The sequence below is a fragment of the Sminthopsis crassicaudata genome, chromosome 4 (genome assembly GCF_048593235.1).
Source record: "Sminthopsis crassicaudata isolate SCR6 chromosome 4, ASM4859323v1, whole genome shotgun sequence".
NCBI lineage: Eukaryota > Metazoa > Chordata > Mammalia > Dasyuromorphia > Dasyuridae > Sminthopsis > Sminthopsis crassicaudata.
The window spans coordinates 269,951,220-270,075,689 of NC_133620.1; the positions used below are offsets into that span (position 1 = coordinate 269,951,220).

Consider the following 124,470-nt stretch of genomic DNA (forward strand, 5'->3'; position numbering starts at 1 on the left):
CAATAATAATAATAGCTTTTGTATAGTGCTAATGCGTACCAGACATTGTACTAAGCTATTATGACATTTATCATTCTCTCATTTGATGTCCACAACAATCTTGGGAGGTAGGTGTTATTATTATTCTCATTTTATAGATTAAGAAACTGAGGCAGAAAGCAGTTGAGTGACTTGCCCAGGATTACATGCTATTAAGTGTCTGAAGCCAAACTTGAACTCAGGTCTTCCTGACTCCAGATCCAGCATTCTATTTGAACCTCCTAAATCTGTCTTTGTGAAGCTTACAGTCTATTCTGCAGATTATTCAACTATCATCCAATTCCTATCCCAAAAAAATCAGCATTAGGATCATAAATTCTTTGATGTAGAGTTAAAAGAGGACTCAAAGGTCATCTAGTCCAAACCTTCATTTTACAGAGGAGGAAACTGAAGCCCAAATAGTTTAAGTGAGTTGCTAGGTAACAGTGATATTAAGTGGCTGAATCCAGACTTGAACTCCAGAACACCTCTCTCTTTAAATTTAACACAATTTTCCCCCCTGAGATGATTGGGGTTAAATGACTTGCCCAGGATCACACACAGTTAAATGTCTGAGGCTATATTTGAACTCAGGTCCTCTTGACTTCAGGGCTGGTGCTCTATCTACTGCTCCACCTAGCTGCCCCATAACATAATTTCTATTGTACTGCTCTGTGAATAATAGGTTCAAATGTTAAAGCCCAGAAATCAAGCTCCTACTGTGTGCTTAGCACTATGCTAAACTATACGGTAGATACAAAAAAGCTAGAGTATTATCTCCTCCCCTGAACTCTGCACATATTGTCTCTACCACTAACTTGGACCTTCCCTCATGTCCTTTTGAGATCCTCCCCTCCAACTGTCCCAACTCTGTACATAGCTCAATTGGGCTTGGGGATCCTGGGTTCCATAATCCTTACCTCTTTGAGAAGCATGAGGGCATGTGAAGTCAGGAAATCTCAATGAAAATTCCATCTCTAACACTTGGATTGAAGATTTTGCTATGTTTAGTTTTTTTGTTTGTTTTTCACTGGGTAATAGCATGGCCAGATTGTACATTATGACAATTATTTGGCAGCTTTGTGAAAAATAGCCTGGAGAAGGGAAGAGAAGCGTCAAGGAAACTAGTCAGGAGACTACTCTGTGGTCAATGAAGAGAGAGAATATTATAAACTGAATTCATAGGAGACTTCAGGAGGAAATCAAGACTAAGATATAATTAACTACTATAATTATTAACTAAGACATTCTTGGCAGTTTATAATATACAGTGAAATATTTCAAGTCCACATCCTTAAAGTATTTTTCCCTTTCATAATTCTTGTGGCGACATATAGTACAAGAGATAGGCCCTGGAACTCAGTGGGATAATGAACTCTCCAGGTATCTACATAGATCAGTACTATCCCCGACATGTAGAGTTGCCCAAAGCACTGAGAGATTGTGACCTAGTGTAGCACAGAATGTGTCAGAGACAAGACTTAGACTCATGTCTTTCAGGGTTTTCTATCTACTATATCATGATTCCCTTTATGGAGAAACATAGATTCACAAATATGAGTATCTCTTTTTTCTGAATTCATTACAAAGATCATACAACTTTAAAACCAGATCTTGTATTCTTCAAACACATATCTGATGTGCACTAAACAATTATCTCATAGCTCTTTAGTTCATTTACTGTCTTAACACAAATTATTACTGGAAAAGCCCAAATCAATGAGGTTTTTTTAAATTGCTCCAGGTTAAAAAGCATAAATAACAAACAAAAAGTTATCAGGAGAAAAGTAGGAGAGAAAAAAAAAAAGGATGCTTGTGGTTATCAGATTTATAACTTTAATGGAATATAGTACATTTTAATTTGGTCTTTTCTCATTCTCCAAATGTCTCTTAATGAACTTGGAGATGAACATATGCTAAGTAACTTGAAACAGAGGAAAAATAAAGAAATCAAGATGTTTCTATTGTTTACACCCTTTTCAATCATGTCTGACTCTCTATGACCCCATTTGGGGTTTTCTTGGCAGAGATACTGGAGTGGTTTGCCTTTCTTTTTTCAGCATCTGAGGCCCAACTTGAGCTTTGAGCTTAGTGAGGAAGGAAGGAAGGAAGGAAGGAAGGAAGGAAGGAAGGAAGGAAGGAAGGAAGGAAGGAAGGAAGGAAGGAAGGAAGGAAGGAAGGAAGGAAGGAAGGAAGGAAGGAAGGAAGGAAGGAAGGAAGGAAGGGAGGAAGAGAGGGAGGAAGAGAGCAAGGGAGGGAGGGAGAAGAGGAAGAATAGGAGGAAAGAAGGGAGGGAAAGAGAAAAGGAGGGAGGAAAGAAGGGAGGAAGGGAGAAAAGGAGGGAGGGAGGAAGGGAGGGAAGAAAGAAGGGAGAGAGGGAGGAAGGGAGAGAAGAAAGAAGGAAGGGAGGGAGGAAGGGAGGGAAGAAAGAAGGAAGGGAGGGAGAAAAGGGAAAGAAATAATTTTTACATGACTACTTTGTAAAATGCTTTAAAAATCTAATCTCATTTGATCCACACAACAGCTCTGGGAGGGAAAATTCCCCTTGTGAAAAAAGTAAAGTAATCCATTGAAGCCCAACCCTAGTTATGAATCCAAAAGACTATGTCTCTAAAGGCATGCCAATTTCTAGAGCAACACCCATGTTCTCTATCACCTGTAAATGTGTTCATGGGTTACTGTGGGTTAATATTTCTTGTTACTCAGTCTGAGTTACTTCTTTATCCTCAGTCAAGCGACATAAACAGAAGCATCCCAAAGTTACTCAAGGGAGAAAATGTCAGTGACAGTACATTTGCAGCTGATCTTCCACTTGGAGAAGCTTCATGTCCAAATGAGACAGTGTGGAAGCAGCCTGATGAGGAGAATCCAAAGCAACTAAAGTGTTACTTGGTACTTATACTAGGGAGAGCAATCCCCTGGAAAATTAGAAAATTCTGCATTTCATGGTTAACTGAATAAGAAATCATGTGGGAGCAGAGAAATTGAAAAATAAACTATGTTGGCATCCACTTTGAAGAAAATTTCAGAAGGATTTTCACAGAAGCTGGCTCCCTAAGGATTTATAAGGAATGAGGTGAGAAGATACTTGCATGCACAACTGTTTCTCTAAAAGCACAGCTGAGCAAGGAGCTGAGCAATGTTTGGAACTTGGTTCCTTTGGTAAGGATAAGTTTTTTAAAAATATTATGTGAAGGTCAAGGATTCCTCATTCACTGCCTCAATATGGTACCTAGAGAATATTTTAAACCTTCTTACCTATAGAATTTTGGGGAAAGTTTTGAGGAATTTTCTCATTTGATCTCTAAATCTAGATATTAGATACTTAACTTTAAGGATGATGGAGGTGACCATCAAGAGCATGGGGAGTTGGTGAGGTGCAGTAGAAAGGATATTAGACTTAGAAACAGAGAACTCAGATTCAAATCCCATCTTTGTCACTATATATTTCAGTCAATAAATATTTATGAAGTGTCTACTATTTCCTAGGCACTATGATAAGTGCCTGGGAAACAAAGTAAATTTAAATAAATCATTTGACCACTCTCTAAGTCACCTCCATATCTATAAAATAAAGGGTTGGATTAGAAGGCCTCTAAAGTTATTCTCAGCTCTATCTCTATGATTCTATGAACTATGGTAATCAGAGGAGAAATAGAACTCAATTCAACAAACATTCACTAAAATAAGGCTTTAAGACAGAATAAATATGGAGCTTGATATAATAGCCTTTACTCTAAGTATGCCTTTGAGAGGCTATAGGAATAAGAGACAGTGATATAGATTTTGAAATAAGATGACAGGGAGGATTCTAGGAAGATGGTGGAATAATTTGGCAAACTTCAAGCTCTCCTGATTTCCTCCATAAATAGAACAAATGTATGTCTTTGGGCAAATATAGATTGGTGAAAAATCAAGAAGACTTAGGACAAAACAGGGTTCCTCCAGATATAACCCTAAAAAATCTGAAGACCCCTGCTGGGGATTAACCTTTGTGAAGTGCAAACGCCTCAGAGTTAGCTCCACAGAAATGTCAAATGGGGACCCTTCGGGGTGAAACTGGAGCCTCAGCAGGAACCACAGAGACTTTCACCTCCAGGACTGTTTGTTGAGTAGAGGACTGAGTCTGGAAGGAATGAGTAAATCAGTGAGGCTGATCAGGAATACCAGGTCCAGCTGTGCTTTTGAGATGTGGCCCTGGGCAAGAAGAAACCAGCACCAGGTGAGGGCAGAAGCAATGGGACAAGAACTATTGACTTTGGGCACTTGCTGGAGGCTGGAGCTGTTGGTTTGAGGTTCCCGGTCATAGGGAAGAGCTGAAAGGAAAGTTGGGGCACCATCCTTCCACTCCATGATTAAAGGTGCTTATACTATTACCTATTTTTTAAATGACTAGCAAAGAAGAAAGAGCCACACCAGCTTCTTCCTCAAAAAGTAGTGTGAAATGGCTCCCACTTAAAGAGAATTTAAGAAGAACTCAAAAAAGAATTAAAAAATCAAATGAGAGACATTGAGGAAAAACTAAAGTAAAATAAAAACCATCCAAGAAAAACAAGATTATGAAAAAAGTTAACTAGAAAAGAAGGTATAGAGTCTCAAAGATGAAAATAATTCTTTGAAAATTAGAATCATGCAAAGGAAGCCATTAAATCTATGAGAGACCAAGAAATAACAAAACACATAAAGAATAAGAAAATATAATAGAATGTGAAACATAAGAAAAACAAGAAATCTGGAGAACAGATCAAAAAGTGAAAATATAAGAAAAATTGGACTGCCAGAAAATTGTAACCAAAAAGAGTACCTTGACCCAATAATGCAGGAAATAATCCAAGAAAATTATCCTGGAGTGATAGAGCATGAGGGGAAAGTAGAAATAGAAAAAATCCACTGATCACTACCTCAAAGAGATTCTTTGTGGAAAACACACAAGAATATTGTTGCCAATTTTCAAAGCCCCCAGATCAAAGAAAAAATTTTGTAATTGTACAAGACCATCAGCAGCCATAGTAAAAGACCATGGGTCCTGGAATCATATCTACCAACAATCATAAGAACTACACCTGCACCCAAAAATATCATATTCAGCAAAATCATCTATAATTTTGAAAGAGAAAAAAATGGACATTCAATGAACTTGCAGATTTTCAGCACTTTGTATCACCCAAACCCAAACTTAACAGAAAATTTAACATATAAGAGCCAATATTAAAGATCAGTTTTAAGGAACTCGACAAGGACAAACTGTTTAAACATGGACAAATTATATATGTTTTTTACATAAGAAATGTATATTATATGTTTAAGATTCATAGCAACAATAGGAATAGCTCAAAAGAAGTATTGGCAGAGTTAAGGAAAAAATAGTAATCATGTAACACAAATGAGGTACAGAGACTCAGAGACATTAGAGGTGGGAGGAGGGCTCATAGTTCTGAAAACCTACTCACATCAGGAATGGGTTCAACGGCAACACTACAAATATACCATGAAGGGTATAGTACCCTCCAAAATCTATAAAGAAATAAGGGGGAGATGGGCAGAGGGGTAAGCAAAGAGTTAGGGAAGAAGACAAGGGAGGGATTCTTGAATAGGGGGAGGTTAAGTAATAATAGCAAGGCAAGTTATTGAGCAAAAGGAAAGACATGTGAGTATGTATAGGTGCGTATATATAACATATATACATATGTATACATAAATATATCTTTTTATAACTATAGTTTGTTTCAGGGTGGGAGGAGGGATGAAAGATACACAGCAGAGAACCAAAGAAAAATTCATTAGGAAGTAAAAAAAAATGAACATTCAAGAATACAATTTCTTCTATTAATATATATACTCTCTTGATTTGGTAATCTTTTGTTATATATTTTGAATTCTCCATGATGTCTTGCTGGATACATAATTAAAAAAAAAAAAGGAAAAATAAATAAAAATACTAAAAATACAAATAAAACCAAAAGAAAAAAAGTTAAATAATATAAATACATTTTTTTTAAAAAATCTAAGAAATAAGATGACCTCTGGGCTATAATCCTGTCTCTGAAGCTTACTATCTATGTGATCAGAAAACTCACGATTTCTCTGTATTTCAGGGAAATCCTAAGTAAACTGAATGGAAAATTTGATATTTCTTCAAAAGACAAATTATAAATTAATTAAACTATGGGATTAGTCCCTATTTCTCCCTGCCTTTCCTCATTGGCAAATAGTTCTTAAATATGAAGAGGGGTAGCAAGTCTAGGAGAGTGTACAGGAGACTGACTTAACCCCTATCTCTCATATCTTGAAAGCTCATGTCTAAGAGTCAGTAAAAGAAATGTCTCTTTGTTTAAATTTGAATCTATGGGTTGCTTCCCCATTCGCTGTAGTTTTATGTAAGATTACATTCTCATTCAATGAGGATGGGGGGGAAGGAAAGAATCTATTTATTGTTCTTCTGAGGGCTCTTCTGTCCATGCCCAAAGCCCTCCCTTTCACCTCTCCATATGGTGAGAGTGACTGCCCTTCTCTTGAGAATCAATTTTCTCTTTGTACGTTGAGAAAGCTCTGAGATTTATTGGGTGAGTTGCATAGCACACAAAACCATGGATTATTAGTGATGGGAAACATGAAGGGAATTCTCACACTACTAAAATCAGAGATTTCCTGGGAACTGTTGGTTTCATTTGTGGATAAGGTACTCCCAGGGGAAAAAAAAAAAACCCTTTATCAATGCAGATTGATATATTCTATGCAACTTAGAGTTTTAAAGAGTTTTTCTGAGAGGGATATGAGACATGAATGAATGAATGAATGGACATGTATTGAGATTTTACCATACAAAGAGAAAAGCTAGCTAATCACTATACTCAAGGAGCTTACATATTAATAGGGAAATAACATATACAAGCCAAATCTTTTTAACTTTATGGCCAGATATCTAGCCATAATTTTGCTTGTTCATTTCTTTTAGTTTTATCTGGAATTTTCTTTGCAAAAATCTTTGAATGATTTGTCATGTCCTTTTCCAAATCATTTAACATATGGGAAAACTGAGGCAAATAGGGTTAAGTAATTTGCTCAAGGTCACACAGCTGAAGTGTCTGAAGTCAGAGTTGAACTCAGAAAGGTAAGTCTTTCTCCTGAATTCAGATCTGGTCCTCTATCTACTGTTCCACCTATCTATAATACCATGCTGCTTCTGTTCTGGAAAAGATACAAAATTCAAGATGCTTTCTACCTTCTGAGAGCTCACCTAAGTTAAGTATGGAAGTTTAGTTTAAGAGCCTTTCTCAAATTACTATAATATATCCTAGAACAGAAATTTTAAACCAATTTTCATGATGGACCCCTTTGCCAATCTGGTAGAGCCTGTATGGGGAACCAACGTGGCAGTGTAAGAGGAAGCATTAGAGACTAACCTACCTTCCATTCCTCTTTGACAAAGATCTAGAGAATTGTTGGCAAAGGGAAGAAGAAATCAAAGTGAGTGAAATCACAGTGAGTCACTTTTTCAACCCAGTATGGCTTAAGGAGGTGGACCCAGAGATCTGCAGACACTTGGGAGAGAATCTGGATAGGAGAATATGTGGTGGATCAAGAGGGAGCAGAATTTCAATGGCCAGGGATTGAGAGATGAGTGAGACAGAGAACCATGGCAAGAAACACAAAGCAGAAAGAGATCCTAGTGGTTCCCTGAGAATGCCCTGGTTTCAGGAACTAGTAGCATCTGGCAGTCACCTTTTACCCTCTTCTGAGTCATTAAACAAGGATACAGAGGTCATATGTATTAGTCCTAGCTGTATATTGAACACAAACAAGTTCTAAGGAGCCCACGGGATCTGTGTGGCTCCAAACTCCTGAGTAGAGTATAGCATCCCAGACCAAAAGAGAGCTGGCAATTCAATTGTTCTGAATATGCAGACCCTCCCAATGAACCAACAGTGATGGAATCAAGCAAAAGTCTGCTGTAACTCCCAATCAGAAAAAAAAAAATTCAATAAACCCAAAACTAATCAGGAATTTGCAGAATTCAGACCAAGAAGGAAGTGAATAGACTTCCCTCCATCTATCATACCATCTTGAGAACAATGAAAGTTTATAGATTCCTATCTAGAGTTGTAAAAACAGCAGAAGGATGTAGGAGGAAAAGAAGCTCAAGCCAGACATAACCCCATCTTCCTGAAGTATACAGAATACAGATATAAAGTCCAATGTCAAGACTTAGGCTAAAAGGATCAACAAAAAATGATCATATAGAGCTCTTGTGGTATATGGTTATGATGTAATACCACAGTGCTATAAGAAATGATGAACTCGATGACTTTAGAAAAAACACAAAAAGACTTGCATGAAATAATGAAAAGCAAAATGAGCAGAATCAATAAAACAGTGTATACAGTGACTTTGAACAAATAAGTTTTCATTTTAAAAAATTCTTTTTTATGTAGCATAGGTTTTTGAAGAGCAGGGGAAGAATGATATAGGGGAAATGTAGGGAATGTAAAAACAAAACATAATAAAATGTATTTTAAAAAATAAAAAACATAATTTAATTTTAGTTTATTCCAATAATAATTCATTTATCTAGAAAATCATTTATTTAATAATTCCTGGATTCAGGAAGGAAACCAAAGGAGCCTTCTAAGAAACCAAATTTGTTATATATTTTTAAAAATCATTCAATTAAGTTCATACATTTGACTTATGGGAGAAATATTCAGTACCATCTCCTACAGATAGTGTGGTAACAAATGCCGGTTAATTAAACATTCTGGTTGGTAAGACACTAGTTAATTGAAGTTTTACAGTAATTATGCTTTTCTGATCAATAAAATTTGCAGTAAAAAGCTTAGTAACATCCTTTAAATAATGGACCCTTGTTCACTGAAATCTCCTAGAGTCATTGACCTATAAACATAATCTAATGAAAATGGAATTCTTGGAAATTACTATTACTCATACTCATTAGCACTCTACATGGAAAGGTCAATGTAAAGCTCATCTTCACTCAGAGAGACAATAACCCTGAGGGGATTGTCACCTTAGAATGCTAATGACGTCAGGAACCCTTGGGAAGACTATCACAAGATTTTAAAAGCAAATAAGGTCACTCAAAGCTCAATGATGAATCAGTACTTTTTGAGAATATTTATGAGAAGTGATAAAATACAAAATTTCATATTTTTATCTAAGCTTATATAAAGGCTTGACTATTAGCCTAAGTTTAAAGCTAGACACTCAAGTCCCCTTTTTATTATTCTTTTCTCCAAGTTACTTGGCAAAACATCAAGGAATATATGCCATAGACACATATAGAGATTTTAAGACTATTTTGGAGAGCAATGGACTTGAAATCAAAGACCTTTTGTTTCAGTTCTAATGGCATGTCTATGGGGAAGACTCTTTTAATTTCTCTTAAACCTCAACATCTTATCTGAAAGATGGATATAGTAATAGCCATCTCAAAGAGGTCTTGTGATGAAAACATTTTGTAAATTTTAAACTGCTATATAAATGTAAGCAATGATGATCATGATGATGACAAAGCAAGACCTTCTAGATAAACCTGTACAATCGTGAGAATCTCCTGAAAAGTCAGAGAAAGCAAATGAGTGGTATTGGTCAAAATGGAAACAGCTTCTAAGAAATTGTTCCTTTATTTGGATTAATTTTTTGTGACAAAAAATAAAATGCTTGTGTTTCAATTCATCTACACCCACACCCCCTCCCAGGGAATGGGTAGTAAAGGGGAATAGAAAGTAATAAGCATTTACTAAGTATCTACTGTGTGCCAGTCACTTTTTAAACAGTGTCTTATTTGACTTCCTACTAGGAAGTCAAGTTAAAGTTTTTACAAGGAAGAATATATGGATCAGTAACACAAGCAACCTCAATGACAAATAATACTTAATAGCTAACACAAAAATAGCAGCTTTGTGTGTGTTTAGGTATATTATTTTGTTTTATCCTTATAATAAGCCTTGGATGTAGATATTATCATTATCCTAATTTAACAGATGAGGAAACAGAGAGATTAAGTGATTTGTGCAAAGTCACAAGGTCAATAGTCAATAAACATGTATTAAGCATCTACCATGTAGCCAAGTATCATGCTAAGCTCTGGGGATATGAATTGCCAATTAATTTATTAATTTGTTATTGATTTATTGAAACCCAGAGAAAAGGGGGAGGGGAATATTCAAAAAGGGGACACAAAATACAGCTATCCACTTTTGCTTTCTTACATGAATTACTTGAATGTCTATGAACAGATTATAGTCTCAATCCTGCTGCTTACATGGGAGCAAGAATGCCTGGTTTGTTGGATACTTTTTAAGAAAGACTACAATGGCAGCACATGAGGAGTAATTCCTCGAACATGATTTAGTAAGACACAAAGATTACAGAGGCAAATTGCATCAAAAGTGTAATGCTGGAGAAACTGAGGCAAGATAGAGATTAGAGAGTTTTTAATATTTTATTGAGAGGGAGAGATTGTGGTAGGGACATGGTCACCCAGGGCTGTGCCTCAAAGCATCTTACAAATTGGAAGGATTTAGGAAGTGTCCAACTAGAGTCAGGAAGTCTGAAACTTGGAGATACCAATTAGGTATCTGAGATAGGACATTTGGAGTTTTATCTTTTGGAATGTCAGATTTCCACAGCCTTAATTATCTCAGTTCTAGTGAGCAGAAAAGGGGGTTTGCAACCAGAGGGATTGAGGCAGAACAATTCAAGGAAACTGAGTTAGGACAATAAAAGGGAACTGTGGCACAACAAAAGCATATGAACAAATGATACATGGTAGATACAGAGGCAAAGGGTGTAGGGACAAGAGGTGGTATGGTAGAGGAAGACAAGCATCAGGGAGAAAAGAATGGCAAAGGGGGAGGTACACAAAGTTACTTACATAACCTCAAAGTGGAGATGAGAGCCCTCAGGCATTATGGACCACTAATTTTTTTTTAAGTGCTGTGTAAGGGTCCTTTAAATGGGTGGCCACAGAGCAATAGGAGATTGAGTGGTCAAGAAGTAATCTCTGTGGATATAGGACTGCCCTGTGGGTGGGATCCTGGCCATATTGAGATAGCTTCGTAATGGGTGACGGCTCTCTCACTGGTTGGCTATGTGTGTGACCTCACAGGCCCTTTATAAGCCTACTGCAGATAGCAGTCGCTCTCTTTAACCTGGATCCCTAACCTGGGGTAGCTGAGCCAAGCTGATGGATTGCTGAGAGGTAAGGAGTTTGGTAGTGAACATGTGAGTCTTCAGACCAGGTGTTCACTAGGGAGCTAACAAGTCAGGCATTAAGTCAGGGTATTATGTGAGTAGGTATAATAAAGGCTTTTAAGATTACACATGGCTGTTCTTGAGCGTGCTACCGGTTATTAAACTACTACTCAAGAAATCATGGCCAGAGACCTTTGAAGGCCTTAGAGGAGGCGAGCCGGGTAGAGTTGACACTGCAAAAGTTAGTGGTCAAAGGTACTCTGTTGGGCCTAGGACAGACTAGTAATTGTAACTGCCAGGGGTGCATGTAACAGTGCTGGGCAGAATTGAGGGAAGGGAGAGGAACTGGAGGGCAGAAGTTTTATAAAGGAACAGACAGAGCTTGTTCTCAAAAAGTTTACAATCTAGCAGGGAAAACAATATGTAAAAGAAAGCTAAAAAGTAAGGAGTAAGAATGCTTTAAAAGTACAGAGCATTAGTAAGCCAAAACGAAACAGAGCATCTAGTATTTGAAATAAGATTCAAATTCAGATCTTTATAAATCCAACTCTCACCACTCTATCAACTACACCACTTAGTTACCTTTAGTTAATTTTACAATGCTTGGAGTTGAAAATAAATTTTTGAAGATGAAATGTACAATCAGAATATAATAATACTGATGAGAGTTAGGAAAGGGGGAGCCCCTTTTGGTTTGGCGCAAGGATACCTAGTTAAATGCAGTCTAGTGACAGCACAGAATCCCCTGTAAAGGAACTTACAGAGCCGAAATTGATTAAAAAAAAAAAAAAAAAAGGTTTATTGTAGGGGTTTGGAAGTAAGGTTAAAGGTAAAAAGACACTAGGGCCAGAGCTGGTCGCCAGGCAGAAAGGAACCCTTACATGGTCAGCATAAGGAACCATGTTTTAGGGCTCCTGTAAGGAGTGGACTCCAGGGTTTCCTTTTTATGATCTTGAAGGTGAGTGGAGTCCCAGGCTCCTGGCTGGTTTCAGCCAGGGTTAGCATTGAATAGAATTCAATGGGTTTTTAGATAAGGAAGAAGCTATTTGTGGGGGTTGGGGAAACTTGAGCAGATAGTGGGAGGCTAGGAAAGCCCAAATTAGCTCGGATCTGGTAGGGGGCTGGGAAAGCCCAGATATCATTGGAATTCAAAAGGTGCTTTTTGACTAGGATTTGTGAATCAAAGATCCTAGCTTCTTCAGCCATGGGGGGGTTGGGAATCAGAAAGGAATCTTAAAGGGACCTCAACCCACATCAATACAAAGGGATTTTTACAGTAGTTTTAAGGTTTGTAAGTTACTATACACATAGCATCTTATTTATTCTTCAGGTACTGTAGATATTTTATCCCATTTAACAAATTTCAAAAAGCTTATTATTGTATTATAAGTTGATCATACAAATGCTGAAATAGGAATCAAACTCCCACCTTCCTGATTCCAAGTTGAACATACTCCATTTCCTTATCCAGCTCATTTTACAGATGAGGAAATTGAGGTAAATAGGGTTAAGTGATTTGACCAAGGTCACATAGTTAGTGTCTAAGGCCAAATTTTAATTTAGGAAATCTTCCTGACTGCACTCTGCCACCTAATTGCCCCTTCCTATTTGCTTAAGGGAAAAGGCAAGAAACCAAGTAGAATTTTCTTGAAATAAAAATTTTAATAGCTAAAATTATAGTTTTGCTATAAACTATCCTACTAGAAGGCTCAAGTAGTTGAATATAAGCCATAAGAAATAAATATAAAGACAATATATGTCACCATAAGCAAATTTTTTTTTAAAATGCACACCAAGAAAACTGAGATGGAAGAGGAAAGAATATTTATCACATAGCACATAAGTAGATATTCAATAAATATATGGACATAAGGAAGAAAATAAGGAGGATGTCACCCTGTTACCCACCTTGTGAGGGGACCTAGACAAGAGACACAACTAAATTTTGTTTTAGATATTTCCTAGGAATTTTACTACAGAATACAGGCATAATGATTCAAAGAAAGAAACTGAACCTATTGTCCTCAGATATCTAATATAAAATCTAGTCAATGTGAGTCTAGAGCTTAAGGGAGACCTGAGTCATCTCACAATGAAATAATTCTCAGTCTTTTTATATATCAGAAGGACTAGATATTAATTCAAAGGAGATAGAAGCAACTTCTACTTTTTCCGATATTACTATATTCAAAACATTGGGAATGTCTTTTTAGCCTCTCTAAGCCACATTTACTTCATCTGGAAAATATACATCCAATCTATCTCCCATAGTCATTCTGAGGAATATGCTTCATGAATCCAAGTATGTTTTGAAAATGAGGAAGCTTCAAAATGCAAGAGACACTTAACTATTAAAATAACTATTAGTTGAATATCTTAAGCTAGCAGTTATCCCTATGAGGATATAATTCAGTAGGTACTGAATCATTTTCCAATCCAAAATGCCACCCAAAGCTTTCATAATGTATTCTAATCAACAGTATTCCTTCTCATTGCAATGAACTCTGTTGTAAGATATTCCTAAGCTCTATTTGAAAACTTTATTGTTTGTCCATATCCTTGCTTACACAGAATATTGTTTCTCTTGAATTTAGTCATTGCTGAGACTAAGCCTAATTTCCCTTGAATTGACTTCTACATTTTATGTTTTAAATATTAAATGTGACTGCTTGAAATCAGAGCTCTAGGATTGTCATAAGGAAACTATTTAGCAATGGTTTTCCATACACTTGCTTACCATGCAACAGAAATATTTCTGCACACTGTAGTCATAAAACAGTGAAGCTTGTTCCTTTCACTGAAGTTATACTGGTATTATTTTCAGGGGAGGGAGGAGAAGTTCTCATACTTTCCTCTCTACTACTATGTTCTAAATAAGCATAGACTCTTAGAAGGAATCTTAGGCAACAGCTAGTTCTAGGATTCTTAACCTAGAGATTGTGAATTTGATTTCATATTCATGAATTTAATATTCATGTAATTTGAATGTAATGCATGTATATATGTATGAATGCATAAAACATACTTTACTGCATGTTATATGTGTGTGCATATGCATGCATATATTCACACATATATAATACCCCAGTACATATATACACATAAATACATATTATACATATAAATATAAAATAAATGCTCTCTATATATACTTTATACTTATATTTTTAAATAATAAATTTATTTTAACTTATTATTTTCTATATAATTCATATAAAATGCCTTTATAATATATATCATGAGTTGTTGTTTTAGTTGATTAGTTGTGTCGATTATTCTTTATGACTCAATTAGGCAGGCACTAGAGTAGAGTGCCATTTCTTTCTCTAGTTAATTTTGGTATTATTATTCAGTTATTTCAGTTAATTCCAACTCTTCATGATCCCATTTAGGGTTTTCTTAGAAAAGATACTGAAGTAACTTATCATTTCCTTCTCCAACTCATTTTACAGATGAGGAAACTAAGGCAAATAAGGTTAAGTGACTTGCCAAGTGACTGTTCATGTCAAGTATGTACATCTATATAGAAAGATATATCTCTTATAGATATAAACATATAGATAAATATAGAGAAATGTGTGTAGGTAATATGTATGTATGCATATGAAACATCATCTTACAGATGTAGAAACTGTTCAGAGAAAAGTAACTTTACTCTGCAACAGCATGATAAAGTGTATCACAATAAAGAAGGCACTAAATCTCTACAAAGGTCTTCATTGCCACTTGCTAACTGTATGATCTTGGGAAGTAACTTTACCTTTTGGGGCCTCAGTTTCTTCATATGTAAGATGAGAAATTTGTATGAGATGAACTCTGAGGTGTCTTCAAGCTCTAAATCTATTATCTTATTGATAGTATATTCCTTTCTCTGGATGTTACAGATAAGGAAAGAAAAGCGATTTTATGCTCCTACTTCATTCTTTAAGAATACTATAAGAAAGCAACATACTAAAAATAGCTAATCAATAAATAGACAGGAAATCATTTTGCTTATTTATTTTAACCACTGTAAGTAAGTAATGCCTGTGGAGAGAGATTTGGTGGAAAAAATAAGATAGAAGCTACTTTTAAAAATATATTAACAGCTCACAGGTTCATTCAGGTTCAATACACATAGAGGTTTCATCAGAAACAAGCCATTACAGAAAAAAACATTTTCTGTTATTTTTGCTCTTTCAGTAACTGTCTAGCAAAGAGCAAGAATGTGTGAATGTGATTCTACAGTTGACTGATTTATAAAAGTTGCCTTTTTTCAAGGTCACAGGTAGCAAAAGTAAACTTTTAATTGGGCAGAACTTAAGAAATAGAGTTCCTAGCAAACAACAGCATAAACTAATAGCAAGAACAACTTGAAAGATCTACATTCATTTCAGCAGCATATGCTCAAGTGAGTATAGCTGGAAAATAAATTACTGGTAAACCCATGTAGACCATATCCTCTGCCCATCTTCAAATCCCTCCACACAGATGCACTAAATGAGATAGACTGCCAAAAGAAAGCATCAATTTAGAGGTGAGAGGTGGTTCCCTTCATCTACAAAAAATCTCTTCATTTATTATAAGCATTAGCATTAGCATTTATATAATGCTTTAAGCAGGAGTATGCTAGGACCTGTTCAGACTAGTTTGCAGCTTGCTAGAACCAATTGTTAAATTTTCAGATTGAGCATTAATAACTCAGAAATAAGTAAATGCTATAAATCAGGGCTTTATTGTTTTGTTGATTGCCTCAACTTGAGAAAATGTTAAAAATGCAGGTAAACATTTAAGGTGTGGGGATTTGGGGAAAGGGACAATTCTAATAGATTTGCAATGGAGGAATCCATCTGCATCCAGAAAGAGGACTATGGGGACTGAATGTAGATCAAAACATAGTATTTTCAGCTTTTTCTGTCATTTGCTTGCTTGCTTTTGTTTTCTTTCTCATTTTTGATCTGATTTTTCTTGTATAGCATGATAATTGTGGAAATATGTATAGAAGAATTGCAAACCTATAATATATATTAGATTACTTGTTGTCTAGAGGAAGAGATTGGGGAAAGGAACGGAGAAAAATTTGGAACACAAGGTTTTGCAAGGGTGAATGCTGAAAATTATCTTTGCGTATATTTTTAAAATAAAAAGCTACACCCCTGATTTTAAGGTTTGCAAATAATTTTATAAATATCTCATTTGGTCCTCCTGAGATAATCCAGGGAGATAAGTACATTAATCATCCATTATTATACAGATGATGCAGTTATGGAAGAAATTGTGACTTCCTTATGGTCAAATACTTTATAGAGGTCTGAAACTAGATTTGAACTCAAGTTTTCCAGACTACAAGTCAAGTGCTGATGGTATAATCTTCCTGAGTTCAAATCTGGCCTTAGACCCTAACAAGCTGTGTTATCTTGGACAAGTCATATAATCCTATTTGCCTTAATTTCCTTTCTTGTTATCAGTTGCCATCAATTTCCTCTGTCAACTAGGATTTATTAAGTATATACTATGTGCTAATTGCTGGTAGTATAAAGGTAAAAATATACCCCCCTTCTCAAGGGACTCACAGTCTAATGGGGGTGACATGCAATCAACTATGTAAAAACATGATGTATTCAGAATAAATTGGAAGATGTCTTATAATACTGGCATATGTGCCTTACTGAAGATGGAACTTAAGCTGACACCTGAAGAAAGGCCAGGAATTTAGGAGATAGATATGAAATGGGAGAGCATCTCATAGAGACATAACCAATATATCCTTAGAGTTGAGAGATGGTATAAAAAATAGCAAGGAGATCAGTGTCGGTGGATTACAGTGTAGGGAGAGAGGAGTAAAGTGTAATAAGACTGGAAAGGTAACAAGGAGCAAAGTTATGGAAATTTTGCCTTATTTCTAAAATGGAAATAATACCACCTACCTCACAGGGGTAGTTGTGAAGATCAAATAAAATAATATGTATATAGGATATGTGTGTGTTGCCCTTATAGGCTATGAGAATGCCCAGGTGTTTTGTCTAAATGTAACTCTTGGAGAGGCTTTGACAGATAGTTTTGAATTCTTACTCATCATTCTCCAAGGAAAACCAACTCTTAACTACTATGGAATTGTAGAAGGGACCATGATACCAACTATGCTACTTTCCTCTGAGAAAGAAGGGTACCAGACTAAAATTATGTTTAGTCTGCTCCTCCACTTAATATCATTATTCTAGTGAGATGATTTTTGGTTAGATTTAAAATTCTTTCATGGTCACTATTCCTTAAAGTTAGGTATATCTTAAGCTTATATTATAAAGTTTGACTCTTTCCCACAAAAAAATGCTAGTTATATTTAAAAAAATCATGGCATTTAGTAAATCCCTTTATCTAAGCAGATAGAAAATTGACATCAGAAAAAGTTATGTAGGCAACAGCTATGTCCAGATTAACATGAATAATGAATCCATGGAAATAGTCATGGATTCAAATCACTCTATCTGAAGTCATAATTATGTATATATCATATAATATACAGAGCAAATGAGCTCTTCCACTATAAGTGAGATATTTTAGGTCAGCTAAGAAAGAGGCCCAATCTTACCAAGAGATATCAAAGTCTCCAGAAAGAAAAATCATGGAGATTTGGGGGGAACAACTTTCTTCTCAATGCTGCCTTCCAAAGTGAGTTCTCTTTCTCCATGGTTCTCTCAACAAAGAAAGATTGATATCAGTGAAGAAACAAGAAAGAAAAATCTTCCAGAAAGAAGGCATTCATGTACTAAAACTATATAGTTGTGTTACTCAAGACTTGGCAGTTTCTTAAAAAAAAAAAAAAAAAAAAAAGTTAAAAGGAGAAACAATATTCCCAAAGGCAAAAGGTAGAGGCTTACAACCAAGAATACTTTATCCAGTAAAACTAAGTATAATCTTAAAGGCAGGAAAGTGGAGAGAAAAATGATTTATAAAAGAGTAGAAAACTTTCAATCACTCCTGATGAAAACACCAGAAATGTGTAAGAACTTTGAAGTATAAGCACAGAATTGCAGAGAAACCTTGAAATTTAATCTCATTTGAGTAATTGGAAGGAGTTTCATGAAAATTAATGGTGATAAAAGAAATCATATCCTTAGAACTTTCATGTCTTCAAAGTTATTAAGGGGATTAAGAAAAAAAAAAAAGAGGGACCATAGCAGCAGAAGGATTGATTATGTTCTGAAGGTTCAAAGAAAGGAGAGAGAAGGCAGGACAAAAAGAGGAATATATGCCAGTTAAAATGGTGAAAGGAGGAAGAAGGAGGTGGTGCTTACTACTATTCATACTTGAGGTACATGAGGAGAATATAGGAACAGAGAAACAAGGTATAAGATTGATATAGATTTGAACTCAGGAAAGATGAGTCTTCCTGATTCCAAGCCTGGCCCTTTATCCACTGTACTATCTAGCTGCCCTCAAAAAAGAAAATAAATAAATAAATAAAAATTTTTTTTTTTAAATCTTGACAAATTGAAGAAATCAACAAACTGAAGAAATTAAGACTAAGTGACTTACCCAAGATCACACTGTCAGTAAGCTTATGGGGCAGAATTTGAACTGAGGTCTTCTTGACTATGTGTAGCACTATATCTGCTGTGCTATATAATTGCTTCATTTAAAGAAAATGCCAACACTTGGCCAGACATCTTTCTGATATGGTGAATGTGAAGGCAGAAGAAACAATAGTCTATTTCAATTATTAATTACCTATTTTTTGAATCTTTTATTGCAAGTAAATTTATTTTTCTTACTTTTTACACTTCATGAATATTTAATGTTATTTCAACCATTAGAGCTAGGCTTGGCTTATATAGAACAAAAAATGATTTCTGAAAGGAATTACTAATATCATTAATAATAACCCAATTACTAATAATAACCCCTCTTCTGATACCTCCTCATGTTACAAATGTGAATATAGGTTCTCAGTGATAATACTATTTATTTTTATTGGTAGTATTTTTTCCCAATTACATATCAAGACAATTTTTAACATTCATTTTGACCAAATTTTGATTTTCAAATTTTTCCCTCTATCCCTCTCCTAAAATGGTAGACAATTTGATATAGATTATAATGTGCTATCATGTAAAACATATTTCCACATCAGTCACAGAAATAAAAAAAGAAACATCAAAATGAAAAAATAAATAAATAAAAAGAATAAAGAGAAAAAGTATGCTTAAGTCTGTATTTAGAGTCCAGCAGTCCATCAGCTGTCTGTGGACAGCATTTTCCTTCATAAGTCCATTGTACTTGTCTTGGATAATTTGTTGCTGAAAAGAGCTGATCATCATACAATATTGCTGATACTGCTTGTCTTGGATAATTTGTTGCTGAGAAGAGCTGATCATCACACAATGTTGCTGATATTGCATACAAAGTTTTCCTAGTTTCACTTCTGCTCATTTCACCAGTTCATACAGATCTTTTCAGGTTTTTCTAACATCTTATTCCTTTCAAATTGCACAATACTATCCCATTGCATTCATATGCTACAGATTTTACAGTCATTCCTCAATTGATGGGCATCCCCCTCAATTTCTAATATTTTGCCATTGTGAAAAAGGCTGCTATTAATATCTTTGCATGTAGGTCTTTTTTTTTCCTTTTTTTAAAAATTATTTATTTGTTATACAGACCTAGTAGTGGTATTACTGGATCAGAGTATGTACATATTGGTTGCCCTTTAGGCATAGTTCTAAATTGCTGTCCAGAATGATTGGATCAGTTCACAAATCAACAATTCATTAGTGTCTCAATTTCCCCACATTTCCCCAACATTTATCATTTTCTTTTTTTTTTTTTTTTTATCATATTAACCAATCAGGTAGGTGTGAGGAGGTGGTATCTCACAGTTGTTTTAATTTAATCAAAGGTGTTTTAGGGCACTATTTCATGTGACAATATATAACTGTGGTTTTTTCATCTTAAAACTGTTCATAGCTTTTGATCATTTAGCAATTATGGTATGGCCTATACTCTTATAAATTTGATTCTGTTCTCTATATATTTGAGAAATAAAGACTTTATCAGAAACACTTGGTATAAAGTTTGTTTCCCAGATTTCTGCTTTCTATCTAATTTTGGTTGCATTGGTTTTGTTTGTGCAAAAGCATTTTAATTTAATATAATCAAAATTATCTATTTTACATTTTGTAATGTTCTCTGTCTTGTGTGGTCATGAATTCTTCCCTTCTACATAGACCTGACAGGCATCTAGTCCTTGCTCTTCTAATTTGTTTATGGTGTCGCTCTTTTATATCTAAATCATGTCTAAATCAGGTCATGTACCCATTTTGACCTTATCTTGGTATATGGTATGAGTTATTGTCTAATTTTTTGTTTTTTGTTTTCCAGTTTTCACAGCAGTTTTTTGTCTTTTCTGTTTCCATTCAGTTTTCTCCCAAGGTGTGTTATATCTAATTTTTAAAATATTCTATACACCTCCTTAGCATCTTTCTTGTTTATTTTTTGGTTGGAGTAATCAAGTTCTGAGAAGGGACAGTTAAGATACGCCACATATTTTGTATATTTTTGTTCTTTGTTTCTTCCTATAATTCACTTAACTTCTTTAAATATTTGGATGCTATACCACTTGGTGCATGTGCTTAGTATTGATATTATTTTATTGTCTATAGTATCTTTTAGCAAGATGCTATTTCCTTTCTTATTTCTTTTAATTAGAGTTATTTTTGCTTTTGCTTTGTCTAAAATCAGGATAGGTAGTACTGCTTTTTTTTTTTTTAACTTCAGATGAAATATAATAGTCTCCTCCAGCCCTTATCTTTATGCTATGTGTCTCTCTCTGCTTTAAGTCTGTTTCTTGTAAACAACATATTGTAAGTTTTCATTTTTTTATCTACTCTGCTATCCACTTCCATTTTATGGAAGAGTTCATAGCATTCATATTCACAATTATGATCATTAAGTATATTTCATTTTTCTTCCTATTTATCATCTTTCCTTTCAGTCTTTCCCTTCTCTCTCTCTCTTGTTTTTTTTTTTTTTTTTTTTTTTTTTTTTCCCTGAGGCAATTGGGGTTAAGTGGCTTGCCCAGGGTCATAAAGTTAGGAAGTGTTAAATACCTAAGACCAGATTTCAACCCAGGTCCTCCTGATTTCAGGGCTGGTGCTCTATCCACTGTGCCACCTAGCTGCCACCAGCCTTTCCCTTTCCAACAGTGGTTTGTTTCTGTCTACTGCTTCCTCTAAACTGATCTCTCTTTGGTCAGTCCATACCTTTGGAAAGAGATGGAGGTATACCTTTGCCTTTTATTTAACCTCCTCCCCATATTCTTTTTTTTTTTTTTTAATAATTCTCATTTCTTTTTCCCAATTTTTCTTCTACCTCTCCTATGATTTTTAAGTTTGAACTTTTCCATGAGTTCCTTCTGGGATTAAACCCAATTCTTGTTTTTCTTTGGGGCTTTGTGCATAAGTATTTTGACATTGTTGTCTTCTTCTGAGTTTGTGTATTGATCTCTCCCATCACTGTAATAACTTTCTATGGTCAGATCTTTTTTATCATCATCATCGTCATCATAATCATTATTACTATTGAGTTTTGCTCATCTTTGGGAGCCTTTTTCCTTTCTTTTAAATTTGAGTTTTGCTCCCTAGGTGGAGGGGGGCACTCTTTCAGGCTTCTTGTGGCAGGGGCTATAGGCCCTGGCTATTTACCTGACACTGTATTGATATTGTCCTGAGTTTCATAGGGGACCCTTATGTCTGGTGCTGCACTGAAGGGTGTGGTAGGGTGTAGTTGGTACTACTGGAGGCCATAAAGGTCTGGCAACTTACCTGGTGCTGAAGCAGGATCCTAGTCCTGTTGTCTGGCATGTATTGAAGCTAATGAGATATTTTCTCCCAAGTTCCTTGGTGGTCTGGTCACTGAAGGCTGCCTATTTCTTCAGGGATATGCTGAAGTACATAATCATTCTCAGAACTGGAGTCTGCCATTTACGTGATTGTGCTGAAGCACATGTGGGGTCCTGGTATTGGCAGTTAATCTGTTCCACCACACTTAGTGCTGAGATGGGGTTCACTGGTAGCTTCCTGGGTTCCTTTCAGTCTTGGACTACACTCCCTTTTTTTCCAAGTGAGACTGACCTTTCCTGCCAATCTTCCAAGGTTCTTTGACTAAAATATTATTTATCTCCATCTCTTTCCTGGCTTTGCTGTTTCATGATTTGTTTTATGGCTCCATTTTATGGTTGTTTGGAGGTGAATATGGGAGAGTTATGGCGACTTATATCTTACTCTGTCATCTCAGCTCCTGGAAAAATATAATCAATTTTATTATTTCTTAAAACAAATTTTAGTCATCCCATTAAAACGGGGAAGACTGTATGGGAATGTGTGTGTATGTCTGTGTGTGTGTGTGTGTGTGTGTGCATGTATGTATGTAATAAAAGACTGTCTATTATCCATGGACCAGCCTAAGTCTGGATAGATTCAAAACCTGACTGTGATGAGATGAATTTCTCATCATCAACAATCCATGAAGATACTAAAATGATTACAAACTCCATCAAAAGATCAGCACCAGTGAAATTATACATTTTTAAATTATTGAAAGTATGCTTATCATTGGCAAACCTTTTATTTGCTATTACAATGTCTTCACATATTGTACTATAATAGAATAATGCCTTCATGGATTTACACATGCCCCCAAACTACATAATTCAAAAAAAAAAAATACTGATGTCTATTTTCATAGTTTTTCTATTTCCTTAAATTTTTTCCTTTGTACTAACAGTGCAATTCTGGCAATTCAATCCTCTCATTCTACCTCTTCTAAGTTGTTCCCTCTTTATTATTTAGGATGAGTAACTGAATGACTTTTGTTTTTAGTTTGTCATAACCATGTCTAAAGAAGGAACCAAAAACATCCTAATAAAAGACTGAAGAATTCTCCTATGAATATATGAACTTTTGTTTATGGATTTTTTTTTGCCTATTTTAGCTACTCTTTTTTTTTCCTTTTATCACTACACTAAATTGCACTGATTTTCTACAATGTATTTTACACTTAATTGTAGTGACACTCCTTCCATGCTTTCCCTATCATGCTATAGGAAATCCCCCCTCTCACACACATGATATCTACTTTTCAATTTCCCTTAATGTCTTTTCCACTATAATGTAATGCATTTAAATGCAGGAAGTGTCTTTATTTCTAATTATATTTGTATTACTAGCATCTAGCATAGTGCCTGGCATATTGTAAGCATTAAATGTTCATTGATTACTCAGATAGTTGAGGTTGGATTAGAGATATATATCCTCCAAGAGGAAACATCCTCTATATGGTAAAATAAAGAATATAAATATTGTAATTGTAGGTTCCAATAGATAATAGTTTCTTATATAATCTACAAAAAGAAGAATTAGCTAGTAAGAATTTGTCTTTATGTCTCCTTGTACTTCCCAGAACAGTGGGTGCTCAGACAAGCACACATGCATAATAGTCTGTAGTATAGATCTAGTCCTATGATGAGTACAGAAGAGTGACACACCAGCACAGAGCTTTATGGTATCCTTAAAGTGATCTACTTCCTTTATTTTGAAATTTCAAATTTACAAAACAGTCTTCTGAAATGCTGATTACATTATCTATATGACCCAGCTAAAGGTTATGAATGTATTATTACAGATATATTTCATAGTATAAATAATATATCAGAGAGAGGCAGTATGATATGGTAACTAGAGAGGGGAAATTGGGGAAATGTGGGTTCTCAACTCACTCTTGACACATACTGTAATTCTGTGCAAATTACCACGTGGCTCTCAGTGATTTCAGATAATTCACTAAAACTATAAGTGAGAAGAGGTGACTAATAGCAGTGATACAAGAAGTTTCTTTAGTTGGAGTTCCATATGCCCATGGAATCACAGGCTACTTTATAAATAAATTAAATATTATTTCAATATTCTGGTTTATTAGCCAACTTTTGTGAGGAAGTAATATATTTTATGGTAGGAAGAATTTTTTGATTTTTGACTCTGTAATGGAATTTTTAAATGTTTTTTTTTTTTTTTTCGTTTCTTCTTTCTGCAACTTTTGGTTAATTAAAAACCTGTCTTCTGTTAATATTAATCTCACCTGACCAAAACTTATCCCATGGGATGTGAAAATTTAATTTAAACACTTTCCTTAGATAAGGAGCCAGAGAAAGTATTTCAACTATCCCCGACTCCTTAGAAACATATAAAATTTCCTTCCCAGCGAACTTATTTGTGAACTCTCTAAATGTAGTTCAATTTGTATTAGTTTGCCTGTAGAGTTTGTTTGACAAGATGTGTTTCCTTAGGGAATGAATGAGACCATAACTTCAACTAATTTTGTACAACTTTGTGACATTGAAGGAAATTTTCTATTAAGAATCTGTCTTTTCTTTAACTTTTATAGTCTAAGAGGAATATACAAGATTGCAATGTTTAAACTGATATACTGTTTGCATTCTCAGTGAGTAGGATCAGGAAAACATTTGGAATTCAAGAAAAAATATTAAAAATAAGTACTTTTTAAAAGAACTATTTTTTCTGCTATTGACATAATTTTGCCAATGAGAGGGCTTGTTATAATCCTAGTGGTTCTTCTGGATTATTGTTTTCTCTGATGTTTGGTTATAATAATAAAACCTAGGTTTTTACCTCTTTAACTTCTGCATTGTACTAAATATATTTTGTCAGTAGTTGCCTACCATATGAACTCAGAGAAGGGATATTTTTCCCATAACAATACCACTGGTACCAGGTACCATTCTGCTTTGACAGGTGATCCAGGAGGGCAGTTAATGTTATTATTACCATTCTCACTTTACAAAATATGAAATTAAGTCCTAGAAAGGTTACCCAGGATCACATAGTATCTGAGGCAGAATTTGAATCCGGGTCTCCGGGTTCTTAGTTCCACTCCAATTAGTGCTACATTTATTGTTTTTTGCCTCAAGCTCCATGATGCAATTCCTAGTCCTTCTCCAAATATCAAGTATAAAATAAATAAACAAACAAACAAACAAACAAACAAATAAATAACAACTATAACAATTAACTTCTATCTTTATCTTTGGTTGTACCAGTTTAATTCCTTCCTGTGGGCAATGTATCTTCTACTGAACTGGAGGATGGAAGGACCCAGTTCTGGGAAGAGAAACAAGAGGAAAGAAGACATAAACCCTGACACCTTAGGGCTATTTAATTTGTCTCCTCTGAGTCACCCTGGTTCACACAGGTAGAAATTCAAAGTTTTAAATTAGAAGAAATCCTGCTGGGCATGATTTATTGCTCCTAAAATGGACTATTGCAAAGTAAGGTGTGAGAATCCTGTAAAATGATTCACCCCCAATTACAATTACTATTTTTCAATCACCTGCCAGGTGGCTGATATTTTTTTTATCAACTCTGTGCACCCTCTGTTATAGGTTTGCTTGACTTCTGGTAATCTTCCTTAGTTACTGAAAACTATTGATCTTCTTTTCCACACATCTCAGTTTGTTAATAAGTATCTCGTTATAAGTGTCCCCACAGACATCAGAGACCAGCTTGACCTGTTAAATGAGCAAAGTTGGTTCTTATTAGCATGTTCTTTACTCTAAGTTGAACCCAAGAAACTATAAACTGAGCCAAGTCTGAATTTCAACATCTCCAGAACAAAGTTTTTCCAATGGCCCAGCTTTATAAATATGGTTGCTCATCTATAGCTGGGAGTCATCTGTATAGTGTGGAAACAGGATAAGACCATGGAATAGCTTAGGAGGAAAAAAATCAGTGATCAATCAACAAAGATTCATTTGTTTTATACCTGCTGTGTTCCAGATACTCTACTTGGCACTGGATATACAAAGACAAAAATGAAATTGTGATTGCCCTCAAAGAGGACATTTTATTTTTACATCCTATTGGGAGATACAACATGTAGCCATATAAGTAAATCCAAAATTTAAGATACAAAGAATTTTAGGGAAGAGGAGAAAATGGTTACTTAGATAATGCTTACAGTTTCCTGTGAAAGTGGAAGAATAAAATGTAAAAAATCAGCCATCAAGCAATCAATCCATAAACTAGCATTTATTAAGTACCTCCCATATAGTAGTTAGATGTCTCAATAAATAGAACCATGGATCTGGATTCAGGAAAACCTGAGTTGAAATTCAGTCTCACATACTCACTAGCTGTGTGACCCTGGGCAAATGACTTATCCTCTGTTTGCCTAGGAAGAAGCTAGGTGTTTAGTGGATAGATAGATCCCTGAGCTTTGATTCAGAAAAACCCAAGTTCAAATCTGGCCTCATATTCTTAATAGCTATGATGCTAGGCAACCTCTGGTTACCTTAATCTACTGGGAAAAGAAACGGCAAAGTACTCCAGAAAATTCCATGGATAATGTGGTCCACAGATCATGAAGAGTCCAACCCAACAGAATGACTAATAACAAATGTTGCAAACATTATACTAAACAAGGGGAGAAAGGATTATCATTATCTAAGGGCTGACATGAAACAATAGAGCTTTGGAGTAAAATAATAATGATGACATTTTGATAGCCTGTTAACATTTTGCAAAGTATGAAATAATAAGTTTCACAATAACTCTGTGAGGTAGATATTGACATTCTTTTTTTTTTTTTTAATAGATGTGGAAATTGAGGTTCAAAAAGTTTGAATGATTTGCCTAGGATCATATAGCTGGTAAGCACCACAGATGGAATTGGAAGCCAGGTCTTCCTAAAACTAAATTCAGCAATCTAGCCCTTATGTAATGTTTCCTTGTATGCTAAAGTGAACTTAGAAAGCAAACTAGTTATTAGAAAAAATTTACAATTACATAGAAACATTTATACACTTTGGTACAACCTAAAGATGACACTGAATAGCATTTTTTAAAAAATATTCCAAATAAACTCTAAAAACCAAGGCACATCATCTCTTTTCACATGACAAAATTTAGTGCTTAATTCATCTTGTTTGATATTAAAAAACAAAATGGTGAAGTACACAGTGTTTCATGTGTAGTATGGAAGACCTAAATTCAAATCCAGCCTCTAATACTTAAACTAGCTTTGTTAAGTGGTTTATCAAATTAGCCAGAGGCTCATTTTTCTCATAAACTATTGAGATTTAAATGTGATTGTATCCCATCCCTCAAAGGTAATGCCTATGGTTTATTCTTCTCTCCAGTCTCTCAGAGTCCACAATGTAATATTCGCCACAATAGGTGTTGGTAAATACAGATCTCTTATAGTTCAGGGTTGATATTCAGGGATGATATTGCTGATGCTGCTAATGCTACTTGAGATATTCGTGTAACTTTTGTCTCCTTTCTTTTGCCTCCCAAATTGTTTCAAATTATAGAATTGAAATAAACCCTAGCATGTAACTAGTTCAAGCCATTCATATAAGAATGAGAATAATGATGGGAAATAAAGAAAAAATGGATTAAGAAAATAGCAAAGGTAAATGAAGTATTAGATCAGAGTATAAACGGAGTGATGATTGAAGTTTGTATAATCCACAGCAATAAAGAAGATAAGGGGCTTTTTTGGTAAATAGAGATAATAAAAGAATGGACAGAAATTTAATGAAAGAGTACATCTGTACTGAGTGTGAATAAAGGGTTTGAAAATAAGGGTTTGCAATTATAGAAAGAATGGTTTGAGAAGGCTTTTTTATCTTTTTGAGAAAAGAAGATGAAAAATTCTGGACCTGTAAATTTGTGAATACCATTTGGAGAAATGCCTGTTGGAACCAGTTTTGAGATTTCTCATGATTCCTGAGCTTTATTTCACTCATGTGGATATTTTTTTAATATAGAAAAAAGTTAGAATTGTGCAGTACAATTTAATATTGATATTTGATAGTGTTCTATCAAGTTACACTTACCCTATGGGAAATATAGAAATAAATTTGCAGCATGGAATTATTTGAATATGGTATAGTAAAATGCTGTCTTCTGAAAAATATTAGAAGGATGCATTCTAATATTTATGTGGAGAATATATATTCATTATAACATTATTAGGTAGCAGAGGTTATATTTATAATCTCCATGTTTCAGGAGAGATTTTGAATGATACTTTTTGTAATTATAAATCTAGATTGGGTTTGTCCTAAACTAAATAATAATGTGCTTTCACTTAAAGTAAGATATGTTCTATCAGGAGGACACTAGTGATGTTTAACTCTCTGTAGGTTTAATGCAAAATACACTTACTATTTGCAATTAATGTACTATGCTTAGAAATTGTAAGAACAAGAACTAAAAGTGTAATTGCACCAAAATTACTCTCCTGAATACAAAAATCAATAAAAAGATAAAGTGAAAGCTTTGTGAAAGCTAATTCCAAATTGCATTCAAGTGAATTAATCTTATTTGACTAGCAATGTTTTGTTTTATATTTTAATATTCAAATATTTGCTATGATTGGAATTTTAGTTCTTATATTATGATTTTTGAGAAATCATGGTTTAAGAAATACTTTCAATATGAAAGATGGTATTTAGAATGTGATATAATTGTATCCTTAGAAAATTAACTTTTCTCTTGATCTGACTGTTGATGAATTTTTTAATTAAGCTGTTAGAGTATATAGTCATAGTGTTTGTTGTTGTTATTGTTTTTCAGTCATTTCAGTCATGTCCAACTCTTCATGACTCCATTTGGAGTTTTCTTGACAAAAATATTGGAGTGGTTTTTCATTTTCTTCTCTGGCTCATTTTACAGATGACAAAACTGAAACAAGCAGGATTAAATGACTTGTCCAGGCCATGCAACTAGGAAGTGTCTGACACGGGATTTTAACTCTGGTCTTTTAGATTCCAGGACAGGAAGTCTATGTGCTGGGCCATCTTACTCCCCCATCATAATGTTTAAAAAATGCCAAATATTTAATTGAGTATATTTTGCTTTAAAATAAACAACTATAATAGCTTACTCTTTCAGAAAAGTACAAAAGACTATAAATTCTCCTCATTTGTGCTGTTCTTTGGGTATTTGCTAAGTTTCTATTTGGGCAAGATCAGGAAATCTTAACAGCCCTGGGGAAGAGAAGTTGCTATAAAAATGTAAAATTTTAAGGAAATGGAAGTAATTTGATAAAAAATTATGACTCCTAACAAACAAAGTAGAGAGGGTAGAAGTGACTTATAATTTGTCTTTTTTTCATAAATGATTTTTAATCTAATGCATTTTCATAATTAAGCCACTGATTATGCAAATTATAAAATTACACGTAGAATAGAATGCATTAAAGTTATACTTTCAAGCCAACAGTTTCAACCAACCCAGGAATCAAACATTTTATTTTTACCTTAGTGGTTAAGGTGTAATAGTTTAAAACATGGATATTTATTAGAATGAAAGGTTACAGTGGCCAATGTTTTTAGAGGTTTTGAGTACACTATTATGTATTCCCTATAGGTATGTAATTACAGAATGTAGTTATTTTCTTAACTTCTAATGACTGATTTTATTTTGCTACAGGATGGATTTAAACACCTGAAAGTAAAATTAGACCTCTTGTCTGTACTTGTTAACTAATTGTTATTTTAACAAAATGAGAGAAAAGTTAAAATGGGGAAAAGTGTTATGAATTTTTTATTTCCTTTTATTAAATTTTACCACTTGAAGCTCAGGGTTAGTTCTTGATATTTGGCTTACTCCTATCTCCTAATAATATTAATGTTATCCTGATGAAATCTGATTCATGAAATGATAATATTCTTTAATCTTAATGACTTTGGAGGATGCATGAGATCATGATTCTCTTTGACTAGACATCACAAAGATTTCTCTATGTTAAAAATTATTTCTCTGTTTCTCTGATATAATTTTTCTCTATAAAAAGCTTTGTCTAAACCTCAATTTTAGTTCAGAATTGTTGTTCTATATTCTAAATGTATGCTTAACATAATAAAGTTTAGCTTTCAACTTCTGGAATTTCTGCCTTATGCTAGTTATTTGGCATTATAATTATATTAAAATATTATAATATATTATATTATATTATATTATATTATATTATATTATAATTATATTATAATAGTTATTATTCATCCTATCACATGAGCTCAATGGGAAATATTATTATTTTCCCGATAATACAGTGATAGGAGATTTAATCCATTTATTTGTGGGAGTTCTCTCTGTCAAGAGCAAAGCAGTTGATAAATTCTTGGTTTGTCTTTACTTTATCTTTCAAAAGGAGAGGAGAAGGGCAAAGAAAACTATTCTTTGGAATTTGATTCTGATCAATAAATATGGAGAGTGTAGAAAAACCTATTCACTGTGAGTATGGAGACAACATCTCCCCAGAAAAAGTTACTTTAGAGGCCAAAAAACAGAACTATTGTATTATATAAATTGAGTCCCTAGGGTTGGCAAGAACAAGATAAATCAGACTCATTCTTTTCTGAAGGACACCTCTACCATCTTAGAGATTTCCTGCTCAAATAGAATATTCTGATAAAATTAACTATAGAGAAATTTAGCATGTTCTGGGGTCCCATTGTGAACTATTCTTCCCAAAAATTTTTGACATCCTGCCTTTATTATTCATCTTCCCAAATAAGGTAAATGTCTGAACAGCCTCCCCTAATTGAGCTTTTTTTTTTTTTTTTTTTTTTTTTTGCCATATAAAGTCACTCTAATACTGGGTCAAAACCCCATTTATGTAAGCACCTCTCTTTTTGTTCAGTAAAGTTGTTATTTTACTTGTCAACTATTCAATTGTCAACTTATCAACTATTGTAAACGAAGAAATGTATCTCCTAGTATTGCTCCTGGATTTATTGATCTCCAGTCAGACAGACCCAAAACAATTAGATGACATTTGAAATTCTTCCAATTCTGAGATTCTTTGATATTGACTTCAACTTATGGTCAAGATAGTCAAGAACTTGACTTGAGTCTGATGATTCAGAAATGACTGCTCTGTCTTTGATTTCTCCTTCCCTGTAAAAAAAAAAAAAAATAGAGTATCATTTGAAAAAATATCATTCAGATCTTGCCAACTGTCTTCTCAAAGAAAGCATTCATGATGTACTAATATGAAGTAGCTGAGCAATCTCTAGGTCTTTGGCCTCTTTTATTTCCTAGCTGCAAACTATATTCTCCAGCATAGTTTCTGTTGTCTTGCTTCCAATTTCAATTTTGATTTAAATGAATTTCAAGACATATGTTTAACTTATTTGTATTGTAAAATTTTCAACAGAATTTATATACCTCTTCATCCTCTACAATGGATACTACTACCTAATTATTATTTTTTTCCTGATATTGTTTGCTTAAGTACTGCAGAACAAAGTGGCCCAGCATTCATCTAAAATGAATAATGAACAACAACCTTTGTAAGTAAAGTTGACCCATAAACTAGAATTGGTCAGTTGGAAGACTTCTTCCTTCCTTCCTTTCTCCCTCCCTTTCTTCTTCCCATTCTTTTTTTCTTCCTCCCTCCCTTCTTCTCTCCTGCCTTCTTTCCTTCCTTCCTTCCTTCCTTCCTTGAGTCCAATTCACTTGCCTGTCATGGCATCACCTCCCTGATGTCATGGTCCTCTTTGAGAATGAAGGACAAACAACAGCATGTTTCTACTACTTTAGGATACAGGATAAAACCAATTTTACCAACAAAGACAGAGCATGATATGGTGGCAAAAATTTTGAACTTGGAGTCAGATAACCTCATTCAGTTCCTTGATCTACCACTTACAAAAGGCATGCAGTTTCTTCTCTGGTATTCTGTTTCCACATTTATAAAAAGAGTTAAATAAGCCCTCTAAAGTAATTTCCAGCTCTGAATCTCTAATCTTTGATTTGTCTCTCTAAGGAGAGTCTAAGGATAATCCTTTAATATTTGTCTGAAACATCTTTATATCTTTTTTTTTTCAGTTACAGAGAATATCAGTATGGAAATGGTCCAGTTCCTGTAATGAGTATGTCACCCCTTTGGTAATTGGACAAAGGTCACACATTAAGAGTGCCCACAGTTAAATTAGTATTTGTAGGCAGGCTAAAAAATGTGTAATACTCTGACCCCTTTCTCATAACTCTATCACTATCACTGTGGAAGCATTAGGAAACCACAAAGAACTAATGGCAAAACAACTTTTTTAACCATTTCTTTGTTCATCTCTCATGGGCTGCAAGCCCACTTGAAATCTCTCTTCAGAATTTTTTTCAAATTTCCTTCATAATACTGTTGACTATTAGTCTTATACCAGAGTTTATTCTGCTTCCTCTGCCATAGCCTGAACTTCCTACCTATTCTCTATTTTAAACAACAAAAGCAAGGACATTGCCTATATTTTTTAAATGCTGATATTAAATGATGAAATTTACATTCTCAAACATCTCAGCAGCTCAGAAGAAAAATGGTTCATCAGGCTGTCTGCCTCACATTATCAATCAGTGCACAATTATGATAGAAATGTGTCTATTAGTGGCCAGATCCACTCAGGAGGTATTATTACCCTGTTGACTCTACCCTACAAATCCAGTTTCTTTCTTTATCCCAGGGATTATCATGGTCAAAAAAAATCACCTAGTGGTTAACATTTTGATGACCAGTCTTTCTGTACTTGGTTAGGCTGATTTTTCAAACAACCAAATTATATTCATAGATGTTCCAGCTAAGCTTGCTCAAGTTTGTGCTCTGTTCACAAGGAGTTCTTTCCAGCTGTCAACATTATGTCTTGACAATCACTTAAATCAAATAGGATATTAGGCACAAAATCAGAATAATAGAAATTATGGTGGAAAATATTGTTATATAATCAAAAAATAAAAGTGGTCAAAGGTTTATAGGCTACTCAGCTGCCTCACGAAAATACATTAGCATAAATGCTTTCTTTAAGAAGATAACTGAAAGGAACTGGACATGTCAAAGTCTAGATATCATCAAGAAGATGACACTATGTCTTAACATAGAGGAGAGTGCTGATTGAAGAAATAGCATTACCCAGGGTCCCCATAGTTAATAACTGACAAATCAAGGATGTGAACTCCTTCAGCTCCAATGTTAGTAATTCAAGTGACAGCTATGTGGCATAGTGGATAGAACTATGGGACTAGAGTTAAGAAGAATTTAATTCATATATAGCCTTAGGCATTTAACTAGCTGTGTGACTACAGGCAAGTCACTTAATTTCTTTTTGCCTCAGCTTCTTCAACTGTAAAATGAGGCTGATAAATAGCAACTACTTCCCAGGATTGCCTGTGAGGATCAAATGAAATCATATTTTTTTTAAGTATTTAGCTCAATTCCTGGCACATAGTAGTTGTTTTCATTTTTCCTTTCTCTTTCCATTGTATCACACCAGCTCCCTCAATAGTCACTATCACATTGTACTGTTATTCTAAATTCAAAGTTTGGATTTCTGTCAGATGAGTCAAATACATTCAACACAGATTTCATTCTCCAGCTGACTATTTGCACCCAAGTCCATTAGCATGTTCGGTTAGAAAGAAGTAAATCTAAACTTGAAGTTGTCTTTCCATCTCTTGGGACAAACAGCAAGATACAATCTTCAGTCTCACAGAAAGAATGATTTAATTAGATATCTGTGCAGTTAGGACCTACTTTTTTTTTTCCCATGGCATCAGCCAAATGTTTATGAAACCACTAGCATCATTTAATCAGCTATCTTCCTACTGAAATACTGATGATGTTAGTCAGCTACTGCCCAGCTCCTGCTAGCATGATGAGAAACTGAATCTTCCAAAGCATGCCAAAGTTGTTTTCTAACTACAAGGAGCAATTCCAAGAGTTTGAAGGCATCTCACAAATTTAATTTCATCTCAACCTTGGAATACATAGATAATTGCCTTTTTATTAACTAATTGAAGTTTGGCTCTAATTGAGTTTGGATCTGGATTTAGACGCTTACTAGCCCCAGATAAGTCATAAAATTTTAGAGGATCAATTCCTCATCTGTAAAATGGGAATAACAATAGCACCTATTGTTATCATTGTAAGGATCAAATGAGATATTTGTAAAATGTTTTGTAAACCTTAAAATATACATACACACATATGTGGGCATCAAATGTGGCCATGACAAACTACAGAACCATCCATTGCAAGACTCATTGATGGCTTATTTCAGTAGACTTTGGAATGGCAATGAGTCTTCTCCTTCTGGCCCCTCCTAGAAATACACTATCATGCTTTCCTTTATCAGATTAATTTATTTTCTCCACCTTTCACTCCCATCAAGCCAGTCTTAAACTGCCAGCAGTAAACTCCCAAACCAATTCTCACCTTTCTGCCTATCTTTTCTCCATTGTCTAGGAAGTTCATCCCTTTCTCTGCTCAAATTCTACCTATTCTTCAAGGGCTACCTTCTTGTACCACCTCCATGAAGCATTTCCTAACTAATCATAGAAACATGCTACTTGAGAGTTGGAAAGGACTTCAGTAACCATCTAACCTAACTCTACTCTCAAAGATCTCCTTTTCCTCTTAGCAGTTAAAATCTGTTCCACATCAGTCAGCATTAATAATATGCTGCCCTATATTTTTGCTGTTGTTTCCTGGGAATTTAATATCTTTCCCAATTAAATAGCTAATTTGTACTTTTTTCCCATTCCCCAAAATGCTGGATACATGTTATATCTCTGCTGATTAAGTGATTGACTGATATATGTTGTTATCCTGGATGCTTAAGAAACATCAAAGATGAATTTAATTTCAATGGGGGGAAACTGAAAGGAAAATGACAAAATAAGGCCCCCAGATTCACTTGCGGATCATGGAATTTTGCCTTCCACCTCTCTCTCTTTTAAGCAAATCCTCAATTTCCCCTGCTGTATGCCCTTTATACACTTAATCAAAAATACTACTAACAACCTTCAAGAGGGTCTTGCTTTGGTGAAGTGGAAAGGGCTATATATATGGACTCTGGAAAGGACCTTAGAAGCCAGAAAGTTCAAATCTCTCATTTTGCAAATGAGGAAACTGAGGATCAGGAAGATTTGATGATTTACTCAAGGCCATCAAAAGTGGGATTTAAACCCAGGTTCCTTACTTTCAGATTCAGTGCTCTTCCATCTATGTCACACCTAGAGAACTTTTTGTGGGGTTCTAAGTGCAGAAAAAACTGAAAGACCATTTCTCTCTTCCTTCATTCATATGACACCTTTAAAACTCCATACCTTCCTAGAAAGTATGATCAAAAAGTTGTTCTATTTGGAGGACTTTCCTAGGAAGAATGTACTTTATAACTGAAACCACCTGATTTACCAAGTTCAATATTTTCATGTTTTCATCATCTGCTTCACCAAACCCTTTCAGGATTTGATTGCTAGTGTAGAAGAGAAATTCTAAGGAAAGTACATCTGTTCCTGGGAATGCAACTTAATCAACAGTATTAGCAGTTTTCAAAGCATGAAAAAATGCAATCACTAGGTGGCAGTAAAGAGTTTCACTTAATATTATCAAGCAAAAAAAAAAAAAAAAAAAAAAAAAAAAAAAATTCTCCATACATTCAGTTGAATAGAAATTTCATTCTAAGAAATTGATGAATTGGGTAGGACTAAATAGCATTAGCTATATAACAAGGACTTTGGGGAAAATTAAAAAAATTCAAATTCATTTTCTCCTTTGCCTCCCATTCACAGTTTCTGTCACTTAGTACCTTTTTAAAATTAACAAACATATAACTACTGTGCTCAAGGAGCTCTATTAGGCAATGGAGATACAGAGACAAAAATGAAGGAAAAAATATCCCTTGCCCTCAAAAAATTTACATTTTACAACTGTCTTTTGGCTGCCAATGCCCTTATGCCAAATCTACCTCCTCAAAGGTCCCTGTGCTCAAAAAATGACTCTCTCCCTTCTGACCCCAAGTCAAAATGATTTCTTTCACAGTTTTGAGAAAGATGATTAGCTCAAGTATAGTTAATAAGCTAATTCTTATTTTCTAAAAATACTTGCTAGACTAAGGAATAATTCTATTATTATCTTTCCCAAGGAGATCTATATTTTTAAAAGATTGTCCAATGAAATAAAGTGAGGTATATGAACATGATGAAATATTGCTGAAATTATAAATTTGATGAATACAGAAAAGCATGTAAGGACATATATGAATGAATGCAGAGTAAAGCAGAACCAGAAAAACAATATATTCAATAATTTCAACAGTGTAACAGAAAGAACAACCACCACAAAAGAATCAAAACTGAATGTTGTGAAAGTTTGACCCCAAAGAAAGGATTGAGAAGATATCTATACACTTATGACATTCCTCTTTTGTTAGCCAATAAATATTCATTAAGTACCCACTATTACCAAAAACTATGATAATTTGGAATATAACAAAAGGCAAAAGATAATTTTTACTCATTTACAATATAATAATCCTCTTTTTTAGAGATCCAGATTCACAGTTGTGGAACATTGCATAAAAAATCAGAATTTTTCTATGTATTGATTAATTTTAGTAAATTCTTTTCTTTTTTTCTTTTAAAAAATTTCAGTTATAAAGAATAGCTCTCTCTCCCAGAGTAAGGAAGAGGAGGGATACATGAGTAAAACGAGGAAATTTTTAAAAATAATAATATCCAAAGGAGTCAATGATTTAGTCAAAGGAGTTAATAGCTAATAATGGATTTTCCAGAATCAGGGAAAACCACTGGAGGAAATACTCTTGCAAAGTAAGGATTCTTAATCTTTTTTGTGTCATGAACTTTTTCTACTTCAGTCTGGTGAAACTTAAGAATACAGTTTTAAAATATATAAAGGAAAATGCATCAGATGACAAAGGAATCAATTATGTTGAAATAGTATTGTCAAATTTTTTTTTTTAAGCAAGGTCATGAATCCCAAGTTAAGAACTCTTATCTTGTTCAACCCTTTATTTTATAGAAAAGGCAAAGAGGTCTGGAGTCGTGAAATGATCCTCGAGTTATACAAAAAAGGGATTGATTATTCCTATGGATGTCCTCTACATGTAGCATATCTTAAAGAAAGGTAAAGTACAATATACTTAATTAGAAGGAAAGTACAAAACAAAAATATGTTGATAAACTTCCTCATTCGGACACATTCTCTCCTTCTCTCTCCTCACCTCCAAGATCTATTTTTCTTTTCATTATTTAACTTCTTTGGTTGAAAGAAAATAGTTAATTTCAGAGTCTGCATGGAAATGTAGAACCATTATCAATGTTTGCACACATGTGTATCAAAGTTATTACTGGTCTTTTTTGGGGGAGAGGGAGTTGTGTTTGTTTCTACATCCTCTTCTTCCCAATTAGCTCAGTTCAACAAACATTTATTAAGCACCTAAGTGTAGGCCATTGCGCTAAGAGCTTACAGTTTCCCAAAGAGAATATTTTTTCCATGAATACATCTGATACAAAGTAGAGTTTGAAGGAACAGATGAAAGATAAGACAAAATGTTCTATAAAAATTGGAAGAGGAAAGGAGAATCAGGATGTTTTCATGGAGATGTCAAGTCTTGAACTGAGCTCTTTAAGGATAAGGAGTTCTACAAGGAAAGAAGGAAGGTAGGGAAAGTCTTAATCTTATTATAAACTCAGAGTGTTAATTGAAGGGAATGGGAAATACATGGTACCACCAGAAAAACCAAAGCCAATGTAATACAGAGGTAAGAGTATTGGCTATACTCTCAAAGAGCTCAAAGGAAAAAGAAAAGGACCTTTGTGTACAAAGCTATTGACAAGGGCCCTTTTTGTGGTAGCAGATAACTAGAAAACAGTAGAGTACTCACCAACTGAGGAATGGCTAAACACATGATGATATGGGAACAAAATGGATTATTATTGTGTATTAAGAAATGATAAAATGGACTATTTCAAAGAAACCTGAAATTTTCATGAATTGATATGTAGTGAAATGAGCAGTATCAGAAGAACAATATATTCAGTAAGATCATAAAAGTACATATCATTTCAACACACAAATCCACAATTGTGAATTGAGCCAACCACAAATCTAAAGGACTGGATGAAGCATACTACCATCTCTTAACAGAGAAATGATAGACTCAACATGCAGAATGAGAAATACAATTTTTGGACATGGCTAATGTGATAATTGTATTTTTCTGATTATGTACGTTTACTTCAAATTTGGAGGGGCCGTGGGGAAGCAGGAAAATGAGGTAAAGAAAAAAATAGATTTTAGCTGACAAATAAAATAAGATTAAAAAAAGAAAACCAATGAATTTAGAGTTAAAAAACCTATGTGCAAATCCTACCTCTATGACTTTGGACAAATTGCTTAATCTTTCTTGACCCTTTTTTCATCTGTATGTAGTAGAGGTTTGGACTAAATGATGAATAAGTTCCTTCTAGCTCTAAATCAATGTTTCATAAGGAAGAAAATTATACCAAATGAAACTGATAACTCATCAACACTTTTAGTAGTTTGCTTCCTAACACCATACTAACACTGCTAGCTTCACATCTGATTTATTCTATTTGAATGCTCTAGTGATAATTAGGAAATATGCATATTATAAGAATTATATACACAAGTCATTTGTGATAGGTTAGAGGATTTGAAGTTCATTTTTTCTTTCCATATAGTATTTTATTTATGGGATAATCTGTCTGTTTCTTTTTGGAGTCCTGAGTGAAAAGCATTTAACCTCCAATAAAAGATTCTCTACCCTTGGTGCCAAAATCTTCACACATACAACAGAGTAAATGATTAAAAACAGTGATGTTTAGAAGCTCAAATGAGATTAACAGACAGAAGCATTGTGCAAATTTTAAATCATTTTATTGCTTTTTTATTATCATTATTATTAGCTTGAAGTCACCAGATCTCTAGATGGGTGGTGACTTCAAACCCTAAGTCTTTTATTAAATTTCTCCAGAGCTCAAGCAATGTTTACAATGCAATACAGGAGTGTACTAATGAATGTTTAAAACAATTCTGTAGAGGAAAATGTACATCTGAGTTTAATCTGCATGATTGACATTTTATTAAATCTAGACAACTAACAAAAGAATAAAACAAGTCCTGATTTGTAGTAATTGCAATTTCAAACATGTAAATGCTCACAGTGAAATTTTTTGCTATGAATTTTCACATCCCCATTAAAGACAGTTCCAACATATCTCTGTTTCATAATCAATCTTTTCTTTGGACTTCCTGGTTCATGAAGCTTGGTTCTTTCTAGAGATCTCACCTTATTTGATGATGAACAATCCAATTACTATCTAATTTTAATCTATGAAGAATAAATTATTTTTGGTCATAATCTATGAAAGGGTTTATTCACCCAATAATTACCATAGGCTCTGTAGTTGAGTACTGCTGTTTTTTTGTTTGTTTGTTTGTTTGTTTGTTTTGTTTTGTTTTGTTTGTTTGTTTTTTCTATTACAAATTCCTGATGTTTTTACAAGAAGATGAGTAGGAGGGGGGGGGGAAGGCACTGAGATAATACCAAGCTCAGCCTACCTGCCTAACCACATTTCCAGCTTTTGATATGCATATATAACATTGAGCTTGCCAGTAATGTTATCTTTTCTCTCAAGACCACTTCCTCTAATCTACCCTCATAAGATATAGTCTTCAGTCTTCTCATCATCTTCATTTACTTCTATGAGATGTGCTCCATTTTGATAATGTCATTCATAAAATGGTACCAAGAAAGGAAGAGAATAAATATACCAGATGCAATCTCACGAGGGCCAAGTATCATTTACCTTGTTCTGAGCACCATGCATATATTAATTCTAGCTTAAATTCACATTAGCTTTTTTAAAATAACACATCACACAAATTTATAATGAACTTTCAGTTTACTTATAGCTTTTATTTTTTTTAAATATATGAACCATTGTATAACCAAATGTTCACCATCTTGTATTTGTATAACTGGGTATATTTTTAAGCCAAAGAAAAGATATTGCATTTATCTAAATTAAATTTTATCCTGTTGAAAGCCACCCACCTATCTAGTCAAAATATTTTTAGATGCTGCCTCTGGTATCCCATATTTTAGACAGAGATCTTATATTTGTGCTATTTTCAGTCTTGATAAATAAATCTTTTCCATCAGATACAATGGTAAAAATATTGAACTTCATAAGCCTAGGACAGATCTCTGAGTCATTCTACAATAGATCCTTCTCCAAGATCATATCAATCACTATTCTTTATGTATAGTCATTCAATCAATTCAAATTCACTAAATTGCTCTGTGATTTCCACCTCAACTTTCTATTTTATCTGCTAGGATAGCAGATAAATGCTTTGCTAAAATACATGTTTTTATTTATTTACAATATCCTATTAATTTAGCAGTCTAGTAATTTGTCAGAAAAGGAAATTAATTTTGTCTTATTTAACATGTTCTTAAAGAAGCCATGCCAATTTCTTATGATTATGACTTCCTTTTCTAAATGTTTATGAACCATGTCTCTATAATTTTGACTGGAATGGGAATTAAACTCATGGATTTGCACTTTGAAGTCCCCATGTTCCTTCTTTTTTGAAAACTGACTACATTCTTTTTCCCCATATCTTGATGCTTTAGTAAATTAATAAAACTCTATATTATATTTTCCATAAATTCCCTTGCCCCTTTATATTGTTGCTAATCTTGTGTGCCAATGGGATCTAACATAAATTTATGTTAAATAATCTCAATTGAAATATCCCTACCACAAGACAATCCTTTCAAGCATCTCTAATCCATTCACCATCCCATTCACCAAAGCAGCTTTTCCAAACTTTTTTGTCTTAATAGTCAAAGGATATAAACAGACAATTTTCATTTGAAGAAATTAAAGCCATTTCTATTCAAATGAAAAAAATGCTCTAAATCACTAATGATTAGAGAAATGCAAATTAAGACAACTCTGAGGTACCACTACATACCACTCAGACTGACTAAGATGATAGGAAAAGATAATAGTAAATGTTGGTGGGGATACATTGTTTATGAAGTTGTGAACTGATCCGACCATTTCGGAGAACAATTTGGAACCATGCCCAAAGAGCTATCAAACTTTGCATACCTTTTGATCCAGCAGTGTTTCTATTGAGCTCATATCCCAAAGAGATCATAAAAAAGGGAAAAGGACCCATATTGCAAAAATGTTTGTAACAGCTCTTTTTGTAATGGCAAGGAACTAGAAACTGAGTGAATATCCATCAGTTGGGGAATGGCTGAATAAATTATTATATGAATGTAATGAAATATTATTGTTCCATAAGAAATGATCAGCAGGCTCATTTCAGAAAGGCCTGAAGACGCTTACATGAAATGATGCTAAGTGAAGTGAGTAGAGTCAAGAGAACATTATACACAACAACAACAAGATTATGTCATGATCAATTGTGATGGACTTGGCTCTTTTCAACAATGAGGTGATACAGATCAATTCCAATAGATTTGTGATGGAGAAAGCTATCTGCATCCAGAGAGAGGATTATGAAGACTGTGTATGAATCACAACATAGTATTTTCACTTTTTTGTTGTTGTTGTTGTTTGCTTAGTTGCTTTTTTTTCTTTTTGATCTGACTTTTCTTGTGCAGCATGATAAATGTGGAAATATGTTTAGAAGAATGGCACATGTATAATGTAGTGGATTACTTGCTGTTTAGAAAAGGGGGGTGGGGGAGAGGAAAGGAGAAAAATTTGGAATGCAAGGGTGAATGTTAAACAATTTCTGCATGTATTTTGAAAATAAAACCTATTATTAAAAAAAAATTTAAAGACAAACTTTATCCTTTCTAAAACCTGCAATGGTCCCCTGTTCCAGCAGATTGCCCCTTCTACCAACTTCACTCTCAATAACTTTCAGTTTCTCCTACTGTGACTTCCCTATTGAATACAAGTATGTTGATCCCAACCTTCAAAAACTTTATTTAAAAAAACCTTTATTTGATTCATTCATCTTTACTAGCTATAACCCTATAATCTCTCCTCCCTTCTGTTATTAATTCCTTGATAATCATGATAATCAAGGGCAACTCTTGGTGTAGTGGATAAAGTGCTGGGCTTAGAAGACTTATCTTTCTGAGTTCAAATCTGTTCTCATTTACTAGCTCTAAGATCGTAGGCATATCACTTAATCTTATTGCCTCAGTTCCATCATGTAAAATGGGCTGGAAAAGGAAATGTCAAGCTTCTTTAATATCTTTGCCAAGAAAATTCCAAAATAGCTCACAAAGATCATGACTGCAACAACTCACCAACAAAAAACCTCAATCATATACAATGATATCTTCATTTCCTTTCCTCTCACTATCTTCTTAACTCTGTAGTTTGGCTTTCGACTTTATCATTCACTTGAAACTATTCTCTCCAAAGTTACTAGTGATCTCTTCCTTACCTAATCTAATGATCTTTTCACAAATTTTCATTTTTCTTGACCTTTCTGCAGTCTTTGAAACTGTCAATAACTGTTTTCTCTTTAATAATCTCTTCTTTTTTGGTTTTCATCATGTTCTCTCATTTTTTCTTCTTATCTATGCAACTGCTTTTCTCTGGTTCTTTTAATTAGTTTTTATCCAGGTCATATCTTTTAACCATAGATGTCCCTCAAGAGCCTGTCCTGGGTCGTCTTCTCTTTTCCTTCCAAACTATTTCATTTGATGGTCTTAATCATCTATAAAATAATAATTAGTTGCCACAAACTCTATCATGATCTCTGTTATTGGATCTCTAACTGCCTATGGTTACATTGAACTTGACATTCTTTAGACATCTTAACTTCAGAATATACAAAATTGAAGTCACTATGTTTCCTTAGAAAGCCTCCCATCTTCTTAACTCCTCCATTGGTTTACAGGTCACTACCATCTTCTCAGTCATCATTTTGTTAGTCACTCAATAAAACAGTCCATAAATATTTATTAAGCTCTTATTATATGCCAATTACTGTGTTAAACTCTAGGGATATAAAGAGACAAAAGACAATTTCTATCCTCTAGGAGTTCACAGTCTAATGGGGAAGATGACAAGCAAATCAATAAGTACAAATAAGTTAGTAGATGATAAATGGGAAGAAAAGGAAGGCACTAGAATTAAATGGAATTGGAAAAAAATCTTCCTTAAAAAGATAAATTTTAGTTGCGACTTAAAAGTAGCTAGAGATATCAATGAGAAGAGATAAAAATGGAGATCATTCTTTACTCTTCACTCTCCCTTATCTTCTACATATAATTTTTTACCAAGTTCTAGTGATTCCACCTTTGTATTCTTTCCCTTTCTCTCATTTGATACTACCACCAACATGATTCAGATCCTTATTACTTCGTTCCTGGTCTACCATAATAATCTTTTGGGTAGTGTCCTTTCCTCAAGTCTTTTCCCCATATTTTATTTGCACATAGATCTTTATATCATGAGTTTTGTTAGTACAGGGACTGTCTTTGAATCTCCAACTCTTATTATAATTTGGGATATATATTGCTGCTTAATAAATGCCTCTTAACTTGTCTCTCTATTCTAGTTGTAACTTTTCCATTCTCCCTAAGTTTTCAGAAATTACCTGATAATAGCTCCACAATCACATCTACCAGGTTTGTTAGTAACATGATATTTACTTTGTCTATGCCTGATTACTTGATCTCATCAGGACTAAATTAGATACTTTCTTACAATCTCAACACATATTTCAGTTTCAGTTCCCTGTTAACCATTTTTTATTTTGTTTTTGGTTATTTTGTCTTTTTCCAATAGCTTCATCTTTTCTCCATTATCATCACCTTAACTCGAGTTCTATGCCTTACTGAAATTTCTCACACCAAACATATGAAAAAGTATTCATTGTTATCATCCTTAGTATTCATCATTTAGGTTTAGGTGATTTGAGGGCTTTGGTCCATCTGACAGTACTTTTTCATTCTTTCATATACGTCATCCATCATCTGCCCTTACTTCTACATTCTATACATGTAGTAAATGTGTAAGGCTCAAGTCTTCCTGACTCTAAGCCTGGTGCTCTATCCACTGTGCCACCCACCTGACCCCATACTACAAATTTCTTGAGATCTTAAGATCAATATACTATGCCCATAATCACATCATTTTTATTTTTAAAAAATTTATTATTTTTATTACAGGTTTTTATTTTCAAAACATATGCATGGATAATTTTTCAACAATGATCCTTGCAAAACCTTATGTTCTAAATTTTCCCTCCCTCCCCCCCATTTTTCCCCTAGATGGCAAGTAATTCAATATATGTTAAACATGTTTAAAAACATGTATGTTAAATTCAATATATGTATACATATTTATACAATTAGGCTGCACAAGAAAAATAAGATCAAAAAGGGGGGAATGAGAAAGAAAACAAAATGCAAGCAAACAACAAAAAAAGTGAAAATACTATGTTGAATCACATCCTTTTTCAATTCCTAGGATGATTATTTGAGTATAATAGATGATGTATAAATGCTAAAATAGACTCTGAAGGATTGAATAAGATGGAAAGAAAAAAGATTCAAAGATTGAGGTGTCACCTAGTCTCATAGGACACACAGAATCATAAAGCTAGAATTAGGAAGAGCACTGAGCAGCTTTAAGAAGAGGGAATACTGAATAAAGGAAAAGGACATTAAAAGAAGAGCCTAATTATGGACTTTGGTATTAAGAAATTATCTATTTTAGTCTAGACAGCATTACATAAGTAGAAAAATGAGTATATTTCTTCCTAACAAAAATGGAAATTTGAAGTTCATTCTTCCAGAAAATGGAGACTTTCCTATAGAAATACCTCAATTCTAAAACAAAAGATGTGGCTTTAGTTAATCTATTTAGAATGCAAACTCACATCATAAATCTATACCATACAGAGAGCCTAAAGATCACATCTCCACTCATTTTACAAATGAAAAAACTGAAGCTTAGACAGGATAAATTCAAGATCACCCAGGTAATAAGTAGCATGGTCATGAATAAAAAGCAAGTCCATTTAGCATATATCATGATGCTAATTTCATCCATGTTAACTATTAATTTTAAAAGAAATCTTCCTATGTAATTTTGGACAAGTCACTTAACGTTATTATGCTTTATACTTCCCTCAAATATAAAATGAAAATACTAAAATACTAAAATACCACTGAAGTACCTTTTAACTTTTAATCCATATTAGTTTCAATATATTTATCATTATTTCAAGAAATACAATCAGGGATAGTTGATGTGTAGGATAGTGTTAACTGAGATTTTGTTGTTGTTTGCAAAAGGGAAAAAAAGGGGGAAAAAATCTTTAAATGTGTGTAAAATTCTAGGTACACTGACTGGCTATTTCATAAGATGTTTCTGTAGTGCTATCAGTGTGCCTAGAAATGCAGAATCAAAACAACCCATTGCTAACAAGGAATCACTGAGCCATGATGAATAGAATGAAACTCTTTGGAACTGATGAGTCAAGGTGCATACGACTTAAACAGTCTGTTCAGATCTATTTCTGCCTCTTGCTCTCATGCACACATTAACCAAATGCCATTGTGCAAAGCATTCATAGAATCACAAAGCTGATTGTATTGCAAAGTAGAAAATTTAAATTAATGAGATCACAGATCTAGTGTTGGAAGGTATCATTTAATCCAAACCTTTTATTTTATGGATAAGTAAATTTGGAGTAGGGAAATCAAATGGCTTCCTTTTCTAGTTATTGGCAAAGCCAGTCTCCTAATTCCTGTTCCAGAGTTCTTTTCCTCATACTATCGAGATAATGACAATCAACAAGCATGTATTATATACCTACTATGTGCCAGGAACTTGACTGGGCACTGGGTCTACAAATGCAATAAAACAGTCTTTTCTCACAAGTTTTTCCATTCTGAGAAAAATGTGGGCAAAACAACTCCACTGGGGTCTGCAACTTCATTAAAACCTTGAAGTCACTGAAGAAAAGTGGAAATGGCAGCAGTCATGGAAAGATACCTCCACATACAATACAACATGAAAAATTTTTAGTTTTTTTAGATCAGAGAAATGCAAATTAAGACAACTCTGAGATACCACTACACACCTGTCAGATTGGCTAAGATGACAGGAACAAATAATGATGAATGTTGGAGGGGATGTGGGAAAACTGGGACACTGATGCATTGTTGGTGGAGTTGTGAAAGAATCCAACCAACCATTCTGGAGAGCAATTTGAAACTATGCCCAAAAAGTTATCAAAATGTGCATACCCTTTGATCCAGCATTGCTGCTCTTGGGCTTGTATCCCAAAGAAATACTAAAGAGGGGAAAGGGACCTGTATCTGCCAAAATTTTTGTGGAAGCTCTTTTTGTAGTGGCTAGAAACTGGAAGATGAATTTCTATTCTCAAGGTTTTGCTCAATCTGCTTCTGGAGTTTAGATATTATACTCTCCTCTACATATATATCAAAGCTCAGTTAAAGACTTTTTCTGCCCTCTTATAAAAGCTTTATTGACAAATTCTAATTTCCTGATATGTACTCCCTTATACTTTTTAAAAATAAATGTAACCAAGGGTTCTTCATCTGTAAAATGAACTGGAGAAGAAAGTCACAAAGATTTGGACATTATTGAAATGACCAAGTAATAACAACAGCAGCAAAAAGCTGAGGGTTTCAGGTATGTGTTGGGACTCCTCATTGATGGAAAATACAATTATTCTGTTCAGTGTCTGTATAAGGGATGGAGTTGGCAGGAGTCTTTTACAAAAGCTCCTGATTTTGAGAAAAGACATATATAGTTCCAAATTCTCTTCAGTTAGAGGTCCCTGAAAAGAAAAAAAAAGACTAGAAAGGGATTTTGGGGACTTTCCCCTTGGATGAGAATTTGGATGAAACTGTGTCTCTTAATTTAATTGAGTTGAGATAGTTTGAGTGCAATGAAAGTTCTCATTTACTCTATATGTTGTCTGATATATTCTAACCTTTGTAGTTTTCTTTGATATGTGTTTGCCTAATACCTTGGGTTATTTGCTGATCACTATTTGAAAGAGTCTTTGTTTAATTAGCATTTGATAGAAATGAAGTTGAGCCTTTGGATATAGTTTGGATTTTCTTGGTTTCTTTCTTGGTTAAGGAATAGCAACCTGGAAAATAGCTTGAACCTGTAAATAATTTTCTTCAGACTGGCAATATAGGGGAACAGATAGATACAATTCTATTCCAGTATCCCTTCAATGAAAAGAGCAGAATAGCCCAGACTCCCTGACCTCAATCTCCTGTTCCCCTCTGAGCATTACTCAAAGTCTGTCTTGGAGAGGAATGAGCAAGTAGGAACTCCTTGTAAGAAAGGACTGTGAGAAATTGGGCAAGTGGGCAAGATTACAGATATCTATTCATGCTTTCCTCATAACCGTATTTAAACAAATCCATGTGAATTTACACTTAACCTACGTGGATAACATACATATACATCTTACATTTAAATATCCCAGATTTGGTATTTCATTGCTATGGTCCTTCTCTTCCATTGAGTTATTTCAAAATCCACACACCTCAGATGTTAGTTGTCAAAATTATTTAGAAAATAATTTAGAAATAATGGGATCTATGAATTAGAAAGCATGCCAAAATTAGAATTACATGACCCAGATTCAAATCTAAATGCTGGTTAGTGCCTTGTTACTTTGGCAAACCTCAGTTTACTCATATGTAAAATGAGCAGTTTGGACTTCTCTTCTATTGCTAAATGAAAACTAAAATCATCTTATGATCTTGCCTCAGTTCCTGTCAAAAGTTTTGTTTCTGTTAACTAGGTTGTCAGGGAACATCCAGAAAAGAGAATAGTCATTTGAAAGTCTGTGTGTCTCCATTAAGAACAAGTCATAACAGGCTTTTTAAAATAGCTACTAAACTGGTAGATCAAGGAGTACAGAAGATGCCCAGGGGTGCTGTAAGGTTCAAATGAGATCACTATAAAGCACTTTGCAAATCTTAAAGTATCATGTAAACATCTATTATTATTATATTATTATCATAATTATCATTATTAGTCTATAGTCTCTAAGCCTCCAAGGTTGTGATGGCTTAATTCCCTAAGTCTTTTCCTACAATTATACTAAGTTGTAGCATTTTTAGAGCAATATTGAAGTGTTTAATAGCCAGATTCTCAAAAAAAAAAAAAAAAAAAAAGAGTATGCACATAATTTAATGAGGTGTAAATACACACACCAAAAAATGGTTCTCAAACCTATCTAGAACTAGTTCCAACATACACCTAACAATACAGCATTTGAGTGGGCTGCAGTGGCACATGCCTATGAATGTCGGCTCTCTTAGAGTCTGAGGCAATTGGATCACTTGAGATCAGGATTTCTGAGTTGTAACAGAACTTAAGTTGATTGGGTGTGCACAAAGTTCTGAGCCAATATGGTAAACCTCTTCGATTGGAGAACCACTGGGCTACTACCTAAAGAGAGGTACACTGACCTACCTTAGAAATGGAGCAGTTCTGCACAGTTCAAAAGTGCATCAAGCTTAAGATGAACCATTATACTGAGAGGGATAAGAAAGCCCCATCTCAAAAAGAGAAATGAGGAAAGCATTTGAAAACCTTTCACACTATTGTGGAAAAGAAGGATAGACGTAGACATTGATGATAGCACAAATCAATAGATATAGACCTTGTTGGATATCTGTCCCTAAAGTATATTCATTTTTTGTCAGTTTGTCTAGAATTTTTTTAAATAGAATTTATCTTTCTGTCTTCTCCTGGTGGATTTTATTGGTAATATACAGAAATGCTGATGATTTGTGGGGGTTTATTTTGTATCTATGGCTAAAGTTATTGTTTCAGTTAATTTTTTAGTTGATTCTGGAGTTCTTTAATATACCATCTTCATACATATAAAGACTTTATACATATACATGTGTATAAAAATATATATAAAAATTTTATACATAAAAAGTAATAATTTTTTCTCATTATTATGCTTATTCTTTCCATTTCCTTTTCTTCTCTCATTGCTATAGTTACAATATTGAATAATAATGCTGATAATGGGCATCTTGCTTTACCCCTGATCTTATTAGAAAGGCTTTCAATTTATCTTCATTACATATAATGCTTGCTCTTAGTTATAGATAGATGCTTTTTATCATTTTAAGGAAAGCTTTACTTATCTATAAAATCTTTAGTATTTTTTAATATCAATGAATTTTTATTTTCTTATAAGTTTTTTTTCTGAATTTATTGATACAATCACATGATTTTTGTTGTTTTTGTTATTTTTTGTGAGGCAATTAGCATTGTGACTTGCCCAGGGTTATAAGGTAGTAAGTGGCAAATGTCCAAGGCTATATTTGAACTCAGGTCCTCCTGACTCCAAGGACAAAGTTCTATCAATTGTATCATCATTCAACATTTCAACAACAATAAAATGTTATGATGATGGTAATAGTAATAATGATAATGATGATGTTGAAATTTCCATTAAAATCTATTTTTCCCAAAAATATCAAGCAACTTTCACAGGAATCATCTCATTGATCCTAATATGATTCCTGTGTGAAAAGGAAGGATTAATATTGGATCACTTATTTTACATGATTTGGATGCAGTATAGTAGAGTAACTTTCTCTGGATCACACAGTGGGGGAGATGGGACAAAGATCTTACTCTTGGGATTTCTATTCCAATGCTGGAATTCCAATTTCTAAGAAGAAATGGAAATGCTGGCAAAGAAAAGTTTTTCCTAAAGAGCACTCTGTCTTAAATGCCATTCCTCTCTATCAGAAGAGTCAGAGACTCTACTATCATCATTTGGTTTGATTTTAGCAGCTATATGGATCAAGCAACTAAACTTGGAATCAAGAAAACCTGAATTCATCTCTTCTGATGGAAAGTAGTCTCCTTGAAGGTAGAGACAATTTCATTTTTTCCCCTTTGTATTGTCATTGTGTTTTGCCAAGCCCTGTGTCTAAAAAAAAATGATGGACACGTAATAAATGCTTGTTCATTGACCAATATGATAGATAATTTCCTCTGTATTGATTAGTTTTCCAAAAACTTCCTTTTACCTTAGCAACTGGCTCCCTCCTCCCTGGGCAGATGGATACATCTCAAGAAGCTGTCAGACTGGGAAGACAAGTATGGCCACAAAGCCACTCCTTCATTGGAGTAACTCAAGATTTCCACCACACCTCTAAAAGGAATGAATGGGGAAAACAATGACTGGCTATTACTTCACTGCCATCTACAGGGAAGGTATGAGTCTCTTACAAGGTACACTTTTTGACCTTTAGAAGCCTGTAATGAGAGCACATGGACCCTAAGACAAGTATGGTGTTAGGATTCTTACAAGGTGCTAAGTCACTGAAATTGATAGAGACAATAATAATCTAATTTATCATGGTTCAGTATGATTGTTCTGATCCTACAAGGAGATGTTATGGGCCAGAATTTGAAACAAGGCACTAAGTGGAATTGAGGTGATAATGATTCTCTAATTTACATGTACTTAGTACTTACTATAATTCCGCAAGATTCACACCTTTAAGAGAGAATATATAAGGAGGAGCTGACAAGCTCACAAGAGAAAAAGCCTGCTCTTGGGCTTCCCCAGAGATTCACAAATCAGAAGCCCACAAGCCCACTCTCTAGGAGGCTGAGACAGATTCATTCCAACTTCCACCTTTTGTGCTGGTTGGAGGCTGAAGGACAAACCTTTGGATTCAGAGACATTTGGAGGGAGCTCTTGGAACTAAGGAGAGAGATAGGCCTCTAAGAAAGCTAACTGAGCCCCAGGAAAAGGGTCAAGTCTTCGAAGGAGAAAATAAAAGAGCTGGACTTTAACTCCTGGCTGCATTTGGGATTATTGAACTGAACTGAAACTAAGGCTGCTCCCAGAAGCTCCCCAAGAAACCTGCTCCAAGAGAACGATTACAATTTAGAGAAAAGAACATTACAGTATGGTTCACAGTACTTGGAACATAGTAGGTGCAAACATATTATGCTTGTTGACTAAATGATAAAGGGGCAGGTTCTGAATGGAAAGTTAACCCCTTAACTAAATAGATGAGGATCTAGGCATTTCTTTTCCTTGTTTTTACTGAAATGTTTTTCCTTCCATGTTGGAAAACACCATCTTCCACACCATCTTCCTTAGCTGGAATGCCTCACCTTGCCTCTTCTTGTTCCCTACTCCAATAATCAGTCCTCTTCATGCCAAATTGCCTTGTATATACTATGCAGATGCAATGCATGATACAATAATATAATATTGTTTGTGACTCTCATTTGGGGTACTGTAGTGATTTGTCATTCTTCTCTGGCTGATTTTGCAGATGAAAAAATTTTAAAAATTAAGGTAAACAGGATTAAGTAACTTGCTCAGGGTCACACAGTTAATAAGTGTCTGAAGCTGGATTTGAAGTCAAGAAGAGAAGTCTTCCTGACTGCAGACCTGGCCGGCTATAAACTGTGCTACCCAGCCCTCTTTGTAGTGGCCAGAAACTGGAAACTCAGTGGATGCCCATCAACTGGAGAATGGCTGAAAATGACCAGCAGGATGATTTCAGAGAGGCCTGGAGAGACTTACATGAACTGATGCTGAGTGAAATGAGCAGAACCAAGAGATCATTATACACTTCAACAACAATACTATATGATGATCAATTCTGATGGCCATGGCCCTCTTCAACAATGAGATGAACCAAATGAGTTCCAATTGTTCCGTGAAGAGAACCAGCTATACCCAGAGAAAGAACACTGGTAAATGAGTGTGGACTACAATATAGCATTATATATGTCCACTTGCATTTTTGTTTTCCTCCCCAGGTTATTTTTACCTTCTTTCTAAATCCGATCTTTCTTGTGCAACAAGATAACAGTATAAATATGTATACATATATTGCATTTAACATATATTTTAACATATTTAACATGTATGGATCTACCTACCATTTAGGGAAGAGGGTGAGGGGAAGGAGGGGAAAAGTTGGAACAGAAGGCTTTGCCAGGGTCAATGCTGAAAAATTACCCAAGCATATGTCTTGTGAATAAAAAGCTATAATAAAAAAATAAATTAAAATAAACTGTGCACCCACCTGCCCTATTAACTAATGGTCAGGATAATAATAATAGCTACCATTTATAGAGCATCTGTTATGTTAAATATCTCATTTGATCTTTTAGATGTATTATGTACATTAGACCATAGATTTAGAACTGGAAAGGGTATCAACATCTAATCCAAAATTTCTTAAATTGCAGGTTATGACCCTGTCCGGGGTTATGTGCTGAATGTGAAGGGCATAAAATTATAGTTTATTGTCAATAAATGTTTGATTTGTATACCTATTTTATATACTTATATACCCAGGGTCACATAAAAATTTCTCTGGCAAAAGGAAGTTGAGAGTGGAAAAAGTTTAAGAATCCCTGATCTAGTCTAACTTTCTCATTTGATTGACAGAAACCATAGTCTCAGAGGGGTTAGGTGAGTTATCTAATGTCATATGGATTGTAAATAAAAGAAGTACAATTCAAATCTAAATCCCCTGACTCCAGTTGCAGTGGAATCTTCACAATAAAGATTCTCCATGTTTTTTTTCTCCCCAATAGAATACAGCAAGGCACAGAAAAGGCATTTAATCATTATTTGTTGAATGGTACCTCATAGAGCAGAGTGTGAAAGGCACAGTAGTTAGTGGGGATGATCATTAAACAAAGGAACATAAGTCCTAGATCCTTGTGTCACCTGGCCTCTATGTGGCCTGGGAAATATAATGCTTTTAAATGTCCCTGATTATCCATATGAATAATAATTTGGTCCTCTCCTTTTTTCACAGTAATACTGTTAAGCCTAATATGATTCATGTGAAAGTGCCTTGAGTTCTTTTGAGAAAGGCACCTTATGGATTATTGTTGTTTTACTCTTTAGTCATTTTCAGTTGTGTCCAACTCTTTGTGATGCCATATGGAATTTTCTTGGCAGACATACTGGAATGGTTTGTCATTTCCTTTTCCAGCTCATTTTAGAGATGAGGAACTGAGTGACTTGCTCAAAATCATGCAGCTGGTAATGTCTGAGACCAGACTTAAACTCAGGAAGATGAATCCTCCTAACTTCATTCCTAGCACTCTTCACTGGGTTACCTAGCTACCTGTTGTACTACTTGGAGCTGTTGGTATACAAGGTAGCCACCTGACAATGGTTGCTGGAGATCTAACTCAGACTTGCAGTGGTTGTGAGACAATGATACAAGGAGACCGAGAGGCCGTTGCTGTTCTCTGACCTCTCTCCTTTTCCCTCTGCCTCCAATGTATCTCATTCCCAGTCCGCAACACCTGTGTCAACAAAAGCTGCTTCGCAACTCCTTGAGATGTTATGATTCACAGCTATGGAGGCTCTAGGAGAATTAACCTGTCCCTTAACTACCCATTTTATGAAAGTAAGATATTAATATCATAATCAACATGCATCTTGATTCCTGATTATTGGCATTCTCTCCTAGTCCACTTCTAGTTCCTCATATTTTCCTCTTTATCTTTTCCATTTTCTATCATGAGATCCTCTTCCCCACCCTGCTTTTTCTTAATCTTGCTATTTATTATTGGACTTTTTTGTCCTTAGTTCTAGTAGACCAGGACATCAGGGAGGTGATACCATGGCAGGCAAGTGAACTGAATTTAAGCGATGGAGTGTGCAAGGTCACCTGCCTCACTTTCTCCCCCCCCCCCCCCAAAGCCATCTGGGTCCAGTGGCAAGATATCTATCAGGAATCCTTTTTAAGCTAAGGTCTTCATCAAGTCTCAGTTTGACTGACGTCACATCTATTCAGTGATTAAGATTAGGTGGTGTTTGAGGCAAAGAATCTCCTCTTTTCTCTAGTCCCCCCAAAAAAAAAATCTAAATAAATAAAATTAATCTGGGAGGAAAAGACCCTCAGGATTTCTGGCCAAAGGAGAAATGATTGCTATTTACTTTTAATTTGAGTCAATCAGGACCCAAACAATGAGCAAATGGGGCATGGCCTAGGACCTTGCTATTCATTTTTATCATGAATTTAATTCAATCCATGTCCCACATTGTTTTTCCATTTTTAGCCTTAATTTTGTCTCCCATAGCTAGGCCAAACTAGTCAGTCTGGTATTCTATCTTCTCTCCAACCCAAACCTTCTCTCAACTCTGACAGATCTCTTCACAGTTCTCTATATTACCAGCATCCTTACACACCATTTTCATTCTCACCCTAATGGCTTTATGATGCTGCCTTTTCTAGAATGTCCCACTCACTCCCATATACACATTCAAATTCTATATACCCTTCAAGAACTGGCTCAAATCCCAGCTCTTCCACAACACAACCTTAAAGCAATTATTTTCTTTACCAAACAACTGAACATTTGATTACAAGTGACAAAATGTTTAAAATATATTTTTCCCTCCTTGTCCCCCACTATTACCAGCTACCACCAAAAAAAAAAAAAAAAAAAAAGATTTTTTTTGAGAACACTGTCATACATTTTTTTTAATCCCCTATAACACTGATGTCAAAATCAAATTGAAACAAGATCACTGATTCATACATAAAAATCTTACATAATATTACATTTAAAAACTGTGTCAAAATGCATTATCTATATTTTATCATATTTTTATTTATTTTGTGAAATATTTCCCAATTACATTTTAATCTGGTTTGGGTCTCATTCAGGAATGTTGTTGGCTCATGAATCTCATGTTAAATACCACTTCCCTACAATGTCATTATACATTTAATAATTTGATATTAATATTGACAATTGATTAATTATTGAGCAAGAACCTCATCTCTTTCCCTTCTTTGTGTATGGCTAGCTCAATCATTTCTTCAGCAAACATATATTACATGCCTGCTGGGTGCCTGGCACTATTCTAGATGCTTGCAAAAATATAAAATTTTTCCTTCATGTAACTTAGAGTAGGGTGAGAAAATACCAATACTAATAGCAATGATACACAACAGTGATAAGTTTATTCAAGAGTCATAAAATAAAATACTACAATGATGGTCTGCAGGAAAAAATCACTATCAACTAGAGAGATGAAGGATGACTCACTTTGTACTTGTTTGATTTCTCTACCTGTCCCTCACTTATCTTTTTAACTTTCTTTTGAGTATTGTCTTCCTCCATTAGATTGTAAGCTCCTTGAAGGCAGGCACTAGCTTTCTTTTTCACATTTAGCACACTGCCTGGTAGACAGTAGGAGTTTAATACATTCTTACTGATTATTAACTGCCTAGAAGAGGTACCTATTGGAGTTAGATTTTTAAAGGATGGATAAAGGGCAAAGAAAAAGAGGGATGATATTCCAGGTTTGAGCAGAGTATGAGCAAAAATATGGAGGTGAGAAGTTCAAAGTATGTTCAGGCAACAGAATGCACTGTAGTTTCACTGGAGCATAGAGCACATCATTTAGCCTATAGCCCAGGTGCAAACACAAAGCCTCTACTTTCCTCATTGCTTCATCATTCTCCTCCTACTAATTTTAAGAGAGGCCACAGCAACAGCTGTGGGACATCTAATAAGTATGGTAGTCATCTTTCTCAGTGATACTTTATTCTCAACACATGTTAAATATTGACAAATGGAAGATCCTAGGAAGAAAATAGCAGGAAACATAAAAGTCAAGAAATCCTTGGCATAGATCAAAACTGAATTAAGGCCCAGAAATCAATATCTGTCTGCACTTTCCAATTCATGGATCAAGAGAAAGAAATAGTTAAATAAATAGTGGGATAAATAAATGGTGGGAGGTTGGGGCAGGAGGGGTAAAGAGGGGGAGAACTCCTGAAGGAAGATGCTAGTCATATCCAGAAAAAGAATTGTTGAAATTTAATGAATATTAAAGCATACTATGTTTTCCCTTTCACACTAGGATTAATATGGAAATATGTCTTATATGATTGTACATATATAATGCATATACCAAATTGCTTGTTTTAAGGAGACAGGAAGGGAGAGGAAGGAAAATTTGAGAGTTAAAATTTTTTTTTTTTTTTTTTATTATTATATATATATATATATATATTTTATAATATTATCCCTTGTATTCATTTTTCCAATTTACCCCCCCTCCCTCTATTCCCTCCCCCCGACGACAGGCAATACCATACATTTTACATGTGTTACAATATAGTCTAGGTACAATACATGTGTGCGAATATCACTTTCTTGTTGCACAATAAACATTAGAATCCGAAGGTACATGCAACCTGGGCAGACAGATATTAGTGCTAACAATTTTCATTCCCCTCCCAGTGTTTCTTCTCTGGGTGCAGCTACCTCTGTCCATCATTGATCAACTGGAAGTGAGTTGGATCTTCTTTATGTTGAAGATTTCCACTTCCATCAGAATACATCCTCATACAGCATTGTTGTTGAAGTGTACAGTGATCTTCCGGTTCTGCTCATTTCACTCAGCATCAGTTGATTCAAGTCTCTCCAGGCCTCTCTATATTCCTCCCGCTGGTCATTTCTTACCGAGCAATAATATTCCATAACCTTCATATACCACAATTTACCCAACCATTCTCCAACTGATGGACATCCATTCATCCTCCAGTTTCTAGCTACAACAAAAAGAGCTGCCACAAACATTTTGGCACATATATGTCTCTTTCCGCTCTTTAGTATTTCTTTGGGATATAATCCCAGTAGTAGCGCTGCTGGGTCAAAGGGTATGCACAGTTTGATAACTTTTTGGGCATAATTCCAGATTGCTCTCCAGAATGGCTGGATTCTTTCACAACTCCACCAGCAATGTATTAGTGTCCCAGTTTCCCCACATCCCCTCCAACATTTGTCATTATTTGTTCCTGTCATCTTAGCCAATCTGACAGGTGTGTAGTGGTATCTCAGAGTGGTCTTAATTTGCATTTCTCTGATCAGTAGTGATTTGGAACACTCTTTCATGTGAGTGGATATAGTTTCAATTTCTTCCTCTGAGAATTGTCTGTTCATATCCTTTGACCATTTATCAATTGGAGAATGGTTCGGTTTCTTATAAATTTGGGTCAGTTCTCTATATATTTTGGAAATGAGACCTTTGTCAGAACCTTTGTTTTTAAAAATATTTTCCCAATTTGTTACTTCCCTTCTAATCTTGTTTGCATTAGTATTATTTGTACAGAAACTTTTTAGTTTGATGTAATCAAAATCTTCTATTTTGTGATCAATAATGATCTCTAGTTCTCCTCTGGTCATAAATTCCTTCCTCCCCCACAAGTCTGAGAGGTAGATTATCCTCTGTTCCTCTAATCTATTTATTATCTCCCTCTTTATGCCTAAATCATGGACCCATTTTGATCTTATCTTGGTATATGGTGTTAAGTGTGGATCCATATCTAATTTCTGCCATACTAATTTCCAGTTTTCCCAACAGTTTTTTCCGAATAATGAATTTTTATCCCTAATGTTGGAATCTTTGGGTTTGTCAAAGATTAGATTGCTATAGATGTACCCTTTTTTGTCCTTTGTATCTAATCTGTTCCACTGATCTACCGGTCTATTTCGTAGCCAATACCAAATGGTTTTGGTGACTGCTGCTATATAATATAGCTTTAGATCAGGTACACTTAGACCACCTTCCTCTGAGTTTTTTTTCATTAGTTCCCTTGCAATTCTTGACCTTTTATTCTTCCATATGAATTTTGTTGTTATTTTTTCTAGGTCATTAAAATAGTTTCTTGGGAGTCTGATTGGTATAGCACTAAATAAATAGATTAGTTTGGGGAGTATTGTCATCTTTATTATATTCGCTCGGCCTATCCAAGAGCACTGAATGTCTTTCCAATTATTTAAATCTGATTTTATTTTTGTGGCAAGTGTTTTGTAATTTTTCTCATATAATTCCTGACTTTTCTTTGGTAGATGGATTCCCAAATATTTTATACTCTCAACATTTGTTTGGAATGGAATTTCTCTTTGTATCTCTTGCTGTTGCATTTTGTTAGTGATATATAAAAATGCCGAGGATTTATGTGGATTTATTTTGTATCCTGCCACTTTGCTGAAATTTTGAATTATTTCTAGTAGTTTTTTAGCAGAGTCTTTGGGGTTCTCTAAGTATACCATCATGTCATCTGCAAAAAGTGATAGTTTGATTTCCTCATTTCCTACTCTAATTCCTTGAATCTCTTTCTCGGCTCTTATTGCCGAGGCTAGCGTTTCTAGTACTATATTGAATAGTAATGGTGATAGTGGGCAACCTTGTTTCACTCCTGATCTTACTGGGAAAGGTTGCAGTTTATTTCTATTGCATATTATGCTTACTGACGGTCTTAAATATATACTCCTGATTATTCTAAGGAATAATCCATTTATTCCTATACTCTCAAGAGTTTTTAGTAGGAATGGATGTTGGATTTTGTCAAATGCTTTTTCTGCATCTATTGAGATGATCATATGGTTCTTATTAATTTGATTATTAATATGGTCAATTATATTAATAGTTTTCCTAATATTAAACCAGCCCTGCATTCCTGGAATAAATCCTACTTGATCATAGTGTATTATCTTGGAGATGATTTTCTGAAGTCTTTTTGCTAATATCTTATTTAAGATTTTAGCATCAATATTCATTAAGGAGATTGGTCTATAATTTTCTTTCTCAGTTTTCAATCTACCAGGTTTAGGTATCAGTACCATGTCTGTGTCATAAAAGGAGTTTGGTAGGACTCCTTCATCCCCTATTTTTTCAAATAATTTATATAACATTGGGGCTAATTGTTCTTTAAATGTTTGGTAGAATTCACATGTGAATCCATCTGGCCCTGGGGATTTTTTCCTGGGGAGTTGATTAATAGCTTGTTCTATTTCTTTTTCTGAAATGGGACTATTTAAGCAATTTATCTCCTCCTCTGTTAATCTAGGGAGCCTATATTTTTGGAGAAAGTCATCCATTTCACTTAAGTTATCAAATTTATTGGCATAAAGTTGGGCAAAGTAACTCCTTATTATTTCTCTAATTTCCTCTTCATTGGTGGAAAGATCCCCCTTTTCATTTGTAAGACTATCAATTTGATTTTCCTCTTTCTTTTTTTTGATCAAATTTACCAAAGGTTTATCTATTTTATTGGCTTTTTCATAAAACCAACTCTTGGTTTTATTTATTAATTCAATAGTTTTTTTACTTTCAATTTTATTGATTTCTCCTTTTAATTTTTGTATTTCGAGTTTAATTTTTGGTTGGGGGTTTATAATTTGGTCTTTTTCTAGCCTTTTAAGTTGTAAGCCCAATTCATTAATCTTCTCTTTCTCAATTTTCTTCAAATAAGCCTCTAAAGATATAAAATTTCCCCTTATTACTGCTTTAGCTGCATCCCAAAGATTTTGATATGATGTCTCATCATTATCATTATCTTGGGTGAAATTGTTAATTGTTTCTATAATTTGCTCTTTCACCCAGTCATTCTTTAAGATGAGATTATTCAGTTTCCAATTACTTTTTGGTCTATTTACCCCTAACTTTTTACTGAATGTAGCTTTTATTGCATTGTGATCTGAGAAGAAGGCATTTATTATTTCTGCCTTCCTACATTTAATTTTGAGATCTTTATGTCCTAATATATGGTCAATTTTTGTATAGGATCCATGAACTGCTGAGAAGAAAGTATATTCCTTCCTATTGCCATTCAGTTTTCTCCAAAGGTCTATCATACCTAGTTTTTCTAATGTTCTATTTACTTTTTTAATTTCTTTCTTGTTTGTTTTGTGGTTTGATTTGTCTAAATCTGAGAGTGCTAGGTTGAGATCTCCCACTATTATAGTTTTACTGTCTATTTCTTCTTGCAGTTCTCTTAACTTTTCCTTTAGAAAGTTAGATGCTATACCACTTGGTGCATATATGTTTAGTATTGATATGGCTTCATTATTTATGCTACCTTTCAGCAGGATATAGTTTCCTTCCTTATCTTTTTTAATGAGATCTACTTCTGCTTTTGCTTGATCTGAGATAAGGATAGCTACCCCTGCTTTTTTGGCTTTACCTGAAGCATAATAAGCTCTGTTCCAACCTTTTACCTTTACTCTGTATGTATCTCCCTGCTTTAAGTGTGTTTCCTGTAGACAACATATTGTAGGGTTCTGCTTTTTGATCCAATCTGCTATCCGTCTCCGTTTGATGGGATCGTTCATCCCATTTACATTTACAGTTAAAATTACTAATTCTGTATTTCCTGCCATCGTATTATCCCCAGATTATACTTTTTTCCCTTGACCCCCCTGATCCCCCTCCCCGATATTTAATTTACAAACCCCCCTTGTGACGCGCAACCCTCCCTCTTTTTTTTTTTTTTTTTTTTTTTTTAGGATCCCTCCCCCCTCCCTCCAAGTCCCTTCACTTATTCTCCTTTTCCTTTCCCCTTTTCCTCTCCCCCCTTTTAATGAGGTGAGAGAAAATTCTCTGAAAAACAAATATGTTAATTATTTACTCTTTGAGCCTCTTCTGATGAGAGTAAGATTCACACAATGATTCTCCCCCTCACTAAGTTCCCTCAGATATGGTGTATTTTCTATGTCTCTTCCTGGGATGTAGTTTCCCTCTTTTTATCACTCCTTCCCCTTTTTCTGAACCGACCTCCTTCCCTTTACCCCACCCCCCTTTTTTTCTTTTATATCAGTAAAATCAAATTATCCTTGAGTATTTTTTATATACCCACAACAAAGTTACAGTTCTCAAGGGTTCTGTGTACCTTTTTCTGTTTCTCTTCAGTCTTGTGGATGTAGATCAAATTTTTTGTTTAAGTCTGGTTTTTTTCTTAGAAACATATAGAATTCCTCTGTTTCATTGAATGACCATCTTCTTCCATGGAAAAAGATGCTAAACTTAGCTGGGTAGTTCATTCTTGGTTGCAGTCCTTGATCTTTTGCCTTTCGGAATATCAGGTTCCAGGCCCTTCTATCTTTTAATGTGGAGGCAGCCAGATCTTGGGTGACCCTTATTGTGGCACCTTGGTATTTAAATTGTTTTTTTCTAGCTGCTTGCAGGATTTTCTCCTTTGTGTGGTAATTCTGCAGCTTAGCCACAATATTCCGTGGTGTTCTTTTTTTAGGGTCTATTTCAGAAGGAGTTCGATGAATTCTTTCCACATCTACTTTCCCTTCTGTTTCTATTATCTCTGGACAGTTCTCTTTGATAATTTCCTGTAAAATAGAATCTAGGCTCTTTTTTTGGTCATAGTTTTCTGGAAGTCCAATAATCCGCAGATTATCTCTCCTAGATCTATTTTCCAGGTCTATAGATTTTCCCAGTAAGTATTTGACGTTGTTCTCCAGCTTCTCATTTTTTTTGTTTTGTTTGACTGATTCTTGGGTTCTCTGTGAATCATTCATTTCTATTTGTTCCATCCTGACTTTTAAGGAGTTATTTTCTTCTTTCACAGTTTTTAGTTCTTTTTGTAAATGCCCAATTTCATTTTTAAATGAATTATTTTGCTCTATTGAATTTTTTTCCATTTCCCTAATTTTTTTTTTTTGAGAATTATTTTCTTTTTCCAATTCAGAAATTCTATTTTCTTGAGACTTTTTTATCTTTTCCAATTCAGAAATCCTACTTTCCTGTGTTTTTTTAACCTTTTCTAATTCACTAATTTTGTTTCCCTGCATCTCCTGTGAATTCTTTATTTTTTCCAACTCCAATTTCAGGACGTTGTTATTCTCTATCATAACTTCCCTTTCCTTGCCCCATTTTTCTTCGATCTCCCTCAATTTCTTAAGAGCTTCTTCTAGGAGAGAGTTATGTGATGGGGGGCAGGAATCGTTCCCCTTTAGGTTGTTATCTTCTGAATCTTTGCTGTTAACTTCCTCGGGGTTGGATACCCGCTCTTTCTCTGTATAGAAGGAATCTATAGTTTTTCTAGCTTTTTTGCTCATACTTAAAAAATGTTTTGGGGTCTGTCCCTGGGGTAGGAAATTATTTACTCCTTTACCAGCTTCCTCCCAGACCGGATGGATGCAGCGGCCCCTGCGCCTGCGCTAAGAGAGAGCTCTGGGAGAGAGTTCCCCACCCCCTCCCTGGAAGCGCCTCAGAGGTGATTAGCACTGCTGTGCTTCGAGGGCGTAGAATAGTGAAGACAGCAAGAAGCTCAGCCTATGTGTCCGGGTGGGGAGTGGACGTCTGCAGCAGGTGACGTGAGAAGCCCCTGCGCTCAAACTGGAAGTGTCTGCCAGAAACCGCGGTCCCTAGTTCAAAGGTGCCGCTTCTCTGGGACTTCCTGGAGCTGAGTTCCACTCCCTCCAGCTAAGCTAGGCCGTGTGTGTTGCCTTGGGCCGTATCCACCCACTTGTCAGTCTCTTAACTATTCTCAGGAGGTAGCTGAGGCCACACCCCCTGGTGCCTGAGTCACCCCCAGGGTCCGGGGAAAATCTAATCTGAGTTTTAAAATATTTTGGCTTTCTCCTCTGAACTGCTAAATAATTAGCAGAGAAGAGCTAACAGCCTGTGCCAGATTCCTTTACCTCAGTGGCTTCTCTGTTCCCAGAGCCCTTCCCAGCGCAATGGGCGCAGTGTGCCCCTACCCCACTGTCTGTGCTGGTCTTTCTTATTCCTCCCCTGAGAACTGACCTTTCCTGTTGAAACTCCAGATTCTCTTCAGCTGGTAAGTCGTGCTTCCAGTCCTTGTGGTATCTATCAGTCCTGAGCTAATTTTGAGACTTAATTTATCTAATTGGTTGTGAGGGAGTGAGGACGTTCACTGAGTTGTGTGTTTCCTCTCCGCCATCTTGGCTCCGCCTCTAAAATTTTTTTAAAGGAATGTAAAACATTGTCTTTACGTATATTTAGAAAAAATAAATGCTGTTTTTAAAAAATAGAAAAAGACTGTGTTGGTGGTCAAGAAGGAAACAAATATGAAACAGAAAGACCTTGTAGAGAAGCTTCATGCATACATACATTCATAAATCTAGCCAAACTTATGTGCGTAAGAATGAAGTAAACTTAACTGGAAAGTCAGTTACAAGTTAAACCAAAGCTAGTATCATATAAGTAGTCATGATTTCATCAGAAACCAAGTCTAGTCCTTTTCCCAGATGATCCAATATCAAGATGATGAGCAAGAGCAAGGTTAAAATGAAGCTAGTTGTAAGAGACTCACCTTCTTGTTCATGATGATTCAGAGCAGAGATGATAAAGTATTTCCTCCGAATCCAAAATATACTTAATATACTTCCATGCTTATCTCACTCTACTTCAGCAAGTTCAATCCCTGTTTCAAACCAAGCTATAGTAGATTTCACTGAAGATAAATATTTCCTGCCACTATACCTTTATACAAACTGACCCCCATGCCTCTTTCATCTCGACATCCCGTGATCTTTATTTAGTTTCTTTCAACGTTCCTCTCAGATGTCACCTTTTAACAAGAAATCTTACAAGTAAAAGGAAACTCTTGGTTGTTAATGTTTTCCTCCCTCCTCAAGTATTTTGTACTTACTTATCTATGAAAAGGTTGTATCCCCCCAGTATAAGGTAAGTCCCTTGGTATAAGGATTGTGTTTTGTTTTGTTTTCATAGCCACAGATTCTAGCACAGAGCCTGGCAATTCATGGAATGAACTATTAAAAATCTTTGGCCAGTCTGTCCCTACCATTGGAACCAAGCAATGAAGCATTTGTTAAGTACCTTCTGTGTGCTAGAGATTACATTAGATTCTGAGATACAAAGATAAAGACCCTGCCCTCAATAAGCTTATATTTTGTAGATCTATCTGGATTAAAGAGCTGACCCAGAATTTTATGAAAATGAAACATACACACAGGGAAGGAAGGCTTGTATATTTTTAATACAGAACAAAAAGCAATACCATCTTTTATACACACTGCATATACTAATTTATATGTATGTACATGCACTCATATGCCCTCTCGAGCACTTTCTAAAATTTCCCCCCTTCACAAGTGAGGAAACCATGGTCCAAGAGTGCCTTTTTCAGACTCAAAATTGAACAAAACAACTAGGGCTTTTTAAGTGTACCCTCCTTGTCAGAAACCATCCTGTACTCACTTTCCCCATAGTATGTTCTGTGTACCTCAACTGCTTCTATGTATCCCAGCAGAGTTAGGGATCCATACATAGGAAGGAAGGCCCTATTTCCTTGAAAGAAATATCAAACTTTGGCAAGAAAAAGCCAAGCCAGGAGTATTCTTCCTCTCCTAAGGAGAACTCCGAAATTTCCAGGCAGATTCATAACCTCTACAAAGTCCAAACAAGCTTCAACATGCCACAGACAGATCACAGGCTCAGCTGAGAATTCCTTAGGCAGCAGTCTTCCTGATCTTATCTCAGTTCAGTGGGGGATGGAATTGAAAAGAAAATCATAAGCCCCACTTTGACTTCTCTTCTTTCCAAACACTTTTCACCTGGAAGAATGCCTATAAGTTACAAAAAACCAAGAGTTAATATATAAAAGGAGGCACTTGAGCTAGCTTGGGGGGAAAAAATCTCCATAGGCAATTATTCTTTCATGCTTCCCTACCCTAGTTTCTCTTTTTCATAATCCATTTCTTCTCCATTTCTCCCACTGATCCACTTTGCCTTAAATATCCAGCGCCCCCTTTATTCCTACCAAAACCTGTTCTTGGTATAAGATGTGGTATTCACCCTGAAGAAAAATAATGGTGAACGGTGTTAAAAGAGTTCTGAATATTCAATCAGAAAACAGAGCTCCTTTTCTGGCTCTATCACTTACTATTTGTGTAACTTTGGCCAAGTCATGTCACATTCGATTTTGAATTCTTTGAGGCCCTCTTTTCTGTATCCTCAAATTTTAGTGTCATGCATTTGTTGTTCAAAGGTTTTTTCAGTCATATCTGACTCTTGTGATACCATTTGGAGTTTTCTTAGTAAAGATACTGGATTAGTTTGCAATTTATTTTTACAGCTCATTTTACAGATGAGGAAACTAAGGCAAATAGGATTTTACTTGCCCAAAATCACACAGCTGATAAGTGTCTGATGCTAGATTTAAACTCAGGAAGGATGAGTCTTCCCAACCAGGCCAGCATTGTATCCTCTATATCAGTGGTCCTCAAACTTTTTAAGTAGGGGGCCAGTTCACTGTCCCTCAGATTGTTGGAGGGCTGGACTATAGTAAAAACAAAAACTCGAGGACTTCCGGCCAAGATGGCGGCGTGGAGGCAGACAGCTGCTTGAGCTCCTCGTTTTCTCTCAGAACTTACTTCATGACAAGCCTCTGACTTAATGCTTGACCCAGAAAGAAATCCACAAATTATCACCAAGAGAAGACATCCTTGAAAGTCGCCAGAAAAGGTCTGTGTTTGTTCGGGGGAGGGTCAATCAGACTGGGCGCAGACTGAGGGCAGACAGCCAGAGCAAGACAGGCAGCTCACACAGCTCAGACCTGAGGGGGAGGGGTGTGATCTCTGCCGTTTCTGTGAAAGGGCTTTTGCCCCAGTGTGGATGCTCCGTCTTGGCAGCAAGCCAGGAGCGGTGGAGAGGGTGTAAACACTGGAGGTGAAGATTAAAACCCCAGAAAGCCAGCGTCTCTCAGAGCCCGGCCACCCCCAACCCCCACCTGGACTGACTCGGTGCGTTCTCGGAGCCTCAGAGCGCAGACTCAGTACAGTCATTGCTGTTCTGTTAGTGGCTCTCTGCTGCCCTACCCCCAGTCTGTAGAGGAAGCCCATTAATACCATCCAGCCCTATCCCCCGCAAAACAGACCAATTGGTTCTCTTGTCAGTTTGTTTTCTTTGATTCCTACTCTGACAAAATGAACAAAAAATTCAAAAGGGCTCTAACCATTGACAGCTTCTGTGTGGAGAGGGAGCAGACTTCAAATGCTGAGGAGACTAGGAACAGACTGTCCCCAGATGTATCCCCTGGGAGGGATATAAGCTGCTCCTCAATACAAAAGAACCTCATAGAGGAAATCAAAAAGGCTCTCACAAGAGAGCTGGAGGAGAAATGGGAAAAGGAAAGGGAAGCTTGGCAAGAGAGCCTGGAGAAGTCATCCCATGCATTCAAAGACAGAGTGGATAAAGAAATCAAATCATTGAGAAACAAGATTAGTGAGCTGGAAAAGGTAAACAACTCCAAGGAAAACAGGATTAGTGAGCTGGAAAAAGAAATCAGCTCTCTAAAAAATACAATGGAAAAAAATTCCATAGAAGATAAAAACTCAATTGGACAATTACAAAAAGATATAAAAAAAGTGAGTGAAGAAAATACATCATTGAAAATTAGACTGGAACAAGTAGAAATGAATGACTCAAGGAGAAACCAAGAGGGAGTCAAGCAAAACCAGAGAAATGAGACAATTGAAAAGACTGTCAAGTACCTTACCAGAAAGACAACAGACCTGGAAAACAGATCCAGGAGAGACAATTTGAGAATAATCGGACTCCCTGAAAAATGGGAGGAAAAAAAGAGCTTGGACACCATTTTCGAGGAAATTATCAAAGAGAACTGCCCAGACGTTTTGGAAACAGAGGGTAAAATAGACATTGAGAAAATTCATCGATCACCTACTGAAAGGGACCCTAAAATCAAAACGCCAAGAAATATAGTGGCCAAGTTCAAGAACCATCAGACAAAGGAAAAGATATTGGAAGCTGCTAGAAAAAAACAATTCAGATATGGAGGATCCACAATAAGGATAACACAGGATCTAGCAGCGTCCACATTAAAAGAACGCAGGGCCTGGAACATGATATTCCGAAAGGCTAAGGAACTTGGTATGCAGCCAAGAGTGACTTACCCAGCAAGAATGAGCATCATTTTCCAGGGAAGAAGATGGACATTTAACGAAATAAATGAATTCCATCTATTTTTGATGAAAAAACCAGACCTACATAAAAGGTTTAATCTTCAAATACAGAACTCAAGAGACTTCTAAAAAAGGTAAAAAGAATCTTGAGAACTATACTTCTGTCAAAAAAATATGTAAAGAACATATGTACAATTTGTCTTAGAAACTAGAGGTGGAAAGGAGATTATATCATAAAAAAGTATAAAGTGGTGGTACTACATCTCATGAAGAGGCAAAGGTAACCTATTATATCTGAGAGAAAGAAAGGAGGGAGATGAACATAGCGTGTATCAATAGACATATTCGATTTATGGTGAAACTTCTTCCACTTCATTGAAAAGTGAAAGGGAAGGAGTAAGCTAAGGGGAAGGGAATACAGTAATTTCGAGGAAAAGGGATAAAATAAGGGGAGGATCTTTAAGGTGGGGGAGGGATCCTAAAAAGGGAGGGCTGTGAAAAGCAAGTGGTGTTTACCAGTTTAATACTGGATAGGAGGGTAAAAGGGAAGGAAAGGGGAAAAGCATAAGCAGGGGTTAATAGGATGGCAAGCAATATAGAATTAGTCCTTCTAACCATAAATGTGAATGGGGCAAACTGCCTCATAAAGAGGAAGCAGTTAGCAGACTGGATTAAAAGTCAGAATCCTACTATATGTTGTTTACAGGAAACACACCTGAAACAGGATGAGACATTCAAACTAAAAGTAAAAGGGTGGAGCAGAATCTATTATGCTTCAGGCAAAACCAAAAAAGCAGGAGTAGCCATCCTCATCTCAGATCAAGCAAAAACAAAAATTGATCTAATTAAAAGAGATAAGGAAGGGCATTATATCCTGCTAAAGGGAAGCATCAATAGTGAAGCCGTATCAATATTAAACATGTATGCACCAAGTGGTGCAGCATCTAAATTCTTAAAAGAGAAATTAAGAGAGCTGCAAGAGGAAATAGATAGCAAAACTATAATAGCGGGAGATCTCAACCTTGCACTATCAGAATTAGATAAATCAAACCACAAAATAAATAAGAAAGAAGTCAAAGAGGTAAATAGAATACTAGAAAAGTTTGATATGATAGATCTTTGGCGAAAGTTAAATGGAGACAGAAAGGAATATACTTTCTTCTCAGCAGTTCATGGAACCTATACAAAAATTGATCATATACTAGGGCATAAAAACCTCAAAATCAAATGCAGTAAGGCAGAAATAGTAAATGCATCCTTTTCAGACCATAATGCAATCAAAATAACATTTAATAAAAAGACAGGGGAAAATAGACCAAAAAATAATTGGAAACTAAATAATCTTATACTAAAGAATGATTGGGTAAAACAGCAAATCATAGACATAATTAATAACTTCACCCAAGAAAATGACAATAATGAGACATCATACCAAAATGTGTGGGATACAGCCAAAGCAGTAATTAGGGGAAGTTTTATATCTCTACAGGCCTACTTGCATAAAATAGAGAAAGAGAGGGCCAACGAATTGGGTTTACAACTAAAATTGCTAGAAAAGGAACAAATTAAAAACCCCCAGACAAACACAAAACTTGAAATTCAAAAAATAAAAGGTGAGATTAATAAAATTGAAAGTAAAAAAACTATTGAATTAATTAATAAAACTAAGAGTTGGTTTTATGAAAAAACCAACAAAATAGACAAACCCTTAGTAAACCTGATTAAAAAAAGGAAAGAGAAAAAGCAAATTGATAGTCTTGAAAATGAAAAGGGTAAACTCACCACTAATGAAGAGGAAATTAGAACAATAGTTAGGAGCTACTTTGCTCAACTTTATGCCGATAAATTTGATAACTTAAATGAAATGGAAGAATACCTTCAAAAATATAGCTTGCCCAGATTAACAGAGGAAGAAGTAAGTAGTCTAAATAGTCCCATTTCAGAAAAAGAAATAGACCAAGCTATTAACCAACTTCCTAAGAAAAAGTCCCCAGGACCAGATGGATTTACAGGTGAATTCTACCAAACATTTAAAGAACAACTAACTCCAATGCTATGTAAACTATTTGAAAAAATAGGGATTGAAGGAGTCCTACCAAATTCCTTCTATGACACAGACATGGTACTGATACTTAAACCAGGTAGATCGAAAACTGAGAAAGAAAACTATAGACCAATTTCCTTAATGAATATTGATGCTAAAATCTTAAATAAGATATTAGCAAATAGACTTCAGAAAATCATCCCCAGAATAATACACTATGACCAAGTGGGATTTATACCAGGAATGCAGGGCTGGTTTAATATTAGGAAAACTATTAGTATAATTGACCATATTAATAATCAAATTAATAAAAACCATATGATCATCTCAATAGATGCAGAAAAGGCATTTGATAAAATCCAACATCCATTCCTACTAAAAACGCTTGAGAGTATAGGAATAAATGGACTATTCCTTAAAATAATAAGGAGCATATATTTAAAACCTTCAGTAAACATCATATGTAATGGTGATAAACTAGAACCTTTCCCTGTTAGATCAGGAGTGAAACAAGGTTGCCCACTATCACCATTACTATTCAATATAGTACTAGAAACTCTAGCCTTGGCAATAAGAGCCGAGAAAGAGATCCAAGGAATTAGAGTAGGAAATGAAGAAATCAAATTGTCACTTTTCGCAGATGACATGATGGTATACTTAGAGAACCCCAAAGACTCTGCTAAAAAGCTATTAGAAATAATTCAGAATTTTAGCAAAGTCGCAGGATACAAAATAAATCCACATAAATCCTCAGGATTTTTATACATTACCAACACAATCCAACAGCAAGAGATACAAAGAGAAATTCCATTCAAAATAACAGTCGATAGTATCAAATATTTGGGAATATATCTACCAAAGGAGAGTCAGGAATTATATGAGCAAAATTACAAAACACTTGCCACAAAAATAAAGTCAGATTTAAATAATTGGAAAGACATTCAATGTTCTTGGATAGGCCGAGCGAATATAATAAAGATGACAATACTCCCCAAACTAATCTATTTATTTAGTGCTATACCAATCAGACTCCCAAGAAACTATTTTAATGACCTAGAAAAAATAACAACAAAATTCATATGGAAGAATAAAAGGTCGAGAATTGCAAGGGAACTAATGAAAAAAAAGTCAGAGGAAGGTGGTCTAAGTGTACCTGATTTAAAGCTATATTATAAAGCAACAGTCACCAAAACCATTTGGTATTGGCTAAGAAATAGACTAGTTGATCAGTGGCATAGGTTAGGTTCACAGGACAAGATAGTGAATAAAAATAGCAATCTAATCTTTGACAAACCCAAAGATCCCAAATTTTGGGATAAGAATTCATTATTTGACAAAAACTGCTGGGAAAACTGGAAATTAGTATGGCAGAAACTAGGCATGGACCCACATTTAACACCACATACTAAGATTAGATCAAAATGGGTCCAAGATTTAGGCATAAAGAACGAAATCATAAATAAATTGGAGGAACATGGGATGGTTTACCTCTCAGACTTGTGGAGGAGGAAGGAGTTTGTGTCCAAGGGAGAACTAGAGACCATTATTGATCACAAAATAGAACATTTTGATTACACCAAATTAAAGAGTTTCTGCACAAACAAAACTAATGCAAACAAGATTAGAAGGGAAGTAACAAATTGGGAAAAAATTTTTACAGTTAAAGGTTCTGATAAAGGCCTCATCTCCAAAATATACAGAGAATTGACTTTAATCTATAAGAAATCAAGCCATTCTCCAATTGATAAATGGTCAAAGGATATGAACAGACAATTTTCAGATGATGAAATTAAAACTATTTCCACTCATATGAAAGAGTGTTCCAAATCACTATTGATCAGAGAAATGCAAATTAAGACAACTCTGAGGTATCATTACACACCTGTCAGATTGGCTAAGATGACAGGAACAAATAACGATGAATGTTGGAGGGGCTGTGGGAAAACTGGGACACTGATGCATTGTTGGTGGAGTTGTGAAAGAATCCAACCATTCTGGAGAGCAATCTGGAATTATGCCCAAAAAGTTATCAAAATGTGCATACCCTTTGACCCAGCCATACTACTACTGGGCTTATACCCCAAGGAACTACTAGAGAAGGGAAAGGGTCCTGTATGTGCCAAAATGTTTGTGGCAGCCCTTTTCATAGTGGCTAGAAGCTGGAAGATGAATGGATGTCCATCAATTGGAGAATGGTTGGGTAAACTATGGTATATGAATGTTATGGAATATTATTGTTCTATAAGAAATGACCAACAGGAGAAATATAGAGAGGCTTGGAGAGACTTACAATCAACTGATGCTGAGTGAAACGAGCAGAACCAGAAGATCATTATACACTTCAACAATGATACTGTACGAGGATGTATGCTGATGGAAGTGGATTTCTTTCAACATAGAGAAGAGCTAATCCAATTCCAACTTATTAATGATGGACAGAACCAGCTACATCCAGAAAAGGAACACTGGGAAATGAATGTAAACTGTTATTTTTACCTTCTGAATCCAATTCTTCCTGTGCAACAAAAAATTCGGTTCTACACACATATATTGTATCTAAATTATACTGTAATATATTTAACATATATAAGACTGCTTGCCATCTGGGGGAGGGGTATGGGGGAGGAAGGGAAAAAATCTGAATAGAAGTAAGTGCAAGGGATAATGTTGTAAAAAATTACCCATGCATATGTACTGTCAAAAAATGTTATAATTACAAGAAAATAATAAAAATTTAAAAAAAAAAAAAAAAAAAAAAAAAAAAAAAAAAAACTCACACTCTGTCTCCGCCCCTCAGCCCATTTGCCATAACCCCCCCCCCCCAGCATAAATGTCCTCAGCAGGCTGTATGTGCCCTAGGGCCATGGTTTGAGAACCCCTGCTCTATACCACCTAGATGCCTATGTATTAAATAAAAAGGTTCTATTCCTTCAAAGACCTTTCTAGCTCCAAATCTATGATCCATCCAATACACTTTTAAGCTTCCCTATACACTAGAATATTGGCCAACAGCAGCTATGGAACTTGTCTTTATTTATTTATTTTTTTATAGTTTTTATTTACCAGATATATGCATGGATAATTTTACAGCATTGACAATTGCCAAACCTTTTGTTCTAATTTTTCCCTTCCTCCCCCCCAGATGGCAAGTTGACTAATACATCTTAAATATGTGAAAGTATAAATTAAATACAATATATGTCTACATGTCCAAACAGTTGTTTTGCTGTACAAAAAGAATCGGACTTTGAAATAGTGTACAATTAGCCTCTGAAGGAAATCAAAAATGCAGATGGTCAAAAATAGAGGGATCGGGAATTCTATGTAGTGGTTCATAGTCATCTCCCAGAGTTCTTTCACTGGGTGTAGCTGGTTCAGTTCATTACTGCTCTATTGGAACTGATTTGGTTCATCTCATTGTTGAAGATGGCCACATCCATCAGAATTGATCATCATACAGTATTGTTGTTGAAGTATATAATGATCTCTTGGTCCTGCTCATTTTACTCAGCATCAGTTCATGTAAGTCTTTCCAGGCCTTTCTGAAATCATCCTGTTGGTCATTTCTTACAGAACAATAATATTCCATAATATTCATATACCACAATTTATTCGTCCATTCTCCAATTGATGGGCATCCACGTAGTTTCCAGTTTCTGGCTACCACAAAGAGGGCTGCCACAAACATTCTTGCACATACCAGTCCCTTTCCCTTCTTTAAGATCTCTTTGGGATATAAGCCCAGTAGTAACACTGCTGGGTCAAAGGGTATGCACAATTTGATAACTTTTTGAGCACAGTAGGGTAAAGCACAAGACAGGATGGTAAATTTGTGTTATAATAAGCAATGTATTTCTAAGTAAAGATGTTTTCACTATTTAGTGTCCAGAGTGCCTAGTGCATAGTTCAGTAGCTATAAGGAGGCAAATTTGGAAGTTACATCTTCAATGTGATCAGCAAGGATACTCCAAACTTTGCCCATTCAAAATATATCTCCTTCTCCTGGCTATTATGGCATTAGCCACCATTAATCCCACCTGAAATTTCTACAATTACAATTCTTTCTTTTGAGTTAAATAACAAAGGCTAAATTGGTGTGTCCAGAAAGCTACTTAAAATGAAGGACATATATAACCAGGAGTGGTAGAAGGATTCTTTCCTATAAATGCAGTTTACTTTGTTACTGGGGTTCTTAATCTAGGGTTTATAGGTAGCTTTTAGAGGTTTCATGAACTTGGTAGAAAAAAAAATTACATCTTTATTTTCACTAATTTCTTTTTATTATTTTTTATTAAAGCTTTTGATTTTCAAAACACATACATGAATAATTTTCAGCATTCACCCTTGCAAAACCTTGTGTTCCAAAATTTTTTCCCTCCCTTCCCTCTACTCCCTCCTCTAGATGGCAGGTAATTCAGTATATATTAAACATGTTTCACTAACTTCTAACTGAAATTTACTTAGTTCTTCAGTCATGGATATAGCAACAGGAGTATGATGGTATTTAACAACTAGCTCTCTCGGAGAATTGGGATAATGTAATCATATCACATTTTTCAGCTTAATCCACACTACTAATATTTTCTCCATAGTTTGCTGAAGTGTAGACAATCAATAAAGCAAAACATTGTTATACATTTTGCTGATTTCCAAAGTATAAATGCTCACACAGAAAATAATAATTGGCTATCTTCATTTGAGCTGTCTCCAATATATCCCTAGATGGAAGCAAAATCATTTAAAAAAAAAAAATGATAGACACCCTATAGACAATAGATCCATTGCCAAAAAAGATCATGCAAAAGAAAAAGTTTAAGTTAATTAATTGAATCCTTAGAAGACAAAAGGCTTAGATTAAGAGATGAGATATAAATTTCAATACAGAAGAAAGGAGAAACATAGCCCTCCAGTGAATCCTAAAAGTATTAATAATATTATATTACTAAAGTATTAACATAAATTATTAAAGTATTAATAGTTGTATCTGTTGTTTACATGTTTTAATGTTGCAAAGCTTTTTTGCATACTGTTGTTATTCAATCTTTTCACTCATGACCTCATGTGACATTTTCTTGGCAAAGAAAAGATATTGCTATAGTTTGTCATTTCCTTCTGCAGCAATTTTTTTTTTTTTTTTTGCTGTCTGTCTCAGAAACAGAGACAGAAAGAGTTAAGTGACTTGTCCAAGGTTACATGGCTAGTATCTGAGGCTAGATTTGAACTCAGGAAAATGAGACTTCCTAACTCTAACTACTGTATAACCTAGCTACCCTCTTTACAATATTTCCTCTTACTTGTTCCTTGAAAACTTTTAAGGTGTATGTCATTATTATCCTCAATTTACAGATGAGAAAGCAATCTGAAGGAAGTTCTATGACTTAATCAGGATGACACAGTTAGGAATTGTCTGATGTGCTTCCTTCCCAAAAGTTTTTAGCACCTTTGACACCTGGCAGTCTAGAGGGATTGCTAGTACCTACTCAAGTTTGATAACAGAAGCCACACCCAGGGCGGCCACTTAGGAAGAAGGCTGAAAGGGTGGAGGAGGGAAAAGGTGAAGATAAACTTTTCCTACTCCGAAACTTTGCTCCACCCAATTGTTAACTAATAACAAATATCAGTTTTGAATTATGTTACTGGGTCAGATTTGAGAGGTAGAGAAATCAGGGGAGAGGATATCTCATATTGTTTAGCATAGAGGGACCCTGCTAAATCTCATTAGAGAAAAAGTTCATTCCTTTCAGAGATTTTCCCCCAAAAGCCCAGAGACTGAATTCTGAAAGATAGGGTTATTATGATGTTCCTTTAAAGGGGGGAAGGAGGAGGTAAGTGTAAAATACCTTTTAGTTTAATCTGCAATACTAAGGTTTTCTCTATAGCATTAGGCCTAGATAATCAAAAAGATAATAAATCATTTTTTGTGGATTTTGCCAATTTTAAGGGGTAAATGTTCACTCACACTGAAAGTTTAACAATCCCTATTTGAGTAGACTCCAGCATATTTCTGGATGGAGCCAACATTATTCTTCCCTACCACTAGATGATCATTTCTAGGTCCCCATGCACATGAGTCAATATCACGATATTCCTGGGTTATCCATCCTTTCTGCACTAATTCTAAGATGCTACAAATATATCAGAGAAGCCCAGGTGCTCTACTCCTTTGCACAGTGATCCCACTTGATCTTCCCACACTTTGCCCCCTAGCAACTGCTAGCCCTCATCCATATTCGTTTCATGGTTGTTTTTGTAGAGTTGTTTTTCAATCCTGTTTGATCCTTCACTACATGAGGGGTTTTCTTGGTAAAGCTACTGAGGTAGTTTGCCATTTTCTTCTCCAGCCCATTTTACAGAGGAGGAAACTGAGGCAAATAGGGGTAATTGACTTTCCCAGTCACATAGATAGCAAATGTGTAAGCTTAGATTTCAAAATGAGTCTTCCTGAGTCCAAGTCTAGCACTGTATCCACTGCACCCAATTCACACTCTATATTATTCTTTTTATGCAGGGTCTTCCTCATGCCTACAATGTTTCCCCCATTCTGATTCACTTCACTTTTTGTAATCACTGACTCCATTGAAGGTTTAGCTCAAGCACAATAAGCTCCTGCTAATCCTCTTCTCCATAGTAACTTTGTTTTTACATAGTATATATTTTGTATACACTTATCTGTGAACTCATTGTCCCATCTCCTCCCTAGTAGAATGTAAACTGGAATTATTGAGAGGGAAAACTGTTTTTTTTTTTTTTTTTTATCTTTATATTTTTCAGTTGTTTTCAGTTAAAGTTGATTCTCCAAGATCCCGTTTAAGGGTTTCTTGGCAAAGATGTTGGAATGGTGTGCCATTTCCTTTTTAAGCTCATTTTATAGATGAGGAGACTGAGCCAAACAGCATTAAGAGCTTAGCCAAGGTGGCACAGATAGTAAATGAGCTCAGTTTTGAACTGAAGTTGAGTCTTCCTGACTATATGCCCTAATGTTCTATCCACTTCACCATGGCCATTTTGTACAATGGGCAGGGAGTGAGAAGAGCTGACTTTTAATACAATATTCATTTATTGCCATAAAATTACTCTGCACTAACCTCAGTTCTCCAAAATGCAACCACCAGAATTCCAAAGAGACAAAATTTTAACTTGAACTCAAAAGCAACAACATCAAGGGATGGAGGAAGAGGGAAGAATGATAACCCCAAATGGCAGCAAAGTGAGGTGAGCAGAGCTTTGGATTTGATGAACAAGAAACTAAGTTCAAATCCTCCATTGCTGTTTAATACTTGCATGACCTTGGACTTGCATTTATCTCCTCTTCTGATTCTGACTTTCTTCATCTATAAAAGAAGAAGTTTGGACTGGGTAGCTTTTCCAGTTTTAAAGCCAAAAGCTACAATCCAATTTACTTTCTCTTTCTACCTAGGAACACAGACAACACAAGAAGGAGTTGGTTCTCCCAGGCTCCCTGGTTCTCCCTGTTTAAAAAATCAGTCCCTAAGATAAAAAGATAACTCCTGTCCCAAAGGCAAGCTTTTCCTCATCTCCCATATATTTCAAATTCCAGATAGCCCCTTTGTGATTTTTTTCCCCCTTTCATTCTAATTTTTAAATCATTTTATTCTAATTTTGTCTACATAGACAAAACTAAATGGACCCAGAGTTTTATGAAAAAGGAAGAAGAGCACCCTTTATAGTAATATACCCATCTCCCATCCCACTAGGAATATCCTTGGATCTTACCTCAATTCCCTTTCTAGAGAGAACTCTATTTATCTCAACTTGACCTCTTGTCAAATTTTTTTTTAACTATACCTTAAGGATGTATTCCATGTTTTACCACTCTGGGAGAAGATAAAAACTAAAGTACAAGGGAAGTAGGAATATTCCACATACTATCAGACAAATTCATTTTGTTTTGCTTAAACTACTTTTTTCTTTTTTACATAAAAGAGCTCATTAAATAGAGCTCATTAATTAGGTGTCTTGAATTTACTGGGATGTAAAAATAAAAAACAATAAAATTTATTTTAAAAACTAAATTGAGGCTCCAGAGCTCTGTGAACAGAAATGATATTGCTTTTATTCCTGTATTCTTCCTTTCATGATGGCTAGGAGATACAGACTGCTGTAATTATTTCAATATATAAGTTGGAACTAGGATGACAATTTTTTCAAATAAATGTATTTATTTCATAATAATAACATATTCATGTAGTATGTTGCTTAGATGTTTTTTTCTCATAATAACCCCATAAGATAAATAGTATGATTATTATTATCCTCATTTGACAGATAAAGAAACTGAGTCAAAGAATTATAAACCTAGTCTAAGGTTACTCAGCTATTAAGTGTCAGAGACAGGATTCAAGCTCAGTTCTCATTTTTCCAAGGTCAATGTTCATATCTCTACACTGTTAGCCTTCAAATTGTGCTTGGATTGTAAAAGGAGTTACTCACTCATTTTGACATTTTCAGGTCTCAATGTAAATGTTAACTTCTCAAAGGATATGCAAGATGATTGTCTTGGTAGATAAAAGTCTAGCTATTACTCATTCACACATTAATTTGTTCATTAATTCATTTAATATGGACTTATTAGGAAGCAAAAATTGAGTTCAAATCAAAATCTTTCATTCCTACTTTAGCATTCTATCCATTCTATCACATCAGGAAAAAAAAATCAGTTTTGGCCTCTAACTAAGAAATAGCAAAATGTTAACCAAGTAAGCTATTAAATTAACCTCAAGTAATAGCAAAATTTTAGGCAAGTAAACTATTATAGAAAAAGAAAAAAAAAAGAAAAAGGAAACTTTTGATTTAGGTTTAAAATACTCACTTCTCATCGTGAACGAACCACTAATTTAGATCCATGATTAGGATTATATGTTGAATTCTAAATAAAAGGAAAAATAACAACAACAAAATAAACGTTATGAATCCCCCTTAAAATAGTTTTCATGATGTTTCATAGTTTATAAAAATCTTCCTTCACTACAACTCTTCCACTTTGGTTACTAGTTCTATAATCATGGGCAAGTTAAGCCAAGTCTTAATCTTAGTTATCTTTTCTTCAAAAATGGTTGCTATCAACTTCAGGGTGTGAAGAAAATGCTTTGTTTAAAGATCTCTAGATAAAAAGGGTAATTACCATTATCATTTTGCAGATTGGAAACTAAAGCTCATAAAGTGCTACTTGTTCAAAATAAAATGCATACTTTATTAGTGAACTGAGACTTGATTTCAAGTTTTCTGACTCCACACCCAGTGTTTTTTCCCTTTTATCTGACTGCTTTCCAAAATGTACTCAGGTATGGAAACCTTACCTGATTGTTCACCACATCCTAGGCAAACAGCCTCTTTCTCCTCCAATCATTCCATCCCATCTTATCCCATACACTATCTCCCTTCTGTCATACCAGGACTGTTGTTGCAGAGGGTAATATAATGTCCAGTGTCACTCCTATACCAATCCATTATTATGCTTTACTATTACACTACTACAAATTAATATGTTTTACTGCTATAATTACAAATTTACTAAAACATTACTATTACTACTGCACCTCTTCCACTTACTAGTTATTAGAGCTTAGACAAAATACTTTACCTCAATTTTCCCATCCCTAAAATGGGGATAGTTGTACATTAAAAAAAAAAAATCAAAATATTTAGAACTGAAAGAACCTTTAGAAATTATATTACCTAACTCCGATTTAAAGAGGAGGAAACTGAAATCAAGAGGAGGGAAGTGATCTGCCCTAGATCAAACAGCAAATAATGAATGAAGGACAAAGGTTCATTCCAGATCCCAACTAGGGCTCTTACTGCTATAGCTTGCTATCTGCACTGGCTATTTCAGAGGAGTGTTTTCTAAAAGATGCTATGTATAAATGCCAGTCACTGTTCTGAATAGTTCCCATCTCTGATTTTTCTGTTAGCAATTTCCCTCTTGCAGCCAATTGAGGCGATTTTCAGGCTTTGGGACAATCATATGTCTTTTTTCCTCACACCATAATTGGGAATCTCTAGTTTATAGGAAGAAACTTAGAGGGGTGTTGTTTTTTTTAAGAAAGTAAAAGAAAAAAAGAAAAAAACGTGTAGATTTAGAACAATTTTCTAAAAAGATTTATGTAAAGATTCTACTATTTCAGGTATGCATTTGTGTGTATATATGTGTATATAGATAGATAGATAGATACACATTTATAATGAGTGTGTATCTGTATACATGTATATTGTGTTATACATGTATGTATATGTTATTATGCATGTATTGTATATTATACGTACAATATAACAGCTATATATCTGTGTATCTCGTATACATGTGTTTATATCAATATATTTAATTGTGTATATAAAATAATGCAAAATAGAGCATTGTCTATGGAAATTATATATGTATATGTGGAATGTGTGTGTATATGTAGGATATATGTGCATACATATATACACTTTTTAAAAGTTAACAATGCTCTAAGGCATATGGGGCACTTAGTATGTATCAGTATATACACATAGCTGCACAATGTGTCTACATATGTATATATAGCTACATATGAATGTATACTTGACTGTTTATATGCATGTACATGTTATACATATATACATATGTATAAATATATTTTAAATATTTCTATAAATGCACACAAATAGTCCATGGACAAATACTTATCTCAGGAGATAGAGCAATGGGCCTGAAGTCAGGAAGACTGGAAATCAAATCTATTCTCAAACACTTCCTTGCTACGTGGCCCCAGGCAAGTTCCTTAAGCTTTTTTTTTTTTCTGTTTTGTTTTGTTTTGTTTCATTACTATAAAATGATAATAATATAAACTAACTCTAAGGGTTATTGTGAAAATTAAATGAGATAATATTTGTAAAACATTTAGCACATAGTACTATGTAAATATTAGCTATTATTAAATATCATTATTATATTTATGTACTTATATGTACACATTATGCATGTGTATTATATGCATGTATACATAAAGACTCAGGATATCCCCAAAGCCTTAGTGCCATTCTAAGCTTTCATAGGTCAGTTTCTACATTGAGAGTTTTCTACCTCAGGCAGCTAGATGATGCAGTAGATAAAGCATCAGCCTCAGAATCAGGAGGACCTGAGTTCAAATATGACCTCAGATACCTAATACTTCCTAGCTGTGTGATCTTGGCCAAGTCACTTAACTCCAATACTTGCAAAAACAAATAAAATAAAGAGAGTTTTCTATCCTGATGGAATTATAGATCTATCCTAAATAAATATAGGGCAGCCCTATATCACAGTGTCTCTCCAGAAACATAATATAATATATTAACCATTATTCTTTTTATGATCCATAGCTATTAACCAGACTTGTAGAGTAGTCAAGTACTATCATGGCTTTGATTTTCTCCATGGAAACTCCTTTATTTCCTTCTAGTGGAGTTTAGTCAAAAGAAGTTCTGCTATTCTAAATTATCATTCTAAGAACTGTCTAATTCATTTCAATCCAGTCTAGTTCAATACATGTTTACTCAATAAATAAACCAGTATTTATTAAGTTCCAGGCACTGTGGTAGGCTCTGGAAACACCAAGATTAAAACAAAACAACATCTGCCCTCAAGTAATTTAATTCTATCAGAGGAGACAATACATACCTATAAAAACATATATAAGAGAAATACAAAATGAATACAGGATTAATTGGTAGGAGTTTTGTTGTTTAGCCAATTAATAGAGCCCTACTCTTCCTACCTCATTTGGGATTTTCTTGGCAAAGATACTAGAGCGGCTTGTTATTTCCTTCTCTAGCTCATTTTGCAGATGGGAAAACTGAGTCAAACAGGATTAAGTGACCTGCCCAGCATCACAAAGCTAGTCCAGGCCAGATTTGAACTCGACCTGATTCTGAATCCAGCACTCCAACTAGCAGCTTTCATAAAAGAAAGAAACCAAAGTGATTAGAAAAGACTTGAGTTTTGAAAGAAACTGTTTTTCTAAGAGAATAGGCAAGGAAGGAGTGTTCCAAGCATGGGGGTATATTCCATCCAAAGGCATGGAAACAGTCGTATGTAAGAAACAACAAGAAAGCCAATTTTCCTGGAGCAAAAAGTCAGTAAAGAAGAGAAATATATAAGTCTACAAAAGCAGACTGGCGTCAGATTCTAAAGAGCTTTAAATGCTCAGTAGAAGCATTTATATGTGATCCCAGAGTTAACAATGAGTCATTGAAGTTCATTAAGTGACATGATCAGAACATTGAATAAAACCACTCTGGTGGTTTAAGATGGACTAGAGAGAGGAGAGACTTAAAGAGAGAAAAACTAATTAGGAAACTTTTATAATATAAGTAGGAGCCTGAAATGATGAAAGCCTAAAATAGTATACTAGCTATGTGGGGGAAGAGCATTTAAATGCATGAGATGTAAAGGTAGAAACAGCAAGATTTGATATAGATTGAAAATGGGAAGGTGAGGGATAAATAATTGAGGATGAGAATCTAGGGGACTGGAAAGAGAGAGAGAGGTTCAAAAAAGGAGTTTCAGGAATAAGTTCTATTTCTGATATGTTAAGATTGAGATGACTATAGGACATTCAGATAGATATTACTAGTGAGCAGTTTGGAAACTGGAGCTCTGGACAGAGACTAAGACAAGTAGTCATATGTGCATAGGGATGAATACTTTAAAAAAAAAAAAAGTATTAACTTTGTTGGGCACTGAATGTATCCAATTTGTGATTCAATTAATTTGGAATTGGAAGGAGTGATTCTAAAAGCAATAGGAGCCATGCATAAAAATACGTGAAACATCTTCAAACACTACATATTACATTCTCCAGCAAAATCTGAGCACTAAGCTAGTTTATTTAATAGAATAGTTTCCCTCTATTCTTCTTTCCCAAACTACACAGGCTCCATGATGTTATGAAAAAAAGAGATTAGGCTTGCTTACCTCTTCTATTCTTGATGTCCCCTTCAGGGAAGACATTCTCACCTTCAAGGCTTCTCTTGTCTAAAACCAAAGGAAAAACCAAATGTTAGCAGTAATTGTCTACTGGGATGCCTAGGGAAGAATAAAACTCACAAGACTCAAATCTGCCCACCTCAATTTGAGTAAAAGAACTCTAGATTTATGCTCACATGCAATTGGTGGTTATGTAACTATTAATCAAAAAGAATTTTCCTCTCTCCCCCAACTCTCTTTCCTTCTTCCAATTTCCACCCCTAACTACATATTCAGGATTTTGTTTGCTTACTTCTGAATTTTTGAAGAAATTGAAGCCACTGTATGAAGCAGGCAAAGTTTACCTTTTGATCCAGAATGGTTCCAAACAGCAAAATGAAGAACCCCTAAGGATAATGATCAACATGTTTAAGAACAATCTCACAGATATGTTCCCTTCTGATTTCTCCCAGAATCATAACTTGGGCAATACAACTGGGGCTTTGGTCCAGGATACAAAAATTTAGAGGGTACAAGTAACTCAAATAAGGACATTCAAAGACAAATATATAGTTTGTTGGATTTCTAAGTCAACACTACCTGCAGTGCTTCAACAGCATAGAGACAACAATGTTTAATACTTAACTTGAAAGAAAAATAGAAAGCTAGTAGATAAAAAACATGGTTAATCATATCCATCTGTAAGCTATTTTAGTAACTAATTCCCCTCCTACTTAACTAAATTTGTTTTAAATACCTCTTGTATTATTTTCATATCATAAATTACAAAGTTGATTAGCGGGAATGCATTTAGAACTACTTGCCCCAAGCATCAAAATTTCTAAATTCATGGCTCTGGGATTAAGATTCACAGGACTCTTTTTAAAAAAAAAAAAAAACTATCTTCAAGGAAAATATTAACCAGAATTTACATATAATTTGCTAAATCAAAAAAGTATGTTTTTTTTTTTTTCTTTGAGTCTATCTTTATTACTATAATAGAGTAACTTCTTTCCTGGCTATAATTGCTATTATTATAGTATATGTTATGTTATGATGTATTCTATTACATTGTATTATGCTATAAATTACATATAATATATTTTACTTCTTTGTTTTACCTTTTGTGATCTTATTTTATATGATTTCATATATATAAAATTTTAATATTGAATATATATGCATATGTGTGAAAGGGGGGGAGAGGAGAGAGAAGGAAGGGAAGAGAGAAAGAGTAGAGGAAAGATATGGAGGGAGAAAGACAGAGAGAAATAGGAAGTTCACAAGCTTTGGAAAAAGATTCAATATTATTAAATGTGGGGCATCAGAAGAAGGCTTATACATTTGTTTTTTCCCAGAACTGACAATTTTCAATTACAAAGTCAAGGATTAGGAACTGTATCTTAAATGTTGAAGACTAGCATAGGTGCCAATGAGAGTTGAGATTTTCATCCTTTCATTCAATAAACCTGATTGAATACTTATTATGTACAAGGCATTATGCTAAATTCTGGGAAAGAAACAGTCCTTACCTTCAATAAGCTTATATTCTATTGGGGGGAAATAGCATATACGTAGAAAATTAAATATAAAATATGTGTTGAGGAGACAATATACTCCATTCCATACATTAGGGGCAGACTGTACAAAGGTATGGAGATGGTGAATAAAAAGTCATATATGGAAAATTAACCAGTTTAGCCAGAACAAAGTGGAAGAAGGAAAGTAATATGAAATAAGTTTGGAAAGATAGGGAGATACATATTGCAAAAGGCTTATAAAATATTCTTGAAATAAAATAGGTGTTATAAGAATGCTTAATTTACAATTATTCTCTCATTTGATGCTCACAAGAACCCCTGGAAGGAAGATACTATTACTATCCCCATATAATAGATGAAGGAATTGGAGCAAACAAGGTCAGGTGACTTGGCCAAGTCACACAATTAGTAAGTGTCTGAGATTAAATTTGAATTCAAATCTTCCTAACTCCAGGTCTAGAATTCTATACTAAGCCACCAGTTGCATCCGTAGTTCTAATATCAGAGACAAATAATATCTATTTGAGAAAATGGAAGATCACAGCCAAGTGGGAGAAGGAAAGAATTGAGCAAAGACATCCTCAGTTGTCAAATACCACCATTACAACTGATAAAGTTATTTTGGACTACATCTTCTTGGCTCTGGACACTCAGTAGAAAAATGTTCCCCAGTTTGTTTCACTCACCTGGAAAGCATTGAGTAAGGAGAAGATGATGTGGAACACTAAGGAGCTGCTGTCTATTAGGGTGGCTATTCCAAACCCCCAGGTCAGTCCCAGAAGTGGGGTAAGGATAGCAACATTCTTACTGATCCTCATAATGGTCACCATATCCTGAGACTTAGAACTTCCAATAGAAGGTCTTCGAGTGCTGACAGCCACAACAAAAACCACAATCAGATTTACTGCCACAATGGTCAGGGCTGGAATGACAAAGGCTAGAAGAGCTTTGGAGTCATCCCAGTTCAGCCAGCAGGCCTGGGCTCTCACATAACCTTTTCTTGGTTCTGTAACAGAAACTGTAATGGCAGCAATGACCAGGGGGCACCCGTAGCCCACCAAAAAGGCTATGGCCATCATAGTGGACTTCATCATCCGGCGAAACACGATCAGTATTCCATAGAGTATGAGGAGGGCTTTGATCAGCATCCAGAAGAACAGAGAAAGGTAGAAGTAGTGACTGAAAAATGTCACTGCTACACACCAGTTGTAACTTCGTGCTGCGCCGTCAAAGAATGATGCGACAATGAACCAAACATTAGCAATCAGAAGGGACGTGGCTATGTTCACAATGCAGACGTGACGCATGTAGGAGATCTCTGTCACTGTCACCTGGGACCACACTGTGATTTCAATGATCAGGCAAAGAATAAGGCTCAAGATGGAGATGCTGAGACCAATGCAGGTAATGTAATCCAGAGTTTTATTGGTAAAGGTCTTGGGGGACATCAGAATGGAGAAGGACATCAGCAGGTTAGTGTAGTTGCAGCGGCAAGAGGCTTTATCCATAACATCCATTGTTGTTTCACAGGCTTCCTCAACCCACCTTCTCTTCCGAGAATGCCAGCCCACACACTGAGCTTTAGCAGTATGGGATTTATTGATCTTTTCAAAAGTGAGGAAGACTTGGAGCTTTTTTGGCAAGATCACTGAGAGAACCAGCCCATTCACCTGTCTGGGAAGGCTCTCATTGTGCAAATGAGCTTCTTCCAAAATTCGCCCCAAGGTTGGGAAAGCAATACTAATGGCCTGGGAGGCAGGAGGGAGTTTCTGTAGCTCTTTCCAGGGGATGAACACTGTCCCCTCTACATCCTCCTCATCATCTGGCACCCTCATAGAGAAATTGAAACTCTTCCCTTGGGTGTTTTGATTGATTCTGAAGCCTTTAGTCTGAATAAAGGGCTCATTCACAATATTCTCAGGCTCATCATTGATATTGAGATTCTCTGCAAATGAATTGACTGACTGGAGCAAAACTGAACCAGTAGTTCTTTCAGGAATGAAGGCCCAATTTGAGATGGCTGCTCTGTTGAGGACATGGTTAGCCATCATGCTGAGACTCTGCCAATGGAGATTAGAGATAATTAATAATAATAATATTAAATCATACTACCAACTTCACAGATATTATATCTTTTGATTTTCACAATAACTCTGTAAAAGTCAAGCTAAATATTATTGTCATCCATTTCCACTTCAAAGGTAACAGAGATAATTGAGATCTGCTAAATTTATGTAATAAATAAAAAATTCATAAGATTACAGGTCTAGGGGCAGTTAGTAGAGCACCAGCCCTTAAGTCAGGAGGACCTGGGTTCAAATCTGGTCTTAGACACTTAGCATTTCCTAGCTGTGTGACCCTCCACAAGTCACTTAACTCCAATTGTCTCAGTAAAAAGCAAAAAAAAAAAAAAAATTACAGATTTAAAAGTAATATCAGTAAAATCAGAAGCTACTCTGTCTAGCCCTGTTACTTGAAAACCAAGGAAACTGAGGCTCATTGAGACTATTTGCTCAGGTCAGACAAGTAGTAGAAAGACTCAAACTCAGGTCCTCTGATTGACAAAGTTCAGCATTTTTTCCAAAGCATCTCACTACTTCTTAGTCCAGGTCTCTCTCCCCCAAATAAAATCAAATTTAAAAACAAAACTATGGCATATCTCCCTTCTAAACACTATCAGTAATTCTTAGCATTCCCTATGGCAACAGAGGAAGAAATAATCCCAAGTATTCCAAGTATGGGTTGTGTCTGCTCCATTGGAGAGAATGGCAACCTCATGAAATTATGGATGCCCTGGAGAATTGAGATAATCCTTTCAAGTAGCCAAATTCTGTTGAGGAGTGATTTTTTTTTTAATCATTGGTCTAAAAGATCTTTTGGTCTAAGAATCCCCTATTAAAATATAAACTTGATTGGAAGAAGTTATAACTAATTGTTATCAATGCATATCTTATTAGGGATTTCTTTCTAAATATGACAGAGCACTAAGACATGGAGACCTAATGGAATACTGGAATACCAGCTAGATCTCTGGGGGCAGAGAGCAAGTTTGAGTCTAGGTGCAAAAAGGAGAAGGATAAGAGGCTACTAAAAGCCAACCAATTTTTGTTGTGATTGTTCAGTCCTTTCAGCTCTCTCTGTTTTTTATGACCCAAATTGGGTTGTTTTGATGGATTTTTGGAAAAGACACTGGAGTGATAAGCTATGTTTTTTTCCATCTCATTTTACAGATGACTTGACCGTAAGTATCTAAAGCCAGATTCGAACTCAGGAAAATGCATCTTCCTGACTTCAGGCCTGGCACTCTATCCAATACACTATTATCTGCTCTTCTAAGAAATATAGTTGATAACATTTTAGTATAAAGAAAAATAGACCTGCATCTTCCTCCGGTTGATATTTGAAGATAATTGTGTGGATATGTTTTTCAGCAATTCAACTATGAAGGCAATATTTCCAGATGTAACTTCTGCAGATCTCACACTATTGATTATACAAGCATAATCATCTGGACACTTCTTCTGGATGCCTTCAACTGCTGACTCAATGAACTCTTCATTAGATGGACTTAGTAATACATCTGAAGAAAACCGTGTATTACCACTTAAGCTTGGTTCATATACTGAAATTGCATTAGTCTCCTGTAAAAAACAAAAACAAAAAAAAACAAACAAACAACAGAAATAGTCATTGCATTCTATAGAAAAGAGGCTTTACTAAAATCTAGGGTTCTTTTATTTGATTTATTTATTTGATTACCATTATCAGACACCCACAAAAAATAACAGTTTTGCTGGGACAGAGAATCAAACTGAGATTAGGCAATAACTCTGTGACCACCTAAAAGATTCTGAACAATTCTTAAAATGAAATTAATTAATTCTAATTAATACAATGGTTTGATGTCATTATTTTTCATTCATATTTTAGGTGAGGGAAAGAAAGATAAAATTGAATACATAATTATTGGGTGTAATAACTTCCAAAAACTTGGGAATTTAATCTGATTCACCTTCTCTTTGAGATTGTCTCCAATCCATCCTGAATATATATATATATGTGTGTGTGTGTGTGTATCTTGTTTGTACATAATTGTGTGGTTTTTTTTCCCTTTAGACTGTGAATTTCTTATAGCCAGGTCTGGTGGTGTTTGTTCATTTGGTCTTTCTGAGCACAGGGCCTGGCACAAAATCATAATTTAATAAAAGCTTATTCACTCATTAACTTGATATCTCACTTCCATACTTTTTAGATACGTGATGCTCCCTCCACCAACAGCTGTCACTACCCCATATTGTTTCAGGGGTTGCTGTAACCAAAATAAGTCATCATCCTGTGGCCAGTTCTGTGGTAATGACTCTCTGACAAAAGATTAAAAAAAATGTCTATTGTTTCCCCATTCACTCATGAATATTAATAGTGTCAAAGAACTTTAAAAAATTCTATATGCCTTATACCTTATGATTGGACATATTCATATCCAGCAGCTATCCTTGCTGTAGTATCAGAAATGAAGTAGGGAGAGTCAGTGCTTCAGTAGAATATGCAGAGCCTGGGGGGAGTGGGAGGAATGGGCTGACTGGTGATACCTGGCTATAAGGATATAAAATAGATCTTACTTTCTGCATCCCTCTGAACTATATAGTTTCTTGTTCCATGCTCAAAGAAAGCATAAAAATATGTTAATTGATTCAGTATTCTTGTCAATCTATCTGGCAATGTATAACGCATGTTATAAAACAGATAAACCCCTTCATCCTAATGATCCCCAAACTAAAACTATATCCAAAGGATGTTATTAAAGGGAAGAATGGGGAAAAGAGACTTCTCTGTGTAAAAATATTCATAGAAGCAAAAGACTATTTTATTTGTAAGAGCAAAAAACTATAAGTAGTCTACCTGTCCAAATATTCAAAATTAACTAAACAGATATTAGCATATGAAATACTATTGTTCCCTAAGAAATGACAAATATGAAAAATAAGAAGAAATATAGGAAGATATAACACAACAGGCAAAGCAAAGAAAGCAGTATCAAAATAATAACATACACAATGTTGTTCATAGGGATTACAATGCTTTTGGTAGTTGGAAAAAAAAAAAAAAGTAAGGTTCAAAGGTTGAAGGCAACTCCACCAGACATTTTAAATTTTGCTCCTGAGTTGTTTAACATTGGCAACCAGAGCACATTTTAAGTTTTGAAACCCTTTTAAATTTGTTCAACTAGGTTTATTTATTACAAGGAAAGTGTTGCATTTCTTTTTTTTTTTTTAAAGGATTGGAATTAGCCCAAAACAGGGAGGAGAAAAGAAAAATCACTGAAAGATTTTTTTTATATGCACAGAAATTGAGAAGATGCATTTGAAGATAGCTTTGAAACCAATATGTTGAAGTTATTATATACTTTAAAAAAACAAGCTGCATTTGATAAAAATTTATGATTCCACATACAATCTTTTTATGTATTTTTGCCTATGGAAGTATTCGTGACTATGTTTGTTAAGTTCAGAATAACAACAAGGAAAAATTATTTAGAAAAGAATTGTCTCACCACAGTTCCTTGGACCCTTCAGCTCAGTGAGGTCCCTGAGATCATTTGGAGAAGTCGCAAAAATATGTCTCTCAATTCCTTTGCCTTATACATATACATATATATACACATATATGTAATATTTTATCTTCTTTTTAAAAACTATTCCTAGCCCTAAGTTCTACCCTGTCCCTCACCCAACTGATATCCCAAATAAAAAGGTTTCTTTTTTTAGTTGAAGACTTTGATCAATCATTCATCCATCTACCTATGTATCTAATGTAATATATACATTATATATAAATATGATGTAAGTTGTATTATTCCAAACAATTCATATATATACATATGTATATTTATACATATATATCATATACATGCACACATGTATACATAGGTGCATATATGTGCGTATAGGTATGTATTGTGTTCTTGTGTGCATGCATGTACGCATGTGTGTGTGTTTATATGCATGTCACTTTTCAGTCATGATCTGACTCTTTCTTGGCAAAAATACTAAAGTGGGTTTGCCATTTCTTTCTCCAGCTCATTTACAAATGAAGAAACTGAGGCAAGCAGTGTGAAGTGACTTGCCCAGAGTCACACAGCCAAACTTGAACTGGGGAAGATGAATCTTCCTGACTGACTACAGGCCCAGAACTCTATCCACTGAGCCACATAGCTGTTCCAAGAAAAACAAAAAAAAAACAAAAAAAAAAAGAAATAAAAAAACAACTCTTTATACTTCTCCCATTTTCAGATTCTTTTTTGAAAGTAAATTTTGACAGCAAGAAATTTAATTTAGTGGCTAAAAAATGAAAAAGAGGCTTGATCAAGAAGGAAAGAAAGAAGAATTTGGACATTTAGGGGTAGCTGTGGGATAGACATGGAAGAATTGTTATATGACAAACTTTACTTCAAGATTTTTCCTAAATAATAATTGTAACTAACATATAATTAGGGCTGTAAGATTTCCAAAATACTTTACATGTTTTGTCAATTGGTTCTCACAAGTCCTTTCCAACTATTAAAAGTAGGTACCATTAATATTCACACTTTACAGATAAGAAAACAAAGCATGAGAAAAGTCAGATTAATTGCCCAGAGTCCCATAGTTAATTAGTACCTGAGAAAGGATTCAAATTCAGGACATTCTGACAAAAAGTCCAGTGCTATACTGGATATACTATATACATTGTGGACATAACATATCAGGTAGCCTTCCAATGGAGTACTTCTCTCTATGGATAGAAATATTTATCAAAGCTTATCTATGCTTCACAAAAACTTAATAGTGTATGAAGCTTGAGGTGCCATTATCCCCTCTGATTGGTAAGGTCAGCTTCCTCCCACCAACCTCTTAGCATATCTTTGCATTCACCCATACCCAATAATGTAACAAATGTACCATCACCTGAAAAAGTGTTTGGACAGTTAGACTTGTGCATGTTTCAATGGATTTTTGCCACCTTTTGTTATTACATGTGAATCCTATTTCTCCATGGAAGGGATTCTCACAGAACTGTTTGCAGTGGGAGCCATTCAGACAGTTGCCTTGACATTGCCCTGAGGAGAAAGAAGTGAAACCCAACTAGCATTACCATGGGCCAGGCAGCTATTTTCACCTGATCTCCAAGACATTGTAAGATACAAGTCAGATAACAAGTGTACAATTTCAGCTGTAGTAGAAAGCCACCTTATAATGGCTCTTACTTATATAGCTTTCTAAAAGTCCCAAAGTCTTTTACTATATACATTACCTCACTGGAACCTAACAACCCACCCTTTCAAGTAGGTGTTAACAAGTATTATTATCCCCAGATTACAGATGTGAAAACTAATGCTCAGAGAGACTGGGATGCCCATAGGTACATGGCTAGTAAGATCAGAGGTGAAATTTGAACATAGATTTTTCTAACTCCAAGTCTAGAACTGTATTTTCTTATGAAACTTCAACTAAATAAAGCCCTGGATTCCTTACTCTGCATTTTATCTTTCTAATCACAAGGCTAAAATTGTACTAGTGTAAACATTTTACCTTCTGCCAACCAACTAGGTAGGTGGTCCTAGGAGTTGTTGAAGACATGCAGAAGCAAGAAAAAGAAAACAAAATGTCTTTAAGGTATTTCTGCCATTGTAGCAGATCTTCTATTATCTCATAGTTTGAAGAAACCTCAGAGATTATACAGAAATCCTTTATACAATGTCCAGAACAATTAGTTGTTCAGCTTATGCCTGAAAACTTTCAAGAAGAGGGAACTCATCTGCTCTATGAATAATAATAATCATAATAGTTAACATTTATGTGATAGATACTGTGCTAAGTATTTTGTAATTATTTTCTCTTTTTATCCTTAAAACAATCCTGAGGGATAGGTGCTATTATTATCTCTATCTTATAAATGAGGAAACTGAGGCAAACAGAGGTTAAATGAACTGCCCAGGGAAGTGTCCAAGCTCAAATTTAAATTCAGCTCTTTCTAACTCTACGCCCAACATGCTATCCATTGCACCACCTACCTGACCCAATTATTCTATTTCCAGACTGCTCTGATTGTCAGAAAAGTTTTCCTTTGACCTAGTTGAAACTTGTCTGTGTAATTTGCAAACCTCTAAGGCTGTTATAACAAAATAATAACATATTATTTTGCAAAGTACTTTGCTTCAGAGCAATCTTGGAACAAATCTAATTTGGAACAAGTCTTATCTGGAAGCCCTTCAAATGCATGAAGATAGTGATGATTATCCTACCAAGTTTTCTTTTCTCCAGGCTAAATTCCCAATTCCATCAACTGATCCAATATGATACAGCCTTTAATGCTCTCATAGTCTAAGTAACCCTCCCCTGGGTATAATCTAACTTAGCAATAACAGTTCTAAAATGTGGCAGATGTGTTCCAATCAAGGCATGCAACATTAATCCTGGTCATTGTGACTTTATTAATATAAAATTAATATTATTGATGTGTTTTGCTACTACATGTTACATTCTTAATGAATATTAACCTTGCAGTTCACTAAAAGCCATATATATATATATATATATATATATATATATATATATATATATATATATATTTGCATTATTGCCCTTTCCCCCCATTCAATAAAAGTGCAGATGGTTCTTTAAATGGAAGTATGGGATCTTATATTTACCTTTAAAGGCTTTCTTGCTCTTAGATCCAGCCTATTTCTAGATTGCTAACATCTTTCTTTTTCCTATAATCCTCACTTCTTCCTAATTTCCTTATCACTGTTGAGGATATCATCATCTTCCTACTTACTCAGGCTCACAACCTGGATGTCATCCTCATATTCTAACTTTAACTCACCCCCCTCCTCCCAATCCAATCTGCGGCCAAGTTCTGTTGATTCCACCTTCACATCTTTTCTATATATTGCCTTCTCTCTTCTGATACTTACATCACTTTGGTACTGGCCCTCATCATCTCACACCTGGACTGTGCAATAATTTTCTGATTATTTCATCCCACTCTCATATCCTCCTCCATTCAATTGTCAAAGTGATCTTCCTAAAGCACAGATTTGATCATGTCAAAACCTTACACCTCTCCCCCATTCAGGAAGCTCCAGTGACTCCCTATTACTTCTAGGATCAAATATAAAATCCTGTTTGGCTTTTAAAGCTGTTTATAACCTGACTCCTTTCTAACTTTCTAGTCTTCTTATACCTTATATTGCCTTCAACATATTCTTGATCTGGTGATTCTAGTGATCTTGCTGGTCCTTGCAAATGATACTGTATCTTCTGACTTCATGCATTTTTATTGGATGTCTCTCCTACTGGTAATTTTCTCTTTTATCTATCTCTACATTCTCACTTTCTTCAGTTCAGTTCAGTTCAGTCTTTTATCAGTCATATCCAACATTCTGTGACTCTATTTGAGATTTTCTTGGCAAAGATACTGCAGTGATTTGCCATTTCCTTCTCCAGTTCATTTTACAGATAAGAAAACTGAGGCAGAGTTAAGTGATTTGCCCAGGATCACATAGCTAGGTAAGTGTTTAGACCAACTTTGAATTCAGGAAGATGAAACTTCTTGATTCCTGAACTGATACTCTGGGCTGCCTAGCTTCCTTCAAGTCTCAGTTTAAAATCCTATTTTCTTCAAGAAGCCTTTCCTAATCCTTAATTTTGTTTCTTCTCTTTCAGAATACTTCCACTTGTTCACAAACATGCTTTTTTTTTATAAACAATCATTTGCATGTTATTTCTTCCACAGGACTATGAGCTCCCAGCAAGTAGGGATAGTTTTATTTTGTATTTCTATCTAATGCTTAGCACAATAACAGGCACTTAAAAACCATTTAAATACTTCTTGACTTGATTTTTCAAATTTTTACTTTAGCATCCACAATACTAATTCTGACTCTAGGCTTTGCCAAAAAATCTGAAAATCACAGTATCTGTATCTTCTTCCAAGTCATATATAAAACATGTGGAACAATACAGATCCAAAGACAAATCCTTTGGTCATTCCATTAATCTTTCTTCTGGTTAATAATGGTCTCTATGTGTGTGTGTATATGTATATCTATAAATATATAGATATATATAAATAGATGATGGCTATATATATATATATGAAAATATATATATATATAGGCACTTTGTGCATATCTTAAAGTTGTAAGAATCACATGATATAACATCATTTTAAAAACAAAGAGCTACATAAACGTTAGCTATAATTGGTAATAATCATTTGCCAAATTCCCTAAAATGGAAACCTAATTTTAAATTGTAATGGTGATAGTAACAGCAATAGCTACCACGTACATTCACATAATTAAGATTTATAGAGTACTTTCATAGTACTTTGAAAAAGAAAAAGAAGTTTGAAGCAAAGGAGGAAGGTTCAAGTCTCCATAGTGACACTATCAATGTGATCTCAGACAAGTCACTCAACCCCTCCTGGGCCTCAGTTTCCTTATCTATAAAATTATTTCTGAAGCCTCTTCTAGTTCTAACTAGATGCTATACACTATATTATTATGCTCCTTGCCAGTTCATGATAAACCTTCAAGGTACATAGCACAAACATTATTATGTTCATTTTATAGGTGAAAGAACTGAAGCTCAGGTAAGTTCAAGTGAATTTTGATCAGGCTTATATGGGTAAAAATTAGTAGAGCCATAATTTAAATCCAACTCCTCTGCCCCCAATCTGTGTTCTCTTTCCACTCAATATGACTTCACTTATTTCACTGACTACTCTGCAAAAGAAGGCACAATGCTAAGAATAAATATTTTACTAATAGATTCAGGGGAAATACTCTCAATTTGTTCTACAAGCTCAGATACCCTGTGTTCCCCAAATGAAAGGTGTCAGGGACCTGCTTTGCTTTTACACATCCCTCTTGCTTTCTGGAATAGTAAAGAATGTTTTCCGACTACCTACCTGGGAAGCCCCTGGTCTTTGATTTTTCATTCAGACCTTGAATTTTGTCACCAACCTGAAAAACACAAATTCCCAAATGTGCTCTTAATTATGTTTTTCCTACTTTATGCCTATTTATCCCTGAGATGAGAGTACACTTCTTCCACAGGGCTGCTTGGTAAACACCATATCTTTGGATCATAGAACCACAGGTCTAAAACTAGAAGGGACTTCAAAAGCCATCTAGCTCATTTCTTTTATTTTACAGGTGGGAAAACTGAGAATAACAAGGTCAATAAGTATAATAGATAAGAGCCAGAATGATTTTTGTGGGGGGGGCACCTAGGTGAACTTCCCTCATTTGACAAGTGGGGGAACTGAAGATGGGGAACTCAATAATAAGAGAATAATAGAGTTAGAGGTAGGAGGGACCTCAGAAAGCATTGCATATAATTCTGTCATTTTATTGATGGCAAAACTGAGGCTAGGAAGATCAGTAATAGTGAGGTAAACATGAGTAATATGGAAATATATTTTATATATATATAAGTTATATATATATAACCTATATCAAATTGCTTATAGTCTAAGGGAGGGGAGAGAGGAGGGAGAAAGGAAGAAAATTTGGGACTATAAATTTTATTTTAAAATGAATGTCAAAAATTCCTTTTACATTTAATTGGAGAAAAAATACTATTTAAAAAAAGATTAATGCTAAAAAAAAAAAAAAAAAAAACTAAGAAAATAGCTCTGAAGCAGGAAAGGACTTTAGAAGGCTTGAGCCCCTCATTTCTGAAGTCAAAATAGTCAATAACACTAGAATAATAAAAGTTGGAGCTGGGAGAGATTCAGAAGATACCTAGTCCAAACCTTTCATTTCACAGATAAGGAAATTTGAGCCCCAGAGAAGGTAAATTACTTACTTGAGGTCATCAGAGGGGAATTTTGAACCTAGATGTTCCCTATCACTCTTGAGGATACCACCAGTCCAGAGGACATGCCCATTTTATAATACCATATTACCTCCTTAATGAAAATAACTCTGAATTAAAAGTCAGAAGCTCTCCTTCCTAGCCATGGGACTTTAGACAAGTATTTGCATAAATTCAACTGCCAGAGTCTCAGCTTCCTCATCTATAAGATGTATATAATAAAACTTGCACTACCTCATAGGGATGTTTTAAGGGAAGCAGTTCCTAAACACTAAATCTCAAGAGATTAATGAGCTATAGGAAATATGTATGTGATCGCAGTTTACAAACAAATTGCTCCTTCATGTAGGCTGGAATCTTTATTCTCCAACTGTCTCCTTGGAAAAGCACAGTCCCAGCACTATCACCAATAAGCTTCCCTGTGAACAATACAAAGCTATCTTGTCTACAAAACATCATGAAACATACCTTTAGTTCCTTAGAAAAAGTAGTGAATGAATTTGAAGAGACTTTAGTAAATGGTCAGATCTACCCTTCATTATAGAGGTAAATTAACTTGCCAAATGTCACATGGCTTATAAACACTAGCACCATACTTGGAATCTAGATCTCTTTGGCCCACCTAGTCCATCTGATTATTGCCATGTTGATCCTTGCTCCTGTGATGGGCTTTTTGTTGTTGTTTATTATTTTTTTCTTTAACCTCTTCACTTCAACTTTCCCTTGCTTACTTCCTGATAATGCTTAGAACAAAAATGAATTTCTAATCCCCAGAAAGCTTTCTGAAAGCATGCAATAGATTCATTGCAACCCTGTAATTCATTTCTTCATCCCAGCTTTAGAATTTATAGAGGATTGGAGCAATAAGGAATTTTCGTGGTTCTTGGTCACAAGCTTACTTTTGGATGGAGCTTTGGTCTCTGGTGGTAGCATTCTGTGACCAAAAATAATAATAAACAGCAGAATGTGGTCCCTGCAGATACCATTTTCATACACAAATCTCTTCACCTGGAGGGAAGAAAGGATGAATCTAGTTATGGTATCAATACCATTTAATTAGTCCAAACAAGAAGTTGTAAAGTTCTGCAGACTGCTTATTTTGTAAATCTTACAGTTCTAAACAAATGTGAGCTGTCATCTTTTTCAACCAGAACTATAATTTCATTAGTATAAAGAATTCCCAAAGGGAAAAAAAATTCATCCTTCCAAGGCAGACTGGTACCAACTCTATAATTTAGAGAATTGCTGGGCTAATGAGACATTAAGTAATTTACTTGTTCAGTCTCATACAACCAATATATATGTGAGTTAAGACTTGAACCTAGGTCATCTTTACTTCAAATGTAATTCCCTATCCATTACACTAGCCTGAATTGGGAAAATTTAACAAAATAAACAAAAAATTCAATATATATATATATAACATATATAACATTACATATACATATAACATAAAACATTACATTTTTTAATTAATTAAAATTAAGTCAATATGTACTGCCCAGATCTTTTATGTCCAGTGGAGTGGCCCCATGAGTTTGAGATAGCTACATACATCATTCTAATTCTTCTTTGTTGTTGCTATTTATTGTCTTCATTCTTCTAAGCTTATGTACAATGAAATTCAGATAGAAACCATCCTGTGACAAGTTTCTAACCTTTTTTACCTTTAATGTTTAGAGGACTGACTTTTGAACAGGTGAATAAATGCTGCATATAAGATTATTGGGGGTTTTGTTTGGGAATTTATGATGTCCTTGGAAATCATAATTTGTATTTGGGACCATTCCTCTTGCAAACTTTGATTAATTTTAGTCTCACCCAACAAAACGTTGTCCATGGAACGTAAAAATTTACTTAGAGCCTTAAGAATTCCTTGTTGAGAAGCCAGGGAAAGAATTTCAACTGTCACTATTCTTGAGCAATATGTAAGTCCTCTTCCTCAATTAATATATTTGTAATATTCTAAATGCAATTTAATATGCAAACTGACTTAGTTTACATATAGAGTTTGTTTAGCCAGATTTGATTCATTAGGGGATGTATGATTGTTTAAGTTTGTTCAACTTTTATGACATTGAAATAAATATGGGATTATGGATCTGTCTTTCAAACTTTTATGATCTAAGAAAAGAAGGTACGTTATAATATGTAAATGAATTCTTTCTCTGTCACTCTGACAAATTTTTTCTTATAGGAAACCTTTTTAGCAAACTAATTTTTGTTCAGATTTTCTCGGTGACCTGAACCCTATGCTTGAGCATAATAATAAAACCTAATTTTTTTTTTTACTTTCATAATTTCTGCATTGTGGTAAATATATATTTGGCAGCAGTTATCCACCACATGAACTCAGAGAAGATCTACTTTTTTCTATAACATTTTTTAAAGTCAGGGAAATAGAAGACATACATTAGTGGTTGAGGGAGTGGTGATTGAATCACCCAAATTCCTTACAATTCACAGAAAACTGATAAAAAATACAAAAAAAACAAAAACAAAAACAAACAAACAAACAAACAAAAACATGAGCATCATATTCTCAAAGAATGCAGCCCCATTGGCACTTTCTAGAGAATTTTCAGAGCAGAAAAGCTTTGTAAATGCCTAACTTTTTTTTTTTTTTAATTTAGTTAATGTATGATTTCAAAGAAGCTCAAAATCAGTTATGTTATGACCTCCCTAATCTCTTTTCCCAATGCTCCAATACAAGTTTTAAATAATTGCTTTTTGAGATAAAAAAAGTTAAGGTCTAGAAGTAATCATATTCCCCAAGGACAGCATCCTGACCCCAGTCACCATTTCTCCTATTTCTCCTGTTACTTTTGAGACACCATCTTTGAGAAACCCTTTTCATCATTACAATTACTGTACTACCATGGCCATATCATTGTCATATCCTCTGCAAGGGATGATAATATAACCATGCACTTCCCAGTTCCCTGATTTCCTCAATCTTTAGTGCTCACTTCCATCTCAAATTACTTTGAATTGACTTCTCTGTGTATTTTTGGGGTGATAGGAGATGGGTTTTTCCTTTGTATCAATGATAGGAGTAGCACTTCCCCAATGCAATACTTCCCTTCATCCCCAATTTCTTGGGATGAGATTTTACCTAAAAAAGACAAATCTGACTCCCCAAGCCATAACTGATATACAAAATTTCCTTCCCTGGCCTCCTCCTATTACTACTCTAGCCAATATTGGGTAGATTCTGGACAAAGCTGCCCTAAGGAAAAAGTATCTTCATTGACCCCAGCTTCCCTGATGCAGCATCCTATTTATCTAGGGACATACAAATTCTCAGCCACATAGAGTTTGGGCCTCTCAGATTTGCGCATGTGCCAAAAATCACCTAAATTACCATATCCTGATGACATACTCATCAGAGGCATTTCCAGGTGGAGACAAGGCTTCTAGACAAAGTAAATGCCACTTTATTCTTGTATATTCATGCTGGATTAAGGCAAAATAAATCTCTTATGTTAAATATTTATTGGCATACAAGTACCTTATTTCACCCTCCTTTCCTCACAACATCTAATCTGAACTAATAGAATTCAATAACTCCAGAAATATGCCTACTAGTAAGAAAAAATAAATATTTGTTGATTAAATTGTAGAGCCCTAGCCAGTAGATACAGGAATAGATTTGTCTGGTCCAGTCTCATTCTTATTTTTCTTATTCCTTGACAAAGATCCCACATATACAAGACCAGGTTGCAGTTCATACTACATAGACTGTAGCTACTGATGAGTAAAAATTATATACCACACTATACTCCTAGTATGATATGATTAGGACAGTGTTCTCTTTAACTGTCATACATAACTAATTAAAGTAAGGTTTTTTTATTTGTTTTTTAGACTTTCCACATCTTTAGATTCCTTTTCATTAGGTAAGGGGATGTATATTATAGAAGGGTGTGAGCTAGACAAATCTAAGCTAACAGGAATCCATAAAAATGCTGAAATGATGAACTAAGGTATGTTCCAAATTTTCACAGAAATTTAGAAAAAAGGTTCCAGAATTCATCTTCTCATGGATAAAGGTTTTCAGCCTGTGATCTTAAAGTACATGGAAGGACAGAGGAAAATGAAAAACAAGTTCATGACATAATGTGATAATAATAATTGACTGAGAGCTATAGGATAATCTGTTTTGAAAGGAACACTGTGTTCATTATCTAAGCTAGCTAATATCCAGAAATAATGAATAATCAGCATTTTTAGTGGCATGAAGTCATAAAATTATAGATTTTGAACTGGAAGAGAATTTAAGAGAGCAACTAATCCAAACCTCCTCTTTTTATAAATAAGGAAACTGAAATTCAGAAAAGAAAAATTATTCTTCATAGTGAGAGATCACATCAACCCTGGAATTCATACCTAGGAAGAACCCTCAGCCTCTTTGACCTCTTCCCTCTGATTGGAGAGCTTCTCCCAGAATCTCCTCATGAGGAGGGGGCACAGGCTAGCCATCACTTCATTTTTTATCAGAATATGATCCCTGACATTTCCTCCTCCCCGACCTTGTCAGCTTCAGAATGCAAGCTTCTTAAGAGTAGACACTGTCTTTCTTCTTTTATTTGTATTCGTGGAGCTTAGCACAGTATCTGACACATAGTAAGTGTTCAAAAAATGCTTCTTGATTTTTGTGGTCATCTCATATTGGTAGTTGGTAAAAAACAGAGTATATGCATAGGTTACATATTTAATTAAATATTAATTATTATTCATTATTAATTAATGATTAATTAATTTTATTCTCAATTTGTTGAAATGCTGTCCCTCTTCTAAATTCTTCTTTGAACCTGCTTATTTTCTTGCTCAATCTTTGTAGTGCAAATTATAATACTTCATCATAGGATTTAGAGTTGTACAGGACCTTAGAAATCACCTAATTTAACCTTCTTTGCATTACAGATTAGAATATTAAGATTCAGAGAAGAGTAACTTGCCTAAGAAAATAGAAGACCAGGATTCAAACCCAAAATCTTTGACTTCAAATCTAATTGTCTTTCCATTGTATCACAATGCCTTATTTTCTCCCACATCACCAACTAACTAGTGAACATTTTTTACTGGATATCAGTAACTCAATATATTAAAAATAATATTCATTCTCTTTCCCCAAAAAGACTCCCTTCCTCTACTTCTATTTCTAATGAGACGACCACCACCCTTTTAGTCACCCAGGACTAACATCAGTGTCATCAACTGCTTACTCTTTTTACCCTACATGCTTCTTAATGACCAAATCTTGGTATTTATATATTTGCACCTCCAAGATATTTTATGCAATATATCCTGATTCAGTCTATCTCACCTTTCTTGAGAACTATTACAATAGCCTCCTAATTGGTTTCCCTGACTCAAGTCTTTCTCATTCTAATCCATCCTTCAGACAGTCCACAAGGTGATTTTCCTAAAGCAAAGGTTTTACTACATCAGTTTCAATACTCAATAAATTCCAGTGGCCTCTAGGATCAAATATAAACAACTCTGGTGGTTAAAAAATTCTTCACAATTTAATCCCTTCCTAATCTTTCTAGGTTTATTATTCATTTTTTCCCTTCTCATTCATTTTGTGGTCCTCACACATGTTCTAATTTCCATCTCTTTTCTTCTGCACTGACAAGTCCTCCATGCCTGGAACTCTCTTCTTCCTCACTTCTACCTCCTTCCTTCAATGCCTATTTTCTTTCAAAGCTCAGTTCAAGCACCATTTTTTTGTAAGATATTCTTCCCTCCAGATGATCAAACCTTGCCCTGTAAGGTTATTGTGAATCTGCTTTGCAAGGTAAAATGTCAACATGTCACACATCAGGAATGTAATCTTAAGGAATTTAATGGAATTATGTAATGTTCTCTTCTTTAAATTGTAATTGTTCTCTTGGAGCAGATCTCTTGGGGAGCTTCTGGAGGCAGCCATAGTTTCAGTTCATTCAATAATCCCAAATGCAGCCAAGAGTTAAAGCGCAGTTCCTTTATTGTGTCCTTCAAAGTCCTGAATCTCTCCAGTGCTTCAGCCTCTCATCCTCTCAGTGTCTCCAGCCAACACAAAGGTGGAAGTTGGAATGAATCAGACTCTGCCTCCAAGAATGTGGGATTGTGGGTTTCTGTGGACTTGTGAATCTCTTGGAAGTCAATCTTAGTTGTGACTCTCCCAAAGTCTCCTTTGGCCCTGAGAGCTTCTCGTTTATATGTTCCACACTGAGTATATATCAATAATTATATCATGAGGAAACCATTATTTGTTGTAGGATTAAATCAATGCTAAACTAGATTTAACCATTGTCTCCTCAATTCCACTCAGTACCTTGTTTCAAGTTCTTGCCCATAACATCTCCCTCTTTCTTTTGATTTAGAACATAAGGTGGTCATGACCTCCCTGACTTCTCAAGGAGGTGAGAACCCCAAAAAAGAAGGTGATCACACCTTCCCTGACTGCTCAAAAAAGGAGTGAAAACACTATAAAAAGAAGGTAATCAATCAGTTCCAATTGAGCAGTAAAGAACTGAACTAGCTACACCCAGCGAAAGAACTCTGGTAGATGACTATGAACCACTATATGGAATTTCTTGCCCTCTGTTTTTGTCTGCCTGCATTTTTGATTTCCTTCACAGGCTAATTGTTCACTATTTCAAAGTCCAATTCTTTTTGTACAGCAAAACAACCGTTTGGACATGTATACATATTTTGTATTTAATTTATATTTTAACATATTTAACATGTATTGGTCAACCCGCCATCTGGGGGAGGGGGGGGCAGGAGGAGGGGAAAAATTAGAACAAAAGGTTTAGAATTTGTCAATGTTGTAAAATTACACATGCATATATCTGGTAAATAAAAACTATTAAAAAAAGAAAGAAAGAAAGAAAGAAAAAGAAAAGAAATGATTAACATAGAAAAGTAAGATTCCTGGGGAATATGATAGCAGTCTTCAAGTATTTGATGACTTTCATAATTAAATAATAAATAATGGCTATCAAAAAAAAAAAAAAAAAGGAGGTGGTCCCATCCTCCCTGACTTCTCAGGAAGGGAGATAAAAACACCAAAGGAAATGGGAAATCAAATCAAATTAGCGGGTTTCTGAAGGAGCTCACTCTTAAAACAGGTATACATAAATCCATCAATATGGGAGGTATTATGCATAATTACATAAATTACATAAGCACACAGTAACACAACACAGGCTAGAAGTGATGTAACAAATAACATGAATCAACATCAGGAATTGTACATGTCCATAAGTCCTAGAAATAGTCCAAAAGGAATCCATTGTCCATTATCATGTGCCAGGAATCTAATGATTCCTGCAAGTTTTGAAGTCCTGCAATAGTCTTATCTTGTGTTGGGGAATCCAATGATTCCTGATGGTTTTCAAGTCCTGCAACAGTCTTATCTTGTATTAGGAAACCCAATGATTCCTGCAGATTTTGTTCTTAGGTCTTCTCCTTTGTTTCCAGATTTTTCTCTTTTTCTGTCTCTCTCCAGATGCTCATTGACACCTATGTGTTTCCTTCTCCATCTGTTTCCTTCTCTGTCTGTAAAATTACAAGAAAATCCTCTCTCCCAAGTAGTTAACCTATCTATTCCCTTCTATTTACCACTTTTGGGATTTCTCCTCATTACCTGACAATTATATTGAAGCTGTTTACACTGGACACTGCCCTGTTGGTTTAAAAACCCTGTATTCTCCCCAACTGCAATCCATTTCTGCTATCTGATTGTTTTTTGGCTGACTGATCAGCTAATCCCTTTCTGCCATGTGATTGCTTTTCTGCTGGTTGATCACATCAGAGTCCTGACCTTCTAAAGACTATCTGGGTGTAAACTCAGCTGCCATCATGCCCCACCTATCTTTTGATTGATATCTTGAAGCTGGGCCCCACCTTTCATTTCCCTGGGTCAATCTACATTCTGAGACCCAGTGGAAGCCCTTGTGGCATTTTGGACATGGGGTTTTAGGTCTTCTCACTCTATCTCCATATCTACACCGAGCATTTAGATGTCCAACTTTTCCACATTGAAAACATCGACGAGTTTCTCTAGAAGTCCCTTGCCAAGAGGGACCCTGTCTTTACATGTTCATCATAGTCTGAGTATAATGAGCATTTGTGCCCCCTGTAGCACAGCATCTTATGATCTCCTCTAAAGGAGCATCTTTGTGTAATCCCCATATAATTCTTCTACAAACCTCATTAGCATTTTCCTTAGCCAAATGTCTGATCATTATTTCTGTAGCTGAATTTTCTCCAATGGTTCTTGTTACAGCTGTTTGCAAACGTCCCACAAAATCTGCAAAAGGCTCATTGGGACCTTGCTCTATTTTTGTGAAGGCTTCACTTCCATCTTTCTGTCTGGGGAGGGAACCCCAAGCTTTTGTTGCAGCCATGGCGATCTTTTCATAAACTGTTGTGGGGTAATTAAGCTGTTCTTAATTCTCTCCATACTGACCTTCACCTGCTAGTTGGTCAAAAGTGACTTGTGTGTTAACTTCTGTTTGCCTATTGCACCTGACTTGAATCCTACATAATTCATGATACTCTGAAAGCCATAACAAGTTTTGTCCAGGTTCTAAACATGTCCTTGCTATGGATTCCCGGTCATTTGGGATTAGGATTTCATAATCCAAATTATCTAGTAACATTTTAACATAAGATGATGTAGACCCATAAAGAGTGCAACCTTTTTTCAAATCCTTAATTTAATCCAAATCAAAAGGAGTGTATCTTCTTTTTTGACCTGAAGAGTCAAGTTCTTTAATCACAGGATATGCATCTATAAAATCAGATATATCCTCTCCTTCATTTTTTGCCTTAGCCAATTATTTTTCTAATCTTGTCATAGGCTGCTTATAGATGATTCTGTTTGTGTTACTGTTCCTTCTCCTCCTCCTTCTTCCTCCACCCATGAAGGGTTAATTGAGGGAGGAGATGGGAAATGGTCCTGTTATGAAGTGCCATATTCTGAATTATATTTAACTCCATTGTTATCTGATTCATCCTTTTCACCTAGTTTAGTTGGATCCTGCTCTTTCTTCTTTTTCCTTAGCCTAACACTTATATAATTTCTTAAAGCCACTTGTCTTAAATTGTATGTATGAAGTGTATCTTTGGAAATCGAGTTTGGATTGGAATTGTAGTATTCACCTAGTTTCTCTCCTACTAATTTCCATTCATCTGTATTCAATTATTTTTTCCTTAGAGAACCAAGGAGATGTGTACTCTACAGTTTTTAAAAGTTCAGTGATCTCTTTCCAGGTTATAATCAATCCTTAGCTTTTCATAACCTTGACAATGCTCTCTAAACATTTCCCTTGAAGAGAAATAGAAGGCTGTTTTCTAAAGATCTGATGTATTTTAGCTGAAGCACTTGTTTAATCCTTTGACAAAGTTTTCTTGTTGTACTCACTCTAATTTCTGGGTCAGAGAGACTTTTCCACTGGATCAGGATCAGAGGCTTTTCTACTGAAATCAGGATCCTTTCTGCCTTATGTTGGGTGCCAAAATGTAACGTTCTCTTCTTTAAATTGTAATCATTCTCTTGGGGCAGATCTCTTGGGGAGCTTCTGGAGGCAGCCTTAGTTTCAGTTCAGTTCAATAATCCCAAATGCAGCCAAGAGTTAAAGTCCAGATTCTTTATTGTGTCCTTAAAAGTCCTGAATCTCTCCAGTCAGCTTCAGCCTCTCGTCCTCTCAATGTCTCCAGCTAACACAAAGGTGGAAATTAGAATGAATCAGACTCTGCCTCCAAGAGTGTGGGATTGTGGGTTTCTGTAGGCTTGTGAATCTCTTAGAAGTCAATCCTAGTTGTGAATCTCCCAAAGTCACCCTTTGGCCCTGAGTACTTCTCACTTATATGTTCCACACTGAATATACACCAATCATTATATCATGAGGAAACCATTATTTGTTGTAGGATTAAATCAATACTAGATTTAACCATTGTCTCCTCAATTCCACTCAGTTCCTTGTTTCAAGTTCTTGCCCATAACAGAATTATGGATAGTTCAATAAATAATCAGTATAATTAAGAGAATTCTGTATATTTCTAATATCTAACATATTATCTGGCATAGTAGGTAATTAATAAATGCTTATTGATGGATGATTTCTTGATCTAATACTGATTATTTTTCAGTGTCATATATTATAATGTAGCAATAAAAGTTCATATATTTGCCATATTCCTCCTAATAGATTATAAATTCTTTAAAAGAAGGAACATCATCTTAATTATCTTTATATATCCTTCAGGGCAGGCAACAGCAAGCATTTAATTTATGATGTTTAATCAGTTAGATGGCAGAATATACAAATTCATGAATGAATAATTAAATGATCAGATTGAAATTATTTGACTGTTCTACCCAAATTGACAGTTTATAGAGTTTTTGCTTCACTACTCACAAACTTACTCAAGATATATACAATTAAAAAGACAAAACATGAACCAAACCAGGAGTAAGATTAAGGGGAAATGATGAGAGGCACCCAAATTCTTCTGCAAATGAAAGAACATTGGTCTAAAATATTAGTAGATGACCAACATACCTCCAAGAAGAGCAACCCTATGTGTTCATGAGATCTGCCTTCTGAACTCTGAAATATGAACAGAATCGTATTTTAAATTTTTATCAACCCGGAAAAAGACATTAAAAGGATGCAGCACAAAACAGACTATCCCAATCAGGTGCAATAGTGCTTTAAAATGAGGATGGTCTATCCCCCAGTGAATTTGGATCCAACTTCTAATACATGTTCAATGACCTCCAAGTCACCAGAATTTGTAAAGAAATAATATAGAAGGGAGATTGCAGGTGGGATAAAACCAGGCCATAATAAAGGGATGGGACCTTTGGCAATAATGTAATGTGGTATAGGGTTAATAGTCCAAAGGATAGCTACATGATCTACTACAATGTCAGAGTCTTGGAACAAAACTCTAGTGATTCCATATTACTTTTATCTCTAGGAAGAAGTCATCACATAGAATCAGCATTATCAGAACTCGTTTGTCACTAATAAGTATAAAGTCACTCATAAGATATAATTTGCAGGAAAAATTCTCCCTTGTCAAAAAAAATCTATCCTCTAGTGTTTAGATTTATATTTATATTAAAACAATGAAATCTATAAAAAATTAAAATGTTTACAATTAAGCAAAAACATGTGTTAAGTACCTACTATATATGCTATGCACTGCACTGAGAAGTAGATGCAAAAATAAAAATAATAGAATCCCTACCCTCAAGGAGCTTATGTTCTGTCAGAGAAGACAGCAATGCGTATAAGTAACAAAAAATAGATAGGAAAAAAATGTAAAGTGAGGATGACAGCTTAGACCTTGAGGCATCAGGAAAGGCTTCAAGTTGAAGTGATGCCTTGAACTGATTGTTTTTTGCTTTAGCAATGAATCAGTATATCAGAACTTAATAAATACCATGAGGCTCTAGGAGAATGGGAGAAGACAAGATTGGTGGGAGAAGACAAGATTGGTAGGAGAAGAAAAGATCAAGAATAGTCTGGAACAAATAGCAAAGTCAGGGAAACTTGGAGAAGGGAAAATGAGGGACTGAGCACTTGGTAGTAGTGGAAAATATCCTGAAAGAAAGAAAAAGGATACTTAAAGTGGTGGAGGGAAGCCAAGAAAGAGCTTCACAACCTTGCCTCTGGTGATGACACAAAAAATTAACTGGCTGACCAGGCTTTGGCATAATGGAAGCCAAGATGGATGGGAGTTGACACACCTCATTACCAGTAGCCTGTTGTACAGTATCCTTCAAGGGCATAAGCACCCAGTCATCGGGAATGGCAGCTTCTCCAAGGGCTGGAACTGAACCAACCACATTTTCTACAAAGGAATTGGGAAATGTGCCAAATGTTAGCCTCCTTTTTCTTAACTATCCACGCTAAACACACACACACACACACACACACACACACACACACACACACACGAGTACAGCTCCCTCCTATTTTCTAATTGCAAATCTGGACATGGTAATTATGGACAGCCAGACTAAATGCAAGATACTCTGCTTTAAAATAACAATGATCCATTTCCCACAGAGAGGGAAAAGAACATTTGATTGATCCATGAGGATAAAGTCATTATGGAGAAGCAGAGATAGACCAAGAAGAGGGAAGAGAAGAAGGCTCCTCCTACAAGATTGGGATCATGGATTTAGAGCTAGAAGGAACCTCAGAGGCTCATTCTTTTTACAGAGACAGAAACTGAGGCCCAGGGAAATTAAGTGATTTAACTTACACTGGTTTTGTCAGACGTAGAATTTTAAATTCCATTCCTACTACTGAAATTTCTGCTCAGTCCCTCCTTCTCCCTTCCCCAAACTTCCCTGAGCTTGCTCTTTGCTCCACACTGTTCCTGACCTTTTCTTCCCCTACCAATCCTGTCTCCCATTCCTGTAAAGTACCATTGTGTTTACTAATTTCTGATAAACCAATTCATTGCTAAATCAAAAAGGCTCAGTTCAAGTATTACCTCAACATGAAGCCTTTTGTGATGCCTCAAGTTCTAATTCCTTGATTTCTTAGTGAGCCTCCTCTTGCTATTTTCTATTACTTCCAGTATCACTCCAGTCCCATCTTCTAGCAATGATTATAATATCAATGGAACAGGAGCAAGAATTTCCCTAATTCCTCAGGCTCAGGACATAAGAAAAATATAAGAATAGAAGGCTATAAGAATGTGGTATAGACATGCCTCCCTATGCTCAGCTTCCAGCTACAGGCTACTCCAGCTTCTAATGATCTTAAATGAAGAATATCACTACAGCAATCCTAATCAGATGTGGGAATATCTAGTGAGCATTTTTTGGTAGTTAGTAGATTGAAATATAATTGGTAAATGTTGAACAAAATAAAATTGAAAATTGAATGCAATCTAGATAATGTTAAACTCTGACTTTCAAGCCAATATTCAGCCTGCAGGAATTTCTTACTATTTGAATTTTATGCCACAGATCTAGGTTCAACCTATGTAGGATTACAAACTGTATTAATAATCACCTAAGAAATTGAGGTCCAATATTCTTTTGGAGTCAAGTAGACATGGATTTAAACCTTGCCTTTAAATCATATTACCTGTGCACTCATGGATAAATCATTCAAGTTGTATTTGGTAGCTTGCCTCTGTAATTGTAGCTGGTGCAAGGGAGAGATACAGGGATACTGAGGTTAGTGGATTTCTTGAGTTGTGAAATTCTGAATTTCAATGGATCTTGTCATTTTGTTGTCTTTACTAAGTTTAGCAAGAAAGTGATAAGACTCTGGGAACTAAGGAAAGGGAAAGATGTGGAAAGCAGAGAGCGGAAACCCAGGTTGCCTTAAAAAGGGGGAACCATTTGAAAATTGAGCAGGTCAAAGCATCCATGTTAGTAATCTTAAGGCCTAAGAAATAGCTCTGTAACTTTTTAGCCTAAGTAAAATGGATAGAATCAGTTTGTTTTTTTTTTTTTTTTTTTTTTTTTTGGTTTTGCCTTAAAAAAAAAAAAAAAAAAAAAAAAAAAAAGGTCACAACCTCTATATACCACTAGATACTCTCTAAAACTATAAGTTACTGAAAAATTGCAAGTGTACATCAATAGAAGAAGTTGCCATACTAGGAAATCCTCACACTAATGAACTCATAGATTCAGATACTATTATACTCCCTCTCCCCAATTTGATTAATTATCATCTACTGCATTTATTCTACACTTCTTTAATTTTTTGGTGGAGGAGCTGAATGATTATTTTCTTACATAAAGGTATAATATCCAAGCATGTCTTCTCCTATGAACTTTGTTTTTCTTTCTTCCTTGGATGTGGGCTTGCCTTTTTTCCTCTATATCTGGAATTTACTTTTTCTGGGTTAATTGAAATCTAGAATAAGATCAGTGGACCGAAGATAATATGCTTGTTTCTGTTTAAATCTCCAGCCCAATGAAATTACACTGTGTGATTCATTCTGAAACCAGTTCAGTCATCCTGTCTGAGCATGCTGAATTAAGTCTGGCCCTCAGGGATGCTTCCCCCAAAATAAATGAAAGTGATAGTAGGTGCTATAATATAGTAAACAAGATAATAATACATCTTAAATATGATATTTGCTGTCTCTTTTGAGTCTCAACATAAAATACCCTCAAGGGAGGGAGATCCAGAAGTTAGTTTTGTTTTTATTTTTTCCAGACTATTAAAAACCAAGCAAACACTTACCGTACCTCAGTAGTTTCTGTATCCTCCTATGATGGAGTTTATGGTCACTACTTTTATAAAACATGCTAAGCTTTTAGTTATGAATTCATTTCAGTCTCTTTGATGAAGTCTAGTGTCTACTGGGATTTTCATAAACATTATCTGAAGATTAAGAAAGGTACTTTTTGATTGCCTATTTGTATGTTTGTGTGTATGTGTGTATGCTCACAAGCTTGTTGTATCTTTCTTAAACCTAACTATTTCAGGTATCATTATAATCTAGTCACATAAAAATGCTGGAGAAAAAAGGAAAGGAGGAAAGTGGAAGAAAAGAAAAAAGACAGAAAGGAAGGAAGGAAGGAAAGAAGCAAGGAATACAGAGGGGGATGGAGTAAGAAGAACAGAAGCACAAATTAATAAATTATGGTGTTTTTTTTTTTAATGTAGCAGAATTTGCATATCCAAATGAGTGTGGTCTCATTCCAATCTTTAGAGTTCATGCATTAAATCCAATTTCTTAAAACTTTTCTGGAGTTTCCCCTTGGTAATCAACTTCAGAATCATTTTGTAAGCCATACAAAAAAATTAATCTCATTATTTTATATTTCAGTCCTTGTTTTTGGATTAACTATAATCCAAGATTGTTCACAAGATTTTAGAGTTTGCCTAATCCAACCCTTTTATTATCCTGAAAGGGAAACTGAGACAGAGAAGTTAAATGACAACAAAGATTCTAAGTTACAGAGCTGGGATTCAAAATCCCCTCATTCCAAATACAAGACTCTTTTTATTTCACTGTATTACCTTATTCACATGACTTGGATTGGAAGGACTGTTTCCTAAAACCAAGTCCACCCACAAAGGACAAAGATTTACCACCACTGGGGAGCCATGGACACTAAAGCAATTCTCAAAGAGAATCATAGGGTCATAGATTTAGACTTGGAAGGGATATTAAACACCATCTAATTCAAACTCTTCATTTTAAGGGATGAGGGAACTGAGTCCCAAGGAAGTAAAATGTTTCACCAAAGATCACAGAGGCTGGAAATATCAGAGACACAATTTTAATCTCTTTTTGGTGCTTTTGTGGTTCAGTTGGTTTTCAGATTTATCTGACTCTCTGTGATGCCATTTGGGGTTTTCTTGGCAAAGGTACTGGACTATTTCTATTTCCTTCTCCAGATCATTTTACAGATGAGGAAACTGAGGCAAACAGAGTTAAGTGACTTGACCAGGGTCACATTTGAACTCAGGAAGATCAGTCTTCTGACTTCAGGTCCAATACTCTATCCATGGTGCCATCTAGTTACCTTGCAATCCCTTTCCTTAGATTAATGAAACAGGAGATATAACAGAACAATTCTGGCCTCATCATTGGGTCAAGGAGGTAGGTTCCAAAGATGCTGAGTCACCCAAAGCAATGAAAAATGCCATTAAATGACATGTGATTGTGACCAGGATAGGGAATGTAGAGAAATATGAAAGAAAAAAAATATTTTCTGCTTTTGAATGAAGATGACAGCCAAGTCCATTAATCCCACTACAATTTTCAGAGTAACACTGGAGTGCATTTAGAAGGGATGCTGCCTTTGAAGTAAGATGTCTTCTTACATTCTTACATTCAGATACCACTTTTCACACTCCCTAGGTGACATTGGATAAGCTACATAAACTCTCTGACCTCAATTTCCTCATATATAAAAAGAGGAAGTTGTCCTAAATGACCTTACTGGCTATGTGACCCTGAGCAAGTCACTTAAAGCTCTTTCTCCTCAATTGTAAAATGTGGATAATAATAGCAGCTATCATCTAGGATTGTTAAAAAGATCAAATGAGATGATATTTGTAAAAGCATTTGGCAAAGTGCCTGGCATTTTTTAAAATAAATGCTTGTTTCCTATCTTCCTTCTTTTGAGTTTCCGTCCAACTCGAAATATATGATTCTATGGTCCCATGATGCTATGATTAAATGACTCTGAACTAGAAAATATCCTAGCTTCACCTTCCAGACTAAAGGGAGTCAATTAGAAAGAAATTGGAAATTGGGGGGGAGGGGGTGGTGATAGAGAACCTATCTCCCTGCCAAGATGTCTATAATTTTTATTCCAAAAAGCTAGCAATTGGAGGTTTGGAGGAAAAATTTTTTTTGAAACAAAAATAAGTGTGAAAAAGCCTTAGAAAAGGTACCACTCTGACTTTGATGTAATAGTAGATAGGGTGCCTGCACACCTGGGCTTTCCAGAAGATGTTCTAACATCCCAAATATCTCACTAATTCTTTACTAGATTCAAGAGAAACCCATATTTTCAAAAGGAAAAAAAATGGGCAAAAAACTGAGTACTCACCATTCAAGAAAGTTAGCAAGCCAGGAGATCACCCAGAAAGATAGCCAGCCCTGAATTCTTTATAATGTTCCCCAACCATCTTGTTCCATCATCATGGGGGTCTAAATGAGTTCTGTCCCCAGTATGTCACTTTGGAAAGCTAGGATCCATTTTCTTCATTCTTCAAAAGTTACGTCAATGAACCTGGTGTATACCTTCTGACATCCAGAGACAATCTGAGAATTGTCAAGCAGCTTTGAGTTTAGAGGCTTGGGCAAGTCTGTGATTCACACCACAATGGGATAATCAAACACGCCTAAGAGAAATTACAGGTTAAGCTCCTCTGAAAAGGAATCCAGTAAAGTGAGTCACTTGTTTGTTCTTTACATTCATAGACTTTATCTTTCAAAAGATCATAGGGGACCATCTACTCCATCTACTGGTCTAATAAAATTAGAACTTCAGGGCTTGATAATAATGTTACATGATGGTGATGGTAGTTAAGAAAGAAATCCTACAAGTTTCCCTGTTTTTATATTGAATTTGAGGGAAATTACTGGGAAATTCTATGAAGTCATCTTGGTTTAGTCTCTTCTTCAACATCTAAAGCAATTTCATCTTTTAACAAAAAAATATTCTAGATCTGGAAACAATAGCATTGGGGATCATGGGTAGAAACTAATAGTTTGAAACCAGGCTTTCCTACTAACCATTTGTCTAGGTTGATTATTCCTCATCAATGAATAAAAGGGGAGGAAATAGGCAATGTATACAGAACTTTTTCCACATCAAAGAGTCTATGAGTCAATAATTATTCACTAAACCCCATGTCATGTACTCAATGCTGCTAGTTGCTCTGAGAGCAAGGGCATGATAACTGCACTCAAGAAACTTCTACTCTAGTCAACTAAGAAGTCAAGAGAGTTCAAAAAAGTAGTCAAATTAACTTTTAAATCAGAATATTAGAAAGGAAGCATATTATAGTGGATAGAGAGCTTATTTTAGAACCAGAAAAATCTGGATTCAAGTTCTAGCTTTTACTGTGAGACTCTGAGCAGGTTTGAACAACTCAATTGTTCTAAACAACTTTCTAAGGCTATGAATTTGAGAGAATATGTTGACCTATTTGATAAAAGGAATTTCCTCATATTTTCTGGGAGTTCACAGAAATTAGATACCAAGGCAGATACCACATGTCTCCTATGTTTTTCACTTATTTTCCACCCTGACCTCTATCTTCCCTTCCCCCACGAATAGAACATCACAATTCCATTTTAATAAATATTTATTGAATATGTTAATATATACAAGGCATCATTATGTTAGAGGATAAAAAAAATAATAATTCCTGTTGTTTAGTCTTTTTTCAGTTAGTTATTTCTGATTCATGATCCCAATTGGGAGTTTCTTGGTAGAGATACTGAAATGATTTGCCATTTCCTTTGCAAGCAAATTTTCAGATGAGGAAACTAAGGCAAATAGAGTATGTGCCCAGAGTCATACAGAGTCTGAGGCCAGATTTGACCTCAAGAATCTTCCTGACTCCAGAGTTGGCATTCTATCCACTATGCCATCTAATTGCTGCAGAATAATTCCTATTTTAAATCAATATACAAAGGTATACTTTCTCATGTGGAAATATGATCTTACCTCTTAATATCTAGTTATTTATATAGCGCTTGAAGATTTGCAAAGCACTTCACAAATATTAATTTATTTTATAATTACAATCACTATAGGAAATATTATTATGCCCACTTTATCATGAGAAAACTGAGACAAGGAGAAGTGACTCACCCAGAGTTACACCACTAGTAAGTAAGATTTGAACTTAGGTCTTTTGACTCCAGGTACAGAGCTCTATTGTGTCACCCAAGTGCCTTTTCATAGCTATGAAAGGACTACCACATCATAGCTATGAAAGGACTTAGTTTACTCAAAAAAAAAAAAAAAAAAACTTGAGGTTAACTCAATTCCATTAGTTTTTTGCACCTGGTTCATTTTTGAATGTGAAAAAACATTAAAATTAAAAAACCACTAAATAACCTCTACTCCATCCCCCAAAGAACTTCAGATGAAACCAGTCTTTCAACAAATATTTATTGAATGACTCCTACATTCAAAGCGCAATGGGAGATATAAATATAAATTGGATATATTTGCTTCCCTCAAGGAAATTACAATCTAGTTGAGATAACAAGACAAGCTAACGGTGAATGAGACTGGTATGCAATTTAGCATTTTATCTGTGATTAGGATAAATACATGAATGCAGTTTTTATCAAATTTGCAAGTGAACCAGACCTGGAAGTGATAGCTGGCATGTCAGACGACCATTAAGATTCAAAATATCTTTTTGAGCCAGAATATTGGGTTGAAGGGAAATTTTAAAAAGAAAAATTCTATCCTTAGATATCTCATCTTTAAAAAATCAGTGTTATCAGTGGGATTTAAAAGTGTGATGTGGTAGGTTAAAAAAATAATGTAATGTGGGCACCTAGGTAGTGCAGTGGATAGAGCACCAGCCCTGAAGTCAGGGAGGACCTGGGTTTAAATCTATTTCAGACACTTAACACTTCCTGGCTGTGTGACCCTGGGCAAGTCACTTAACCCCAATTGCTTCAGGGGGCATGGGGTGGGGGGAGCCTAATGCAATAGTAGGATAAAATCCTAAAGGAGAAAAAAAGAGGAGGAGGAAAAAAGAACAAGAAGAAAAAAACTAAGGCTGAGATGAGTGGCAAAATATCCAACAAAAGGAAGTCATAGTTCTATTGCACTCTACCCAGTTAGGCTAAATTCAGAGTATTGGGTTTAGTTATAGGCGTTATATTTTGGGAAGGACACTGCTAAATTTCAGATTATCACAGGAAAATGACCAGGATGAAAAAAGATATTGTTTTGCCTCCATATGAGAGTAAATTGAAAGAATTAGAGATGTCTAGTCTGGAGAAGAGAAGACTGAGTGGGGGGAAATGACTGCTTTAAATACTTGAGGTGTCACATAGAATAGGGATCAGACTGGTTTTCAGAGGGCAGGACCAGGAGAAAGAGGTAGAAGTTATAAAGAAGTACCTTTTGTTCAAAATAAAGGACAAATTTCCTAACAAATAGCAAATAGCAATCACTAAAGGTGGAATAGGTTATAATGGTGGGCTTCCTTTCACCTTAGGTCTTTTTTTTCCCCTTCATATAACTTAATTTTTTTAAATTTATGGAATAAAATCTTTCTATGATGTAGTATATATTTTTAAAAATAATTGCATATGAAATTGTAAATCTATTACATACAACTAGCTATTTCTTTTAAATATATAATAAAGTTATATAAACTTTTTTTTCCTTTTCTCTTCTTTCCCCTCTCCAGCCTAGAGACGACTACTATTAGACACAACTATGTGTGTATATATAAACATACATATATATACAGATATTTGCTATAAAACCATTTTATACATACTTTTATTTATCAATGCTTTTCTGGATGCAGATAGTGTCTTCCTTTGTAGTTAATTTGGGTATTTATAATAATCAAAATGACTTAGTCTCTCAAAATTGTTCTTGCAATGTTCTCTTAGTTCTGTTCATTTTCATTATTATTTCATGCAAATCTTATCATGTAAAACTAAGATCACTGAGCTCATTATTTCTTATAGCAAAATAATATTCCATCACAATCATATATGACAGTTTGTTCAGCCATTCTCCAACTGATGGGCATCTGCACAATTTTCAGTTCTTTGCCATCACAAAGAGAACTGCTATAAACATTTTAGAGCAGACAAGTGATTTTCTTTTTTCTCTAATTGTCTTTGAAAATAGACCCAGTAGTGATATTGCTAAGTTAAAGGATAGGTGCAATTTATAACTTTTGGGGCATAATTCTAGATTGTTCTCTAAAATGGTTGGAACAGTTCACAATTCCAACAACAATGAATCAGTGTCCCAATTTTTCCACATCCCCTCCCATAATTGACTCTTTCCCCTTTAATCATCTGAGACAATCTGATAAATATGAAATGATATCTCAAGGTTGTTTTCATTTGCATTTCTCTCATCAATAATGATTTTTATATAACTACAAATTATTTTTATATGTTATTTTGATTTTATCATCAGAAAACTACCTGTTCATATACTTTATTTATCAACTGGAGATTCACATTCTTTTAGATTTTATAAATTCTTTATATATTTAAAATATGAGATCTTTATCTGATCTTATCTTAATATCTTATATTTTTTCCCAAAATTTTCTGCTTTTCTTCTGATTTTTTCTACATTTATTTAAAGAATTTAGCTCTTTTAATAAAGGCTAGAAATGATTTGTTTGAGGCATTATGAAGGGATTTCTTATTCAAGTACAAGTTAGACTAGATGGTCTCTGAGGTCTCTTCTAAGGTTTTCTGAGATAACAAACACTATAAATATTAAGAGGAAGAAGACAGTAACAAAAATTTAGAGTTAGAAGAAACCTCAGAAATTATCTAATTTAACTCCCACACTTTACAGGTAAGGAAATGGAGGCCCAGAGAGTTTCAATGATTTGGCCAAGCTCAAAGAGGCTGAGCTGAGATTCACTCAAGTCCTCTAATTCTAAAAATCCAGAAATATTTTCATGTATGTTAAAATTTTCCTTTGTTCTGGTCCCCCTGACCACCATCTCTCTGCTCCTTCTAGTAAGCATAGTAAGTTTAAAAGTTTAAAGGAAGTCATGCACAGAGATCAAAGAGATATAATTTATAAATTATATCAAATATTAGCCAAAATTCAATTCTGGTAACAAGGGCTAAATCAGCAGAAGCCATCTAGGCACTGCTGTCAGAGTCTGGCCCTAAGATATGTAAATCTCAGACAAATTTTAGATATTCTCAGTAGAACATCAAAAGATGATGACAATTATGAGATGATATAAATATGTTAATATTAAAGTTTTATTGATAAGTCTGAAATGATTTGGATATGTTAATGAATCCTAAGGTGATATAGATAAAAGTTTATTTCCTCAAAGAATGAGATCTCCAAATCCTTTCCCTGAGCCAGTTTCCATCTCCGAAGGATCTATGCGGCCAGTGCTCCCAATTCCATCTAATTATGGTAACATGAGTGATTATCTGTGCCTCTCCCTCTCACTATCCTCTCTGTTTCTTCACTAGCCCATCCCTTATCACCTCTGCCTCTGTTCCCCTTCTGTTGTTTGTCTCTGCCTTAATGAACTTTTTTGTCCCCATTCTCTTCATTCTTAATTAAAATGTGATTGCCAACCTATTATCTGCTGTCCAGCATGGCCTGGCTTTTCCTGGTGAGTACCCAAACAACCAAGTATGTCTGTCCCTATTTCATAAATTATCGATTCATTTTAGTATTACATTGTCTCCCCCAAGAAACTACAAGGAACTGGCCTAACTAGGGAAGGCTTCATTGAAGAGATAGACTATATTTCCTGGCTAGACTGGGATTTTTTAATTCTTCTACCAAACAGGAAAATTAATTTCAGAGCAAGGGGACAGAACGAGAGAATATCATCCAACAAAATGATTCTATCAGCCATTGTTCCTAAATAAGCAGGTCGAACCACAGCTTGAGGAATACAAAACTTTCCATTTAACCTTATGTGTGTATAATACCATCACATCATAACTTACCTAATACTGTCAATTGCCATTTCCACCACTTGGACTGGGGTGTTGAAATCTCAACAAAGCACTCTACCCACTACCTACTCACTCAGGTGACAGTGAGCCCTCAGGTCCCTCCCACAAAAAGCCTTTCCTTTTCTGAGCTGACGAATGAAATGCATTTAGGTAGTGTAATATAGAGGAATGAGGGCTGTACTTAGAGTCAAGAGATTCAGGATCAACACTAATATTACTTATGCAATGTTGAGCAAGTAATTATGCTCTCTGAGCTGCAGTGCCCCTTTTGTACAATGGAGAAAATAGCATACTCTCTACTTCACAAAGGTTATACCTACTATTAACAAGGAAAGCATTTTGTAAAGCTTAAAGAGCTCTAAAAATGTTTTTTTTTTTTTAATTATTATATGGAACCTTCTTGAATACAGTCATTCATTCATTCATCCAGCATCTTACCTAAGCAAGCCTTATTTTGCATCCCTAGTAGGGCTGCTTTTGTACTGGGAGCTCCCAAAGAAATCATGCTTAGTCATAAGGGCAGAGCCATAACTACACTGGGCCTTTTGAGGCTATTATCCCATTTCAATACAATTAGGGCTTAGGCTAAGTATCTCTAAACACAAACAAATATACACAGAGACACACACCACCACCCATACTTATGCAAAATGCAGTTAAGAGAGATAGTGTGCACTATTCTGAGAATTCAAAAACATCTACTATTACATCTGAAGAAGGCCCAAGGCTTTGACCATCTTGTACTGAATCTATGGCTAGCAGAAAGTGCATTCAAGGATACTTCAGCAAGCTCTTATCCCATTTTTTCCTGGTTGTATTATCAATTAACATTAGCTCAGATAATTACAAAGTAATATACCCAGAGAAAATGCCAACTAGAAACCTCAGAGAGTATATATAGTAAGTATTACACTTGAAGTCAAGAAGATCTAAGCTTCAGATACTTTCTGTGTATGAGAATCTTAAACTCAGTCTTAGTTTCCTCATCTGTAAAACTGAGATAATCATAACATTTAAAGGCTTACTGTAACAATAAAATGAGATGATACATGCAAAACACATTGCAAACCTTAAAGCTTTATACAAAAAGTAGCTATAAAGATTATTATTAACTACATTTTGTTAAAGATAGTATAATCATCCAGTGATATTAGTGTGCCTCATCACTATTTCTAGGGATTTAAAAATGCCTACATACAGAGCAACAGGTCTTTTTATTTTTTCCCTCCTTGGTAGCAATCTTCATAGTTCCTAATGAGTGACAATAGATCAAATATTTTATTTTTTTACTATATAATAGCAATGAAGCATTTTCAAGTGAGTTTTAGACTATGAATCCAAGACCTAAAGTTCCATTCTTAACTCAAGCAGTGGTTTACTCTTGGTCTTAGGGCAAGAATTTCCCCTCTCTGTGCTCAGTTTTTCTGTTGGTACAGAGGGACAATACCTCATCAGTGGCTTCTCTATCCTATGCGGGTCCTTAAAGGTACATCAAAATGATTTGATAATTCTATTACAGACCATTCCAACATCCTTCAATGGAGTTACAACTATTTCTTTAAAATATTAATCTTCCTAAGAACAGCTTATCTTTTTAGTCAATCCCTCTCACTCCTTTTTAATATTCACTTACTTAGGCTTTTTGCACTTCCAATTGTCTATCAAAGAAGACAGCTTTATAATTGGAAGACTGAAATAGTCTTGTCTAAGTCCCAGTGAGCCACAAAGTGGACAGAGGCAACCACTCAACCACATATTTTCCATTCACCACTGTATATAAAATCACTAACATTGGACAGGTTCCTGGTATATATCAAAATTTTACCCCTCCTATCTTTTCCTGATCAATAAGCTTTATTTCCTATTCCTATTGAATGCTCTGGCTTACAAAGTATTTTTTTGTTTTGTTTTGTTTTGTTTTAGAACAGTCCCTGCCTCTTACCTGTCCTCCTCCTTGGGTAGTTCTCGTTTTTAAACAAGATTTACTTACATGCAAAGTTAAGGAAATGAGCTGATCCCCATCTGAAATGTGATCTCTTTCCATCTCCACTCCTCTAATAAAAGATATTATTTTTAAGGATTAATTGGGCATTGCCAGACTGGTCCAAAGAACATTCTTAAAGGTAGAGCATGGCAGTGAGAGAACTGAGTCTGGAGTTAAGAAGAATTATGTACAAATCAGACACTTACTAGCTCTGTGTGACTCTGGGCAAGTCAAATAATCTCTATTTACCTTAATCCACCAGAGAAGGAAATGATATCTTAGAAAACACCACATTCAATATTGGCATGCTAAGGTCTATAAGATCATAATTATCCAACAGAGTTGGATACAACTGAATGACTGAACAAAAAGTGTGTTCTAGTGAAAAATTCACTGTCCTGGAGTTAAGAGCTATATTCTAGTTCCATCTCTTACACACACTTTCTCTGTGACTTCAGGCGAACTTATTTACTTTCCCTGGGCCTGAGTTTTGTATGTAAAATAAAGCAATTGAACTAAGTAATTTTAAGGACCCTCCCAGCTCTGATAATCTATAAATCAAAGAAGTTATTTGCTGTCTGAATATGAGCAAGGTCACTGCCTTCATTATACAAAAGCATAATATCCAACAAAAACCAGACTGATCAGCTACAGCTACGCCATCCAAATTGGAAGAGATTTTTAAAAATGTGCATGACATTCTCATCCTTCCTAATGAGAGACAAAGATGACCTAGTTGGAAACAGTACAATTCTCAGGGATTATACATGCACTGAGGAATGTAGGGAAGACTTGGCCAATACTGTCACACCCTCAGCTACACTACATAGGCTGAGGTCTCAGGTAAGTCTTTTGTTCAGTTGAATTGGAACTGACTGCAGAAAGCTCTTGACAACTTGGTGAACAAATTCAGCAAAGTTGTTAGGGAAAGGCCAAAGAAAGGTTTTATCATATTCTGGTCAAAGTCACTGTGTATTCACAAGTTATTTACTGGAACTATTTAAGAAAGCTTGAATTACACCTAGAGCAAAATAGAGCAAACTAATTGCTAATAGGAGCAGCTAGGTGGTTCAGTGGCCAGAATGCTGGTCCTGAACTCAGACAGACTCATTTCCAGATATCAAATCTGGTTTCAGACACTCATTAGCTGTGTGACCCTGAGCAAATCACTTCACCTTGTTTGCCTTAGTTTCCTAATCTATAAAATGACCTGAAGAAAGAATGGCAAGCCACTCTAGAATCTCTGTCAAGAAAACCCCAAATGGGGTCATGAATAGTCAAACTTGGTTAAAATACAACTTAATAACAATAACAATTGCTAATAACTTAAAAGATTGAGAAGCCACAGGGAAAAAAAGAAGCAAAAGAGCAAGATTACTCAAAAGAAAGGATGTTTAGGAAAAACATGCTTTTAAGTTTAATCAGCATTATTAACCCTATATCCATCATTATCTTAAGTCTAGAAAATAAATAAATCAAACTCTGCTTTATAGCATTTACTGATTCTGAAATGTTAATGTTCATAATAAAAAATCACAATCAGCTCCATAATCCTGTGCTAGAGGGCTTTAGCACATTCCTGCTTAAATATAATGAGTCATACCCCATCAAGAGTTAGAAGCCCTGTGGCCTGGTGAAGAGGCAGTTTGTCACAGCAGTGGGCAAGGGAAACTTTCAGGAGAAGCTCCCAAAGCACTATACATTTTCTAGAAATCCCCTATGACAATGAGAGAACTATTTTAGTGATAGGCATGATGTGTGTTATGTTTGTCTTCCTGCCAGTAGCATTTATTAACCACATGCCTATTAGTTGATAATTTATTTCTTTTTTCTTTTTGAAGGTGAAAGGCCTTAATCAACATTATGGTAATCTTCAATTTATAAGAGGGAATAAAAGTTGGTTTTAGCACTAACCACGATCCTGCCAATGACTTAAAATCACTTAGTTTCTTTGGGCCTTAGATTCCTCATCTATTTAAAAAATAATAATAACAGAGAGAATGAATGTTTGGAATTAAATGAGAAGTTTTGAGAAAACAATGAATAATGTTTGAAATAACATAGGAAGAAAGAAGACTTTAAGGAGGCCACGAGGAATCAAAACCAGAATCAAGAGTTTGGCAAATATAAGAACATGACACAGAATAGAAAGAAAAAGAAAAAAAATTCCTTAACTATTAGAATTATATGATGAGTATGAGATGAATTCAGGTCTTCTGAAGAAAGTATAATATGATTCAGGAACAATAAGGAGAATTCATGGTTCAAGGAAACCAGCTACTGATCCCAACAAGATTATTTGTATTATGTTCATTAGTTAAGAGATACAGGAGCAATAAGTGACACAGTAGATAGAGTATTGGGCCTGGAACCAGCAGAACTTGAGTTCAAATCTTGCCTCATTCTCCCTAGCCGGATGAATTTAACTCTTTTTGCCTCAGTTTCCTCATCTGTAAAATATGCTCTAAGAAATAGCAAACGATTCCAATACCATTACCAAGAAAAGCCTAAATAGAATGGCAAAACATCAAACATGACTAAAGAACAACTGAACTGACTTTCAGACAGAGTTTCTATTAAACTGATATCACGAAAATACTGCAACATAATATATCTGAACTTTTATAAAGAATTTGATAATGTTTAACTTGATATTTAACCTGGAAAAATGTAGGTTGAATGGCAGTAAATTTGAGTAAATTTGTTCAAGGTCCTTCTTTAAATATGTCAACCAGGATTGAACACAATAAAGCAGCTAAAAGTATAGCAAGAAGAATACCTTGTTATTATTGGAAATCAAATCTTTCTATGCAAGCCAAGTTCATATTAGCTTTTTACAGATGTATATGCATCACACTTTGAATTCACATTGAGCTTAAATAACCAAGATCTTTTTAAGGCTTATTGATGTCTATTTCCCACTTGTACTTATAAAGTTTGTTTTTTGAACCCAAGTATAAAAATTTGTCCAGAGGTATCCTAAAGGAAGCTCAAACCATTTTGGGAGTACCATTTGTTAAATTTTCACTATGAACATTTACATTGCAGAAATCAGCAAGTGCCACAAATTAGAGTTTTCTAGTGACAAAGAAAATATAATAACACAAATTAAACTTAAATGCTATCTGTGTAACTTTCAGAGAGCTGGCTGTTAAACCAGAGTCAGAAATTTCTTTATTTCTAAGACTTGTCCTCATATATACTACAATGGTTGCTTTTTGTTTTTCAGATATTTCAATCTTGCCTGACTTTTCATGATTAGCAAACCCCTGAATCTACCCTATTACATTCAAACTCACTGGTTTCAATCCAATATTCTAATCTGTCAAGATATTTTTTCTATCTAGATTCTGTCATCTAGTATGTTAGCTAATCTTCCCTGTTTTGTGTCATCTGAAATGTGAATAATTGTGCCATCTATCTCTTTTTCCAAAGTACTGATTTTTTAAAAAATATTTATATGTCAGAGACAAGTACAGAAGCCTGGTACATTCCACTGAAGACTTGATGTGAAATCATTAACCACTGAATCTTGTCATTCAACCAGCTCTGAATCTATCTACCTGGGGACTCTATGTTTTCTATTATCTGAGCTCACATTTCCCCATTTCCCCCACACTCAACAAAATCCCTTTCCTTGCCAACACTCTCAAGATTCTGTATAACATGGCCCACGTAGGGCCTGAACAAGATATCAAATTTGATGCTTTACAGAAAATTAGAAAGATTTCATACAACCAGGTATAGTTTCATTGGTCATAATCTTAATAAAATATTCAGGGAGCACTCATCTTGGATACATACACTGCTGATTAGAGGGGAAAACACTTAGCTTCTCTGAAAAGCAAAGGTAGAGACAATGCTCAGCAGTCTGACTCTCCCTTTAGACACTTCTTCCCTCCAAAAAAAATGTATAAACCAGAAGTTTCCTTCAAATTCCCAAATGCATAAAAGGCAAGACAATGCCTCTTTTGGAATCTTTTTCTCCAGAAGTAAGGATGCCCTGCCAGGAAAGAGGAATAAAACAGTCTGTTATAAGCAATAAAAATAAAGTTCTCTACCAAACATTACAACTATCAATAATTACATTATGGAATTTTAGACTCTAAAGTGTCAGATTCAAAAGGGATTTTGAAGATCATCTCTAGAGCTATCAAATTCAACATCAGACAGGGGCAAACAGTCTGTAAAATTTCCCCTGCAGTCTCAACCAGTTAAAATATTATTGGAAATTTTTCACAAAGTAAATTTTAAGATATACTAAAACAACTAATCTTAATTTGTAGTTTTCTATGTCAATACCGGGGGAAATGATTCATTAATATTTGAGTTTGATGACATGAATTAGTCCAACTCCATCATTTTACAAGTGGTGAAAGTGAAGCACAACATTGGCATGATACCTAGAACCCTGAATTCTTGATTCTTCTTAAGTGATGACTATTGGATCAGCATATCACAAATTTAGAACTGGAAGGAACTATAACTATCCCCTTGGTCCAAGTATCTTTTTTATAGATGAGGAAACTGAGGCCCAGAGATTACCTAAAGTCATATAGAATGCTAAGCCAGTTATTTTAACAATCTTACTTCCTTTCATTTTCACTCTCCGTTTCATCTAAAATGCCTGATGAAATGAATTAATTATATTTGACTGCAAAGCATTGGTACTAAAGACCACATTTCCAAATTTATTAATGGCCTTCCCCAGTGAAGAATAATTCCTTTCATAATTAGCAATTTTTTGGTCCTAGGTTGGTTAGTAATGACTAAGAACCTATCAAACTTTCAAAAGAATAAATACAGGACCTCAGATTGACGACTGGGAGTCAAAGATTTGTCTGTCTCTAAGACTTGTCTTTATACATGACAGTATGGGCTTACCCACCAAACTATAATTATTGCTTTTTGTTGTTCATTCATTTCAATCCCATCTGACTCTTCATGATTCCCTTTGTGATATTCTTGGCAAAGATACTGGAGAGGTTTGCCATTTCCTTTTCCAGCTCATTTTACAGATGAGAAAACTGAGATAAAAAAAGGATA

At 35.0% G+C, this 124,470-nt stretch overlaps 1 protein-coding gene across 10 annotated transcripts; it reads right to left on the reverse strand.

Annotated features, from left to right (window-relative positions):
• Positions 1-30,378: 30,378 nt before the first annotated feature.
• Positions 30,379-117,493, reverse strand: LOC141566327 (adhesion G protein-coupled receptor F4-like). 10 transcript variants are annotated; one of them, XM_074310694.1, is made up of 13 exons: positions 117,432-117,491; positions 111,811-112,105; positions 107,014-107,117; positions 105,818-105,865; positions 96,155-96,263; positions 94,345-94,399; positions 90,336-90,487; positions 86,769-87,032; positions 84,078-85,451; positions 82,216-82,257; positions 81,860-81,919; positions 77,753-77,809; positions 30,379-31,193 (listed from the first exon to the last, which is right to left on the reverse strand). In XM_074310694.1, the coding sequence occupies exons 5-12, from the start codon at positions 96,245-96,247 to the stop codon at positions 77,756-77,758; spliced, it is 2,094 nt and encodes a 697-aa protein (XP_074166795.1). In that variant the 5' UTR covers positions 96,248-96,263; positions 105,818-105,865; positions 107,014-107,117; positions 111,811-112,105; positions 117,432-117,491; the 3' UTR covers positions 30,379-31,193; positions 77,753-77,755. The 10 variants fall into 10 exon arrangements, with proteins under 10 accessions (XP_074166795.1, XP_074166799.1, XP_074166801.1 ...); XM_074310693.1 differs by lacking the exon at positions 30,379-31,193 and adding an exon at positions 63,916-64,523; XM_074310695.1 differs by lacking the exon at positions 30,379-31,193 and adding an exon at positions 72,730-76,253.
• Between the last annotated feature and the right edge of the window lie 6,977 nt (positions 117,494-124,470).

Coding starts and splice junctions, on each gene's coding strand:
- LOC141566327 (XM_074310694.1), bottom strand. CDS start 96,247: ATGAAAATGGTATCTGCAGGGACCACATTCTGCTGTTTATTATTATTT. Junction 94,400..96,154: donor GACCAAAGCTCCATCCAAAA/GTAAGCTTGTGA, acceptor TGTGTTTTTCAG/GTTGGTGACAAAATTCAAGG. Junction 81,920..82,215: donor GAACCATTCTGGATCAAAAG/GTAAACTTTGCC, acceptor CTTTGGTTTTAG/ACAAGAGAAGCCTTGAAGGT.